Raw genomic sequence first — 144,179 nt, forward strand, 5'->3', positions numbered from 1 at the left:
ACAGCTCAGGCTGCTATACTGCCAATACAACATGTTGCCGGCAGCAACCACACGTGAGGCTGCATACTTCAGCCCTCACCTGTGATTGACCACAAGACAAGACCGCAGGCAACTGCATGCGGTTCCAGGAGTCACGGCCATGACCATGGTCGTGACAGGTATTTCACAGGCCTCAATCAATATTTAGTGGAAGCAGGTATATCAATCCCCTTAATCAGTATTTTGTGGAAGCAGTTATATCGCAGGCCTCAATCAATATTTTGTGGAAGCAGGAATATCAAACCCCTTAATCAGTATTTTGTGGAAGCAGGTATCTCGCAGGTCTCAATCAATATTTGGTGGAAGCAGGTGTATCAATCTCCTTAATCAGTATTTTGTGAAAGTAGGCATATCTCAGCCCTCAATCAGTATTATGTGGAAGCAGGTATATCAATCCCCCTATTCAGTATTTTGTGGAAGCAGGTATATCGCATGTCTCAATCAATATTTTTGGGAAGCAGGTATATCAAACTCCTTAATCAGTATTCTGTGGAAGCAGGTATCTTGCAGGTCTCAATCAATATTTGGTGGAAGTAGGTATATCAATCTCCTTAATCAGTATTTTGTGAAAGCAGGTATATCGAAGCCCTTAATCAGTATTATGTGGAAGCAGGTACATCAATCCCCATAATCAGTATTTTGTGGAAGCAGGTATATCGCATGCCTCAATCAATATTTTTTGGAAGCAGGCATATCAAACCCTTTAATTATTATTTTGTGGAAGCAGGTATCTCGCAGGCCTCAATCAATATTTGGTGGAAGCAGGCATATCAATCCCCTTAATCAGTATTTTGTGGAAGCAGGTATATCGCAGTCCTCAATCAGTATTTTGTGTAAGCAGGTATTTCAATCCCCTTAATCAGTATTTTGTGGAAGCAGGTATATCGTAGGCCTCAATCAATATTTGGTAGGAGCAGGTATATCAAACTCCGTAATCAGTATTTTGTGGAAACACTGATATCGCACCCCTCAATCAATATTTGGTGGAATCAGGTATATCGAACCCCTTAATCGGTTATTTGTGAAAGCAGGTATATCGCAACCCTTAATTATAATTTTTTTGCCTAAACAGTTATATCACACCACCCTGTTTATTTAGGGCAACAGGTATATCGCAGCCCTCAATCAGTATTTTGTGGAAGAAGGTATATCACACCCCTCAATCATTTTTTTGGGGGGGCAACAGGTATATAACATCCATTGTAATTAGATGTTTCAATAGCGCTCTTCTCTCTATATAGCTGCGGTATCACAGCAGAACCGCATAGAACTGCTGCACAATACAAATGCACTATATACTTTCTATGTTAGAAAGTATATTATAGATATATCACACCCCTCAATCAGTTTTTTTGGGGGGGCAACAGGTATATAACACCTTTTGCAATTAGTTGTTTCAATAGCTTTTGTCCCTCTGTATAGCTGCTGTATCGCAGCAGAACCGCACACAACTGCTGCACATTACAAATGCACTATAATATACTTTTTATGTTAGAAAGTATATTATAAGTATATCACACCCCTCAGTATACCAGTCCTTAAAAGGACTTTTCTGGCCCTATTAGCTAGTGTTTGGTGCCCCTAACAGCTTGTCCCTGCTCCACAAAGCAACCTCTCCCTACACTGGAAAAACACAGAATGTAAAATGGCTGCCAGATCGGGTTCTGTGATAGGGTTGGGGTTTGTCCATGTACTGAAACGTCTCAATTGGCTGTCCTGTCACACCTGGTGTGTCATGGGTCAAATTTTGGCGCAATGCAAAAGAATATGGCACCAGCGGACATCGCTATATTTTCAAATGTTCGGCGAATCACGAAAGCGCAAACGACCGCCGGGAAAACCGCAAGGCCATCTCTATTAGACACATTTACTATACTGGAGAATAAACCTTTACAAATTTTGAGTGTCATAAATCCTGAGCTTCAATTCTGCCCGTACGCCCGTTAAAAAACTAAGCTTACACCACTTATACATTGGCGTAGTATTACTAAAAATATGAGCCAAAATGTTAACCCATTTGTGGCACATGGAGGTGCATTAACCACTTCAACCCCGCTAGCTGAAACCCCCTTCATGACCAGGCCACTTTTTACACTTCTGCACTACACTACTTTCACCGTTTATCGCTCGGTCATGCAACTTACCACCCAAATGAATTTTACCTCCTTTTCTTCTCACTAATAGAGCTTTCATTTGGTGGTATTTTATTGCTGCTGACATTTTTACTTTTTTTGTTATTAATCAAAATGTAATGATTTTTTTGCAAAAAAATGACATTTTTCACTTTCAGCTGTAAAATTTTGCAAAAAAAACGACATCCATATATAAATTTTTCACCAAATTTATTGTTCTACATGTCTTTGATAAAAAAAAATTTTTGGGCAAAAAAATAAATGGTTTGGGTAAAAGTTATAGCGTTTACACACTATGGTACAAAAATGTGAATTTCCGCTTTTTGAAACAGCTCTGACTTTCTGAGCACCTGTCATGATTCCTGAGGTTCTACAATGCCCAAACAGTAGAAAAACCCCACAAATGACCCCATTTCGGAAAGTAGACACCCTAAGGTATTCGCTGATGGGCATAGTGAGTTCATAGAACTTTTTATTTTTTGTCACAAGTTAGCGGAAAATTATGATTTTTTTTTTTTTTCTTACAAAGTCTCATATTCCACTAACTTGCGACAAAAAATAAAAAAATCTAGGAACTCGCCATGCCCCTCACAGAATACCTTGGGGTGTCTTCTTTCCAAAATGGGGTCACTTGTGGTGTAGTTATACTGCCCTGGCAATTTAGGGGCCCATATGTGTGAGAAGTACTTTGCAATCAAAATCTGTAAAAAATGACCGGTGAAATCCGAAAGGTGCGCTTTGGAATATGTGCCCCTTTGCCCACCTAGGCTGCAAAAAAGTGTGACACATCTGGTATCGCCGTACTCAGGAGAAGTTGGGGAATGTGTTTTGGGGTGTCATTTTACATATACCCATGCTGGGTGAGAGAAATATCTTGGCAAAAGACAACTTTTCCCATTTTTTTAAACAAAGTTGGCATTTGACCAAGATATTTTTCTCACCCAGCATGGGTATATGTAAAATTACACCCCAAAACACATTCCCCAACTTCTCCTGAGTACGGCGATACCAGATGTGTGACACTTTTTTGCTGCCAAGGTGGGCAAAGGGGCACATATTCCAAAGTGCACCTTTGGGATTTCGCAGGCCATTTTTTACACATTTTGATTGCAAACTTCTTCTCACACATATGGGCCCCTAAATTGCCAGGGCAGTATAACTACCCCACAAGTGACCCCATTTTGGAAAGAAGACACCCCAAGGTATTCTGTGAGGGGCACGGCGAGTTCCTAGAATTATTTTTTTTTTGTCACAAGTTAGCGGAAAATGATGATTTTTTTTCTTTCTCTTTTTTCCTTACAAAGTCTCATATTCCACTAACTTGCGACAAAAAATAAAAAATTCTAGGAACTCGCCATGCCCCTCACGGAATACCTTGGGGTGTCTTCTTTCCAAAATGGGGTCACTTGTGGCGTAGTTATACTGCCCTGGCAATTTAGGGGCCCAAATGTGTGAGAAGTACTTTGCAATCAAAATCTGTAAAAAATGACCGGTGAAATCCGAAAGGTGCACTTTGAAATGTGGGTCCCTTTGCCCACCTTGACATCAAAAAAGTGTCACACATCTGGTATCGCCGTACTCAGGAGAAGTTGGGTAATGTGTTTTGGGGTGTCATTTTACATATACCCATGCTGGGTGAGAGAAATATCTTGGCAAAAGACAACTTTTCCCATTTTTTTATACAAAGTTGGCATTTGACCAAGATATTTATCTCACCCAGCATGGGTATATGTAAAATGACACCCCAAAACACATTCCCCAACTTCTCCTGAGTACGGCGATACCAGATGTGTGACACTTTTTTGCAGCCTAGATGCGCAAAGGTGCCCAAATTCCTTTTAGGAGGGCATTTTTAGACATTTGGATCCCAGACTTCTTCTCACGCTTTAGGGCCCCTAAAAAGCCAGGGCAGTATAAATACCCCACATGTGACCCCACTTTGGAAAGAAGACACCCCAAGGTATCCAATGAGGGGCCTGGCAAGTTCATAGAATTTATTTTTTTTGGCATAAGTTAGCGGAAATTGATTTATTTATTTTTTTTTCTCACAAAGTCTCACTTTCCGCTAACTTAGGACAAAAATGTAAATCTTTCATGGACTCAATATGCCCCTCAGCAAATACCTTGGGGTGTCTTCTTTCCAAAATGGGGTCAGTTGTGGGGTGTTTGTACTGTCCTGGCATTTGAGGGTCTCCGCAATCATTACATGTATGGCCAGCATTAGGAGTTTCTGCTATTCTCCTTATATTGAGCATACAGGTAATGAGATTTTTTTTTCCGTTCAGCCTCTGGGCTGAAAGAAAAAAATGAACGCCACAGATTTCTTCATTCGCATCGATCAATGTGGATGAAAAAATCTCTGCCAAAAAAAAAAAGGAGGGGAAAGGCGTCTGCCAGGACATAGGAGCTCCGCCCAACATCCATACCCACTTAGCTCGTATGCCCTGGCAAACCAGATTTCTCCATTCACATCAATCGATGTGGATGAATAAATCATTGCCGGGATTTTTTTTATATACAAAGTGTTTGCCAAAGCATAGGAACGCCGCCTCCTCCTCAGCTCGTATGCCTCGGCAAACGTATGTATCTGTTACTGCAGAGGAGAAATCTCGTCTTGCAGCGCCGCATACACCGACTTGCGTGTAATCTGACAGCAGCGCAATGCTTCTGTCAGAATGCACATCAGTGCTGCAGCTAGTCGATCGGTTGGTCCACCTGGAAGGTAAAAAAAGAAAACAAAAAAGAAAAAAACAGGCCGCAACGCAATAATTTTATTAACTTTGGAACAGAACATATAAACTTTAACTTTTTGAACTGAACAACCTTTTTGCTTACTGGTGTTTTTTTTTTTTTTTTTACCTTTATAGAACAAACCTCTCCTTCCCCATGGGTCAATGTGCAAAGCGCAAATCGCCCAAAGATGTGGCGAAGTGCGTTATGCACTTTGTCCCAGGTGAAAGGAGAGGTTTGCAGCAGCTGTGTGAGTGAATGGGCCCTAATAGCCCTGTGTGCCTGTCCTGGTGAGATGATCCCTATGCTAATAGTGTACCTGTGAGTGGTACTTCCGGAAACACTCTCCAAAGCATAGGGCAGGGTGGTCATGACAGTCAGGACAGAAATAGCGGGTGTCACGCCTTATTCCACTCCTGCTACAGACACGACATCTTTTTCGGGGTGACTGTTGGGTTGAGGTACCAGGAACGACATTGGGGAAATGTCGCTCGTGTAGACGGCTAACTACACTGGTGGATGGGGCCACGGAACCTCCTGGGTACAGGAGGTTCTCGATGATCTCTTCCTGAAATTTGAGGAAGGATCCAGTTCTCCCAGCCTTACTGTAGAGAACAAAACTATTATACAGAGCCAATTGAATTAAATATACAGACACCTTCTTATACCAGCGTCTGGTTCTGCGGGAAACTAAATACGGAGACAACATCTGGTCATTGAAGTCCACCCCTCCCATGAGCAAATTATAGTCGTGGACTGAGAGGGGCTTTTCAATGACACGGGTTGCTTGCTCAATTTGTATTGTCGTGTCTGCGTGAATGGAGGAGAGCATGTAAACGTCACGCTTGTCTCTCCATTTCACCGCGAGCAGTTCTTTGTTACACAGTGCGGCCCTCTGCCCCCTTGCAAGACGGGTGGTAATGAGCCGTTGGGGGAAGCCCGCGCGACTAGTTCGCGCGGTGCCACAGGCGCCAATCCGTTCTAGAAACAAATGCCTAAAGAGGGCCACACTTGTGTAAAAATTGTCCACATAAAGATGGTACCCCTTGCCGAATAAGGGTGACACCAAGTCCCAAACTGTCTTCCCACTGCTCCCCAGGTAGTCAGGGCAACCGACCGGCTCCAGGGTCTGATCTTTTCCCTCATAGATTCGAAATTTGTGGGTATAGCCTGTGGCCCTTTCACAGAGCTTATACAATTTGATCCCATAACGGGCGCGCTTGCTTGGGATGTATTGTTTGAAGCCAAGGCGCCCGGTAAAATGTATCAGGGACTCGTCTACGCAGATGTTTTGCTCTGGGGTATACAAATCTGCAAATTTCAGGTTGAAATGGTCTATGAGGGGCCGAATTTTGTGGAGCCGGTCAAAAGCAGGGTGGCCTCTGGGATGGGAGGCGGTGTTGTCGCTAAAGTGCAGGAAACACAGGATGGCCTCAAAACGTGCCCTGTACATAGCAGCAGAGAACATGGGCATGTGATGAATTGGGTTCGTGGACCAATATGACCGCAATTCATGCTTTTTAGTTAGACCCATGTTGAGGAGAAGGCCCAGAAAAGTTTTAATTTCGGAAACTTGGACTGGTTTCCACCGGAAAGGCTGGGCATAAAAGCTTCCCGGGTTAGCGGTTATAAATTGTGTGGCATACCGGTTTGTTTCGGCCACAACAATGTCTAAGAGCTCCGCAGTCAAGAACAGCTCAAAAAATCCCAGGGCCGAACCGATCTGAGCTGTCTCAACCCGAACTCCAGACTGGGCGGTGAAAGGGGGAACTACAGGTGCGGCTGAAGTTGGGGACTGCCAATCAGGGTTTGCCAGCACCTCAGGGATTCTAGGGGCTCTACGGGCACGTCTTTGCGGTGGCTGCGACGGGGTCACTACTGCACGTGCCACCGTACCAGCTTCAACTGCCCTTCTGGTGCTCGCTACTTCACCATGTTCTACGGCAGTGCTGGTACTAGGTCCAGGGAGGGCTGCGCTGCCGGTGTATGCCTTACCATGTAATCCGACAGCAGCAGCCCCACTCTGCTGCTCTTGAAGCGGATCCTGCGCAACCTGCAGTCTAGCGACACGGGGCCGGGTACGCCTGGTGCTATCAGGGACCTCAGCCTCCTCGTCCGAACTTTGGGTCAGAGAGCCACTGCTTTCTACAGGTTCGTATTCTGACCCGCTAGATTCATCAGATGAGGGTTCCCATTCCTCATCCGACTGGGTCAGAAGCCTGTAGGCCTCTTCAGAAGAATACCCCCTGTTTGACTAAAAAAACTGATTTTTTTATCGCCGCAGCGCTTGTAAAGTGAATGTGTAGTGATCAAAAAAAAAAATTTTTTTGTCACTGCGGTGGGGCGGGTGTGGGCGAACGCACGTGTGGGCGACCGATCAGGCCTGATCGGGCAAACACTGCGTTTTGGGTGGAGGGCGAACTAAAGTGACACTAATACAATTATAGATCTGACCGTGATCAGTTTTGATCACTTCCAGATACTATAAAAGTACAAATGCTGATTAGCGATACGCTAATCAGCGAATAACGGACTGCAGTGCGGTGGGCTGGGCGCTAACCGATCCCTAAACTACCTAACCAAGGGGCCTAAACTATACCTAAAACCTAACGGTCAATACCAGTGGAAAAAAAAAGTGACAGTTTACACTGATCACTTTTTTCCTTTCACTAGTGATTGACAGGGGCGATCAAAGGGGTGATCAAAGGGTTAATTGGGGTTCAGGGGGGTGATCTGGGGCTAGTATGAGGTGTTTGGTGTACTCACTGTGAAGCCTGCTCCTCTGCTGGATCCAACCGACGAAAAGAACCAGCAGAGGAGCAGGGCAGCCATATAACAGATCATATTTACAAATATGATCTGCTATCTGGCACTCTGATTGGATTTTTTAAAAATCATCAGCTTGCCAGCCGCGATCATTGGCTGGCAAGCTGATGACGAAATACTCCTCGACGAAATGCCGGCCCGAACTGCGCATGCGCGGGCCGGCAAAGCGCGTCATCTCGCGTCTCGCGAGATGACGCGTATATGCGTGACTGTGCGCAGCGCTGCCACCTCCGGACCGCACATCTGCGTTAGGCGGTCCGGAGGTGGTTAAGGCCATACCTTCTTTCCTGTGAAGCCATGTCCCCTTGTAGGGCGAGGCGTAAAAAGCTTAGAATGGTGAATGGTGCATTTTTTATAGTAAATCTGCCATAATATACAGCACATAGTGTACATAGTGTACAAATTAATGATTGCCTATTCGCCCACCCAGTAAAGTGAAAATGAAAGTAATGGGCACCAATCAAATTACATATGGTCAATCTGCACTTAATATGGGCAGAATATCTGCCTCTGTAAAAGGACCCTAATAGCCTACATACATAATAGTCTATAGCTCCCAACTCTCCCTCGATAGATAATGTCAAGGCAAAGAAGGATCGGGCAAAGTGAATATTCACCCTACCGTTTTGCTCTTCCTGGACATAATAAGTGTCTGGCAATGGCTTTCTCCTCTTCCCCCATTGAATACATATCCACTCTCAACTCAACCTAATGTGTATGTGGGAATCAGGAGGGAGTTGAGATAGATAGCTGACATCTGAACTGAATCGTTTGGCCAACAGCTCTTGAATGCATATAACCACCTTACGAATGACAACACTGGACAACACTCCATCTTGTTCTACCTCTCACCTGTGACTAAAAAGGTCGTTTCTGGAGAAAAGCAATCAAGCTTTTCTAATCCTGGACGACCTCTTTAAGTACTCCGAAGAATACCTTCATAAAACATTTTCCTTTAAGTAGAAGACAATGCCCTCAACAAACATCTTATCTCCGTGACTCACTTGCATTGATCCCGACCAGGTCCTAATGTCCTTGCGTCTGTCAGAAAAGTCTTGTTAAATGAGTTCTGTACATCTCAGGTTCTTAAGTCCCTAATACTCCACCCATGTTGTCCCTAGTCCATTAGGATATCAAATAACTATGAAGTCTGGGTCCTCATCACCAGGACACTGACTACTCTGCACCTCTAGGGATAGGATCAAAGTTTGTTCACTGCTTCAGGCATCATTCACACCCCTCGTTATGGGGTTAATTGTGTTGCTCTAACCTTCCGGGTCAATAGGTCAGGCCCCTTTAATGAGAGAACCAGTCCAAAAACAGAGAAGCCCAGCATCAGGTTTACTATCATGACAGGTATGTGCAAGGACGATGAGGAAGATGCTATAGACAGTGTAAGGGACTTCAGAGGAACTACTTTTTAGGTGAAAAAAGGCTATTGTGAGATACTTGTCCATCAAGGGCTTGGAAGGGGTAGCAAAACCCAGCACTGTAATGGGAAGCACATTTTGAATGTTGCCATGTGGTACTTTCTTTTCCATGTACGCTGCTGAGGTGTTCTGTGATGCACAAGAAGAGTTTACACCTTTACTTTCCTTTAAGCAGAAAGAGTATTTTTATAAGAAACTAGGTCAAATCTGCTGGTGGTGACCAAGCAAACATCTTCAGTAGGTTTCTTCTCTTGGAAGGCATAGTTTTTCTTTGTGGAGATCCAGTTGGTATAGGGAGTCTTACAGAAAGTGATGCTTCCTGAGAAAAAGTATGCAAATTTGCCCTCGTCAAGGAAGAAGAAAGCTGTCTCTAGTGCCACCTATAGGATAACGAGTGCTTGAACAGCTTCTCACCCAGCCAACCAGAACCATTCTCTGTACTGTTGACAATGACGAGCAAGAACTCCAGAATTGCTGACTGGCAATAGAAAACGGAAGCTAGAATGCTGAAATATTGCTTCAAGTATATAGCAAACGTGAACTGGATACTTAAAGAAGACTTGTCACCTCTCCTGACATGCCTGTTTTATTAAATAATTCAATTGCACATGAATTTATAATTCTGTACCATCTTTTCTTGTGACTCTATGCCGTGTCATTCTTCTTTTATTCATGCTAGTAGTTTATGGATAAAGGTACACATGGGGGTTATCAGTGAGGGGGGGGGGGAGCTGCACCGTCTGAGCTTGTCCAATCAGTACTGACTGTACAGGGACACACTCCCAATTGGTAACACCCATCTGGACCCTCATTGCAAACTGTTAGTAATTCATTCATAACTTCTAGTAGGAATAACAGTGGAATTGCACAACATAAAGCCATAAGAATAGAGGCGCTAGAATTGTTATTACATGGGGGATGCAAGTAGTTACTAAAACAGACATGTCAGGAGAGGGGAACGCTCCTCTTTAAAGGGGTAATAAATAACTTTTTACTGACACAGCTGCCAATGACTGGCTCTAGAGGAGACCTGTGGCATGGGGACACGTCACCACTGAAGCCAAGCTCAGGCTGCAGCGGTAAGCATAACCATTGCTTATGCCCCGGCCAGAAGAAAACAAGCTGGGGACTGGAAAATGGACCAGAGGGTGCTAACAATCAGGACTGCAGCGGCTTGGAGCAGGTAAGCGCGACTCTTTCAATAGGTGATGCAGGCTATGGGGCATATACGTCAAATGTGATTTATTACCGGAAAACCACTTCAAAGGGGATCGTAACCGCTTTCAAAAACAGTACAGTACCGTATCAGTCTACAGGTCACAGCTCAGCCCTATTCATGTCAATGAGGTGCAGCCGCAATACCAGACATGGCCTATAATCAAGTGGGGTGCTGTTTCTGAAAGAAGGCAGCCATGTTTCTGCATTCCTAAACCACCCGCAGAGGGTTGGGTTACGTTTACTGCAACAGGGCATTTAATCTGTTGAGTACCAAGTTAAAGATTGCTACATGTGTACATGTCGGCACTCTGTTTAGAGTACTAGCGTGCATTAGACAATTCTATACGATATATTCACTTGTTACTTATGTCTTTCTAAGGTTTTTTTTATAGTCCAAACATAATAATCAGCAGCAGATTGAAATCACATCAGCCCCTGTGACCACTGGAGGGGCCAATTTACATTGCGTTTGTTTTAGAAATTTAGGAGAAACCCAGAGGAATCCTCTCATTGTCTATGGCCAGCGTTAGAGCAGCGCGCGGCTCGCCCCTGAGAGCTCCTTCTTTTACTCCTCCTCCTGCTCTTCTGAGTAGTATGAGCTCCTGCAAAGGAATGTCCCCCCTCTGCTATTGTACAGAGTCTTAGAGAGGGTGTGTGAGTCACAAATGGAGGGGCAGACTCCAAAGCTCAGAGACAATCCTTCCCTCTCACTCACCCGCCCCGTGTAAAATGCACTTCCCAACTCACTTTCTTTAAACCAGTCTGTGGAGTTTGCTTCTCTTTGAGGGAAGTTAACTTTTCAAAGTTGATTTCCTACGTTTAAACCTTTCATTTTTACGCATTCTTTATTTGGCACAGATCTGTAGAGTTGGGATGTTTATTTGCCTTTTTTGGTTGTGTTGGTCCTGATTTTTTTTCCTTTGAGAATTCACCGGCTTACATTGTTTTGGAAAAGAAAACATAAGTGACAGTCGGGAATTTGGATTTTTGGTTTTGAGTTTTGAGCTTTTCAGGGTCGGGTTCAGATGTGGAGTTAACATCTTCTTGTGTCGTCTGGAGGGGACTACATCTTGTCATCTTCAGGATGGGACTAATGTCTGGGGTGCTGGTTCTCCTGGGAACATTAGGAGCTGTATTAGCACAGAATGGTGAGTACAGACAGTCTATTGTCTACTGATTATCAGAGAAACAATGAGAAGAATGTGTTGTCTGAGGGCTATACAAACACGAGAGACCCCCGCCTCCCGAAAGAGACTCACCTTATCCCAAATAGAGACAGCAGAATGTAAACATTTCATCTCAATACACAGACAAGACGCCATATAATACATTGTCCCTGACTAAGATAGATTTCTGCAAATAGGTGGAATTTAGAAAAAGATCTCAATTTAGAGACATCTTCCTAATTCATCCTAAAACATAGACGCAGTACTCAAGTATGAACATAAAGACCAGGTATATCCCTCCCAAAATAAATAGGAGACACAACCTTCTCCTCTAATACACAGATGTCCAAGCACACACCTTAACCCTACCACGAATACAAAACCTCTGTTGTCCTTCTAATACACAGATCTATCACCTCTACGTAATAAAGGGACATCAAAGTATATACCTCTAACTACAAACTAATACATAGAGTTCAAGTTCAAACCAATAGTCTATTTCCATATCCAAGGCTGGTGAGAGATGTCCCATCATCACCTGAGGTCTGTCCCACTGGCAGGCCTCCTACAGTCAGCACAATAGTTGTGGAATCATCTCAGTGGACAAAATATCTCATTATGTTACAAAACTTAGTATGGTGGCACCAGGATTCAGACCTGTTACCTCTTCCGAATTCCATTGACAGATGACTTCTTGAGACTGAGACTTTTCACCTCCGACACTGATAGTCATGCATGAAAGACAGACTCTAAACAGCTTGTCCTATAAATGTAGGTATAAGCTCAGTGTTGACATACATACAGGTGTATGCCTCCAAGGGATGGTAATTCAAGTCAAAGGAACATCTTTTACAAATGTCACCTCTAAACGGGCTTCTTTGGGACTTTTCAGTTTTTTGGCTTATCAGATTATACCCATTTGTCACTTCTAAAGCAAGTTCATAAAACATTTAGGGATATTTAGGGAAATTATGTGTACAGGGTCCTGCTTTTCCATATATATTAGGTGTTTCAGGCAGTAAACCAGATCAAATGACCTCTAAAGGACAGTTGAGAGGTTTCTGTATTTTCTAACATTTCAAATTTCTATGTATTTATTCAATTGGCACCAATATCCTTTGTAGAAAGTCATTCAATCAGCCCCACTGGGGGTTGCAATCCAATATCCTTATCTTATATACACATTAGGGCCAAAAGGTTAGAAATTAATATTTTCAGCTAATCTAAAAGCAGCTTTGGACTAGCCCACCAGAGTATCAGAGGATTCTCAATAGGGACCCAGGGTCTGATACTATAGCGGGGCCCAAAGGTCCAGAGGAGAAATAAAAAGTTTGGAGCTGTCTTTGGAGACAATAAATTGCTATTGGGGGTCTATCTCTTTGAATCCAAATCTATTAGACTTTATTGATGTTCCCCAGTGCAACCCTGCCTAGAAGAAACACAAAAAAGCACAGGGGAAACATACAGACTCCAAGCAGATGGTGCCCTTGTTGGATTCAGTCACACTGGGCCCAGTGATGATTGGCACTAGTATCATCTTCTGAGCTATCATCCTACCATGTTCTAAGTGGAGAAGTCAGAAGAAATATGAACATATGATTCTGGTTTGAGTGTCTGAATCTTGAACTATAATTTTAAAACCCAAAAAAATTCTGTGTAAAAAGGTTTGTAGATGCCAGGATTATTGTATGACCCTAGAATGTCCACCTAGGTTGACCATACTCACGCACATTTGATTTGGGTAAATGTACATGTGTTGTGGGGAGAGGGGAGTAAGTTGCTGGTAGACATCTCTTGTGGCATCTTATCTCCCTGAGAAAAGAAGAATAACCCTTCTTTCCCCCAACATCTGCTGTCGAGGAAAAGTTGGGAAACCTCATGATTAAACCCAAAATGGTGCGTTCACCTTAGATTAATCTAATGTGTATGGAGAGTCAGGAGGCCCCATACACATTAATACTGGTGGCCAGTTCCATCAAATGTGTACAAGGGGTCTTAAGCGGTAAACTGTTATCAAAGTACCTTTTTGCAAATGCTCAACTACCCTCTAAAGCTTCTGATGCACATTATATATACGTTGGCACCTAAGTTGGGGAGTTATTTCAACATTTTTAATCCTTTGTTCTACCTGGAGAAGAAAAGCATACAGCTAATCCCAGCATTTATGGACAATTTGTCCATCAGCTGTCATATGGCATAGCTATAGTGTAGGCAGGGGAAGTGGCTGCAGGGCCAAACTGGAAAAGGGGCCCCTCATCATTGATATGCAATAACATTATATACAGTGACAGTATATACAGTGACATGAGATACAGTATGTGTAGGAATCGGACGGAGCGGCTGCCAGCCCTTGTCCACAGAAGTTGGGGTTACTTGGGGTTGCAAAAAAGTTGCTGAGGGACAGCGGGTCCATTCAAAAAATTTCTCTGGGGCCCAGTCAGTTCTAGGTACTCCACTGATCATATGGGTATGGAAAGTTCCTGAATGCAAATCTTTCCATAAAAAAGTTCTCAACCTAAATGGCCAAAATCTGACATTTTGGCCAATTTTCATCCGTCCACCCATAGCACTCTAAAGTTAAAGGAGTAGTCCACTCTTTACTATTGATGACCTATCCTCAGGATAGGTCATCAATATCAGATCAGTGGGGGTCCAACTCCCGGCACCCTCACCGATCAGCTATTTGTAGAGAAGGCAGTGCTTCCTTCTCTGCTCTGTTTACCTACTCACCGCAGCAATTGCAGTGGTGAGCAGGTGTAATTACAAGTATGGTGTCCCCATTCACTTCTATGGGGTGGCTCTGTCTGTTAAAGTGACTACTATAGAACTGACCCATAGAAGTGATTACTGCTGTGGCGAGCAGGTAAACAGAGCAGAGAATACAGCGCTCAAACAAGTGCTGTCTTTGCTTCAAACAGCTGATCGGTGGGGGTGCCGAGAGTCAGACCCACGTCAACCTGATATTGATGACCTATCCTGAGGATAGGTGATCAATAGTAAAATGGGGACAACCCCTTTAAGAAGGCCATACACATAAGGTAAATATTATAAATTGCTCATTGGCCAGTATAAATAAATGAAAAAAGGGTGTTGTCTTGCACAGAATGGCAAATGATTGGCCGATCATGCCAGACACATGGAGTCTCATTTGGCTATGGCCAAAATTTTTCAACCTCGTAGATCACAATTTCGGTAGACAGAAGTCCACCATAGGTCATTGTAAATAATGGTTTGTGTTTAATTTTCATACAATGGTTGGTCAAAATGTCCCATTTTGGCCATTTTGAGAATCTATCGTATGAACTTTTTGCACAAACTATTGTTCACAGTGACCTATGGTGGACTTCTGTCTACTGAAATTGTTATCTTATGTGTATGGACAGCTTTAAGTTTATGGTCCACAAATATCTAATATTATACTGGTGGTCAATAAATAATATGCTCTGTATGAAGGTTCAAAAAGTTCTCAAGGCCTCCTGCTGAATCCAGCTTATGATACATTTACTGGTAACTTGCATCTCTCAGCATTCTATGATGGGGACTGGAGGTCTGTGACCCTGAAAAGTATCTTCTATCTAGAGAATATTTTGTCTTTTTGAATATTTTGTATCTTGATGGAGTAAACATGTTGAGTAGCTAAACCTTGGCAGAGCTGTTATCTTCACAGGGCTCAAGTGACTGTTGCACCAAACCCTCCACTTGGACAGAGTCCGTCGAGCATAAAGACATTTTCTGTATTGCTCTTTGCCAGCAATATAGGCAACCCGTAGCAACCCGTCAACCATTGGCTTGGATTGATCTTTTGTCATAAAATAATAGAAGCAGCGTGCAAGTCATCGTGTAGCATTCTGGTCACATAGCTCAATGTCACCCAACCAGTTTGCACTGTGTCTCATTTTTCACATATCTGTGATCCTTAACAGAACCTGCAGATTTTATTGATGTTTGTCCAATGAATAAGGCTTTTGCTTTGCCAAACACGAGACTCGGTGGAAGGGGAGTAGCACTTTTTGAACTCAGTGACTCTGCAGAGAAGTGTCTACTGCATAGAATTTTCCATTTCAAGACTAAACACAGGGGCCCAAACAGGACACTGTTGTAGGTGCAGAGGTATTATTAGGTGTAAATATACAAAAGATCATCATGTAGTTAAATACCCAATGCATGGGGTAGTGGAAAGAATCCTCATGGAATAGGGAGCAATGAGAGCATCAGTTTTTGGTTTTTCAGCAAGGCAATTATTGTGGCTTTTCACCTCAAATTTTATCCATGGGGTGAAATCTGCCTCAAAATCCTCCTGTAGCCCATCCAGAGTCCATTACTCATTTGCTTTTGCTGGAACACAGATATGAATGTCTCTTTTCTTTATTATCTGTTTTGCTGTTCTTTGTCCTTGTATGTCTCGCTAGCGTTACATGTCCAGGAGCCTGAGGGCCACTTACAGCTTTAGTGGAAGAACGTAACCTGAAGATGGAAATGGAAGTGGTTTTCAGGTCGTTTGCTTGAATTGACCTTTTCAACACACTAATGAAGTTTTTCAAGATTCTTTTTGGCATCTACTAAGTGCCTTTTCTTGAAGATGTATATGTTTGTTTCTATGTAACTTTGGGCAGCATTGTCCCCTATAGCAGTTGCAAATAACTCTTTGCCCTTAAGCATTAGGCTAAAGTTGATGAAATGGTCCCATGCTGAACGTTCCTCGGGTGAAATGTGTCATTGGACAATCACTTTATCCGACTGACGACATACCCTCATTCTCTGGATAGAATTTAGGCCTCTTTCACACTTGCGTTGTCCGGATCCGGCGTGTACTCCACTTGCCGGAATTACACGCCGGATCCGGAAAAACGCAAGTGTACTGAAAGCATTTGAAGACGGATCCGTCTTCACAATGCTTTCAGTGTTACTATGGCAGCCAGGACGCTATTAAAGTCCTGGTTGCCATAGTAGTAGTGGGGAGCGGGGGAGCGGTATACTTACAGTCCGCGCGGCTCCCAGGGCGCTCCAGAATGACGTCAGAGCGCCCCATGCGCATGGATCATGTGATCCATGCGATCACGTCATCCATGCGCTTGGGGCGCACTGACGTCACTCTGGAGCGCCCCGGGAGCCGCACGGATGGTAAGTATGCTGCTCCCCGCTCCCCACTACACTTTACCATGGCTGCCAGGACTTTAGCGTCCCGGCAGCCATGGTAACCATTGGGAAAAAGCTAAACGTCGCATCCGGCAATGCGCCGAAACGACATTTAGCTTAAGGCCGGATCCGGATCAATGCCTTTCAATGGGCATTCATTCCGGATCCGGCCTTGCGGCAAGTGTTCCGGATTTTTGGCCGGAGCAAAAAGCGCAGCATGCTGCGCTATTTGCTGCGGCCAAAAAACGTTCCGTTCCGGAACGGAAGACATCCTGATGCATCCTGAAGGACGGACTGTCCATTCAGAATGCATTAGGATAATCCTGATCAGTATTCTTCCGGCATAGAGCCCTGACGACGGAACTCTATGCCGGAAGAAAAGAACACAGATGTGAAAGAGCCCTTAGTCATGTTTGATAGTCCCTAGTGGTTGACTGCAATTGGGTCGTATGGCCGATACATGGACAATGATTTGTGATCCTTCGGCAATGCATCATTAGTTTATCTTCTAAACTCTATGATTATACAGAGGATTACATTCTGGATAAGGCCTGAGGTATACTACTGTATTTGGGGTCCGAATCCGATTCACATTTTCTGTGAGTCAGATGCTCTTCCTATTCATTTCTATGGGATCTTCAGATAAAACGGTCAGCACATAGATGTCTTGTACTCTACATGTGCTGACGGCAATTATGTAGCTGTTCTGCAAATGCTAGAACATGTACTATTGTTGTCCGTTTCGCACACAAGAATAGCGATTTCTATTGGATGGAAGTGCAGAAGGCACATGGATGGTATCCTTATTTTGCTGGTCCGTGGTTTGCAGACTGTATTAGGGACAGAGTCGAGTGCATGAGGCCTAAGAAAAACTGTCCCCTGACTGTAATAAAAAAAAATTGGTCCACCAATTGATATCCAACCAATGGATGTCTCTATGGCCCGACCACTCTTTTCAAAGTTGCCATCTTTCAAGGTGTTTTTCAGAACTTTTAGATTGATGTCCTATTCTTAAAAGGGTTGTACCATCTCAGACATTGGGGGCATATCGCTAGGATGTGCCTCTAATGTCTGATAGGTGCGGCAATGTCTATACATAGAAAGGTGACTGCAAAGTCCCGGAGGGGCACCACGCATGTGTGGCCGCCCTCCATTCATTCCTATGGGAGTGCCGAAAATAGCCAAGCAACACTTTGCTATTTTCAGAAGTCCCATTGAAATGAATGGGAGGAACTTCTATGGGGCTGACGGAAAAAGCCAAGCCAGCGTTCGTCGATTTTCAGCGCTCCCATAGGAGTGAATGGACGGTGGCCGTGCATGCGTGGTGCACCCTTCTTCACTTTGCTGGCTCTATTCTAAAGATAGGTGTGGATGCCAGACATTGGGACATATCCTAACAATATGCTCCCAATGTCTGAAATGGTACAACCCCTTTAAGAGATAAGTCATTAATAGCTGATAGGTTAAGGACTAACACACCGCACCCCTGAAAATCAGCTGTTCTTAAATAGCGCCAATGCCGTTACTACACAGCTCTGTCCACTTTGCAGAGGATGGACCTGATTACCAAAGCACTGCCACCATTGAGATGAATGGGAGTAACGGGGCAGTAACCAGCTCTGTCCACTACACCGACATCGGAGCTACTGAGTATTGACAAATAGCTGGTCAGCGGTGGTACTATGGATATAAAAGTCCTGGAAATCCCCTTTAATACAATCTAAACAGTTCAAAGACAAAAGGTGGATTATGTTCCTAACTTTTGACTCCCTCCGAAAAAATGTAGTTTCACAGAATGTGAATAACTTCCTAAATCTTTAAAAATGGAAACAATGAGAGTAGCGTTGGCCAGCAATCTCACAGAGTGCCAATTCAAGCTAAGCGCACTGTTCGATGGTTCAACATAATCTTTAAGAAAATATTTAGGATTTTGGGGGACAGAAAGAATAGGGAGCTAGATTTCAACATGCCCGATCTTTCTGCTCTCGATCCGTCTGACAGTGGCTTAAAGGGGTATTCCCATCTGAGACAATGGGGGCACATTGTTAGGATATGACCCCATTGTCTGATAGGTGCGGGTCTCACCTCTGGGACCCATCCCTACACCAAGAATAGAGCGGGGAAGGTGGTGGCTGCAGGACCCCGGGAAAGCGCTCTCCCCGCTTGTGCGGCCACTGCTCTCATTCATTTCTATGGGGCTGACTGAAGTGCAATGGGCCGCCACCGCCCAGGGCCCTCTATATCGCATCCCAGGTTTAGTAGGAATGCCGAGTGGTGTGATGCGGCCTAAATGTCTCTTTATGTGTCACGGTGCTCCTGCCTGGATACAGCTGGACCCCAGGCTTTGGCTCCGAAGAGATAAATAGGGGTAATAATTGAGGGATTTGAAAGAATGACTTGAGTCGAGACCTTGAGATGAAGTTCAATGGCAGCTTTACTTCAATAAACGTTTCTCCAAACAGTTTTCAGGCTTTGTCTTGGTTCCAGCAGGCTTTCGCATGAACTAGCAGGCAAACTCAACTCTGCTTTCTCTCTTTCTCTCTGCTATACTGACAGGCTAGCTTAATGACTTTCATTCCTTCCTTATGCTGCACTCCACTCTTTAGTCTGACATAGTTTCAGCCAAGGAATAGGTTAGTGTCCTGTCAGCTCCAACATGGAGTCTGTACCAGAATAATTTAGAACTGCCCCACCTCCTTCTGGTAGCAAGCAGGACTCACCTACTTCTACCCAAAAGGGGGGAGAATGGAATGGTGAGCTCCATTCTGTCTAAGGGTAGATCTGCCATACTTGCTGCCACCTGCTGGTGAACCAGGTAAATTACATTTATAACAGTTACATAACAATATTATAGATGCACATTGTGGTGAACCTGGAACAGAATACATAGATGACACTGTGTTAGCCCAATAAAGACAGTAGCAGGGTGCAGGAGTGGTAACACCACTCTGGGGTGTTAGAGAAGCCCCATAGAAATGAATGGCGGGCGGTTTGCTCATGGGCCCTCCACGGCCTTCACAGCTTTCGCGGCTCCATTCTCAGTGTAGGTGCGGGTGTCAGAGGTGGGACAATGGGGGCATAGTGCTAGGATGAGATTGTCTGAGATGGAAAAAAACTTTAAGGCGGCACTACACTGCTGGATGGAGCAGCGGATTGTGGGGAACGATGCGTTCCTTCCCAAGAATAGCCTGCTTTTCAGTGGAGGAGACGGTGCATTTCCTGATGAACGAGCATGTCACACCTTTATACAGGCAGATTATCGCTAACGAGCATTCAAAAATCGGGCATTCAGAACATTCTTGGTCAAATCGAGTGCATGCGTATGGTGGGCTGGGGGAGACATCTTTCATTTGAATGAGCATTGGACCAACTGCTACATACAACAGTATATAAGCATCGTGTGGCATATTTGGACATATGGTGCCTCACCTACCCTGTCGAAGGTGGTGCCACTGATAGTCAAGGCTTAAAACTACCATAAAACTTAAAGTTATTTGTATGGCACCATTATTTCCACATTTTTCAGCACTCCTATATAACTTTATGTATGGAACGGTTAATTGGGCACTGCTAATTAGGAGTCGTCCATTATTTTTCGCCATACGGTTCTGTTAATTAGACACATTATGGAATGGGCTTATTATGACACTACACCATATGGAAGATGCCCACAGGTACCTTTTTTGTGCCCAGATGACTAGCTGATAATGTGGTCATATCTGTAAGTAGCACTTAAGATCATACAATAAAAGTAGCTTATTTTGGTGTATTGGGAGAAGGCCCTGATGATGGGCAGATGTCTAACAGGCCACCAGCACTGGCCAGCTTCAGTGTTGGTGGCAAGTTCTCATCAGTATGCTCTCATTATTTCTTCTCTGCTCAAAGCAGTCTCTTTTACCACAGCTCTCTCACCCACTCATGTCAAGACAGCGTCTCATAAACGTTCGTTATTAATGTGATAGAATCAATTTTCTGCCATGTAAGTGAATCATTCTCTGGAGCATCTGGACCTCCAGGCTGCTATTAGTCATAGGCCTCTTGGTTTAGGGGATCTCCGACCAACCTCAAGCAGCCAGCATTCTACCTTATTAGGGTACATCACATTCCTCTGACTTTTCACATTGTTATAGAAATCTCTTTCTCATAGTTGTTCTTGGAGAGCGCAGAGATATGGAGATAAGTTGTTCTTGAGCAAACTGCCTGCACTGTGGATGGAAAATATTTTATGTCTAATAATAGACCTTTTGAGGTCTCTCAAGCACCTGGGTCTCAGTGCAACTCATAGATCTGCACCCACTAAAAATACTCTGTTGAGGAGGCTGCAAAGGCTTTCACTCATTAATTTCTCTACTGTCTCCCAATATTTGCAGATGTTGATTGGGGTTCTATGCTGCTTCTGTGGTTAAAAGGGTTGTCCACTCTGGTCTGATAGGTCCTTTAAAAGGTTTATCCACTGCAATTTGATAGGTCCTTTAAAAGTGTTGTTCACTGTGGTTTGATAAGTCCTTTAAATAATTTATCCACTGATGTATGATAGGTCATTTAAAGGGCTGTCCACTGTGGTTTGATAGGTCCTTTAAAAGGGGTTTTCACTTTGGTTTGATAGGTGCTTTAAAAGGTTTATCCACTGATGTTTTATAGGCCCTTTAAAATAATTGTCTACTGTGGTTTGATAGGTCTTTTAAAAGGGTTGTCCACAATGATGTTATAGGTCCTTTAAAAGGGTTGTTCACTGTGGTTTGATAGGACCTTTTAAAGGGTTGTCCACTGTGGTTTGATAGGTCCTTTAAAAAGGTGGTCCACTGTGGTTTGATAGGTTCATTATAAGAGAAGGTGTGTCCTTTTCAGACTTGAGTTCCCTACGGTGCCACCACAAGATAAATTAGGTATTACATAGTTTCCAACTGACTGTCTTCATAATACAAGTTAGGTCTTTAACTGCTTACCAATCCAGTTGACAGATAAGGGTCCTGCACAGGGATCTTCCTCAAATAACACAAAAATTCCCTAAAATGTTATTTGAAAATGGGTTTCCTATTCTGAATTTAGGCCTGCACCTTGGATGGTCTCACTACTTCATTCAAAGGGAGTCTGTCACCTCCAAAATCTATTTTGCAGTAAGCATACTACCATGTAGGGTATCTGCCCAAAAACATAACCATATACTTTCCTGCAAACACTATGCTTTCTTGTGAAAATCCACTCCTCTAAGGCCTCATGCACACAACCGTTTTTGTGGTCCGCATCCGAGCCGCATTTTTTGCGGCTCGGGTGCGGACTCATTAACTTCAATGGGGCCGCAAAAGATGCGGACAGCAATTCGTGTACTGTCCGCATCCGTTGCACCGTTCCGTGGCCCCGTAAAAAAAATATAGCACGTCCTATTCTTGTCCTTTTTGCAGACAAGAATAGGCATTTCTACAATGGGCCGCCCGTTCCTTTCCGCAAATTGCGGAAGGCACACGGGCAGCTTCCGTTTTTTGCGGACCGGAGGCCTAAGTGTGAGAAATAAGGTTTTTGGCGCATTGTGGGCAGGGCCTCTCTGTTTGGTACAACATCGCTCCCCCAGTAACGTTGCCCAGGCCTTCCACTGCTATTTGGTTAACAGTCCCTGAGATTTCATAGCAGGTAGTGATGATGGAAGCCGGGTGCACTAAACAGAGAAGCCCTGCCCATGGTGCACCAAATACCTTATTTGCACAAAAATAAGTATTTCTTAGGAGTAGAGGATCAGGTTTTCACCAAAAAAGATATGGCTATATTTTGGGCCACCAACCCTACATGGCAGTATGCTTACTTTGAAAATGATTTTGAAGGTGACAAACTCCCTTTAATGGTCAGGAGAATTTGTCCAGAGAATCCCGTTCTATGGGGCATAAAATCTTATGAAACATGGGTGCTGAATCAACCCCAAGGGTCAAAAAAGATTGGGGCAAACAAGCAAAAAAAAAAAGTCTTCTTGTCCCAAGTCTGTAGGGCTGTAGTAATGTCAACTAGTAGAAGATGGGGGCCAATTTTGAGCCCCCTGGTTCATGGCAAATTATCAATATTATAATGTGGTATTTGAATTTTATGGGTAGTCCGGAGGATAATGTGATATGAGACAAGAGCAGTTCCCTGAACTATTCTTAAAATATGAAGATGAACCTGCCCAAGAGTTACTTCTCATTTCATGTAATTTCTGCCCATGTAATGCTTTGCCCGGAATTAGCGATCTAAAAACGGCGAAACTTGATGCGTCATCTTAAGTGTGAATATCATGTTCTTGTACCTTTAAATTATCGTATGTAGCGACAATCTAACTATATCAGTGAAATCATTACTGCAGTTTGTTGTTTTACTGACACAAGTGAGATCACACATATGTCCTCATGTACTATTGCAAAATTGTTCATTCCCTGGTAATTTCTGGTAATTAAAATGTTCTGATTTGATATTCGTGGTAAAAACGCTATGAAACTGAGAGGTCAGCAAACAGAGTTGCGCAATCTGTTAAGATGTAGTCGATAAACAATTTTCTGTCCACATTTTACCATGAGGTAATTTTTAGTTGCTTATTTTGCACTCATTGATTTACTTGTCAGGTGCAGCCCGTGGTCATTACTGCATTCCCTACTTGGTTTGGTCTCACACTTTATACCATGCAGTTGATATTCTCTGCTTGGATTTGGAAGAGTTGGTGTGTGGACCTTATCTGTGTTCCTGCTCATCCATTTTCTATAAGATAAGTTGTACTGCTGTATTTGGTTGTTCCCCTGTGCTTGTTACTAGGCCTCAGGGAGACGCTGGTTTGTTCACCTGGGAAGGAACCAGTAGTCTAATTTCCTGCCACTACCTAGGGCATTTCAGGGCTCCTAGGGTCTAGGTTACGGCATATGTATTTTCCCACTTTCAGGGTCTATACATACTGACAGGAGTCAGGGTCAGGTTTAGGGGCTTCCTAGGAGGTCACCTTTATCCTCTCCCTAGCCTTGAGGCCTAGTTCTGTGTTCCTCTACTGTATTTGTGACGGTTGTTAGTTAACTTTGTTTATGCAAGTGAGCTTTAAAACACAGATCCAACCACTTTTAGTACCCCAGATAAGCTCATCCAAAGAAATCCAGGTATATCAGGATATATAAGAGCAGGGGCGTAGTTAGAAATGACTGGGCCACATTAACATTTTTTTATAGGCCCCACCCTCCCGAATCTCCCACCCCCACATACCTCTCAGACCCCCACCCCTTCCAGAGCTCCCACCCAAACACCCTTCCAGGACCTCCCACCCCAACATCCCCACACCCCTCCTAGACCTCCCACCCTAAATCTCCCACCGCCAGTCCCCAGATATAATGGTTCAGACATCAAGTGTCCTGTTCCCCCCTCCTGCCTATATAATGATCCAGACCTCCAGGTTCATGCTTCCCCCTACTCCCCATATATAATGGTCCAGACCTCCAGGATCCTGCTTCCCCCTACTCCCCATATATAATGGTCCAGACCTCCAGGATCCTGTTTCCCCCTACTCCCAATATATAATGGTCCAGACCTCCAAGGTCCTGCTCCTCCCTATATAATGGTCCAGACCTCCAGGGTCCTGCTCCCCCTAAATAGAATGGTCCAGACCTCCAGTGTCCTGTTCCCCCCCTATATAATGGTCCAGACCTCCAGGATCGTGCTCCCCCATTCTCCTTAAATATAATGGTCCAGACCTCCAGGGTCCTGCTCCCCCCTTCTTAAATGTAATGGTCCAGACCTCCAGGGTCCTGATCCCCCTTCTCCTTAAATATAATGGTCCAGACCTCTAGGATCCTGCTTCCCCCTACTCCCAATATATAATGGTCCAGACCTCCAGCGTCCTGTCCCCCCTCCTCCCTATATAATGGTCCAGACCTCCAGGGTCCTGCTCCCCCTAAATAGAATGGTCCAGACCTCCAGTGTCCTGTTCCCCCCTATATAATGGTACAGACCTCCAGGGTCCTGATCCCCCCTTCTCCTTAAATATAATGGCCCAGACCTCCAGGGTCCTGCTCACCCTCCTGCCCAGATATAATGGTCCAGACCTCGGTGATCCCACTCCTCCCTCCTCCCCAGATATAATGGTCCAGACCTCCAGTGTCCTGTTCCCCCCTATATAATGGCCCAGACCAGACCTCCAGGGTCCTGCTCCCCCTTCTCCTTAAATGTACTGGTCCAGACCTCCAGGGTCCTGCTCCCCCCTTCTCCTTAAATGTACTGGTCCAGACCTCCAGGGTGCTGCTCCCCCCTCCTCCCCAGATATAATGGTCCAGGACTCCAGAGTAAGTTTTACCAGTCCCAGAGTCAGCCAGCCCTCACCTCACAGCCACTTGAACATCTGCGCGCCCACACTCCAGCAGCACTGCCAGGCCCAGCAGCACGCAACTTCGCTGTACGCTCCGCATCCTCCACTTCTGGCCAGTTTGACTGCCGCCCAGACTGGGAGCGGGACCACTCCATCTCCTCATTGCAGGTATGCCTCTCTGCCTCCGGCCACGCCCTATGGCACCGCCCTCAGCCTGCAGGCCTTATATATAATCCTCAGTCGGCGGCCCGGGCCCCCAGTGGCGTGGGGCCCCATAGCCATTGCTATGGCTGCTATGGGGATCCCTACGCCCATGTATAAGAGGACTGTGACACAGCATGTCAAGTAGGAAGTGAAAAATCTGTTTTAAAGTGAACCTGTCTAGAGCTAAATGCTGCTCAAATTACAGGCAGCATGAAATAATGCCAGGCTCTTTGGTTACAAATCAGCTTTGTTGTGCTTTGAAACCCAGGCTTTTTGCAAAAAAACAATGGTTAAAAAATGAGCCAGGAAAGGGGAAAAGAGTAGTTGTCAACTCACTGGATTCTCTCCGCCTGACTGATAGAATGACAGGTCTTTCCCTATACACAAATACCAAAAGTCCTATCTTTCTATCCTAGCCAGGTGGGGAGAAGTCTGTGAGAAGACACCCAGATGTCTCTTGTCCCCAGACTCCCCACCTATCTATTCTAGCCAGGTGGGCAGATGCCCAGATGACTCCTCTCCACCTGTCTAAGCTAGCAAGGTGGGGAGAAGCCTGTGGGAAGATGCCCAGATGACTCTTCTCCCCATCTATCTTTCCTAATCAGGTGGGGAGAAGTCTGCAGGGAGACACTCAGGTGACTCATTTTCTCACCTGTCTACTGTATCTATCCTAGCCAGGTGGGGAGAAGTCTGTGGGGAGACGCCCAGATGACGTCTCTCCACCTGTCTATGCTAGCAAGGTGGAGAGAAGCCTGTGGAGAGATACCCAGATGACTCTTCTCCTTACCTGTCTATCTATCCTACTAGCCAGGGCCGAGAAAAGCCTGTGGAGAGATACCCAGATGACTCTTCTCCCCTCCTGTCTTTCTATCCTAGCCAGGGGGAAGAGAAGTCTGTGGGAAGATGCCCAGATGACTCCTCCATATTCATCTATCTTTCCTAGTCAGGTGGGAAGAAGTTTGCAGGAAGACGCTCAGGTGACTCTTTTACTCACCTGTCTACTCTATCTATCCTAGCCAGGCGGGGAGAAGCCTGTGGAGTGATGCCCAGATGACTATTCTTCCCACCTGTCTATCTATACTAGCCAGATGGGGAGAAGCTTGTGGGGAGCCATCTAGATAACGTTCCTCCCTGTTCCCAGCTCATTTTCTAAACTATGTTTTCTCTGAAATGCCGCAGTGTTACAGCATAAAGCACAGCTCTCTGTAATGAGGGAGCCTGTTGGGATTTCATGCTGCCCATGGTTTGCTCACCATGAAGTTCCTGACAAGTTCTCTTTAAAGGGCTTCTGTCACCCCCCATTTAGCAATTTTCAGTATCGGACATTAGCTATTTGCTAATGTCAGTTGAGTCCATATATATCACTCTTACCTCTCTCTGTGCTGTAATTTCTTTAAAAATCTTACTTTTATAATATGCTAATTACTTCACTACCAGCAAGTTGGGCGGTTACTTGCTAGTAGCTGCCGCATCCTCGGACTATAAACACGCACCCTCCTCCATTTGATAGACAGGGCCAGCGAGCGCTCTCCTCCTCCCGCTGGCCCTGTTTGCCCATGAAATCCCGCGCCTGTGCCGTACCGATCCTCATTGGGCGCAGGCGCTCTAAGAAAAGGACGCTCACTTGCCCGTTCCTTCCTCAGTGCGCCTGCGCCGATGACGTCAGCCTACACCCGGAAAAGAAGCGATGACGGCAGTCTTCTTTTCCGGGTGTAGGCTGACATCATCGGTGCAGGCGCACTGAGGAAGGAGCGGGCAAGCGAGCGTCCTTCTCTCAGAGCGCCTGCGCCGAATGAGGACCGGTATGGCGCAGGCGCTCTGAGAGAAGGACGCTCGCTTGCCCGCTCCTTCCTGCGCAGAATTTCATGGGCAGACAGGGCCAGCGGGAGGAGTAGAGCACTCGCTGGCCCTGTCTATCAAGTGGAGGAGGGTGCGTGTTTATAGTCCGAGGATGCGGCGTAGGTAGGTAATTAGCATATTAAAAAAGTAAGATTTTTAAAGAAATTACAGCACAGAGAGAGGTAAGAGTGATATATATGGACTCAACTGACATTAGCAAATAGCTAATGTCCGATACTGAAAATTGCTAAATGGGGGTTGACAGAAGCCCTTTAAGGTCCGCCATTTGGTATTTGTGTAATTCGTGTTGTCATTGAGGGATTTGTTCATACAGAAAATACAGGTGCATCTTTTTTCTCTGGAAAAAACCTTCACCTACTTCACATTACAGTCACTTCTAGTAAAATCAGACATTTAAAACCTACAGGTAGGCGTCACATTGAAGTCAAGCCTAGACAATGATTCTGAACACAAGCCAAGAATTTGGCACCGCGTGACCACAATCGGGGTGTAGTAGCAATGCAGCAGTGCCACTTCTTGGTATTCAGATATCAGTCTTTAAGTTTGCTTCAGATTCACCATGTGAACGGGGAGAACTGAGCTTCTAGTTAATATGGACTAAGGAGGCTGGAGGTCACTTTCTTGGAATGTTTTGGACTCTACAGAGGAATTTTCCACTTGTGCCATGGAAAGCATACAAGGATCAAAATCTAAAATATTCATTAGAAAACCAGATTTCAACGAGTTTATCCGCTTCCATGTCATTAAAATGTAATCATTGTATAATGAAAAGTTATGCAACTTGCTAATACACCGCCCCTTCTAGTTTTTTAAACTTCTGTTTGCTGTCAGTGAGTAATGACATTCTTGCTTTCATTCAGAGACTATAAAAGTTACATAAAACTAGTCTTGTCCTCTGCTTAGAAGTATATTAAGGGGGTTTTCTGACCGTAGATATTGATGGGCTATTCTCAGGACAGGTCAGCAGTATCAGATTGGTGGGGGTCCGACTCTCTATGATCAGGAGCAAGTGTCCAATTTCCCTGCAGCGCCCTCACAGGGGGTATGAAACATAGCAAAGTCTCTGGTCCTCCAAAGCAGGAGATGATGTTTGCAATTGCCCTCTTCTCAGGCTAGTAGGAGAAGGTCGTTTGTGGGGGACTTTCTTTTATGAACTTCAAATTTTCTAATACATTATTAGAAAATGTTTTTTCCAAACCAGACGACCCCTTAAATTATCCAGCAATTATATATTGTCTAATACTGTTTTGCTCAAAGCTGCAGACCGCCATGCACCTTACAAATTGAACATATAGGGGGACATTTACTATTCAATTTTGTGTCATAATAAAGTTGCAGATTGTGTCACATGCCATATTTTTAGCAAAATCTGCCACTTTCCCCCTTCACTCTACTTTTTAGAAGGGGTGAGAAAAAGGGGTGTGGCAAAGGCGGTGAAGGTGCGTCACTGCATGTCCATACAAATCTACTGACAGATGCCCCTTAACTCAAGACCTTCACTGTAACCAGAGAGAGTGCCCACTGCTCTTCTGTGGACATCTTTATCTCAGACTATCAGAAGAGCAATAGATCCATCATACTGTTATCCCATTGATAACATGTATAACAAGGTTATGGCATCGATGTCTGATAGGTGTGGTCCCACACAGGGGCGCACCGACAAGGGGGTCCAACGGGTCTGGACCCCCCCCCCCCCTTCCCCCCCAGAACCATTCATATTTTTTTTTTTAACACTCAGGGCCGCACCACCGATCGCCGCGGTGGCAAGGTAGTAGGAGATTAGCACTCATCTCCATATTCATCTATATTGCCTTCCTCCTCAGGACGGCGATACAGATGCCTGTGCTGCGGCAGGGCAGGGGAGGAAGAGGCGTCTCCCTTCCCGTTCTTCTGATAGGCTGGCTGCAGGTACTCTGGAGGGGGCACAATGGGCATTTGTACTCTGGAGGGGGCACAGAGGGCATTGCTAATGTGAAGGGGCCACAGTGGGCATTTCTACTATGGAGGAGGCACAATGGGCATTTCTACTATAGAGGGGAACAGTGCACAATGGGCATTACTACTCTGAAGGGGGCACAGTTCACACAGGGCATTACTTCTATGAAAGGAGTATAGAGGGCAGTATTACTGTGAAGGGGCACAATGGGCATTACTAGCACAGAGGGCAATACTACTATTAAGGGGAACAATGGGGATTTCTACTATGAAGTGGGCACAGAGGGCATTATTACTGTGAAGGGGCACAATGGGCATTATTTCTGTGAAGGGGGCACAATAGGCATTACTACTATTAAGGGGGCACAATGGGCATTATTACTATTAAGGGGGTACAATGGGCATTACTATTATTAAGGGGCATTATTACTGTGAAGGGGGCACAATGGGTATTATTACTATGAAGGGGGTGTAAGCCGTGTACCGAGGTGGGCTCTCCAGGATACAGTGAAGTCACGAACGAGGAATGCAATCCCAACAGCAGCTTTTGCCATAACAGAATTTTACTTAAATTTGGCAATAAACACAACCACAAATGCTGGGAACATACAATCAATTTACATACACCCAGCCTGAAGGCTGAGACCCTTGTGCTGCACAGCACGGTGCCCTCCGATGGATGCAGAAGGAAAGTGCAGTAATTTACCTACTGGTGGGCACAACTAAACTGCCACTCCTTACCTGTTATTACCCTAAAAACAAGAACCACTGTATGGGTGTGTGTTGCGGGCTATCCTGCGGTGCAGCACAACAGCTTACAATCTTACCAAGTTCTACAGTATTCCCCCTCCCATAACTGGTCCTGTAGCACGTACCTGAGTATTTCCCCTGAGCAAGAAAATGCCAACCTTGTGAGAATTTTATCAGCTCTCAAATGTGAAATGTCCCTTTAAGTTATGGAGTCCTTGAAATGAGCAGTAGTAACACTTGTGGTCTGACGCAAACAGAAACCCTAACTAACTATAGGCCTAGTTTCAGTCTCTAGGCGCCAACACTGTGATGAGATGCGTGCACGATCTTACCGACCCGGGTCTGCTTTGCATCCGCTGGTGACTCTGAACAGAACAAATGTCTCTCCAACAATCATGCAGTACTGCAGTGTTGCTTTGTTACTCAGCTCTCATCAGCGTTCCTGGCAGCAATCCTCCTTCCTCTGCATAGAATCAGGATCTTGGACATGATCATATTCACTTAGCTGCAGCTCTGGTCACTAAGGGATGCTCTCACACTTGGATGCCATTGGATTCTCTGCTCACACAGTTCCTCAGTTTCACTTCCTTCTAAGATGGCTGCTCTCTCCTTCTCTTCTCTTCTCTTCTCTCCGGACTATCTCATGAATATGGAACTATATGTGCAGTCTGTAGCTGTGTTTAGGAAACAGCGGCATCTTGTGGCCAAACAGCAGAATGTCAGTCCAGAAGATTTAATTTAATCACACAAACAGTGTTCAGACAAGGAGAGCTGTTTCCCCATCTCACAGGGGCACAATGGGGATTATTACTGTGAAGGGGCACAATTATTACTGTGGGAGGGGCGCAAAGAGGGCATTACTACTGTGAAAGGGGCACAAAGTGTGCATAACTACTGTGAAGGGGGCACAATGAAGGAATAAGTACTTTAATATGGCACAATGTGGGCATAACTACTGTTAGGGGGCACGCATTTGTACAAAACTACTGTGAAGGTTGTACAATAAGAGCAATACTACTGTGAGGGGGTAAGTTATTTTTAAAGTATTGGGGGGGATGATGCCACCCCAGGTGCCAAAAAACCTAGGCACACCACTGATGGCACCTAAAATCCTTGTCCGTCGCAGCACTTCGTCCTATAAAACAGGGAGGTGCTACCAACAAGCATAGATATTGTATTGAGATGAATGATCGTAGTAACGGTCATTCTTCCCTGTACATTCTGCATGGAAATGAGCAAGCAACGATCGTGAATTAATGTTCATATGGACGTTTTGCTCCCAATTATTGCTGGCTCTATCGGCCAATGTAAATGGGTCCTTAGTATAATCTTCCTCCTGGAATTACCATGATGGTCATGCAGCCTGCGGTTTGTGTGTGGCCAGTATAATAGCCGGATTGTCTTCAATGTTTGCTTAAGCTCAGCAAGCTAAGCACATGAAAGCCCCTAGCACAATCAATCTTACACAGCCACTGCCTTTTGTCTCCAGAGCACTGACTAAAAGCTCTAAAATCTATTCTCCAGTATGACCATCAGTCATGTATAGAACGGCAGTGACCCTGACAATGGTCACTCTGGTCGAATACCCTGATAGCCATCAGAATGAACTGTAAATGTACACTCATAATGGTCATAGATAGGACCATGCCGTAAGTGCAAGCGGGATCTTCCATGGTGACTATTGTCAAAATGTTACAGTTTAATGCTGATTGTGTATAGATGTGTATGATACATAATACAGTACAATGCATTGTATAATACACTGTAATGCTGAGTGTGTATAGATGTGTATGATACATAATACAGTACAATGCATTGTATAATACACTGTAATGCTGAGTGTGTATAGATGTGTATGATACATAATACAGTACAATGCATTGCATAATACACTATAATGCAGAGTGTGTATAGATGTGTATGATACATAATATATTACATTGTATAATACACTGTAATGCTGAGTGTGTATAGATGTGTATAATACATAATATATTACATTGTACAATACATTATAATGCTGATTATATAGATGTGTATGATATATAACACATTACATTGTTTATTACACTATAATGCTGACTGTATATAGATGTGTATGATACATAATACATCACCCTATATAATACACTATAATGCTGATTGTGTATAGATATTGTGGGGTTTTGCTCTGGTAGACAGGATTAGCGGACGCAGTATAGAGGCAACAACAAGTTCTTTGGATCAAACAGTTCAGTGTTTTATTCACACTTCAGGCAAGTGATAAAACAAGCAGTCATAATCAAGCAAAAAGTCCCTTTGTGGTGTTGGTGGTAATTCACACCATGCGGAAATTCTGCCTCAAAGAGTCCTTGCTGACAGCAGCACCAACCTGTTTTCACACCAAACAGATAGCAAGTCTTCATCCAGACAAAAGGCTCCCAGATCCCAACACAGAGACATGGCTTCTGAGCCCAGCTGCCTATTTAGGGACACCCAGGTGCTGCCAAAACCCAGACCGACATTTAAAATCCGGGCCAGTATTTCACCTCACCTGGCTGTAAATCAGCCCAGCAGCACATGCTGGGAGGAAAATACCTGTTTTCCCAGACCAAACCTTTCACTGTGTCACAATATGTATGATACATAACACATTACATTGTATAATACACTATAATGCTTTTTGTATATAGATGTATATGATACATAATACATTATATTGTATTATACACCATAATGCCTTTTGTATATAGATGTGTATGATACATGATATGTTACATTGTACTATACAATGCAGCATCTGTATCTGTTCTGTCCCTTCTGGTCAGATCGGCAGCTAGCCGCTAGTACAGAGAATTGCATGGAAAGTCATAGACAATTCCAGCGAAGTGTTTGATGAGTGAGTCAGTAGGTCTTTGGCAAGGCACACTCAGCTACCGCATGAGGAAGTTCATTCATCATTCAAAGGAAAAGAAAGATTTCACCAGAGAGAATTATCGGTCAAAAGCTCAGCCTTTCATTACAGCGTTACCCGAGGACAATGACATCTTTATAGATAAGGTCCACAACAAGGTTTTCTACTACTGTGTATGGTTTCAGACAAGTTTTGGGGCACAAGCCATAGATAAGTCCTTTCCCAGCATTAATTAGCAATATTGTGCTAATCAGTATTAAACGGTCAGTTAACTATAAGGTTGTATGCGCCAGCCTGCAACCTGTGCTAAAAGTGCTTTCACACAAAGTAGCAGTTGATACAATTGGTTACTTTTCTTTATAGGGATTGTCAGCCTTGCACTATCCCTTTAAAGAGGACGCATCACTTCTTCTGACATTAGCAACTACTTGCATTTACCTTGTAATAACCGTTCTGCAGCATGTTATGACTGTGTTGTACCATCATTTTCTTATTCCTTCTAGAAGTTTGTAGAGAGGTATCTCCCAAGAATGAGAACCATCTCACCAGCACCACCTATTAGAGGTGGTTCCCTATGAGTCAAGAGACTACTTTCCAACAAGCTATCATGGTCTCTCATGTGACAGGGGTCAGAAGATCTAAGAGAATGGCTGCACGTGATGTGATCTGACAGCTTCTCTGTTTTTACTTGCTTCTATGTTGTTGCTGGGTATGGCCACACCTCTGGTCTCAGGTGTAGCTTAAGTGGTCATTCCAACTCCTATTTAGTCTGGCCTCACCCATTATGCTATGCGGTTAATAGCTCCTTTTGGATGTTGGAAGTTCTGGTGTTGGTTCTCCTCTGAGTTCCTGCTCGTCCTCATACTTCAGAGTTATGTCTCTTTCCTTTATTTCTTATTGGTTGTTTTCCCCTACCTTTTGGTATTAGGCCTGAGGGAGTCTCCTGTTTCTTCAGCTGGGAAGGAACAAATCTTCTCTTGTCCTGACACTATTTCCAGGGCCCTTCAGGGTCAGATAGGGCCCTAGGTTCAAGCGTATGAACATTCCTACATTTAAGGTCTGTTCATACTGATAGTAGTCAGGACTCGGTTTAGGGATTCACTAGGTGATGAACTTTTCCCTTTCCTTAGTTTCTAGGCCTAGTACCTTTTCCATTCCCTCTTGTGGTCAGTGTAGAGTATCTACCCACACCGCACCATGACACAAGCCTTGGGATTTCACAAGAGAATATAGGCAAGCTAGATATCCATCCATAGACAGCTGTTTTGGGGTGCTTGCCCCTCATCAATATGGAGTAGGAGTCTGGCTGGCTTAGTGCGATGCCTTTAGAGTGGCTTAGCATATCAAAGAACTTCCAATAGTTGGCGCTGATGAGATGGCCCTCTTTCTTTGGAGATACCTCTTTACATATTCATATCCCATGGAGCATTGCCAGTAAGTCTCCATACAGGACTGGCCACTTTGAGGAGATTCTGCACAATGCATAAGCCAAATTTAAAAGTTTATGAAGGTCCAGATGAATGCTACCAAAGATAAGCCAAGACACATGGTTTGTTTGTAGTCTTTAGCCAAGGAGACACATAGGTTTGCATATCACCTGTATATACATTTTAAAAAACTATTTTAATAATATCTTCAAAAAGAGCATGGAGTAAAGGCCACTTGACTGAAAGAAGCTGAGATTTTGCCTATTAAATAAGCACACAATCACAAATTACACAAATCCCAAAAATCCCCTTTAGGACATATAACATAGACATCAGGGAAGCATTGGTTTAGTCTTTCAAGCATGCATCTAACCTTTTGTTTTTGTTCTCCTAGGCATTCATTTCACAATGGACCCAGCCAACATTACCTCCTCTCTCGGGAAGGACATTGTGCTGCGGTGCACTGTTACAGTCAGTGGGGATGCAGAGGTCCCAGACGTGGAGTGGTTGAGAGATGAAGAACCTTTGGCCTATGCCGATATCAATCAGATCCAGATGCCACAAGATGATGATACATGGTTGGCCATCAGTGAACTTAGGTTAGTGGAATGCTTCAATATTGATACACATCCATGGTCCGAAAAAATTCCTTCTTATACTTTTTTCCCATTGTGACTAGCATGGAGACAAACACGTTATAAGATGGGGTCTTACATTTTTTGTCTTTTTTTGTTGTTGATGAGAATGCACTGACCAGGTCTCTCTGGAGGAATCTGCTTCTTTTGGCTAACCACTTAGGGTGAATTAAAGAGTGAATTGGTTGTCAAAAATAATTTTTGCGGCTCATCTGTAACATTTTTATACAGAGTACAGATGTGTAGACAGATGATTATTAGATAGATATATAGATAGATAGACAGAGATATTAGACAGACCCCAGTTCAGAAAAGCAATAGTTAATATACAAAATTCTATATCTACCAACATCAGAGCTGTGTTACTGCTAATATCTAAGACCGTCCTGTATATAATAGAGAAATGCTGTCATCCCAGGAGGAATGCAGCTCTTGACATGTGTAGCCGGGAGAATTTTATCAATGTAAACATGAATGGTATGAGTCAGATATAGGATGGGCGTAGATTTTATAGAGATCTTAGTGTAAGGCAAGAGGTCACATCAGAAAGTGGAAGGAAATTATGTCCCTAAATATCTCTGATAGTCATGGCCCTAGAGTTCTTGTTTATCCTTTCGGTGAACCCATCTTATTAATGCACACATAGCTATGAGTGGTGACGCTGGATTATTTATGTTCTTCCACATTTGTTCTCCTCTGCTGCCCCACTCCACCCCAGATACAGTCACCATAGACTCATCACAATACCAAACACTCCACCAAGTATATAGAATACAGGAGTGTTGGTAGACATGTGATTATTGCTTGTGCTTAGAGTCCCAGTACATGTGCCTTGGGTGCTCAGTGCTAGCACCACCACTCATGGAATATATGTATACTAATTATTGAGTCCTCAGGACACATAGCCTACTACAATTTGTTAACTGTCCTGCATAGTCCTCCCACACACATGAACAGCACTGTTTTTGAATGTAGCCTCCATCATAGACTGTGTTTATTTCCATATTATTCATGAGCTGAGCCTCCAGAGATGATTCATTCGAGACAACACTACCAAGCACATATTTGTGGGCCCCACAAGCCTACTTTCCTCTCTATACATACTACGGGACCTAAACTGGCCATACACATTAGGTTGGTCAAACCTGCTGATTTCAGCAGAACCGGACAACTTTCTATTTTATATGTAAGTCTCCCTACTCTACCCATAGATAGGGAAGATAAAGATCAAGCATGTTGGATTTTAACTGCTTAATTCTTTTTTCTCGGGGCGTCTTGCAGCAGCTTTCTCCCCATATTCCCTCTGAAGTGTGCTTAGCTGAGCCAGCCGGTCTTAGTGGTTGGCCACTTCTTGAAGAACATGTCCACCTGATGCTTAGGGCAGAACCTAAGGGGGCAATACATGGACAAAGAGTTCAAAGAACACCAAATAGTTGCCTTTCAGTTGTCTTCTATTAGATCAATGTAGGCTGAACCCACCAATTTCCACAGGAACAACCAACCATCTAATGTGTATTGGAGGCACCACAGAAGAAACATACCACGGACAGCTATCTAATGTCTTTGGCTATCCGAAACTTAATGTAACTCCATATTTAATATTGTTTGTACTAAAGTCATGTTCACTTTCTGTCCCTTCCCAGCATTCATTCACTACAGTTGTCTGACTCTGGCTTGTATCAATGCGTGGTCGAGGGCGAGGACGAGAAAATCTTTTCAGAGTCAGCGTTTCTGCTACTAGAAGGTAAGCCATGAATTAGTTATTCTCAAAGAATAAGTTAAATGAATCACTGTTTACCTCAAATCGGAGTAAAGTGGTTGTCCACTTAGTTAGAAGACCTGTTGGAAACCTTCAGTTTAGCTTTGGAGGAAACACGCTGCAAGTGTTTCATTTTCCTGTAGCACCACCACAGGATAAAGGAAGCAATACACAGGGACTGTAGTGAAATTGCATTAAAATCAATGAGCTGTCCCTATAATTAACAGAGATATTGGATTCCCCAAGAGACCCTTTTTGCAGGCACTCTCCACTCTGGCTAATAAATGATTGTTCTGAATAGGCAACCCCCATCAATCAATTCAAAATCCCCTTTAAGTGATAAAACTCTGTCTGTCCACGGTCACCACTAGAGGGAGCTTATGGGTTTACTGAATACTCTGCTGGTTCAAGCTTTCCCTATTGGTGGCTGTAGGCTTCCAGAACATTGTAGTGTAAAGGCTAGGGACATCTCCAGGACAATTTTTAATAGCATTTTACTCATTTTGGGCTAACATAATTTTTTCAATTAGTCTTTATCAAAAATGTTCAGCAGTTTTTGTCATACAGGGGTTAAATCTCAGGCTTTCACTCTCTGTTTACTCTAAATCTTCTCAAATGACAGCTCATGTGTAGCTCTTATCTCTGATCTCCTGACCTCATAAACACTCAAGCTAAGTTGTTATTAAAGTCATATGAATATGGCTTAAATGCCTGTTGGTCAGGTGCTCTACATAAGCATCATCTCAGTAAACAGAAAGTGACAGTCAGCAATAGACTGAAATTTGACCACTGTATCACAAAAACTGCTGACAATTTTTAATAAAAAAACAATTGAAAAAAAAAAAGAACTTTAGCCCCAAATGAGTAAAATCTTAAAAAAATTGCTTTGAATGTGTCTATAGCCTTAATGCCACAATGACATGTTGTTAAAAGGAGGATAATTACTTTAGGCTTGCCATGCATTTTAGAATGTTGGCCAGTCTTCCAGAAGTTCCACCAACTCCGCTCTAATGACTATGGCTAGCTTTAGATGTGAATAGAAAATGGAAGTGTTTCCAAGCAAGCAGTCCTGATCGATTGCCCCATGTCTTCTACTACTTTCCACTGATGTTTGCAATCCGCATTTTTTATAGTTTTTAAGGGCTTACTTCAGCTTCACAGTGAATATTCATTTTCGACCCATTCCACAGCTAAATATTTGTATTAGTCATGTCATTACAATCATGGTTAGAATGAGTCACCCCCATAACTAGAGACATCTGACATAGCTTGTGCAGTGGAGTCGATTTTCTAAGCATTACAAATTTCATTTGCAGGATACATGGGAGCCTGATGATCTCCAGTGTTAGCGCATCACTGAGTACAGGAGTCATACCTTTATATCTTGTTTTGCCCAGGTCTGCCCATCTTCATCGATGAACCAGAGGACATGCATGTCTACCCCAATGTGCAATTTAACCTCAGCTGTGATGCTCATGGTCCTCCTGGTCCTGTGGTGGTGATATGGCTACAAGATGGTTTACCCCTGAACTCCCTCGTAGATGAACTAGCTTCGACGCCTTCAGTGCTTCAAGTCAAAGGTAAGGGACCTATCTGGAGAATTCGGGAGTGTCTTTAGATCCAGCTCTTGGTAAAGTTTTTGATTTCTTGAATACTGTTAAGTACTACACCAGCAGATAAGGCAGACGATTGTCGAGAAGGAAGCGTTCCTTCTGATAATCACCTGTCCATCAGTGAAGTAGACCGCTGCTATTACATGCAGCAATCTCCTCCACAGTATGGGGAGTCGGGATCACTAATGCCATTGCTTGTCCCCATACAAAATAATTATTTGCAGCAGACCGTGATTAGACAGAATGATCTGCCGCCGGCAAATGGTGATTTGTTAACCTGTTTAAAAATTGTGATTGCCCAATGAATGAGCATTTGTTCGTTTATCAGTATTACACAGGCAGGTCATCGCTAACGAACGTTCCTACAAGTGATTGTTAGCGATGATCTGTTCGATTATCGCTAGGCGTAATACAGCCCTAATTGATTTCCTGAGATAAGGTTTTATTGTACTGAACTGCCTAAGACAGCTTGTCTAACTTTATCAGTCCCATACAGTTGAACTGAGGGGCACCACTCATGCTCAACCACTGCTCCCTTCATAAATGGTGGGTGGGTACAGAACCCCAATAGATGGATCCCCAGTGATCAGAGGATAAAGGGATACATCTACATTGTGGAACAACCCCTTTAATCAAATTCAAGCTAAAGTAATGGTGGGCACATCTGCATGTGGTTTGACTTATATAAATGTCTGGACATAATTTAAAAAAGTCAATAGCCAGAAATAAGGACATCTCCTCCAAGAACCGTGTGATTAGAATTCTGTTTGCTCCAAGATCTGCTGGTTGCGAGCTAAATGTCCTTGAGTTTCCACCTACGCTTGAAGGTTCTTCATCGAGAATCTTGCAGACAACTGTTATTTTTATTTTCTGATATGGAGCTTTTACTCATTCGTTGAACATATTTCATATGCTACTCACCAAGGCCATTAGGTCAGGCTTCTGGTGGATACTTTCAGTGACATTTTCCAATATAAAGGATATATTTTGTAACCAGAGTATTAAAAGCAGACAATCCCATTTGCTCCTCAGTTTCATTTGTAGAAGTAATTGTAATGCTTGTATGTCAGATGTGCTGAAATATTTTTGGCCATTTTCCAGATGATCGCAGATGTCAGGTGCAGACGTTTTCCTTCTGACGCCCGACTATTATTTATTACAGAGCTTTCCAGGCAGTTTCATTTCAGATGTAAACTTTAATCTGTCTCTGAAGTTGGCGATCACCCTTTTCTTGCTAGAACAGTCAAAAAAATATATAATGTTGGCTCAGATCATCTGAGCTCACATGTTAAAGGAGTATTCCTATCCTAGGACGGGACCCCCCCGACCATCTTCCACCTGGAATGGGTGATCAGAGGTGGTCGGTTCTAGGAAACAGTTGAACAGGCTGTTCTATGCTGTTTCTGTAGCTCCCATACACATGAATGAAAGTTACCCACTCGGTTGGTTCATAATTCTGACCATCTCTAGTCACCACTTTCAGGGGTGTTGGAGAGGACCCATTCTTCTATAGGTACAGGCAGATCCCAGAGGCAAGACCCACATCTATTAGAAAATTGATGGCATATCCTGTGCCTAAGCCATAAATGGCTAAAATGGCATTGCCTATCCTGAGGGCAATGGGCAGATTCCATGACTTCAGATATTGAGCCAAAGACTGGCAGCCCCATAAACATTTGCACGAAAGATATTCTACATTTTTCAAACCAGCACCTGAGTTCTTCAGTAAATTCTATCTGTATAGCTCCACCTGCTGATTGTTATTTTCCTTATATCTCTGTCCACCTCAGTAACATTGTTGAAGTGGACACACATGCTCAGTTCTATCTTTCAACTGCCACCAACCATATCTACTGTTCAAAGCTGTGAATGTAGCATGGAGAGCTCTTCAGCAGAAAGTGCACGCCCCTGTACTGTGACAGGGAATGAGATGCAGACAGGCCATGCTCCTGAGCTGCCAGTAAATCTAGTAGGGCAATTGGAGCAATGAATGAGAGATCTCTGGATCCATGTGAGGTACAGGGCTGGTTCTAGTTTTGTTAGAAAGAGATTGTCATGTACTATATGATGTCTACTTTATATATTTTTTTATTAATCATGGGGATAATCCCTTTAGGCTTTTTGCTTGACCCTGCCAAAAAGCATTCATTTTTAACAAATATATACCTGATTATCCCCCCCCCCCCCCCAATGCTGTAGTTCAGTGATGCCCAACCTATGGCCCGCAGGCTAAATCCAGCCCGCGAAGCTGTGTTATGTGGTCCGTGCAGTTAGGCTGGACAGTCTGGTTTTAAGACTCCTGGTCCTCCGTCGGGCGCAAGGCCAGGACAGACAGCCAGGAGTCCTCCTTTAGTGTGGTACAGGGTCAGGGTCCGTTTAAGTTTACCCATGGCAGGGGCAGGCAGGCAGCACGTCGTCCGCACAGTGTGCTGTATGACATGACGACACAACGCTACGTCGTCGACGCTACGTCGTCGGAGAGAACTATTATCTACAGCAGGCAGGACGGAGCGCGGGTGCCACTACCAGCAGTGTACGTCGGTTTATGGCGGTGCATCTCTGACAGGTATTTGTATAGCGCAGTCACACCGCAATATTGTGCTTACACCATCATTAGTCTTCTGCCCCTCAATCTGTTCCTGAGCCACGTGTCCAAGGAGCTGCTCAGTCATCTGCACAGCCATCAGTCTATAGGGGAGGAACATCAGATAGACGGGGTAAGGGGGGCGAGGCGCCCCTCAAATCACCACTGTAGCTAATAATATACATGCCCCCGTACAACACACAAAGAGGAGAGATTCGCTGTGTACTAGGGGCACATGTTTTACATAACTCCTCTTTACTAGTCCCAATGTTCCCAAAAAGAAGTCACATACACCCCCATAACAGTGTGCCACCTATATATACCCCATACCAGTGTGCACCCCATATATACCCCATAACAGTGTGCCACCCATATATACCCCATACCAGTGTGCACCCCATATATACCCCATAACAGCGTGCCACCCATGTATACCCCATAACAGTGTGCCACCCATATATACCCCATAAGTGTGCCACCCATATATACCCCGTACCAGTGTGCAACCCATATATACCCCATAACAGTGTGCAACCCATATATACCCCATAACAGTGTGCCACCCATATATACCCCATAACAGTGTGCCACCCATATATACCCCATAACAGTGTGCCACACCCATATATACTCCATAACAGTGTGCCACCCACATATACCTCATAACAGTGTGCCACCCAAATATACCCCATAACAGTGTGCCACCCATATATACCCCATAACAGTGTGCCACTTGTATATACCCCCATAACTGTGTGGCACTCATCAGGACGAGTCAGATGGGAGCAGGAGGTTTATAGAGGATGGTAGTGGTGGAAGTGATTGGACCTGAGCCTATTTCTTAATATGTGATTACTATGTCTGGTGCCCGTGTGAGAGGACATAATATTGTACCACAAGGCATTTCTAAAGAGTTTCCTGCATTCCACTCCTTAGTCTTGCTATGCCCAGAGATGTGTCACCTTCACAGTAATAATGCCCAGAGATGTGCCACCTTCTCAGTAATGCTCATTCCCAGATGTGCCCCTTTTACAGTGGTAATTCCCAGATGTGCCCCTTCACAGTGGTAATGCCCAGATGTGCCCCTTCACAGTGGTAATGCCCAGATGTGCCCCCTTCATGGTGGTAATGCCCAGATGTGCCCCCTTCACACGGGTAATGCCCAGATGTGCCCCCTTCACAGTAGTAATGCTCACACATGCCCCCTTCACAGTAATAATGCTCGTATGTGCCCACTTCACTGTAAAAATGCCCCAGATGCACCCGTTTTACAGTAAAAATGCCCAGATGTGCCCCTTCACTGAAAAAATGCCCAGATATTTGCCCCTTCACAGTAGTAATGCTCACACGTGCCCCCTCACAGTGTTTTCGTTTCTTTCCGGCAAAGTTACCAGGTTCTGGCCCAAAAAATGTATACCATGTCTAGTGCGGCCCTCAGACGAAAAATGTTTGGGCACTACTGCTGTAGGTAATGAATGAGCAAGTTTTCTACAACCTACTTCACATCTATGATCAGCCACACAGGCTTCTTTGGTCAATATCTAGCTTCTCAAAACCTCCCCATGTGGAGAGGGAGGCAAACCAGAACCTGACACTTCAAGTATTGGCTTATCTCTGGCCAGAATAAAAAGATCAAACATGTTGAAATCCAATAGAAGAATTGACAGGACCAGTTCTAAGGTTATCACAGAAAGAGATCCGTAAATTGCGACCAATTCTGGGCACCTCAGAGGGCTGAGGAGGAGAACAGGATGGATGTTAATAATTAGGCTCTTCAGGCTGAAAAGGAGTCTGTACTCATCGTTCCCCCCATTTTGTAACTGTGTTCCAGGGACTTTTCCATTCTCATACTATTCTTAGAATTCTTGCATTTGTCTGTTTTGAAGGGGAAATTCACAATTTCCACAGACATCTGTCTTGAAACTCTGAGGGAAGCGAAAATTCTGCAGAGTTGGCAAAGGGAAGAGATTTAGAAACCAAATGTAAATCAGAAGCACTTCACCATCGCAGGGGTCAAGAAATGTCTTTTAAAAACACTTAACCAAGGAGGAGCCTTGTTTACTAGGGAGTCACCAGAGGATACTAACAGATGGGGCAGATATTTTTGGGAACTTGCCTTCAATCTCAGAAATCCTCATCTTCCATTGAAGGCCTCCTTTAAATGATTATGCTTATTGTATTATGGAGTATTTCCAACCAAAACAGGAAAATTCAGTTTAGGTTTGAGTCTAGTGTCAACAGAGGACCCATGTGCAAATGTGTGGGCCCCTTGTCAACGCTACAGATGGCCTTGCAGTTCGCCCGACAGTCGTTTCACAGGGAACTTTGCGCGTTCGCTGAACATGCGAACATATGGCGATCTCCGCCGGCGCTATATTCTTTTGCATTGCGCCGAACTTTGACCCATGACACATCCATCAGGTGGGACAGAACAGCAAACTGAGACGTTTCAGCACATGGACACACACCCCCACCCTATAACAGAACCCGATCTAGCAGCCATTTTACATTCTGTGTTTTGCCAGTGTAGGGAGAGGTTGCTTTGTGGAGCAAGGACAGGCTGTTAGGGACACCAAACGCTAGCTAATAGGGCCACAAAAGTCCTTTTAAGGACTGGTATAGATGTGCTATCGATAGGTGTGATATACTGAGGGGTGTGATATACTTATAATATACTTTCTAACATAGAAAGTATATTACAGTGCATTTGTATTGTGCAGCAGTTGTGTGCGGTTCTGCTGCGATACCGCAGCTATATAGAGGGACAAGCGCTATTGGAACAACTATTTGCAATGGGTGTGATATAACTGCTTCCACAAAATAGTGATTGACGTCTGCGATATACCTGTTGCCCTAAATAAACAGGGTGGTGTGATATAACTTTTGTGGCAAAAAATATAATTGAGGGGTGTGATATACCTGCTTCCACAAAATAGTGATTAAGGGGTTTGATATACCTGCTACCACAAAATACTGATTGAGGGCTACGATATACCTGCTTCCACAAAATGCTGATTAAAGGGATTCTGTCACCAGTTTTTGACCCCCACATTCAAAAATATGGTTATGTGCATGGAGCCCTTGTGATTCCTAATGTGGTCTTATAAGATAAATCTGTAGGCTCATTTAGTGTAAAAAACGTTTTATCTAACCTGTCATTCATCTCAGTAAGGTGCCCAGGGGGATGCTCATGTCTTCCAGATGCCGCCCGCACCCGCCGCCGTTGGTGCCCAGCTCCTCCTTTGCTGTCATCAGCGCCGCCTCAGAATCATTTGCTACTCCTCCGGCTCTCCCTCACTCCCCCCTCCTTCTTCTCTAACAACCCGCGCGTGCGCACAGGCCTGGGCCTGATGCGCCCGTGCGGACTTCTCCGTCCGGCTTCACTGAGCGAAGTGCGCATGCGCCAGCACTTCGCTCAACCTCCCGATGACCTGAAGGCTGCCGTCATCGGGAGGTTGAGCGAAGTGCCGGCGCATGCGCACTTCGCTCAGTGAAGCCGAATGGAGAAGTCCGCACAGGCGCATCAGGCACAGGCCTGTGCGCACGCGCGGGATGTTAGAGAAGAAGGAGGGGGGAGTGAGGGAGAGCCGGAGGAGTAGCAAATGATTCTGAGGCGGCGCTGATGACAGCAAAGGAGGAGCTGGGCACCAACGGCGGCGGGTGCGGGCGGCATCTGGAAGACATGAGCATCCCCCTGGACACCTTACTGAGATGAATGACAGGTTAGATAAAACGTTTTTCACACTAAATGAGCCTACAGATTTAGCTTATAAGACCACATTAGGAATCACAAGAGCTCCATGCACATAACCATATTTTTGAATGTGGGGGTCAAAAACTGGTGACAGAATCCCTTTAAGTGGTTGGATATACCTGCTTCCACAAAATTTTGATTGAGGCTTGTGATATACCTGCTTCCACAAAATACTGATCAAGGGGATTGATATACCTGCTTCCACCAAATATTGATTGAGGGCTGCGATATACCTGCTTCCACAAAGTACTGATTAAGGGGTTTGATATACCTGCTTCCACAAAATACTTATTAAGGGGTTTGATATACCTGTTTCCACCAAACATTGATTGAGGCCTGCGAGATACCTGCTTCCACAAAATACTGATTAAGGGGTTTGATATACCTGCTTCCACCTAATATTGATTGAGGGCTGCGATATACCTGCTTCCACAAAATACTGATTAAGGGGTTTGATATACCTGCTTCCACCAAATATTGATTGAGGCCTGCGCTATACCTGCTTCAAAAAAAATACTGATTAAGGGGTTTGATATACCTATTTCCACCAAATACTGATTGAGGCCTGCGATATACCTGCTTCCACAAAATACTGATTAAGGGGTTTGATATACCTGTTTCCACCAAATACTGATTGAGGCCTGCGAGATGCCTGCTTCCACAAAATACTGATTAAGGGGTTCGATATAACTGTTTCCACCAAATATTGATTGAGGCCTGCGATATACAGTACCTGCTTCTACAAATACTGCTCTTCTTTTGGGACTTAGGCATAAGGTCATTTTGAAAATGACAGGCAGAGGAAGAGGCAGGCCGTTCCGCAGGGGTGGTAGGGGTCGGGCAGGTGCACCAGGCCGGAGCCTAAGTGGGAAGTTGGAGAAGGCATGTGCGATTACTTCAAAGGACGCACCAGAGTTGGTTAAATGGCTCATTCAGCCCTCTGCTTCTTCACCCTCCACATCCTCTGTATCTGCACCATCCTCAATCTCTGCTGTGTGCATCCCCAAAGACACCACCACCATAGTCCCTCCACTCGAGTCAGAGGAATTATTTTACCATCCATTCCCAGACCTTACCGATGCGCAGCCATTGTTGACATCGGATGAGGAAGAGGAGGTAGCAGTACCCAGATCAGCCCAAGGAGGGAGGTCCTCGCTGTTGCTGCCCACTCCGAGATCTCAAATGTCAGTGGTGGTGAAGGTGACGATGATGACGTGTCGATGGACGTCACGTGGGTGCCCACAAGAGAGGAAGAAGAAGGGAGTTCAGAGGGAGAGATGGAGCAGCAGAAAAGGAGGAGATGGAGGAGAAGCAGGCAGAGTTAACAGGGCACAGGAGGCAAAAGCAGACTGCAAATGTATCTGGAGCGAGCCATCCACCATGCACGGTCACTTCTGGTGCTCCCAGGACGCCGGCACATGGCTCCGCAGTGTGGGCTCTTTCCAGTGATGATCGGCAGGGGCAATAATTAAATTCGCGAATATTCATCATATATTCGCGAATTCGTGATCTCCAGTCATTATTTTCTTGATTGCCAAAGTCGGCAATCGGAAAATTCGCAATATGAAAATTTGCGATCAACACTACTCCTAAAGTGAAAGATATTGCAGCCTTCTCATTGGCCTAGAAGCAAGAAGCAGTGAGGGATCATGGGTACTGATAAAAAAATATCTTGAATATTAGCGATTACGAAGATATAGCACTATATTTTAGATATTCGCGAATTCTCGAAGTGCCAATATTTGCGTTAAAAATTTGCGATTGCCATGCTGTACTGCGGCTGTTCTGCCTGGAAGCCAAGAGCCACACCGGTCCGGCACTGCTTTCAGCTCTTCGGTCACAGGCCGATAAGTGGTTAACCCCGCTCAATTTGACAGTTGGTAAAGTGGTGTGTGACAACAATGCCAATCTGCTGAGCGCGCTGAAACAGGGCAAAATGACACACGTGCTGTCCACTGCACACGTCCTGAACTTAGTCGTACAGAGATTCGTTGTCAAATACCCCAGGGTCCAGGACGTCTTGTGGCAGGCCAGGAAAGTCTCTGGCCATTTTAGAAGATCTTACACGGCCATGGCTTACCTTGCTGACGTTCAGCGGCGACACCACCTGCCCGTCAGACATTTGATTTGTGACAGCCCGACGCGCTGGAACTCCACCTTGTATATGCTTGATAGGCTGCTCCAGCAGCAACGTCCCGTTAACGACTACCTGTATGAACTCTGCAGCAGGACAGGTTCTGGGGAGCTTGGTTTCTTTTCACCGCGCCAGTGGCTGCTTATGCACGACGCAGGCAGACTTCTGCGTCCATTTGATGAGATAACCAAACTGGTCAGTCGCAGCCAGGGCGCCATCAGTGACATCGTACCCTACGCCTTACTGGCCTACAGTAAAATTTGTATCCAGTGACCGCCTAATGTACCTCCAGCCACATCATCACAAGTTTTTTCTGTCAGGTGAATGCCTAATTTTTGGGGTCTGTGCTCCCGTGGCCTGAAATAAAAATTTTCTAGGCTCCAGCAGGGCACATTTTTGAGAGTTTCCCTTTAAGATGCATAAAAATGGCCCCTGATTAAAATACATATTTTTTCGGGAATTTTTGCCAATGATCCCCCTTTGGTATGTCACTGTCCATGTTGTGGGTATATTTGTGCACTTCTAGTAACTATTTGGTGGCTGCAAATATGACCTGAAGGTTTTTCAGGTTTGCCTGCCATTAAAGTCAATTGGGCCAGCCGCGAACGCGCGGTTTGCGAACATTTAATCGCGAACCTTCCCGGCCGAAGTTCGTCCATCACTAGTCAATGCTTATAAGATGCCTTTACTCTGATAGGTCTCAATCAACCTATGGTTTTAGAGAGGTCTCTATAACCCATAAGGACAGGGTTGAACTGGGGTTCCTCAGGCCCACCAGAGGAAATTATGAGTCTGGGCCCAAACCCCTATATCATTAATAAAGTCTAATAGCTTTTGATTCAAAGAAATCAACCCTATGGCAAGGCAGCTCCAAATGTTTTTTTTTATCCTGGACCTTTGGGGGCCCACTATAGTTTCAGAGCTTTGGCCCACCGGAGGACCCTCTGGTACTCCTGTAGGCCAATGATGGAGTTTGTTCTCCCAGGGCGGGGTCCCTCTTTAGCAAGATGATACATGCCTAGTCAATCAGAAGTATCAGGTCAGTAACGTAGGCCAACAGTGTTGTATAACATTTCAGTACAAGGATGTCAGGAGCACATCGCCATATGAGACGTCATTGGGCTGACCACAAGACAGCTGTGTTGTTGTCTCTATGTCTGGAGAGGATGGGTGGGTGGGTTGGTTTCTGATCAATTCCAGATGCCTCAGTCACTGTGCAGCACATCTGGCAGAAAACCGGGGACCTGGAGCCCAGATGAGGACAGATTTCTGAACACAGTACCCCCAGGAGTCTGTATAGTGGTCTAATGTCCAGTACAGGTGGCTGGAGGAGATGTTGGTTTGATAGGCGAGAACTCCCCCCCTCCAGAGTGTCCCATCACCCTTTCCATGTCCCTACGCTCCCCCTTCCCACCCCTCACTCATTGTCTGCTTCACATTCCTCGCTCTGTGGTATTTTCACTCTCGATCTCACGCTCTCGGGGCACATCGTTCTTATTAAAAGCATTTCCTTCCAGCTAAATTTACACACAACCGATTGACGCTTGTTATCAAGACGCTTAAAAAACAAATGGGTTAACCCGCAATTCTCTGCTAATTATGCAATCACCCACAACGCATATCTGGCGGTAAAGATCCATTTGCTTTATCATATGTTCAGGGTATAGCTATGCAGTATATATTTGCGACTTACACAGGCGAGAGAGGGGCTCATTCTTGTAGGGACTAATAATATTAACCCTTCCTAACCCTTATAGAAGAAAAAATAAAGAAAGAAATACGATGTAGGGTGATGCAACTGACCTCCTGTAATACTGCTCCTGCTTATCTATTTCTGAGACTGTCTCTATAAGGCCACGTGCACACATGTTTTGCAGTCTGCAAATTTGCAGATTCCGCCCATGTGCGTTCCGCACCCAAAAATCCCTAAAAATCATACAGGTAAATCTAGTCCTGCATGTAAATAGTAGGCGTATCACGGATTTGCATGGAGAATTATAGAATAGTTACCATCTCCTTATTCATACTGCATTGGTCTCAGTTCACATCCCATAAACAGAGAACAGTTCTACCAGGGTGACAGCAATCTCAGTCTTGACGGCCTGTTATTCACATGTAAATATCGTCCTTTATTTGCATATTCGCATTCCTCAAGTCTTGCAGACCCCCGACCTGCACGTGGGGGCAGATACCGATTATGACGTATGAATTGTTTGCTTTGGAGAGGTTCACCTATTAGATCATGTTAAATACGACGGTTAGACTTGCCTGTGAAGGATTTGGAAGCAAAATGACTTCCCTCAGGGGAACATATATATTCATGCCTTGCCAAAAATAATATTAATTTGGAGCACAAGACGGGGAGTGGCAGCGGTTGTGCCACGGTATTATCTACAAGCTTATTTCTATGGAAAAACAAAACAAAAAACGTTAAAACATTTTAACACCAAAAATTGCAATGCTCAGAGGTGTATACCCGAATATCATATTCTACTCCAGGTCATACTCCTAGGTGTCTTGAAAGCTGAGATATGGAGGATTGATAAGTGAGGTCTATATACTATATACAAATGCTTTAGCTATCCCTGTGCCTTTCTCTGACATGAAGGTAACAGGATGGTCACCTGCAAGTAGACACAGAAGTAACAGGATGGTCTTCTGAGAGTAGACATGGAGGTAACAGGATGGTCACCTGCAACTAGGCATGGAGTTGACAGGGTCGTCACCTGCGAGTAGACATGAAGGTAACAGGATGGTCAGCTGCAAGTAGACACAGAAGTAACAGAATGGTCATCTGAGAGTAGATGTGGAAGTAACAGGATGGTCACCTGCAAATAGACATGAAGGTAACAGGATGGTCACCTACAAATAAGCATGGAGTTAACAGGGTCGTCACCTGTGAGTAGACATGGAGGTAACAGGGGGGTCATCTGCAAATAGAAATGAAGATAACAAGGTGGTCTGCTGCGAGTAGACACAGAAGTAACAGGATGGTCATCTGAGAGTAGACATGGAGGTAACTTGGTGGTCATCTGTGAATAGACATGAAGATAAAAGGATGGTCACCTGTGAGTAGACATAGAGGTAACAGGGTGATAATCTGTGAATAGACATGGAGGTAACAGGGTGGTCACCTGTGAGTAGATATGAAACAGGGTGGTCACCGGCAAATAGATATGGAGCTAACAGGATGGTCATCTCCAAATAGACATGGAGGTAACAGGGTGGTTATCTTCAAATAAGGTAACACGATGGTCATCTGAGAGTAGACATGGAGGCAACAGGGTGGTTATCTTCAAATAAGGTAACAGGATGGTCATCTGAGAGTAGAGATGGCGGCAACAGGGTGGTCACCTACCAATAGACAAAGAGGTAACAGGGTCTTCACCAGCAAATAGACAAGAAGATAACAGGGTGTTGGTCACCTGCAAATAGACAAAAAGGTAACAGAATAGTCTCCTGCGAATAGACATGGGGGTAACAGGTCATGACTTGCAAACTTTCTTATGTGAATCTTAATATATAAATCCTTTGTTCTTATGGGAGATAAGTACATGTCAGAAGTGTCTTTTCCACGCACCCTGTTGAGAACACAAGCATGTTTTGTCGAGCACGCATGTGTATAGGGGGTTCAGGAGGAATAGCTGTTGATATAGCGACCTTTGACATATAAGACAAGTTTATTTCAGTTTACTCCTTCTTTAAACATCCAGAACCAACATACTGACCAAGCAGGAATGAAGACAGTACGTGTAAGGGCCACCAAACAATTCTCCATATCACAACTTCCTGGCCTCCTGTGAATATGACATGGGAGCGAGAGATACTGTGGCCAACTGCATTCGCACATAAATATTACAAGGATCCGAGTCTTATTCACGTGCCCATAGTAGTTCCTGACTATAGAACTAATGTCAGTCACCGTTCATATTGTAATATTTCCTATGACCCATTTCAGATACTGAAATTGTCCATGTTCAGTCCACATGAATTGTCCATAGGAATGAGGACAGAGGCTTTTATTGCTTCTAGTACAGGTCAATAGGCATAATATCATGGATGTACCCAATGTGTAAGCACTTGCTACCTCTCATAGGGTACGGCCACACAATCAGGTTTCTGGATACAGTTTTTGAAGTCAAAAACAGGAGTGAACTCAAAAAGGAGGAGAAGTCATATCTATACTTTATACTGTCTCCTTTATAATACTCTTCTGATTTTGGTTTCCACACCTGATTGTGTGGTCATACCCTTATGCTTTTTGATAATACTCCAGACCCTACTTCCCTATGAATGATGTTGTCCTGTACCTCCAATGATGCACGCATTGCTCTTCTCAGTAGACCGTGCGCTTGACACAACCAGTGTGATAGAGGTTCATATACACGTCAGTGTTGGTATATGTCCTCAGAGCAGATTCTGACTTGTTGCCGTACGTTACATTTTTGTACCACAGAACACTTATTGTTCCCTCTCTTCCCTCAGGTCTTAATAAATCCTCTTTGTTCTCCTGTGAAGCTCATAATGGAAAAGGTGTTACTACATCCAGGACCGCAACTATTAAAGGTAAACTACAAAGAAGATCAGATCTTCTGTTGTATACTGTGGAGGAGATCAGACTTTGTACACTTAGGAGTGAGGTTGACATAGTGCGGAGAGAGAGGATCAGATCCTATACTGATGTGTAATCTGAAGCCCCTGGATTCCAATGCAAAATTTGCAACCTTGATCCCAACCTGCTGTGTGTCCTTTATAATACTGGTATCTTCTTAGGCTACTTTCCCACATGGGTCAAAGAAATCCGGCAGGATGTCCTGGCAGAGATCAGCCTGCCTGAGATCTCCAGATTCAGCATAGCCAGATAGTGACGCGTGCCTGCAGGACACCATTGACTATAATGGGGTGCGGCATGGATCTGGCCACTCCCTGGCATATCCGCCGGGATTGGGCTGGAAAAAAACGGCGGTTTTTATATATGCCAGATCCTCACTGCATCCCAGCATGGTCAATATGGTTGGGTGGGCACAAGGCACTATCTCTGACGGAACAGCCTGACGGATTTCTTTGACATGTGTACTACTAGCCTTATGTGGCAGAGGAGCCTTTGAGCCCCAGCAGACACCATAACCGACCATAAACACTGAAAAACGTGTTGAATAAATTCAAAACAGCTACTCTTCATCAATCTTTTTTGAATAAAAAAGATTGATGAAGTCGCTGTCCCACGTGCCGTATATCTCCATCCTGGTACGACCGGAGCGCTACATGCTACAGGCGATCCTGGCTGGGGGGTTGTGCTCCAGGTGTCTTGAGCTTTATCCTGGTGGCACGCCCCCTGTGAAGTGAGTGCTTCAGGGTGTCTCCTGTTTTGAATTTATTCAACACATTTTTCAGTGTTTATTTGACCATTATATGCTTAATTTATGCTTGTTTTCTCTTCATAAATATTGACAATACGTAGCACAAATAGCACGCTAGTTGTATTGTTATTCACTTGGGTGTTATAGTTATTCACCCTGAGGCTTGTATTTGGCCCATTAATATCACCCTTCTTTGCTGAGAGTAGCGCTGTAATTTGTTTGTTTGTCCTTTGTTTGTCATATATGTGAGTAGGGCCGTGTTTTGAGACGTCCTTCTTGACGTTCCAGCCGTTCACGGCCCAACTTTTCTCCTTCACCATCCTCTATAGCTACACCCCTAAGGGCTTTTACACATCAGCTTTTTGTTCTTCTGATCCATCAGAAGAACCAAATGTATTTTTTTAAAGTGTTCATGTTTCTTTAGAGCATCAGTTATGCCCAGTTACTGTGCAACCCATCAAGTATCAACAATTTTTTGTAGGAAGATCAGCTCCTGTATTGTACAGTGTGGAGGAGATCAGATCCTGTATTGTACAGTGTGGAGGAGATCAGATCCTGTATTGTACAGTATGGAGGAGATCAGATCCTGTATTATACAGTGTGGAGGAGATCAGATCCTGTATTGTACAGTATGGAGGAGATCAGATCCTGTATTGTACAGTGTGGAGGAGATCAGATCCTGTATTGTACAGTGTGGAGGCGATCAGATCCTATATTGCACAGTGTGGAGGAGATCAGCTCCTGTATTGTACAGTGTGGAGATCAGATCCTGTATTGTACAGTATGGAGGAGATCAGCTCCTGTATTGTACAGTATGGAGGAGATCAGATCCTGTATTATACAGTGTGGAGGAGATCAGATCCTGTATTGTACAGTGTGGAGGAGATCAGATCCTGTATTGTACAGTGTGGAGGAGATCAGATCCTGTACTGTACAGTGTAGAGGAGATCAGATCCTGTATTGTACAGTGTGGAGGAGATCAGCTCCTGTATTGTACAGAGTGGAGGAGATCAGATCCTGTATTGTACAGTGTGGAGGAGATCAGATCCTGTACTGTATAGTGTGGAGGAGATCAGATCCTGTATTGTACAGTGTGGAGGAGATCAGATCCTGTATTGTACAGTATGGAGGAGATCAGATCCTGTCTTGTACAGTATGGAGAGGATCAGATCCTGTATTGTACAGTGTGGAGGAGATCAGATCCTGTATTGTACAGTATGGAGGAGATCAGATCCTGTACTGTATAGTGTGGAGGAGATCAGATCCTGTATTGTACAGTGTGGAGGCGATCAGGTCCTTTATTGTACAGTATGGAGGAGATCAGATCCTGTATTGTACAGTGTGGAGGAGATCAGATCCTATATTGTACAGTGTGGAGGAGAGCAGATCCTGTATTGTACAGTGTGGAGGAGATCAGATCCTGTATTGTACAGTGTGGAGGAGATCAGATCATGTATTGTACAGTGTGGAGGAGATCAGATCATGTATTGTACAGTATGGAGGAGATCAGATCCTATATTGTACAGTGTGGAGGAGATCAGATCCTGTATTGTACAGTATGGAGGAGATCAGATCCTGTATTGTACAGTGTGGAGGAGATCAGATCCTGTATTGTGCAGTGTGGAGGAGATCAGATCCTGTACTGTACAGTGTAGAGGAGATCAGATCCTGTATTGTACAGTGTGGAGGAGATCAGATCCTGTATTGTAGAGTGTGGAGGAGATCAGCTCCTGTATTGTACAATGTGGAGGAGATCAGATCCTGTATTGTACAGTGTGGAGGAGATCAGATCCTGTATTGTACAGTGTGGAGGAGATCAGCTCCTGTATTGTACAGTGTGGAGGCGATCAGATTCTGTACTGTACAGTGTAGAGGAGATCAAATCCTGTATTGTACAGTGTGGAGGAGATCGGATACTGTATTGTACAGTGTGGAGGAGATCAGATCCTGTATTGTACAGTGTGGAGGAGATCAGATCCTGTATTGTACAGTATGGAGGAGATCAGATCCTGTATTGTACAGTGTGGAGGAGATCAGATCCTGTATTGTACAGTGTGGAGGAGATCAGATCCTGTATTATACAGTGTGGAGGAGGTCAGATCCTGTACTGTACAGTGTGGAGGAGATCAGATTCTGTATTGTACAGTGTGGAGGAGATCAGATCCTGTATTGTACAGTGTGGAGGAGATCAGGTCCTGTATCATACAGTGTAGAGGAGATCAGATCCTGTATTGTACAGTATGGAGGAGATCAGATCCTGTATTGTACAGTGTGGAGGAGATCAGATCCTGTATTGTACAGTGTGGAGGAGATCAGATCCTGTATTGTACAGTATGGAGGAGATCAGCTCCTGTATTGTACAGTGTGGAGGAGATCAGATCCTGTATTGTACAGTGTGGAGGAGATCAGATCCTGTATTGTACAGTGTGGAGGAGATCAGCTCCTGTATTGTACAGTGTGGAGGAGATCAGATCCTGTATTGTACAGTGTGGAGGAGATCAGCTCCTGTATTGTACAGTGTGGAGGAGATCAGATCCTGTATTATACAGTGTGGAGGAGATCAGATCCTGTATTGTACAGTGTGGAGGAGATCAGATCCTGTATTGTACAGTGTGGAGGAGATCAGATCCTGTATTGTACAGTGTGGAGGAGATCAGCTCCTGTATAGTACAGTGTGGAGGAGATCAGCTCCTGTATTGTACAGTGTGGAGGAGATCAGATCCTGTATTATACAGTGTGGAGGAGATCAGATCCTGTATTGTACAGTGTGGAGGAGATCAGATCCTGTATTGTACAGTGTGGAGGTCCTGCATTGTGTGGTCCATTATTAGCAGATCTTGTATTAATGTGCAGCACTTCCAACCATGAAGAATCAGTGTCTCAGCAGGTACCATAAGGTGCAGATAGAAAAGACCCTTTTATAACCCCATGGGCTTTGGTTTCACGCTGATCATTCCCACCTGTTTATTGACTCGGTGACACATCTCTGCGGAAGATTCCTGCTGCAAGAATGTGGCTGATTCACTTGTTTAGATCCAACGTGGTCTGACTCAGTGCCCACTAACCTCACTGGCATCTGAGGGAGGATTTGAGGGGGGAACGCCGGCTGGAGTTAACCACTTCTTACCTTATCGTAATCTCTCCTATGAACTAACAATTTATATTAAATGAATCAATTCCACGCTAGACGTCTTTTTGGGGTGCCGCTGCTTGTAGGAGCACCTCATCTGTTGTATTGTTTTATTGGGATCGGTGTGGAATATGACTTAAGCCACCCTGGACAATGCTTAAGGATCTCCTAAGATGCCACCTTGATCATTTAGACGTGTTTGCCTTTTCTTTGGTGTTTCCATACTTTTGTCTATTGAAGAAAACAGGTCGTTTTTGTGGCCACCATGATCTCAGTGACCCTTCTGGTCACATTGACTATATTGCAGAAAACTGAACAACATCTTGGTTGTGCATCTATCATACCCTTGGCCATCTCTTGACCACCATATCAATACTTGTTGTCCACATTAAAATAGAGTTTCGATATGGTTTTTGGGCGATGTTAATAACGTAACTCTTCCTTTCCTCCATATATTGTAGTTCTACCCAGGAGGCCAAAAGATTTGACGCTGGTGACTCGGAGTACCACTCAACTGGAGATATCCTGGCAGCCTGGAGACAGCGGTGCTCACCCAGTGTATGTGTGTACAGTGCAGGTGGGTGCAAGATCAGGTCAATATCATGTTATTAGGGATGGAAAAAAAACATTGGACCAATGAACCAATCAGGGCTGGTGGTATAGATAAAGGGTATCTAGACAGAAATCAAAGTAGACCCCCTGTCCACCATTTTGCAACTTGCGTTATCCTACTGAACCAATGAACCAGTAAGAGCGGGTGATATCTGAAAGGGTATCAGGACAAAAATCTAAGTCAAGCCCCCTGTCTACTTTTTAAAAAATAAAGACTACGCAACGAAACTGTATTCAAGTGCTGGAACATTTCTTCACGTTTTTCTACAATCCAAGAACTTACCTGGTTCATTCCATGCCTTTGGATGAAGATAGAGATGAGCTTTTTACTTAGACACCTGTCCACTTGCCTTATCCTACTGGACCAATGAACCAGTATGGGTGGCATACCAAAAGGTATCAGGGCAAAAATCTAAGTAGACCCCCCCTGTCCACCATTTTTGCTACTTGCCTTATCCTACTGGACTAATGAACCAGCTAGGACGAGTGGTATACAAGAAAAGTATCAGGGCAAAAATCAAAATAGAGCCCCCGGTCCGCCATTTTTGCTACCTGCCTTATCCTACTGGACCAATGAACCAGTCAGGGAAGGTGGTATAGAAAAGGGTATCAGGGCAAAAATCTAAGTAGAGTCCCCTGTCCACCAGTTTTGCTACTTGCCTTATAATTTTAGATGCACTGTCAGTTTTCTGCTTGGATGTCGGTCTCATCGGCAGGACTCGCTAAAAAAAAAAAGAAGAAAGGAGCCTTAGGCAATGGCCCAGTTTGCCACCAACAAAGCAAAATCTTGAGTGAAACCATCCATACTGTACAGAATTCCTTGCTAATTGAATTAACAGGTTAATTATGGGACCTAATTGGCTTGTTGCATTCCTCCGGAGGCGCTGTTTTCAGTAAGGGGTGACGGATTATCTCGGCCAGGCAGGGATAATCATTACTCACATTCAACAATGGTATCAAGTGAATGTAACAAGGGAGACCCGTCTTTCAACGCCTCATCTGTAATGAGTGGAGGGAGGGGGTGAAGGATCTACGGGTGGGGTTGGCATGTTTTGTTAGGTGGGACATAAAGAGCTGAGGAGACATTGACAAGCCGATAGAACACAAGAGATTACACAGAGTAATTATCACTGGCATGACAATCACCGTGCAGGATGAGAATACTGAATGCTGTCTGTGTCAGATGGCTGCTGTAAAGCATCATGGATGTGGAGGAGGCGGATCATCAGACATAGACTAATATTTGGCCTCCTCCTCCCACTCCTGGAGATACAATCGCTCTGATTAAGGCCTCATGCACACGACCGTTTTTTCGGGTCCGCATCCGAGCCGCAGTTTTTGCGGCTCGGATGCGGGCCCATTCACTTCAATGGGGCCGCAAAAGATGCGGACAGCACTCCGTGTACTGTCCGCATCCGTTGCTCCGTTCCGAGGCCCCGCAAAAAAAAATATAGCATGTCCTATTCTTGTCTGTTTTGCCGACAAGAATAGGCATGTCTACAATGGGCCGCCCGTTCCATTCGGCAAATTGCAGAAGGCACACGGGCAGCTTCCGTTTTTTACGGACTGGAAAAAACGGAATGGTCATGTGCATGAGGCCTTAGAGTCCAAATGGTAACGGAACAGACATTATATTGTAAATTCAGAACATGTACCCTCTTAAAAACCTTATTACCTATCATGGTAATATAATTTGTTAAGGAGGACCTCTAACTTTTCCTGATATGTCTTTTTAGCTAATACGTGCACCCCCCATGTAAAAACAGTTCTGAGGCATCTATTCTTAAGACTGTATATTGTGCTTTCCCTTTATTATTCCTGCTAGAAGTTATAAATGAATTACTGGCAGTTTACAATGAAGGTCCAGTTGGGTGTTACCAATTGATTGGTGTCCCTGCACAGTTTGACACTATCCATTCAATCCTGCCAGTGTCACACTGTGCAGGGACACACCTGAACTGATAACACCCATCTGGACCTTCACTGCAAATTGCACACTCCATCTGTTAACACCCATCTGGACCTTCATTGCAAAGTGCAGACACCAACCGGTAACACCCATCTGGACCTTCATCGAAAAAGTGCACACAGCAACTGGTAACACCCATCTGGACCTTCATTGCAAATTGCACACACCGCATGGCAGCACAGTCCATACAGGCTTGATGCCCATGACACCTAAACCTATGGACTTGATTATCTATAAATTGATTATCTATAAATAGTAAATTGAAACAAGTGATTGTGTCAGGTCTCCCATGGTGTAGGTGACACCGTGGGTTAGACAAGAGTTCAGTTAAACCGAAGATCATACTGCCCCCTATTGGTAAAAAGAATTGCAAACAAAGAGCTCAATGGTTCCCATTCATGAATCATGGTCCTCACTGCTGCATGAATGAAACTTCCTGTTCATGGTTTCTAAAACGAGATCGAAAGGGGAAGAATTAGCTGCTGACGGTGGCGACTTCTCCATTAGAGACAAAGACAAAGGGAAATCAGATTAGTGGACGGCGGCCAGTGCTTCATTCTTTGCTAATAGCATCCGACGGCAGGGAATGTGATGGAAGAGGTCACCAGCATCTCCAACAATTGTCCTACACTTTTAGGCCTCATGCACACAACCGTTTTTCGGGTCCACATCCGAGCCGCAGTTTTCGCGGCTCGGGTGCGGACCCATTCACTTCAATGGGGTCGCAAAAGATGCGGACAGCACTCCGTGTACTGTCTGCATCCGTTGCGCCGTTCCGAGGCCCCGCAAAAAAAAATATAGCAAGTCCTATTCTTGTCTGTTTTGCGGACAAGAATAGGCATGTCTACAATGGGCCGCCCGTTCCGTTCTGCAAATTGCGGAAGGCCCATGGGCGGCTTCCATTTTTGGCGGATCCGAGGTTTGCGGACCGCAAAAAAACGGAACGGTCGTGTGCATGGGGCCTTACAATGTGTCATCAGAAAATGACTTATTATTTAAATCATGGACGGATCCGTTCAGATAATACTACCGTCTGCATCCGTTCTGAAAGGATCCGCTTGTATTATCTTTAACATAGCCATGACGGATCCGTCTTGAAAACCATTAAAAGTCAATGGAGGACGGATCCGTTTTCTATTGTGCCAGATTGTGTCAGTGAAAACGGATCCGTCCCCATTGACTTACATTGTGTGCCAGGACGGATCCATCTGGCTCAGTTTCATCAGATGGAATGGAGACGGAACTTAGGCAAACTGAGCGGATCCTTTTCCATTCAGAATGAATTATAATACAAACTGATCCGTTTTTGACCGCTTGTGAGAGCCCTGAACGGATCTCACAAACGGAAAGCCAAAACGCGAGTGTGAAAGTAGCCTTAGACATATTTTTTAATAATTTTTGATGGTGGTTTTTTTTTTAATTTTCCATGATAATATCTATTTTTAATAGAAATCCTAAAATCCAGCAGGTTTCACTTCTGGCCACTAAGCCTAATAATAGGCACTACGTTGTGGTCTGTACAAATCACTTTACTGCAGTCATCTGCTTATCATTACAGGCAGGATTAGAATAGCAGATAACACTTATATGTATATGGATAACACAGGATCCATCATTCACAATAGGTGATTGTCAAAGGTTATCTGCTCCCCCTCCCCCTGGAGTCCCCTCCAGTACATTGTGTCTATGGCCCATGGAGGCTGCTGTAAAGCATATCTCTAAATGCTGTTAAGAACAACTCAGGCAAGATGGCCGCCCCCATAGTCATGTTCAGGAAGTAGAAATCAGAAAATAAAAACAGATTAGAAAAAAGGATATGGTCACTATCTGGTTTTAATTGGCAGAAAAAAAAGGTTGGTGAGACATTCCCTTTAAACAGTCGTGTCCTAAAGATAACTGTAAGGCCAGGAGTCCCCAGATTGTAGACTGCTCTATGTGTGTAGTGTACAGATTGTATACAATTTTCTACTAGAATGGTATCCAATGATAAGAAGACGGAGGAGGATTTGGTTGCCTTGAATGTAGCAGCAGGTTTTTTTTTTACCTTGTGGTGGCTGAAGGTGGACATCTAAGCAGGGTTAGACTGGCCCACCAGATTATGAGAGAAAACAAAACATTTGGAGCTTCCTTTAGAGCTAATCACCTACACTAGGGTCTAATCCTTTAATACAAAACCTATTAGACTTTATTGATGATAAAGGGCTTGGGCTCCGGGAATAATTTCCACTGGTGGGCGCAAGAAACCACAAAGGCTAGCTCCATTCAAGAACCTCATCCACAAAAGCTTTGTAGATCTTGACACAACAAACCCTTTAAACGTAAACCCAACCCTTATTATCCTAGCTACACCTCCAAAAATATCCTTAGTTAGAACCCCAAGACCATCCTGGTTTTTTTTTTAGCAGAAAGGATCACATATGTCTACACTCCAGGACTGTGCTATTAATCCAGGACTATCTCACTAAATCTTAGGCACTTGAGGTGGGTTTGGGTAGCATGGAGACAAATGAAAGATGTCCCCATACCACACTTGGTTATATGTGGTCACCTAGTGATGGTTTAGTGTCCATACAGAGACCGATACATATTGGACCTGTGTAGTTAAAGTCTAGGAACAGCCTCTTCTGCATGATACCGTTTATTGCTAGTCTTTCCAGGAAGGAGATATTGTGCCCATTGTTCCTTTATAGTTTAGTAATGTTAAGGTTGCATGTATTGGTCTTCTGATATTGGTTTATATGAGTAGTCTTGTTCAGATTGTTAATCGAGTAAGGTCCAGTGTTCAGAAGCCCCTTGTATTAGCTAGAGCTGAGAACACCTACAACAAGTGTCTCTTGGCCTGAAGGACCTAACTCATGCATTACACAGGTTTCAATGATAACTGTTGTATCATGAACATGTATACCAGGACGTCACAATAGGTTTCTAGTTTTGTTTTCTTCTCCTGCCCCAAGTTCCTTATTACTGTTGGACTGTGGTTTGAATTGGGGCTTTTCATTGTTACGGGTTAAAAAAAGAAGAACTACAGCAGTGACTTTTTCAAAAATGTTCAGCTTCTAAACATTTTCTGTTTTGTGTTGTCTTCTAATTGGCCTTCTTTTCCTCCCTTAGGCTACTGCTCCTCATAGCCACCTCAGTACCACTCCTCACCATAAGATCTACAACCAGAACATCAATGTGCCCCCTTATACTCATATCATCAGTGACCTTGCTCCCTACTCTGTTTACAATGTGCGTGTGTCCTGCCTGAACCACGAGGGGGTATCCCACTGGACAGAATGGGTCCCAATGGAAACCTTGGAAGGAGGTATGAGAGTCTGGGAGGGACTGGAAGTTCAGATTTTTTTTAAATGTTCAAGAGTATAAGAGGAGCAAAGAACTTACCAGTTTATATGGGAACATCTTCAAAAAGCAGGATCAATCCTATTAAACCAGAAATACCTCATGGTAGAGTTGAGTCTGCTGATTTAAATGATTCCTTTCTTGTGAAAAAAAAACGGTTTAAAAATTTGTATTCTTTATAAAGATTTGATCTGCAGTGCACTGGGGGTGGGGCTTAGCCCTTGAGTGCACCTGAGCACCTCAGCTTTCCAGTCTTCATTGTCATAAAGAAGAAAAGGTTTTCTTCTCATGAATGTGGCCAAGACAGGTATCATTTTAATCAGGAGAATCCAACCTACCAGGCAGTGTGCTAGTTCTATAAGGGTAATCCTGCTGACAGGTGCACTTTAAATGGGTTTTCAGAGTTATTTTTTTATTCTTTCTATGTTTCTAACTAGGCAACTGTAACAGTTTTCCAATTAACTCACTTTATCTCCAGTGGCTGGTTTCTCAGATTTCACTGAGGGTCACATGACCTGTGATGTCAGCTTCTCTCCCTGCTCTGATAATGTTGGTGCACAAGCCTGAGAGACCTGTACACCAGATCTGTCACTGTGCTGGCCACGTCCACCTGCACTGCAGGCTGCTGCTTGTTGATCTCTCCCAGGATTCTTAACCCCTTCAGCTGCACAGACTGAGGGCTAAACTGTTTACTGTGTAGCTGCAGACAGTGAGGAGACAAATGCTGGGCACAGGAGCTGAAAGAGAAGTTCTGCAGAGCATTGCAGGTAGAGGGAAGATCCTGTGTGTATTAGCAGTTCTACACATACAACATGCTGCTGAGTCTCCCAGCAGGCAGACATGTCACTCAGGGCAGCTCTTGTATTCACTCCCTTAGCAGTGTTATTATACAGCTGGGACTTGTAGTCCTACACATACAACATGCTGCCGAGTCTCCCAGCAGGCAGACATGTCACTCAGGGCAGCTCTTGTATCCATTCCCTTAGCAGTGTCATTATACAGCTGGGACTTGTAGTTCTACACATACAACATGCTGCTGAGTCTCCCAGCAGGCGGACATGTCACTCAGGGCAGCACTTGTATCCACTCCCTGCAGGGGGAGGGGCAGAAATTGTTTTTATTGCAAGTAAACAAAAGGCTGGAAGAGAACCAGGGAAATGAGGAATCAGATATTTTTTTGCCTAAAAATTGCTTAGCTTAGTTATATATTGCTGACCATCAGATTTACAGTGCTGTATTTTTTTTTTTCCATTACTCGGACAACCCCTTTAAGATGCCCATACAAAAGTGAAACATTTAGCTACTAAGCGCTTAAAGGGGTTCTGCAGTTTTCTCAAACTGATGATCTACCCTCTGGATAGATCATCAGCATCTGATCGGTGGGGGTCCGACACCTGGGACCCCTGCCGATCAGCTGTTTGAGAAGGCAGTAGTGCCGCGGCCTTCTCACTGTTTACCGCAGACCCAGTGACGTCACGATTAGTATCAATGGCCTTGGGCAGGGCTAAGCTCCATTCAAGTGAACACAGCTTAGTCCCGCCCATACCATTGATACTAGTCGTGACGTCACTGGGTCTGCAGTGATTAGCGAAAAGGCAGTGGCGCTACTGCCTTCTCAAACAGCTGATCGGCAACGGTCCCGGGTGTCAGACCCCCGCCGATCAGATGCTGATGATCTATCCAGAGGATAGATCATCAATTTAAAAAAACTGCAGAACCCCTTTAAATTATACAGCTCTGAGGACTAAACTTTGTGTCTCTATAGCGTGCTTTGCATCTAGCTGAAATGGACAGAGCAGAGGAATTGTTCGGAGAGACCTGTTTCTGAGCTTCTCTAGCCAATCACTATTTCTGAGATCAACGATGGCTGTCGTGATTGTCTGAGTGCAGCTAACTGACAGCAACTGCCAAATGTCTTTTCCAGATGAATGCCAGGCATTCTAAGCAGCCACTAGTTTAATGGGCATCTGTCAGCAGATTTGCACCTATGACACGGGCTGACCTGTTACATGTGCGTTCGGCAGCTGAAGACATCTGTGTTGGTCCCATGTCCATATGTGCCCGCATTGCTGAGAAAAATGATGCTTTAATATATGCAAATGAGCCTCTAGGAGCAACGGGGGAGTTGTCATTACACCTAGAGGTTCTGTTCTCTCTGCAACTGCTGCGCCCTCTGCACTTTGATTGACAGGTCCAGGCGGTGAAAATGTCATCACACCCAGACCCAATTAAAGAGCAAAGGGCGCGGCAGTTGCAGAAAATGCTGAGCCTGTAGGTGTAACGACAACGCCCCCGTTGCTCCTAGAGGCTTATTTACCTATATTAAAACATCATTTTTCTCAGCAATGCGGGCACATATGACCATGGGACCAACACAGATGCCTTCAGCTGCCAAGTGCACATGTAACAGGTCAGCCAGTGTCATGGGTACAGATCTGCTGACAGATGTCCTGTAAGGAAAGTCATTTATAAGATAGTCATGAAAGGCTAAAGTGCTTCGAAACTGAAAATGGAGATTTTATTTAAATATAGAATTTTCACCTTACAGATGGTTTAAAAAGTATCATCCGTTTCCTTGTGGCGCTCACTCCTCTGCGCGTTCTCCTTCCCTTTGGCAGGAACTTGCAGGATTATGAGGGGGGCCCCCTTTCAGCCCCGGCCCCTTGTAGTAATTAGTACACAAGACACAATCGATACTGTCTGTGTCAGCCGTCCTGCTGACTCCGTTTTCTTCTACTTCTCCTAGTGAAGCGTCTTGTTTTCTCACTTCAACTTGTACCACAGGTCCCACTTTATTTTTTTATGTTAAAGGGGTTGTCCGAGTTATGAAAAAAAATATATAGCACTATAAATCTGATGGGCAGCAATATATAACTGAGCTAAGCAAGTTTTAGCCAAAAAAAAAAAGATATTTCCTTATTTCCCTGATTCTCTTCTGGCCCTTTGTTTACTTGCAATAACAACAATCTCTGCCCCTCCCCCTGCTCTGCAAAGGGAGTGAATACAAGAGCTGCCCTGAGTGACATGTCTGCCTGCTGGGAGACTCTGCAGCATGTTATATGTGTAGGACTGCAAGTCCCAGCTGTACAATGACACTGCTGATACACACAGGATCTTCCCCCTACCTGTTCTTGTGCAATGCTCTGCAGAACTCCCCTAGTCTGTCAGCTTCTATGCCCAGCATTTGTCTCCTCACTGCCTGCAGCTACACAGTAAAGCCTTCAGCCCTGAGTCTGTGCTTCTGAAGGGGTTAAAGTTTTCTCTGAAGAATCCAGGAAGAGAGAGCAGACAGCGGATGGGCAGTGCAGGGGGGCATGGCCAGCACAGTGACCTCTGTGTACAAACACATATCTGCTCTCTTGGGCTTTGTTCACATCATCATTTAGCCTTTCCGTTCTCCTGCTCCGTTTAGGACCAAGAGAACGGAAAGGACAGATTCGGCAGATAACTGAGCCGAACGGAACCTAAAGACCCCTTAGACTACAATGGGGTCCGTAAGGTTTCCGCTCAGAAGATGATTTTGAAGTTGAGACAAAAGTAGTGCATGTAGGACTTTTATGTCTGCTTCAAAAATCTTCCTCTGAGCAGAAACCTAACAGACCCTATTATAGTCTATGGGGTCCTTAGTAGTGTTGATCGAGAATATTCTAATTGCAAATTTTTATCACGAATATTGGCACTTCGAGAATTCAGGAATATCTAGAATATAGTGCTATATCTTCGTAATCGCGAATATTCTAGATTTTTTTTCATCAGTACCCATGAACCCTCACTGCCTTTTGCTTGTGGGACAATGAGAAGGCTGCAATATCTTTGACTTTAGGAGTAGTGTTGATCGCGAGTTTTTGTATCACAAATTTTTCCGATTGCTCATCACTAGTCCTTAGGTTCCGTTCAGCTCAGTTATGTGCCGAATCCATCCTTTCCATTCTCCTGCTCCGAAACATAGCAGGAGAACAGAAAGGCTAAACGATGATGTGAACGAAGCCTTAGGCTTGTGCTCTAAACATCATCAGAGTAGGGAGAGAAGCTCTCATCAAAGATCATGTGACCCTCAGTGATATCTGAGAAAGCAGCAACTGTAGATGCAGTAAGTGCATGGTAAAGCCTTTACATAGAAAGAACAAAAAAAACAATAACTTGGACAACCCCTTTAATGTCTCTTAAAGGGATGATGAGGATTAGAAAAACATAACTGCTTTATTCCTAAAACAGCTCCATGCCTGTCCATGGGTAACGTCAGATCCATTGAAGTGAAAAAGGCTGATCTTAAAGTGGTTGTACACTCATTTCCAGACCTCTTAGACTTACCTGATCCCCTGTGCTGGGTCCTGGTCTGTTATCTACCCGGCCTCTGCTACTTGTCTCGGGTCCCTCCATGTAAACTTCCTGTTTGACGCTACTGCTGCCAATCACTTGCTCCTCTTGCATTATGTCAAATGGTCATGTGAAGCAGGGGGAGCTGATCACCACTGCAGCCAATCACATAAAACCGGAAGTTTACATGGAGAGACCCGAGACAAGCAGGGGTGGAGTTGTGACAAGTTGGGACCTACAGCCGGGGGGTCAGGTAGGTATGATCACCAATGATGGTCCCACCAGTCTGAGCAGTTTGCACAACCCCTTTATATCCCACATTCAGGTGTGGAGATGTTTTTGGAAGAAAGCAGCCATCTTTTTCTAGTCCTTTTTCTAGACAACACTTTGGATTAGCCAATGCTTAAAATACTTATTGCCGTTTTAATCATTTTAAGGGGTTACCTGACCACAGTATCACTCTTGTCCATGGGCTGTGTCCTGTATTGCTGCTCAGGCCCATTCACTTGAACGTGGTCAAGCTGCAGTACCCGACACAACCCGCCACACAAAAGAGGTGCTGTTGGCTTTTTGGGGGGGAGGGAGGGCCCTTTCTTGTAACCTTATTTAATTTCCTTCTTAATGACACTTTAGTTTCATTCCAAGAATATGGATCCATGTCTTAGGCTCATGAGAGATTTCTGTTTCTCTTCATAGTTCCGTCTGGTCCCCCTCAAAATGTCACTGCGATTAGGAACGAGACTGTTATTATAATCACATGGAGAGAACCAAGAGCGCCACTGAATGGTGTATTACAGGGTTACAAACTGGCTTATCAAGCTAAGGACCAACCAGAGGTACCAGACTCAAAACTAACCCGTGCAGGTGGTCTACGTATCATCATAGTGTGCAACGTGATTTGTGTGCATGGGTGTCATGGCTGAAGGCAACCAGAACCAACACCAGCTGCAGGTCTGTCAATGAGAACCTTAGACGATATGGCCTACCAGCCCCTTACCTATGACCCATAGTTGAATGAGGTTACTACTGCATCCAGATGTGTAGCTTCAAACTCCTAGGCCCCACACCATGTACAATTTATAACACAGGGGCCTTTGGTCTTCCAGAGCAACTGCCACCACCTATAGCTACACCCCTGCCTCTATCCATGCCATGAAGAAGAATACGCTAAACCTTAAGTGGAGCGTGTGGACTGCTGAGGGCGCACAAGACAACCAATCAAGGACCGTGTTTTAATTTCGGCAATGTTCCATTTATTCATAAGACAACGCGTTTCGGGGTTAAAATCCATCTATCCATGCCATGAGGTACATAGCAGTATTGGACTTGGCATGGGCAATGAGTAAACCTGCTGCGGAGCTTTGGTGTCTACAGACTGAGTTGTGGATGTGTATGTAGGATAGTATTAAACGAATGTAGCTTTATAATGTGTATGTTTACGGCTCTTCGGGAATGGCTGGTGTCCATGCTCGGTCAAAATTAAACCTTGGCTCTGGTTGGCTCTGGTGTATGTCAACCCTTGGTGATATTATATAACAACAATGTTGTGCATAGTACTGTATGTACTAGGCTTAGAATATACAAATATTATATTACATACTCAGTGTAGGGTTTTTACTACACAGGTTGTGGTAGATGCTGGCCTGACCAATGAGGTGATGATGGATATGTTGCAGCCCGTGGACAATCTGACTGTTAGGATCTCCTCTTACACAGTCTCCGGAGATGGTCCTTGGAGTGATCCAGTTGTTGCTATACTCAGTAACTATGGTAAGATGCATCAGCCAACCATTTCCTATATTATATGTATGGTACTGTTGCCTGGTGTCTCATGTATGTCAATTTGCTTTTATTCCAGAGTCTCCTCAAGGTAAGGAACAGAACCGAATACTGACAGTAATGGAGCCCAGATCCGAGTGACTATCAATATTTTATTTTGCGTGCCATACAGACTAGTTGCCCAACCTATATCCTATATGTGTACCCCATGCCATGTCTCCAAGGGATGTATTCGCACTGTCACCATGCTATGCTTTTAATGGGTTCAGCAGAATGTAAGATCATGGCCTTGGGTAGGGAGCACTTGATTGAGTAACATTGAGAAGCACTGCCATTGGGTCTCCTGACCATTCTCCGAATGAATTGCTTTGCATTGGAGAGTCCTTGTCCTATACATTTCTTCTCAAGATGACACCATTCAATGGAAGATTAAAAAAAGCTCATATTTTTATTCAACAGCTGTCAGAGACATGGCATCATCTATTTTCTCCTGGCATTGGTGGTATGTAATGCTGGTGGTTGCTGTGGCAGTTTTCGGAGCCATCATAGGTGCTATTTTCCTCGCCCATGTCCGAAAGAAGGAGACAAGATATGGGTGAGTCCGCACAATAATATATCAATGAGGCTCATGGAAGACATTGGGTACAGGCTTATGATACTGATGTTGTTTTATGTAAATATTTAGGGAGGCCTTTGAACCAACCATGGAGCAAGGAGAACTGGTGGTCCGGTACAGAGTACGGAAGTCTTATAGCAGAAGAACCACAGAAGCCACCTGTAAGTCTGACATGTTCCTCTGTATACCACCATGTATATGGTCACAGATCTCCAAAAATGGGTCTTCGCATTTTTCGATTCATAGTACCTAGCTCAAGAGCATTTAGAGGTGAACCCATATTGAGTATCTTTGACTGCTAATGCGATCTGATGGCCTTTTACCACCCAACCTTAAGCTCGAAAACTACAGATGTGGAGGGTTAGAAAACTATGGGAATATCCTGTTGCTTTCTGTTGAAATTCAGTCTTATGTAACTAATAAATATTTATGACGCCACATGTCAGGATAGCCCCTTGTGCACAGACTGTAGTCGTGGGAGCTAGCACAGGGATAGGTGGGGTTGCCTGTTGGACCAGACTGATTGATGCAAGATCTGGAGCAGTCGTCAGAGTATCTGTGCATACTCCATCCACTTGGCTGAACATCAGGAAATTTCTGTTCATGTTTTGTGCTGAATAACACTGGGATCCAGGCTGCTCCATGGTTACAGAGAGACCTTTCTGCTGGTGATGGTTTCTTCCACGCAGTCAGTCTAGCTTAAGCCTCTTCTGGGACCAGCAGGAGAAGGCTGTTTCCCGAGAAAAACATTGTATAAACTTTAATGGAGGACTATTGCACAACTGATAAACCTTATAAGTTTCATATGTTTTCCAGTGTGGTCATTGTTTCTTATTGCATTACATAGTAACATAGTAACATAGTACATAAGGCCAAAAAAAGACATTTGTCCATCTAGTTCGGCCTATCATCCTGCAAGTTGATCCAGAGGAAGGCAAAAAAAAAACTGAGGTAGAAGCCAATTTTCCCCACTTAAGGGGAATAAAAAATTCCTTCCCGACTCCAATCAGGCAATCAGAATAACTCCCTGGATCCACGACCCCTCTCTAGTAGCTATAGCCTGTAATATTATTACACTCCAGAAATACACCCAGGCCCCTCTTGAATTCCTTTATTGTACTCACCATCACCACCTCCTCAGGCAGAGAGTTCCATAGTCTCACTGCTCTTACCGTAAGTCAGAATTTGGTAGAAACTTCTGTACTTTTAGCATTATTAACTGTACAATCCTGTCGATATACTGCGCTTTGCTCAGTATGATGGGCGGATTGAGGGGAGGCCTTACCATGCCTCTTAGTCTGTCCTTGCCGCCCATTTATAAACAGAGCGCTCTCGGCGGCCGCGCCACGGCAGTCATAGAGCCGGGGGCTGTGCTACTCTGTGCTACACGTGTGGCGTCTCCAACACGCAGCACTGCTCCCTGTTCTTCCCAGTATACAGGAAACGCCAAGTGTATGGGCGATCTGTATCTGGGTGATAACAACTCTGGTCCTGATGAAAGGCTGCCCTGAATAGGGTAGCATAGAAACGCGTAGAGTGGACGCTACGTTAGGCAGGGATCTATGTATTATGCACGAATCTAGGTCATAGGGCTTGACAGTGACATTGGGGTATGATTGGTGGCTACATGTGCAAATTAGACCAATCACCCCCCCCCCCACCACCACCTTTTCGAGAACACTGTCATTAGCTCGGAATGACCTGTTTGAGTAACAGATACACATCGAGCGAATACAGTGCATGTAAGTGTGTGTGGTGGAACTGTGGAGGCAACATTGTATCTCTAGCACCACACAAAGATCTTTTTACTCATTAGTGACTATGAGGATAGTGGCTGGACATTCATACTAATAGTCCACTACCCCATTGCACTCTTTGTTGGCGGGTAGCCACTACAATTTTAATATCATGATAATAAATTATTTATTTTAAGAGTTCTTTTCAGGCAGTAAACCATGTATCTATTGTTAAAAGTACGCAAACCAGTATTTACTTCCGTTACTTATTTAATTCTGTGATATTTTTAGATACAGAGCTTCAAATCCCCATCATCAAAGAGATGGGAGGAAAACATACCTTTGATACAGCTTTTATCAGAGCAGTGTAAATATGAAGTTGTATTCTGCGAGGTTCTTTTCAGGCACAGCTTCGCTGTTATGTGCTGTCTACTCCCTGAATTGAGCTGCTTCACATCCCCTCTGCTCTCAGTGACAGCTATCATGGTCTCCTGTTTGGATGCTCCCTCAGAGGGGTTTGTAAAGCACATGAATGCAGAGATGACTTCATAGTGAAGCTCTGCCTCCAGGGAACTCGCAGGAGCAGAACCTGGCAGAAGAAAAGTTCCTATTCACACTTCTCCTGATAATAAAAGCTCCACAAAAGGTATGTGGAGCTTTCTGTCGGCAGTTTGGCGTGGTCAAAACTGCTGACAGACTCCCTTCAAAGGTAATATTTTGACTGCCTTTACTTTGGTAAGTGTCTGTGTTGACTTAGGTTAGAACAATAGTTTTTATGAAGTACGTAAATTAATTATTGTTCTCCGCTCTCTAGTGAACAGACTGGGCATTAGTGATGATCTTAAAGAGAAACTTCGAGATGTTATGGTGGATCGACACAAACTTACACTCGGCAAGACCCTTGGAGAAGGTAGGCAGTGCCACTGGCTATGTTGTATGGACCACGTGATCACATCTTCTGATGTCATCTTTCGTAGGTTGACAAGCAAGTCCACCTACTGCCATTATATTCCTATTGCAACTCCTTTCCCATATATCCTATAAGGGTATATGGACACCATAGATGGGATCTAATCCTTGGGACCTCCTTAATGGCTGTGCATACAAAGATAGCTGACAATCACTGATAGGACTGCCCACTGGACTCCTAAGCATAGAAAGAACAGAGATTTAAATAAACGAATTACAAATTTACATTAATCTTTTACCACAAAACTATATATCAATCTGCTCAGCTTCTCCTGCTCTACAACGTCCTGCTCATGGGTCAGACATCATGTCTAAAGTGATAAGATCCCTCCCTTAAAATTTACCCTTTAGTTTAAACACAGCCTTTAAACATAATATTAACCACGTACCTCTATGCAATTACTATGCCTGTGGTCATTATCTCTAATAGGATTTAAAGGGGTTATCTAATCTCACACATTGATGCCATATCGTTAAAATATGTCATCAGTGTCAGATACAGGTCCCTCCTGCTCCTATCTAGAGAATGGGCCCCCCAAGGTAAACAGAGAGCCCTTTAACAAATGTTATATCCTTCTGAATTTTCCCCTCATACGTGATATAAAGGCATTTATGAGTACACACTGCAGGGAACCATGAGAGAGGTCCTCAAAGGTCCCTTCCACCATGAGAGAGGACATCTGAGGCTTCTTCCTTGTAAGCAAACATCTGATGTATTATAAGAAAATACAAGAATAATATGCAAGAGCAGTTGTTGAAACTGTTGATATAAGGCAATCACTTTTTTTATAAAATATGTGCCCCCTACTTGGTCAGCCTTTATTCTATGGCACTGTATGGACAACAGTGCTTTATTCTACTGATTCTACTGGTTAATAGTTGTGTCTAGTTACATTCTGTAGGAAGCAAAGTAAAATAAAATCTCCTCTGGGACTTCCTATGCAATTCTGAGACTTTTATTTTTTCCTCTCATCTTTCTCATTAAACCTCAGTTCTGCAGCTCACAGGACAGGTTCTTGCCGTCTCATCTACACTGTGTTTTGCTTCGTGTGGGAACAGTCACACAGTAACACGAGCCGAGCAGGCCCCACTTCCGTTCCCTGTCTTATCCTACACAGTCTGGAAAAGCTATCGGAAAACAGCTCTTGGTCTAATGGCTTCCTTTAGCTTCCTCGTGAGGGACTGATCTCCTGCCAGATTTGTCTCAGCTATTCCTAAAGGGCAACTTGTTAACACAGCGGCTGCTGGTTTCCTAGGTCCCAGAGGGTCAACAACAGCTAGAATGTAAAAGAATTTGCATGGATCATTGTTATAGGTCAGGGAATCTTCTCGTCTCCTTGTGGAGATCCAGGTGAAAGTATGCAAACTAGCTGTCCTCCATGACAAAATGGTCTTTCTATGGTTACCTAGTGTTACCTATAGATGACTACTCTGTAAGTCAACGTCAAACCCATTAAAGAGCCCTAAAACATGACATGGAACATCATCTAGGCTAAAAACACCCATCTGTAGCTTCGTCATTACTGTCATGTTTCAAGGTTCTTTTTTTTTTTTTTTTTTTGTGATTCAAAATTTTTTATTCTCCTCTGCAGATGTGTCAAAAAGGTTTCCTAACATACTTATACTTTCCATAAGTTTTTTTTTTAAATTTAATTATCTTTATTGTTAATATATCAAAACATTACAGATAGAAAACAAAAAAATACAATATCCCCCCAACCCCGATTCCCTAAAGAAACCCTCCCCTCCCCCCCCTACCTGTGGTGCGTCAAAATAAGTCCTCTATCATTAAAAAAAAAATTGAACACAACTGATCAAGCTCTCCAACCACCCCATATCTTAATGTTTCAAGGTTCTTTAATGGGTCAAACATTGACAAACAGGGTAGCTATGGAGAGGTGATACTAGGTATTTTTTTTCTTCTGGAGGGGAGCTAATCTGCATACTTTTTGAGACTGAACATTGGTGACCATAAACCTTCGACTCAAGAGGTGCAGAAGTTTTGAGCTAGTCTTCTTCCCAAATGTTATGGATGTTGTTGCTCTACAACATGATGCACTCCAAGTTAACTACCATTTGCATGGATATTTTTGTGCAACCTTTTATAAGGGTCTTTGTGTTGGACGTGTATAACAAAAAAAATGATAAATATGATTTATTATCTTGTTTCTTAGGAGAGTTTGGCTCTGTCATGGAGGGTCAGTTAAATCAAGACGACTATATCCTTAAGGTCGCTGTGAAGACTATGAAGAGTAAGTGATAGTCTATATCGATGGGTTCCAGAGCCTACCTCTCCTTATGCTCTACTTTAGATCTACTTTTTGTCTCCTTTCCCCCTTGTGGTGCCAAGGACTAACTCAATGCTCTATGATGTTAAAAATATCTATAACTTTTGAATAAATATCCTTCTTCGAGAGTATTTTAAGATTATAACTTGGGGATCTGGACGGTTTCTGGCATGAGTGGCCGGTTTCGGCTGAACAAAAAACAGCGCACGCAATGTTTTTTGTCTGGCCGAAATCCACCACTCATGCCAGAAGCCGGCCGGATCCCACTGCATTTAATGGGGTCCACCAGTGAAAGGCAGTATCCGGCTATGTCTGATGTGTTCCTCTGCCGGATTCAAAAACTCAGATGTGAGTTGTGGGTTTAAAGACAGGCAGCCACCATCTTAAAAAAGACATCTGCCTGTCTACGGCCATCCATACTGCTCTTTTTTTCTCCCTATTGTCCCCGGTGTCAGATATTTCTCTATTTTTATGCCCTTTATTTTTTCTGCTCCGACAGTTGCCATCTGCACCCGCACCGAGATGGAAGATTTCCTGAGTGAGGCTGTGTGCATGAAGGAGTTTGATCATCCCAACGTCATGCGTCTCATCGGTGAGTGATGGGACCAATGTAGTATCAACCAGCTGAACTCAATAAGTCATCAGAGTCAGTATCTAAAATCTCTGCATGCTGTCAGTGAAATAAGTAGTAACCTTTTAGTATAAGACTACTCTAGGAACGTTCCTGTTGTTGGTGCTAGTGGTCGCATATAAAGCCGCGGGAAATTTTCCTTTACCAAATAATTGGGTGTTCTAAAGGAGAGTCCGAGGTCTGTCGAGGTCTACTATTAGGGAATCATTTCTAACATGCCTGTATTACAAGATATGTCTGTGGGTTTTCTTCTGTTATTCCTACTGGAAATGTTTTCAAAATTTGGCAACTGGGTGTCACTATCCCTCCTGTCTATGAGTCTAACACTGTCCAATCAATGTGGGGGCACAACCCTTTGACAAGGGAAATAGTAACATCCCGTTGTAAATTCATACATTTCCAGGAAGAATAACTGAGGAATGGTACAATGCAAACTTGCAAAGCCCTAAGAAAAGATGCTCCAAAATAATTTTATGGGAAATACATGTATTTACTAAACCAGACATGTTAGGAATGCTGATAGGTCCATCTTCACGGGGTTGTCCAACTTTTAAACTCTTTTGGTCATCCCCTTCCCCAGTAGACCTGCGTAGAGAAGCATGCTTACCTGCTTCTTCAATTTCTTGCTTGTCAGCTTCTGGAGCCGATGGGGATCACGCGTGCCGCTACAGCTTGGTCGGGGGGGGGGGGGGGGTTGGGGGCAAAACGGTTTGAAAGCTAGACAACCCCTTTAAGGAATATCCCATAACACAAGGTGAAGTGATCTCACACTTTTAAGCAGCTGCTCATTTATGTGATGTGTCCACCAGTGCATATTCATATCCTATGACATGATTCCAGAATTTGGAGATGAACCCCTGTTCTCTTAAAGTAGTAATAAGTCACACAGGAGTTTACTTAAATGTTTTGACCAGGAGCAAATTTTATGACATTGATTAATGTGAAATAATCAATAAAATCACTAAAATGAAGTGGCCTAAATAATCAACACCACAACATTTAGGAGCATTCAGAACTGGGTGCATTGATTGCAGCGCAATATATCTCTTGTATCATCCGATAGTCTGTTCTTTATATGTCAAACAGATATCATTTGTCGCCCCCTAGTGTCAGAGGTTGTGTACTGCACTGTTCTGAAACATCTGCCAATGCACACAGCTGCCTCCACCCTCCTCACTTACACAATCCATCATTTCTAATTCCAATCCCTAGATTCTTACAAGATATTTTCCTCAACTGAAACCATCTGATTTTGGGCGTGCCACCATTACCACTGTGTTTTTTCAGCTTGTAATGGATATTATATGTTTAAGTTACGGCATCCCTTTGGCCATTTAACTTTTATTATTATGTTTTGTGCTTTTTTAGCTTTTTCCTCATAGAATTAAAGAATTAATAGATTTTCTTGTTTACCAAATGTAATATGATAAAATAATTATTGAAGCGGCCGCATTATCTTATTTCAAATCTGTTGAGGCCGTAGTTATAATAACCCCCCCCCCCCCAAGTGATGATCTCAGAGACTGTGTCTTCAGGGAACAGATTGCTTATTTGCTTTTATATCCGTATAGGTTGTTGGGTGGGAATATAGAGAACACCGGTTCTATCCTGGACACAGGCCACTTGTAAGGATGTGATTTAAAGCCCATCTGTCAGCAGATTTGTCCCTATGACACTGGCTGACCTGTTACATGTGCGCTTGGCAGCTGAAGGCATCCGTGTTGGTCCCATGTTCATATGTGCCCACATTGCTGAGAAAATCCATGTTTTAATATATGCAAATGAGCCTCTAGGAGCAACAGGGGCGTTACTGTTACACCTAGAGGCTCTGCTCTCTCTGCAACTGACACACCCTCTGCACTTTGATTGACAGGGCCAGGTAGTGAAAGCATCATCAATCCTGATCCTGTCAAAGTGCAGAGGGTGCGGCAGTTATAGAGAGAGCAGAGCCTCTAAGTGTAACGGTAACACCCCTGTTGCTCCTAGAGGATCATTTGTATATAATAAAACATCATTTTTCTCAGCAATGCGGGCACATATGAACATGGGACCAACACAGATGCCTTCAGCTGCCAAGCGCACATGTAACAGGTCAGCCAGTGTCATAGGTACAGATCTGCTGATAGATGTCCTTTTAAGCATAGAAGTAATGTGACCACAAGTCATAAGATCTCCTTGCAGCCATGACAGACATATACAATTTGTCTATAAAATACCAGCGGTTGCCCTGCAAAAAAAATGTTCTATATTTTTTCAATCCAGCACCTGGATCTAAATACTTTTGTAATTGTATGTAAGTAAAAAATGTAGTGTAGCCCCTGAAAATTTATCTGTATAGCGCCACCTGTTGGCAGGGCCATCTTTAATATTGATTGGACCCTGGGCAAGAATTTACTTGGGCCCCCTGGATCCCGCCTTCCCACACCCTAGAATGCAATCACGCCCTCCACCACAACACACACACACAAAAAAAAAAATCCACACACCTCATAGAGAACAGTGAATACCTGTAAATACTTCCAGTTCTGAAGACTCCAGCGGGATCAGTGCTCTGGGCAGCTGGGCTCAGGCTGGAAGTGGGCACCGCTCTACAGTTCAGGAAGGAGACCGGGGCTCACAGTGCACCCCAGCACCCCACAGTATGCAGTATAGCACCCTATAGTATACAGCACCCCACAGTATGCAATATATAGTATAGTACCCCACAGTATATAGTACCCCACAGCATATTGTACCCCACAGTATATAGTACCCCACAGTATGCAATATATAGTATAGCACCCCACAGTAAGCAGTATAGCATCCTATAGCATACAGTATAGCAGCTCACAGTATACAGTAGAGCAGTATAGCACTCAACAATATACAGCACCCCATAGTATACAGTAGAGCAGTATAGCACCCCACACTATACAGCACCCCACAGTATACAGTATACAGCACCCCACAGTATACAGTAGAGTACAGTATATTAGTATAACAGGCCCTGTCACCTTTTCCTGATGTAATCTTCACAAAAAAAGCTCCACAGTTCTGGCAAACTTCTCCTGCAGCAACACTCCTGGTAGAAAGGACCTTTGATGACCTCATAGCTATGTGACCAGTAATATTGCTAGGTTACTGGTCACATGGTGATGATGTCATCTAAGGTCCTTTCTCCCCTGTGTAGCTGACAGCCTGACACCCAGGGCGGACCCCCCCCCCCTCTAGGCTCGCCACTCGATTTTATAGAATTTGTGGGCAGTGGCCAGCGAGTCTCAAGAGGCAGCTGCCTTGGGCCCCCATGGAGCAACTGGGCCTGGGGCAGCTGCCCCTTTTGCCTCACTTTAAAGACGGCCCTGCCTGTTGGTGTATTTTTTTGTATTTCTCTGTATACCTCAGAGAGGTGGACTCACATGCTCAGTTCCATCCTTCAGCTGCCACCATCTGTAGTTTCTGTTAGAAGCTGTGGCAGAAAAAGAGTTGTAGCAATAAGGACCCCCCCCCTCGAGCTGTGATAAGGAAAAGAGCTGCAGCAGAAAGGACACCCCCCAAGCTGTGATAAGAAAAAGAGTTGTAGCAGAAAGGACACCCCCCAAGCTGTGATAAGGAAAAGAGCTGCAGCAGAAAGGACACCCCCCAAGTTGTGATAAGGAAAATAGTTGTAGCAGAAAGGACACCCCCCCGAGCTGTGATAAGAAAAAGAGCTGTAGCAGAAAGGACACCCCCCTGAGTTGTGATAAGGAAAAGAGCTGTACCAGAAAGGACAACCCCCAGCTGTGATAAGGAAAAGAGCTGCAGCATAAAGGACACCCCCCCCCCGAGCTGTTATAAGGAAAAGATCTGTAGCAGAAAGGGACCCCCCCGAGCTGTGATAAGGAAAACAGCTGTAGCAGAAAGGACACACCCTCCCCCGAGCTATGATAAGGAAAAGAGCTGCAGCAGAAAGGACACCCCCTGAGCTGTGATAAGGAAAAGAGCTGTAGCAGAAAAGACCCCCCACCTCCGAGCTGTGATAAGAAAAAAAGCTGCAGCAGAAAGGACACCCCCCGAGCTTTGATAAGGAAAAGAGCTGCAGCAGAAAGGACCTTCCCCCGAGCTGTGATAAAGAAAATAGCTGTAGCAGAAAGGACCCCCCGAGCTGTGATAAGGAAAAGAGCTGTAGCAGAAAGTACACCCCCCCCCCGAGCTGTAATAAGGAAAATAGCTGTAGCAGAAAAGACCTCCCCCGAGCTGTGATCAGGAAAACAGCTGTAGCAGAAAGGACCCCCCCCTGAGCTGTGATAAGGAAAAAAGCTGTAGCAGAAAGGACACCCCCCCCCCGAGCTGTGATAAGGAAAAGAGCTGTAGCAGAAAGGGCCCCCTCCTGAGCTGTGATAAGGAAAAAAGCTGTATCAGAAAGGACACACCCTCCCCCGAGCTATGATAAGGAAAAGAGCTGCAGCAGAAAGGACGCCCCTTGAGCTGTGATAAGGAAAAGAGCTGTAGCAGAAAGGACACCCCCCAAGTTGTGATAAGGAAAATAGTTGTAGCAGAAAGGACACCCCCCCGAGCTGTGATAAGAAAAAGAGCTGTAGCAGAAAGGACACCCCCCTGAGTTGTGATAAGGAAAAGAGCTGTACCAGAAAGGACAACCCCCAGCTGTGATAAGGAAAAGAGCTGCAGCATAAAGGACACCCCCCCCCCCGAGCTGTTATAAGGAAAAGATCTGTAGCAGAAAGGGACCCCCCCGAGCTGTGATAAGGAAAACAGCTGTAGCAGAAAGGACACACCCTCCCCCGAGCTATGATAAGGAAAAGAGCTGCAGCAGAAAGGACACCCCCTGAGCTGTGATAAGGAAAAGAGCTGTAGCAGAAAAGACCCCCCACCTCCGAGCTGTGATAAGAAAAAAAGCTGCAGCAGAAAGGACACCCCCCGAGCTTTGATAAGGAAAAGAGCTGCAGCAGAAAGGACCTTCCCCCGAGCTGTGATAAAGAAAATAGCTGTAGCAGAAAGGACCCCCCGAGCTGTGATAAGGAAAAGAGCTGTAGCAGAAAGTACACCCCCCCCCCGAGCTGTAATAAGGAAAATAGCTGTAGCAGAAAAGACCTCCCCCGAGCTGTGATCAGGAAAACAGCTGTAGCAGAAAGGACCCCCCCCTGAGCTGTGATAAGGAAAAAAGCTGTAGCAGAAAGGACACCCCCCCCCGAGCTGTGATAAGGAAAAGAGCTGTAGCAGAAAGGGCCCCCTCCTGAGCTGTGATAAGGAAAAAAGCTGTATCAGAAAGGACACACCCTCCCCCGAGCTATGATAAGGAAAAGAGCTGCAGCAGAAAGGACGCCCCTTGAGCTGTGATAAGGAAAAGAGCTGTAGCAGAAAGGACCCCCCCAGCTGTGATAAGGAAAAGAGCTGTAGCAGAAAGGACACCCCCCCGAGCTGTGATAAGGAAAAGAGCTGTAGCAGAAAGGACCCCCCTGAGCTGTGATAAGGAAAAGAGCTGTAGCAGAAAGGACACCCCCTGAGCTGTGATAAGGAAAAGAGCTGTAACAGAAAGGAACCCCCCCCCCGAGATGTGATAAGGAAAAGAGCTGTAACAGAAAGGACCCCCCCCCCCCCCCCGAGATGTGATAAGGAAAAGAGCTGTAGCAGAAAGGGCCCCCTCCTGAGCTGTGATAAGGAAAAAAGCTGTAGCAGAAACCCCCCACCCCCGAGCTGTGATAAGGAAAAGAGCTGTAGCAGAAAGGACACACCTGAGCTGTGATAAGGAAAAGAGCTGTAACAGAAAGGACCCCCCCCCCCCCCGAGATGTGATAAGGAAAAGAGCTGTAGCAGAAAGGGCCCCCTCCTGAGCTGTGATAAGGAAAAAAGCTGTAGCAGAAACCCCCAACCCCCGAGGTGTGATAAGGAAAAGAGCTGTAGCAGAAAGGACACACCTGAGCTGTGATAAGGAAAACAACTGTAGCAGAAAGGACACACCCTCCCCCGAGCTATGATAAGGAAAAGAGCTGCAGCAGAAAGGACACCCCCTGAGCTGTGATAAGGAAAAGAGCTGTAGCAGAAAGGACCCCCCCCAGCTGTGATAAGGAAAAGAGCTGTAGCAGAAAGGACATCCCCTCCCCTGAGCTGTGATAAGGAAAAGAGCTGTAGCAGAAAGGACCCCCCCCCGAGATGTGATAAGGAAAAGAGTTGTAGCAGAAAGGACCCCCCCCCCCCGAGCTGTGATAAGAAAAAGAGCTGCAGCAGAAAGGACCCCCCCTGAGCTGTGATAAGGAAAAGAGCTGCAGCAGAAAGGACCCCCCCCCCCCCCCCTGAGCTGTGATAAGGAAAAGATCTGTAGCAGAAAGGGACCCCCCCGAGCTGTGATAAGGAAAACAGCTGTAGCAGAAAGGACACACCCTCCCCCGAGCTATGATAAGGAAAAGAGCTGCAGCAGAAAGGACACCCCCTGAGCTGTGATAAGGAAAAAAGCTGTAGCAGAAAGGACCCCCCCCCCCCCACCCCGAGATGTGATAAGGAAAAAAGCTGTAGCAGAAAGGACACCCCCTGAGCTGCCAGCCTGAAATAAATCTAGCAGAACAATTGGAAAATGAATGGGGAGATCTCTGGATCCATGTGAGGTACAGGGCTGGTTTTAAGTTTGTTAGAAAGAGATTATCATGTACTATATGATGTCATGTCCTTTAATGCAGAATTTCTTCTTCTCTTCGTCATTGCAGGGGTTTGTCTTCAGAACACAGAAAATGAAGGCTACCCGTCCCCTGTTGTTATTTTGCCATTTATGAAACATGGAGATCTCCACAGCTTCCTATTGTATTCACGACTTGGAGATGCCCCCCTGGTATGTAACTGTTTTTATAGCAAGGTTTAATGCAGACGGAAATCCTGTTATTCCTCCTGGAAATGTATGACTTGAGCACTGCTTGTGATCGGGGCGGGTCCCTACAAAGTCTGCCGCTGTCCAAACCGTGCTGGCGGCGTCAGGGTGTGTAGAGACAAGCCCTATACAGAAGGAGAATGGGAACATCCAGTTGTCCAATTTCCAGGAGGAGTAACAGGAGTTATAAGAATGAATGCCTCAGCAATGATATTTCACGGAGAATACAGGTATTTACTAAAACAGACAGGTCAGGAGATATCTGAGAAGCTGGCTCGGCACTGCCGTTTCCACGTGGTGCACGCGTCCAGGGAAGGCGTCCCACAGACGAATGCGAAGAAGGACCGACACTCACTTTTCTTGCAAATGAAGTTATGCTTTTATTTAGTGCATAATAGCATCACATGTGACGCGTTTCAGCTGAAGCCTGATCAGTTTGAAACGAGTCACTTGTGAGGCAATTAGGCACTAACTAAAAGCATATCGTCAGGAGAGATAACAGGTCCTCTTTAAAGGGCACCTTTCAGCACTATCAACCCTATTAAATTAGACATACTGCCTGGTAGGGTTGATCCTATTCCTAGAGATTAAAATGATATCTGTCTTGTGAATATCAGTTGTGACGTTTGCCCCCAAAAAACAACTTTTATTTTTAATGCAAAGGAGGACATCAGTGCAGGGAGGGTCATGATGACCAGTATTGGAAAGCTGAGGAGCACAGAGAGGCTCGGCCTTGCCCCTTGGTAACGCCATAACTGATTTTCCCAGGAAAGGTACCATTTTAATACAGTTGCGTCGCAGCATGTCACATGTCGACACCATAGACTACCATTATAAAAATTGTCAAATGTTGCAGTGTAGTTGTGCCCTATCTGTCACGCGACACGTGTCGTCGTGTAGCCCTAGCCATAAGGTTAATGATCACCTGTTTCTAGCGATCAAACCGGGAAAGCCAAAACCCAATACCTAACTACCTGTCCCCACTAGCTAGAACTCCCACATGTAGCGTCTACAATTTGGCTCGACGCGTTTCATCATGAGAATCATCAGGAGCAGCGTTAAAAGTGCACGTGGTGAGATTATAGCAGTCGCTGCCACGCTGATGGTGTGTGACCGCGTATCCGGTGCTTTTGGTGACTGCGAACTGGTCACAAGTTTGTAAGCAGGCAACACTGTATTTTCGGTCCGGTTTCTTGGACATACACTCTGGCCTCCTTCGTGACAGATGTTGTTTGGCCAGTAAGTGTTTGGTCAGTTGTTTATACTGTTTGAGGATTTTTGATACAATTCCCCCGTTTTTAATCAATCATTAATAAAGTCTATTAGTTTTAGCACCTTCTTTCTATCCGTGATAGTAAAATAAAAATAAAAATGAATAAAATCATACTTACCTCATCCATTTGATCGTCACCGCCATCTTGATTGAAGATCTAGAGCAAAATCTTGCAAGGCCCGTGATCACGTCAGCCGGCGTGGTGATGTCATACGTCAATGCGCACGGGATGTCGCGCAGGATCTTCAATCAAGATGGCGGCGGCCATCTCTTAGCTCTCAAACGGATGAGGTAAGGCTACTTTCACACTAGCGCTTTTTTTGCGGATCCGTCATGGATCTGCAAAAAACACTTCCGTTACAATAATACAACCGCATGCATCCGTCGTGAACGGATCCAGTTGTATTATGTCTTCTATAGCCATGATAGATCCATCTTGCAAGTCAATGGTGGACGGATCCGTTTTCTATTGTGTCAGAGAAAACGGATCCATCCCCATTGACTTACACCGTGTGTCAGGACGGATCCGTCTTCTTCCGCACCACATCACGGACAGCAAAGCAATGCTTGCGGCGTTATTCTGTCCGCAAAAAGGGGACGCAACCAAACGGAATGGAATGCATTTTGGTGCATTCCGTTTCGTTAAGATCAGTTTAGTCCCCATTGACAATGAATGGGGACAAAACGGAAGCGTTTTTTTCCGCTAATGAGATCCTATGACGGAAAGTAGGCTAAGTATTTTTTTTTACCACTGTTCAGGGAAAACCGATTTGTTACCACGAAGCACAAGGAAATTTGGCTTTGCAGCGAATCAACTTTTCCCTGAAATTTGGATGAAAGTCCACTTCGATTCGCTCAACACTAATGACCATGTGTCACATATTTGCTTGCAGTTCCTCCCAACACAGATGCTGGTGAAGTTCATGACGGATATAGCTAGCGGCATGGAGTATCTAAGCAGCAAGAACTTCATCCACAGAGATCTGGCAGCCCGGAATTGCATGTAAGGTTCTTGTGATAAACGTCTTATTATCTGGACATTGACGTAACAATTATCTTTAATGATCTGGAGATGCTTACTTCTGCTTCTCATGGTTGCACCTTATTTCTCATCTTCAGAAGGATAGGACCTTGGTGCAAAAACTATTCCTAGTTCCCCCAACAATATTTTTGAGTGTGCATCTAGGGCAAAAGTAGACAAATCCCATCCATTGTGTCGCACACAATCTTCTTACAACCTTCTTACCTTTGGGGCTCGTTGGGTTGTTGACTCCCAACGTGCCGTCGTGGCCTAGTTGTGATTATTTCCTCACTGACAATTTCCATGCCCTTCGGCTTTCGTCTCACACATTAATCTTTGTTGCTGCACCCAGGTTAAATGAGAACATGAACGTCTGCGTGGCGGACTTTGGTCTGTCCAAGAAAATCTACAATGGAGACTATTATAGGCAAGGTCGCATTGCCAAGATGCCAGTCAAGTGGATTGCAATTGAAAGTCTTGCTGACCGCGTGTACACCACCAAGAGCGATGTGGTGAGTCAAATCTCGACGTAATTCTGTAAGGTCATATGTTAGTCGATTTGTAACCAGCGTGCTTGGAAAATTAATTAATTAATATAAACTATTAGGCATTCAGAGTCAATATAGGGGTTCCCCTTAATGGGATTGTCCAGGATTTTTTACTTTAATTCTTCTCACCCACCCACCCAGGACCTTTGAAAAGCTGTACTTACCTGCTCTCCGCCGCTCTGTTCCGGCTGATTGACTGTTTGCACTAGACCTCCAGTTCCTGCGCATACGGAGTCAAGAGTGCTGCTGCAGCCAATGACTGGCCTCAACAGTGACGTGTCCTGAGGTGGCATTAACATGGCACCAGGAGGCCAGTCATTGCCTACAGTGGTGCACATGAGGATGTCCATGTGGAAGTTAATGAAGGAGGGGGCAGGAAGTCTAGTGAAGACAGCCCAGGAACCACAGAACCAAAGCACCTTTCCTCCTCAGGATTCAACATGTTTATGCAATACATAGACTACTTATTTCTATGTGAACTGTGTAATGCCTTATTTCACCTGTGGGGGCACTGAAGGGAAATTGAACACCTCAACTGATTACAACTGATTCCTGAAGGTCCCAGCAGTGGGACTATGCAAGATCAGTTAATTGTGAGGGGAACCTTTTAGGGAAAAAAAAGAATGATCCAAAGTTGCACAGAGTGACTAATATTCTTCTTCTGCCAGTGGTCTTTTGGAGTCACCATGTGGGAAATTGCAACACGGGGCCAAACGCCATATCCTGGGGTGGAAAACAGTGAAATCTATGACTACTTGAGACAAGGGAATCGGCTAAAACAGCCACCAGATTGTCTTGATGGATTGTAAGTATTGTTGTTTATTGATGTCATGTAACTTGTACTAGAGACTGAAATGTCGGGAATGTGTCAGAAAATGACATTTTGTCTAAACGGAACATATATTTTTAAGATTTTTTTTGTGATGTTATTGGTAATTTACCATGTCACTATCTAAATTTTAAAAAAATCGAAAATCTTATAATCCTGCAGTCACTACTTGCCGCTAGACCTAATAATATACCAACAGTTCCTGTTCTGGAGAGATCACTTTTCAGTAGTCCTCTCATTATTATCACAGGCAGGATTACAATGACTGAGATATGACCTCTGTACAGAAAACACAGTATTCGCCATTGACAGTAGATGATGGTCATAGTTTATCTACTCACCCTCCCTCCATAATGACCTACTTACAGGTCACAGAGAATAACTAAAAACTCTAAAACTCTCCTACAGAAGTCAATGAGTCAACTCCTGTCCACTGTGCCTGGGGTCCACGTGACTGAGGAACAGCACATCTCAAAATGCTATAAGAAGCAGCTCAGGCAAGATGGTCACCACCACCAAAATCATGTATGGGACAAAATAAAAACAGAAAAAAAAGTAATATATATCTGGGAGGAATCACAAAATATTTGGATTAGTTGGAAACCAAAGTCTTTTTGGAAATTCGTAACAAATTTCATCTAGAGATCAATACATGTATAATGGCCACTACTTTAAAAGGGTTTTCTGGGATTTTACTGGATAGGTCATCAGTATATGCCAAGTGCCACTGCCTTCGCAAACAGCTGATCGGTCAGAGTCCCGGGTGTCGGACCACCACCGATCAGATACTGATGACCTGTTCTGAAGATAGGTAGGTCATCAGTAGTAAAATCTCGGAAAACCCCTTTAAGGCTCCAAGCACACACCCATATTTATGATCTGTGGAACATGGATGGCAATCAATTCTATTAGTCCATACTGTATTTCATGAGCCTCTGACTTTGCACGTAGACATACAGAGTTTTTTATCGTGAATTTGATTGCATTATTGGAGTAAACTCATCTTTAGTTCAAGATTTGTCCATTTTACTCAAAAAGTTGTAATAGTGTGGATTTAGCCATTATATATATATTGGTACATTCTGCCTTTAGACCTGACTGTAGGTTCCACAGGATAATCAGATACCAAATTTTTCTTTCTTTTTATTAGTACACATCATTTTTAATAATGCAAATTCTAAAGATTTTACTTTTTTCGTGAAATAAAAAAATAAATAAAATTTTTATGTATTGCTATCCAACTATGAGTTTCCCTCACATGTTAACTTCCCGTAGGCATAATCATTAACTTGCCTCAAATCCCTGGTTGCCGTCCACCTTGGTTATGAACCAGAACGGGAAATTATTTCATTCCTGATCTGAAAGACGTTAAGCCACATCCTGTTGCTCAAACCTTCTAGGACATCTGACAAGAGATTCCCGACAGAAGCTTTTGAAGTCCAAACCACATGATCTATGAAGGAATGTGAATGTGTTGGTGTGCCACAATTTAGCCCATTATGATTCTCCCAAAGTAACAAAAATATACCAAAAAAGTTAAAATTTTTGTATTGTAAAGACAGCACTTAGAATATAAATCACCAGAATGTAGGAGGAACTTATCATGAGGAGAATATTTCAAATCAGTCTTGATGGAGTCTATAATTGGGTACTTTATGCCACATTTATGAAATGTTTCATGTGGTTTAATAAATTTGTCTAATTCTTGAACCTAACACTTTAGTCTAGAAAAACTACTCCAGTTTTTCTACTCTACCCTCCTACTGGAGTGAGATTCAGGCCTACTTTCCTACCCATATTTCAAAACTGGAGTGAATGGTATAAAAATGATAAAAGTCACAAAGGTTTTGTGCAAGTGAGTCCAAAAAGCCCAAAAAGCCACATTTTGTGACTTTTTGAAGCCAGAATTCTGGAGTGAAGACCTGATAAATCAGGGTCCAAGTGCGTTACTGATCATGAACAAGCAGGGAATGTAGGGAGATGCAAAGCAAATAGACTTTTCCCAACTCACCTTTTTTTGACTAGGGGTTATCTAGAGCATTATCATCCTTAGGGCTCATTCACACGACCGTGCTGTTTTTTGTGGTCCACAAATTGTGGATCCGCAAAACACAGATGGCGCCCGTGTGCTTTCCGCAATTTGCAGAACGGAACAGGAGGCCTATTATAGAAATGCACATTCTTGTCAATAGGACAGGACTCAAAATTGTTGCGGGGCCACGGAACGGAGCAACGGATGCGGACAGCACACAGAGTGCTGTCCGCATCTTTTGCAGACCCATTAAAATGAATGGTTCCATATACGGACCGTATGTGGAACGCAGAAAACGGCCCATATACGGAATACAAAATACGTTCGTGTGAACGAGCCCTTAAGATGGACCATCAGTGCTTGCTAGGTGCAGGGTCTAAAGGTGGATTTACACGTCCGATTTTCAGACAGATTATGGGAAAAAACATTCCTGCAAACTCTCGTTCCTGACAATCTGCTCATCTAAATGGTCTTCAACAACCATAAAGCAGGGACTATTAATGCCATTTTGGTGTGCATATGCATTTTTACGCTCTTCGAATGTGTCTAGTAAAAATAAAAAATAAAAAATAAAAACTATGAAGAAGAAAATCCCTTTATTGTCCCTCGGTGGAGAAAATTTTGGCATAACAGCAGCAATCAAATTCACAACAGGAGCAAAAATAAGAGTAATTAGAAATTAAAGAGTAAAAATACAAGAAAAACATAACGCAGGAACCCAGGTTCTTCTTTGTTTATGATTGAAGCTCAGTCATTGCTATGTTGCAATTTTAAATTATTTTTATGTCCTTTTCACTTTCTAAATTACCTTCAAGTTTTTTGATGATCAGCAATCTCTTTCTTCTTTCTAGGTATGAGTTGATGGCTAGTTGTTGGCAGCTAAATTCCAAGGATCGGCCAACTTTTGAAACCCTCCATAGAGAACTGGAGAAAATTCTTAAGAATTTACCTCCAGCCAAAGACCCTGAAGAAATTCTCTATGTCAACATGGAAAAGCCCCTTTCCTCTTCTTTAAGTGATGATGGTGAACTTGGAGCTGTGGGTGGTTTGGATACCAAGGATTTTGGTGATGACCTATTCTTAAAAGCCACTTCTGTCACAGCCGAGGTTCATCAGCCCGAGAACACCAACCGCTACGTGATGTGTCCCAGTCGTGAAGCCACAAGACTCCTCACAAATGTATCCACAGAACATGCACAGTACAGTTCTGCTTTAGAGGAAGGAACTTTGGAAGAGCTCTTAGCTGGACAAGGGTCCAGATAATAAGCACACAATACATGTCTCTTAAAGAGTTTTCCAAGAGTCTTGCCTTAGATGAAATACTACCTTCTTAAAGAACTCTTCTGGGCATTCCTTTTCTACAGTATACTAAGGCAATGCCCAAACAAAACATTTTCTTGGTCTTCCACCTTTCCAATACTTCCAGTGGGAATGACCAAAAACTGGTTAAAAGAAGATGATACCTGAGATTTTCAGGCAACTTTTGAAGAATGGATAGACAGTCATGACAGAACAACCTTGACAATGGTTTCACAAGCCATTTATATTATTGTACAATTGACTATGTAAAAATTTGTAAAGAAACTCAGAGAATCCCAATAATACATGAATTCAACATACGATGAAATATTAGTGGGTTGAGATGGATGATTTACACTTCTAAAGATGTTCCAGGGCACAAATAATGCATAAAGTCATTTTCTCGTGCTTGATGGTTTCACCACTTTCTCTAAAATCGACTGTTCCATGCTATAGTCAGAGGGAAATTTAATGAAAAAATGATTACATGGACAAAAATATTTCTTGATTTTGTATTTTTAAGAATTACAAGAGTGTGGAAGAGTCAGACCACACCTATTTACAGTATTTGTTCTCCATGTATCTATCTACTATCATGGGTGATAATATGCAGAACATAAGGGTAATGTGTATATTTTTCCATGTATCTATCAGTTTTTACTTTGCTTCTGTAGAACCACTAATGTTTATGGGCAGATGAGTGGTTTTAGGTAGCCCTAAAGGGTTGCCCTGTGGACTATATCTATAAATGGACAGCAAGCAGGGAACCAGGGAATCCCAAATGAAATCTCACAACTGGTTGGTTACAGTCTACCACACCATGGCATTGAGTAAAGGATCACCTGTGTAGTGCAAACAGAGTTATATTTGTGGTCTTTGTCGTACCGCTTCTCAGCCAATGCTCAAGGGATGGGTGCGAACCTGCGCCGCCTGAGAACTGTCCTCCGCCCATCTAATAGAGATATGGATAGGTCATCAGTATGCTGATGCTGGAAACCCACTTTGAAGGGGCTGCGCTTCAATATGACACACAACTTGTGGACAGGCGTAGCACTGTTTTTGAAAAAAGCATCCATGTTTCTCTAATCAACCGCAACCGCTTTAACATCTAACATCTCATATAGTCTTATCTGTGTCATCTTTCCTCAAGGTACCAGGACAAAGTCACAAAATAGGAGTAAATGCAAAATATTACTTATTCCCTTAATTCCATCCTTGCAAATCTACTGACTTTCCTTTAGGAGACCAACTGTGTATCGAGACTTACTGGCAATGCTTCATGGGAAAAGAGGTATCTCCCAGAGAAAGACAACCATCTCACTAGTGCCACCTTTTGTGGCTCCCTGTGTCAAAGTCCAAGTTTTTAACAAGCTTTGGAACTTGACACAAGAAAATAGGACAAATGGCTTGGCTATTTCCCCTTGTCATGTTCCTAGGCTTGTTAAAAAGATAAGACTTTGACTCACAGGGAGCTACTATCAAAATGTGGCACTAATGGGGTGGTTCTTTTTTCTTGGAGATACCTCTTTGTATGTCATTTTACAATGATAAGTGAAAACAGATGAACGTCGCCAATAGGCCAACAAGTGAAATCCCTTTTGCAGGTTCTCATAACTGATATATAAAACAATAAAAGTTAAGATACTTAAATATAGATCTCTAGTTCAGCCTCTGTTATCTTATACAAGGAAAGTATGGTTCCTACGAGTTGACGGATTCCTAGGGATTAATGTTAGCGGCTTTAAACCCCTTTGCACAGACCTTATATGGCAGGACACAGAGTCTGCTTACCCACATACCATGTTTCATTGTTACCAGTGTCTTTTTATATGGTAGAGAGGCCTTTGTGTCCACTTAGGCACCAAGACCTAGGTTTGACTGCTACCTCCTTTAGGGTACTTTCACACTAGCGTTTTTCTTTTCCGGCACTGAGTTCCGTCCTACGGGCTCAATACCGGGAAATAACTAATCAGATTTATCCCCATGCATTCTGAACGGAGAGAAATCCATTCAGGATGCATCAGGATGTCTTCAGTTCCGTCACTGAACGGCGTTTTGGACGGAGGAAATACTGCAGCATGCTGCGGTATTATCTCCGTCCAAAATTCCGGATCAGTTGCCGGATTCAGCATTAATTTACATTGAAATGTATTAGTGCCGGATACGGTATTAAAAATACTGCAATGCCGGATTGTCCGGTAAAAATGTGAAAAAAAATATAGAACTGATCCATTTCTCCGGATGACGGATCCGTTCTTGCAATGCTGTCCGTTTGCATGCAGATTGCCGGATCACTCTGCCGCAAGTGTGAAAGTAGCCTTAGCTATGTGCCTATAAAAATAGCTTGTTCCATAATTTGGGCATAGTTGTTTATGGGTAAGATATTCCTTGCCAATAGGAATGACATGCACAACCAGCATCTGCTTCCAGGTAACTACAGTATGTTATTTACTAGCGTTGCCTTTAGGTGCACATATTTCTAAAAACATTATATTTTTTGTGACTTTGGCCTCTGTGTAAATGTGTAAGCAACACTTTAGCACATAGATTACTCCTGTTAAGAAGGTCAAGCTATTCATCTTCTTGTCCTAAAGAAGAATTATGTTAAAAAACAAAAAAACAAAACATACAATTATGCCAACCAAAAAAATCTAATAACCAGGACTTCTTTCTCGGTATTACTCTGTAACTCTGCATGTGGAGTGACACTGCATATTGGGAATTCAAAGATACGAGGAAAGGGAACATCCCCCAAAGTAGTTGTAGGATGAGGATAGTTTTTGTCTTTATTTTCATATTTCCTGTTTTGGCGGTTAGGGTGGGCCAAAGAGGTGTTGACTGTAAAGGGGGAAGGAGAAGGGATGGTGCCAATAAGCCATTTTACCTTGGTCAAGGTCTTTAAATACAGGGCTGGGGCAGAAAATCGAATCTTTGCCCCAGGTGAAGGAAAGCCTAGCCACGATTCTGGAGAGCCAGCTAATGCAACAAAATGTTTTCACTTGGGTTGATGCTCATGCCATTACTCTGCCAGTTCTACACAATGGTGGGTTTTACATGTGGTCTTTGCTACCATCAGTGTCTGAGTTGCTTCTTTTTTCTAGGGAACATCCCATGCTTGGTTTTCTTTGCAACCCGCATGGTCAATGCCACAAAAATGTCATAGTCGTCAGTATCATCACTGTAGATAATATCACCCAACAAAATGAATGCATCATATAAAATATGAAATCTTTCTTCAAAATTGTATACAGGGTTTATTTTCTTATAATATTTTGTAAGGATGTCTACAAAGGGCATTTACATTTTGAAAAAAATTGTGGTGTAAATTATTCTTATTCCACCAGGTTTTATAGAACTTCCTTCTGCAGCATCCTTGTTGATATGCCAGTTTCAGTAGGATGTGCGGTTTGCAAATTTTATAATATATTGCATTCGGGTTGACCCTGTAGTGGTTGGGGTTACTTCTGTCTGTGGCCCTGTGACTCAATATCTTACAGATTTCTTGTGTTTTTATAAATCTACAATGTAAGTTGCTACCACTGTTTGTTTGAAACCTATGTAGCACCAGCTAGTTGTCACTGCCGCATACCCATGCACTCTTTGTATACTTTTCATTACTTGTCCCTATGCCTTTCTCCATTTTTTAAAGTGGGATGTCTAGGATTGGAAAGCAGTTTTGTGTTTGCTAGTCCTGCCCATTGACTTTGTTTGGAATTGTTCCGCATTCCAATTCAGGTGACTTGCAGTACCAGATACAAGCCATGCACAGGTGTGGTGCTGTTACTAGAAAAGTAAAAAACAAAAGGAGACCTTTTTTCATATCATGGACAACCCCTTTAACAATGCAGAAGTAGGCTATTGTCTTGTCGGTGCTGGAGAGGAAATACCACATAATAATATTTTAGCTTTACCAGCCAAACCTCAGCCATATTGAATATGCACATGAGGCGTCCGAGTTCTCTTGTTTAATACGCAGCCATAGTATGGTCTTCTTTAAGTGTTCATATCACATTTGCAACACCAGGACAATCTGAGGTTCTTGAATTGAACATAAATCATTAGAGAACTGTATAGTGATCAAAGTTTGGTTCAGTAGAACATGTCGACTTGGGGTGTTATGGCCACTTTACAGTCTAATGGTATAAAGACCATGCATATGAGGAAGACATACTAAGAACGGGTGCACCTGGGAAACCACTATTCTGTGAATGGTGCCATAAAAAGGATCTGTCCTGGTGGGACATCTTCATTAAACCTGAGTCCAACCATAAGGCTTTGGTCTGAAGGAGTCAACTCCCTGACTTGTGGTGTTCTAATGGTAAGCTTTCCGCTTTTTTCTTCAGAGCATAAGGCTCCATGCACACGGTGCTGCATAACTGTATATGACTTCCTTTTGATTTATAATATAGAGCCATATGTGTGCTTCAATGTGGCACCTCCATATGGTACTGTACTATGGAGAAACTGACTTACCATGCCAGATCCTCTGATCGAGAGAATCATTCTCATCATGACGAACTTCACAACCATATTTTTTTAAATTTCCGCCAATGTATCTAAAATAGTAAATAATGCACCTTTGGGAATCTCTTAGGAAGACCTGTGCGTCTCCATGGTAACAGACTACAAACAAACAATGTGTAGTCTGACTATGCAGTCATATTTTCTTGTATATGCCACCTACTTTCTACCAGTTAGGGAGCAGGTGGGTGGCAGGATGACCGTGGGATCAGACAGGTTTTGCAGCCAGTTACCATGGAGACAAAGATTAGATAGGCATAGGAGCTGTAAACACCAATTTTTTATTTTTTTTGTAATGCTATTTGCAAAGTTGCTTTGTTTATTCAGTTTAGATACATTGGGAAAATTGGAAAAAAAATATTGCGGTGGTGTTCGGAGCCTTTAAAGGGAACCTGTCATCAACGTTATGCTGATCTCACTGAGGGCAGTATAAAATAGTGACAGAAATGCTGATCTCAGCCGTGTGTCACTCATAATAGTAAGTGGTTGCTGAGAACCAGCATCATAATCATTGCAGCCCAGGCCTTGAAAAGAGTCAAATCTACCTGAGAAGAGTCCTGTTTATTCCTAATCTCCTGCTCTCCCCCATCTGCTGATGATTGGCAGTTCTCTCCTAGAGAGGAAGGGAGAAAACTAGGTAGAAGACTGTCAGTCATCAGCAGGTGGCAGGAGAGCAGGGATTCATCAATAACCAGGACTCTTCTCCGGTGGCCGGGACTCTTTTCCAGGCCCAGGCTGCAATGATTGTGATGTCGGTTCTCTGTAACCACTTACATTTAACTTTTTATACACCACTGAAATAATCTCACCTGTCTCTACTTTATTCCGCCGTTAGTTTGGGCAGCATAAAGTTGATGACGGGTTCCCTTCAACCTTCAGGATAGTTGGCTGCACCCACTGAAAGCAAAGGGACCACTTATTACTTTGTGTTCCATTCCACTAGTAGTACTAATTGTACAAGTGCAATCAAGTGTTAATATTTTCCTTAAAATAATGTCTGCGTGAACAAACCTCTTTGGGACAAAGTGACGGATTTATGTTACAGATAGAACTTTCTATGAGGGGATATTCTAGTTACGTGTTACAATCAATTTTTTTATAACTGTATTGTACATACATATTTTTTTGTATATGAAATGGAATATATATTTCTTTACACTTTGCTGATAGAGAAGCTTGAATGTCAAATAAATGCTTATTTTTAATCAAATATTGTCGATATTTGAATTTATTTTTTGTTATTTGCTAAAGGTTTAATTAAAAGGGATTATTTTAGACAAAAATAAATGTTCATGGCCAGTCAATAACAGATTGGCGGTGGTCTCCCACCCATCAGCTGACTGAAAGGGGCCATGGCAATTCAGCAAGGGCTCATGCACACGGCCATAGTTTCAGTCCGCATCCAATCTGCATTTTTTGCGGATCGGATGCGGACCCATTCATTTCAATGGGGCCGCAAAAGATGCGGACAGCACACCGTGCGCTGCCCGCATCCGTATATGTCTGTTCGGCGGCGCCGCAAATTAAGATAGAACATGTCCTATTCTTGTCTGTTTTATGGACAAGGATAGGACATTTCTAGAGGAGTGTGAAAAAAAATGCCCAGGATCCATGTTTTGCGTATCTGCAATTTGCGCACCGCAAAATAGATACGGTCGTGTGCAAGAGCCCTTATTTAGCAGGCAAATCTTTGTATGATCTGTGTGCTTTTCACATCTGTATGTCTGTCCTCTACTTGGCCGCAAAATGGGTCCGGAAAAAAACAACGATGAAACATGGACGTCAACGATTCGCAGACCGCAAAATACATACGGTCGTGTGCAGGAGCCCTAAGCTCCAATACCGGACATAGCCCATAGACGAGATTGGTTGGGTTTCTGAAGAGAAAAGTAGACTTTTGTTTAAAGAGGACCTTTCACCTGGAAAAACATTGTGAACTAAGTATCCTCACATATACAGCGGCGCCCAGGGATCTCACTGCACTTACTATTATCTCTGGGCGCCGCCCCGTTCTCCCGTCATGTCCTCCGGTATGTTCGGGGACTTGGTTATAGTAGGCGGTGTCTGCCCTTGTTCTGCTGGGTGTCTCCTTCTCCTAGGCTGTAGCACTGACCAATCGCAGAGCTCACAGCCTGGGAGAAAAAACCTCCCAGGCTGTTAGCTCTGCGATGCGATTGGCCCGCGCTACAGCCTAGGAGAAGGAGACGCCCACAGGACAGACACCGCCTACTATAACCAAGTCCCCGAACATACCGGAGGACATGACGGGAGAACGGAGCGGCGCCCAGAGATAATAGTAAGTCCAGTGAGATCCCTGGGCGCCGCTGTATAAGTCAGGATACTTAGTTCACAATGTTTAGACCGATGAAAGGTCCTCTTTAAATCCTGGACAACCCATTTAAGATCTGTGGTTTCAGTCTCCTGCCAGCAGTTACATATTAAAAACAGAAAAAAATAGTCTAAAGGGAGCCTGTCACCTCCACACATATAAAACCGACATCATTACCTTACAGTAGCCCCCAGTGTGTACCCAATTATTCTTCCATCGGTTGCTGCATACTGTAAAACAAACGCAGTTTAAATCACCCTTCTCGCTATCTCCAGAGTCAACTTGAAGTCAAGGAGGCAGGATGTCAATCAAAGTGAAGAGGACGGGTAAGGGGCGGGCTTTTTTTTACTTGACGCAAGGAGGCCGTTGCCTGTTATTTTTCTATTATTCTAGAAGATCTTAGGAAAACAAATGTCTACAGGGCCAGGTTTCTGCGCAGTCGTCTTGCCTGCCCCTGTCAATTGAGAAGAAGGAGGAGCTGGCGGAGCAAGGGTGCACTGAAGATGGGTCCAAGCCACCTGTGCACACTTGCTTCTCCTGCTTCCTCCCTCTCTTTGAATGACATGGCCAGGCCAGATGACCATGCAGGAACATGGAATCTGCCAGGCTGCCGTGGCCATCTTGACGGAATATACCGTGCTAAATCTTGTGCACGTTGACGTATGACTTCACCACGCCAGCCAGCGTGATAATATATGTCATCACCCACCGCGCGAGATTTCACGCGGTGTGTTCAATTAAGATGGCTGCGGCAGCCTCTTCTTGCTCAAATGGATAAGGTAAGTTCTATTATTTTTTTTTTACCAGAGTAACCCCCGAAAGCCCTCATTATTAAGGCTCATGCACACTGACATATTTTCTTTCCGTGTCCATTCCATTTTTTTGCGGACCGTATGGAACCATTCATTTCAATGGGTGCGCAAAAAAATAAAGTTACTCCGTGTGCATTCAATTTCCGTATGTCCGTATTTCCGTTCCACAAAAAAATAGAACATGTCCTATTATTGTCCGGATAACTGTTCCATTAAGGACCAGCTGTTCCGTTCCGCAAAATACTGAATGCAAACCGGCGTCATCCGTGTTTTTTTTTTGCGGATCCGTTTTTTTGCAGACTGCAAAATACATATGGTCGTGTGCATGAGCCCTTATTCTCAGCTGCCGCGATCAGCAATGAACGAGGTATCTGAGGGGTTCAATAGGGGAGGCACAATCACCGTTCCCCATCATTGGGCTCGCTAGTTACAAAGAAATGCGCTTAACAACGAAGTAATTCGTCATGAAGCAAATTTATTTTTGAAATTCGGTAATGCCGTAATGCTGTCATTTTTCAAAACTTCGCTCAAAATTAATTGCAATAATGAAAGTAAAGCATCAATACCTTTATTACAGTTTATTCTGTAAAAATATTCTACAGTTTTCAAACCAGCCCCTGGATCTGAATACTTCTGTAATTGCATGTCATTAAACATTTATAGCCCCTGAGTTAATCAATAAAATGTATCTGTAGAGCGCCACCTGCTGTTTGATTTTTATCTTATTTCTTTGTCCTGCTCACTGAGATGGTCGCACATGCTCAGTTTCATCCTTCCACTGTCTCCTGAATTGTGATAGGTGCAGCAGAAAGGACACGCCCCCTGAGCTGCCAGCTTAGTATTTATCTAGCAGAGCAATGAACGGGGAGATCTCTGGATCCATGTGAGGTACAGGGCTGGTTCTAGCTTTGTTAGAAACAGATTGTCATGTTACTGAATGATGTCTGATTTTCTCTTTTACATTAGTCATGGAATAACCCCTTTAGGAATATTACATGCCCCCGAACAGGAGATGGCACAGGTGGATATGTATTACCCTAGTTAGTATTAACATAACAGTTACTGCTTCAATGCACAGATGAAATCACAAGGGCACAAGCCTCATATATCGGGTAACATGTTCTATAGTCAATGTCTACAGGTCAGGCCGGGGCTACAGACATTTTGTAGAGCAGCAGCGCCAGCTTTCCATCTTTGAAATATGGCTGCAGCCACAGTCCAGAGAAGAACATGATCTGTGGTTTCGCCGCCTTTTGTAGAAACCTACTGGCGTGTTTGAGCTCTACTGCCCTCTTGTGGCTGTTTTGAAGAATGCAAGTTTTCTGAAAACAATGGGAGAATTGTTGTAGTCAGTTAAAGAGGGCCTTTCATGGGTCAGGACTTTGTTAACTATTTAGCAGGACATGTAGAGTGGCGCCCAGGGATGTCCCTGCACTTATTGTTATATTTGGGTGCCGCTCCGTTCGCCCACTGTGGCCCCCGTTACCGTCTGCCGCGCTGTATCCTAATTACTGCTATCTTCGCACAAGAGAGGAGACATCAGCTTCTGTCTCTGGGCGTTCCTTCTCCCTGGGCGTTCCTTCTCCCTGGCTGTGACGTTCCGTGCTGCGATTGGACAGTGCTACAGACAGGGAGAAGGAACGCCCAGGAGAGAAGCTGATGTCTCCTCCCTTGTGTCAAGATAATAGTAATTAGCGTACAACGCGGCAGACGGTAACGGGGGCCACAGCTGGCGATATAGATTTATAACGTTTTATTATATAGATTTATATTGATAAATACCCTACATAGATATACATTTAAAAAGAAAGAGGGTCATTTTTAAAGTCAGCTTTGCAGGGGTGCGGGTCAGCATCCCCCTCTCAGCATTGGCGCCTAGTGCAACCACTGAGTGCAGTGCAGCAAGTTCGTAAAAATAAACCCTACCATAGCGTGTTGTCTATTAAAGGCAATGGGGTCATTTATTAAGACCACAGTTTTAGACACCGGTCTTAATAACCCCTACATGTGGAGGTGGATCCGGCAAAGTTATGAAGAGGCGCAGGCGTCCACATAACTTCGGCGCATCCAGCGCCAGTCTAAATGTAAGTCAGCTTCCTAACTGTCTTACATTTAGACCATTTTCTATGCCGAAAACCGGTGTAGAAAATGATGAATGAGACGGACATCCCGTCCCCTTTCCGACCCACGCCTACTTTTTTAGACCTGGTGTGAGCGGTGAGAAGCAGCTGAAATACACCTACGTTTTTTCTGGATAATAAATGACCCCCGATATGTTCTTAGGAAATTAGGTATTGTTTAAATCAAGTTTTTAGATTGAACAGATTTAAGAATCTTTGGTGATGACTAGTGTTGAGCAAGGCGAGCTTCAGATGCTTCATCCAAAGTCGCATCGTTCAAAACTTCGGAACAATACTGTACGGAGATCCGTCTCTGTACAGTATTAGAATGTATGGGCTCCGATGAGTCGAAGTTAGTTTTTCGCGAAGTCGTGTGTGACTTCGTTGAATAACTTTGGTAGTTGATTTTTAAAGTGAAAAACCACTTTAAAACTTGAAAACAAACTCAAGTTTGGTTTCAATACCACAGTGCAACACAAAATACCGCCCCAGCAGAACCAAATACCACAGGACAGCACAAAATACTGCCGCCACAGCCACAGTATTCAACTGTGTCACCATCATGAGGATGGTAATACAGTTCAGCTGAGGAAGGACCTGTGGCCATTGAGCATCACCAGGAGGCATCGGTACCGGCCGCCTGGCCGCGACATCAGGTAGGAGCAGACGCGCTCCCTGAGGCCCAGGCCCGGTTCGTTGTTGCCCCTACACCGCTTCCTGTGGGTCCCGATACACCAAACAGGCCTAGGCCTGCTCCGCCAAGGACACCTACTGGTGCGGCGGAGGCGGACGGAACTTCCACTCTGCCGCCCAGTGCTGCGGCTACTGCCAAAACGGGATGTCTCAACCCCGAAGTTCCATGGGAGATCACTGCTTATGCCCAGACCCCATGGGAATATAAGACCAACATAGAGGAGTGGGTCAAACAAGTCCTAGACGACCTCCAGCCTGGCGACCCTAAGCTCACCAGACGGACAGGGACAGTCCTCTGGTTTTCCGTACAGCGAGGAGTGGGCTTCCTTCAGGACAATTACTCTGGAACAGAGATGTTTGTGGGCCGCCGCTCTGTTAAGCGCCCCTATTTGCCGCAGGCCCGCCACAGTCTGTATGTGGGCGACCAAGTGGAGTACGCCCCTATGCGCTCCAACCAAGGCCCCTTTGCTGCCGGTGTGACCCTGCTGGCCAAACCGTTAACCCCTGCAGTCACCCCAGAGACCTGGCAGGAAGACCCAGGCTCTGCAGGGAAAGTCCATTGTCTACAGGAGACCCCAGACGGCAGGTTAAGGCTCAGAGAACAGTCCCAGCCAGAACCTGAGCCACTAATCCCTGACCTGGCCGCAACACCAATACTGCGGGTGGGCCAAATCAACAATTCAGTGCTACCCTTTAACCCCAGGGTGCAACCGTATGTTCTACCATGGAAGCAGCCCCAGGCACCCTCAGTTTGCCTCCCAGAACCCCTTCAGCCGGAGCTTTTAACCGCCTCTGCACCGTCTTGCAGCAGGTTACAGCTGCTTTCTCCAGGCTGTCTGCACAGTCACCACCAAAAGCCACCACTAGAGGGCAGTGGCATACTACAACAGCTGCAACCCTGAGCTACCAGAGGCAAGAGCGCCCCCTGATGCGCTTCAGTAGCTCGAGCAGCGAGGAGGACATGGATGTCCTTCTCTAAAGATGCATCCTTCTCAAAAATAAGGACTTATGGGAGCCATGTCGTGGACTGTTCCTGACGGGTGAGGACCCGTTGGCATTGTTTTAATGTTTTTCTTTTTCAGGTTGCCCTATTTCATCCTCAACCTGATGGTCATGTGCTGTAAGGACCCCCTCCATCATCATTTAACCCCTTACATACAAGTTCACATTGTTTTATCCCCTTTCTCAGGTTACTTGATACCCTTATGGAACTACGGTTCTAAAATATGCTGCTTTTATATGACATTTTATACCTTTTATTGGATTACAATTAACTCATTAATTCCTGTGGATTACAATTGACTTTTGCCCTGTTTCCAGAGGATTCAACATTAAGCACTTCAAGCAAAAGGACTCAAGCTTTATTTGAGCGTTCTAAAATTGCACTATTTTGAAAAGGGGTTTATTGCAACGTAAAAAGCTTGCACCCAAAGAAAAGACTCAAACGATTACCTGAGCTCTTTGTGATTCCTATTTAATGCTATTGCACTAATTACCAGCTTACAAGTTATGTAACGTTCAAGAATAATATGCCCATTATATGTATTCTCTTCTAGGTGCCGCAATGTGACCTTAATGCACTTATTGTGACAATTGCACTTAACATTGCACTTAACAAAAAATGTAGCAACTTACTCCAGTATGCCCTATTTTACAGCTCATGTTCTCTCACCCCTTCATACAGACTGCCTTTATGCGGACGCTTAATACTAATGGCCTACATCTGGAGTCATATATCCCGGGTATCCAGGTAGGACCAAGTGGTAAGTCCCGGCAGGTCCAGTAACTACACGGGTAACCCCGCTGCTTCTGGAATGGTCAGAAGTCATAGACCCCTCTTTCCCGCTTGTTATATGTTCAGGATTGCTCCCATCCTGAGGTGTTACTTCCAGGAGTTCCATGGGATTATACTACCCTCCTCCTGTGACATTGCCAGAAGTGCATGGAGACGCTAAATACCTCCCCTTCTGAGCCTTTGCCTAAGGTATGGCGCCTCAAACCTTAGAGCCACATTTTAGCTACCCATAGTCACCATAGTGATTGTGCTATAAGCCATATTTTTCAGACTTTGGTGCAGGGAAGGGAATACAGGATAAATCCACCCTTTCATTTGCGGGCATTCCATTACATAATGGTGCGATTATGGAGTAAAGACACCCCCATGCTTTCTTTGGTGTTTAAAGGATCCGGAACACTACAAAGTCAGTCAGTAATGTTTGCTTAGTGCAGTACTTGGTTCACTGGTTATACCGAGAGAGGGAAACTGTTAATTAGGACACCCTACTCATGCGGGCAGGAACCTTGGGATAGCCGTTATATGTTTTGTCTTTGTATGTCTTTATATGTAATACATGCAGCACTTTGTACTTATTTGGGTACCCCAGAGCTGGTTCTTCTCCCTCCTAAGCATAAGCCGAGGGCGGCTTAACTCGAAGTAAGGGGGATGTCACTGAAGGTGTACAGAAACTAGAAGACACAAAATGAAGATCCGACTGACTGGATCCAAAACTAAGGAACCAGAGGGTAAGCCCTGTAACAGACCTGGCTCTCTCCCTTACTGCTCAGCCTATGCAAAAATCTCTATGGTAGATGATTGCATATCCTCGTTCCTCGACTGTATGAAACCTGAACACCCTATAATAGTGAGGGGACACGACCACCGGCTCCCTACACTTAATACGGAGGGAGTCAGGGTCACCTAGGATCCAGCAAACAGGAAAACCCAAATGAATGAACAAACTTATCTGTAGAAGACTCAGTAGTAGCATCCAGCATGCACACACTCCAGGAAGTAGTATAAACCGCAAAGTGATGCAGTATGGGAAGGGATTTAAAGGGATGCAATCAGTGCAACTACATGACAGCTGAGAGAGGCTAACGAGATGAGAAAACTAAAGCAAAACAAAAGGAACCTCAAGCAGGAGGTTCTGAACAACGTCTGTCAGAGCTTCTCAGATGTCTGGTGGTGACAGGGGAATGTAACATTTCAGAGTTATGTTCCGAAACTCTTTTACCCTGCTACAACCTGTTAAGGGCATTAACTTTGTCATCTTGTGTAATTTCATATATGTGCATTATAAGCCTTGTAAATATATATATTGTTGTCATTCTTCATGTTCACCAGCAAGTGGCAGCAATGTGTTCAGCAAGGACTTAGCTACAGTTTAGTATTTCTGAGCTGGAATAGTACATTCCAGTTTAGCTCCCCCCTCTGTGAGGAGGTGTGGAATGTTCCCACATCCTGCCTCATGGGGAAGGAAGGAAGTTCAGTTAGTGTGCCAGCCACCTCGGCTAGGGGAAGGCTGTGCTTGTAGGAGCTCCCAGATATAGGGATCCAAAGCCAGTATCTTGTCTCGACTGAGACAAATTATCATCATTCCCAGCCTGAGCCTTGCAGCCTCAGCTGGTAGAAGCAAGCAGCCACCTCCAGTATTCCAGGAAGAAGCATACCCTGTGAGCGCAACTGTGAGTACCGTCCAGAGACCAGGAGAAGCCAAATTCCTCCTCAGCTAGTCAGTCCCCAAGACAGCAGAAGATAGTCAGTGCAGAATATAAATTCCTGCCACAGTACAGAGCCACAAGCAGATGACTTATCCTGCAAAGAGCTCCAGGCACATGATAGAGCAGAAGATAGATTCCTGCCACACATTGCCAATCAGTGGCGTACATATAGGGGTCGCAGGGGTCGCAGGGGTCGCCTGCGGACCCCTGGCCCCTGCTGCAGCTGCGTCTGGCATCCGATTCCCATCCCAATCCCAGTTAAGTTGCCCCCGCCCTCCTCCTTGCGGTCAGCGCCTGAACTCAGACGGGATCCGGAAGGACTGAGAGAGGACGCACAAGAAGAGGACTGCCGAGGCGCCGACCGACCGGAAGAACAGAAGAACTGAAGTTCCCCTGCCCTGCCAGCCGGTAACTCGACGGTAGGTAAGTAAGTAAAAGCTGGGGGGGAGGGGAGCGGACCGGACCCTGGCAGCCCGCAACAGGGCACACTGATGCCCCCAGCCCCCCAAGCATCCCCCCCGGTCATCTGCCAGGGGCCATCTGTCTTGCTTTGATGGGATTGCCAGATTGGGGCCTGGGCTGATCTGATCTGTGCGGAGGCGAGTTGGGGGGGGCCCATGGATCAATTTCGCACCAGGGCCCCATGGATTGTGTGTATGCCACTGTTGCCAATACCTGCTGGGACTTTAGACTAATGCTGTATCTCATGTGGATTAATTCTGCAAGAAGTAAAGACCCGTTTGAACTTTACCAAAGGTCTGGATCTCAATTATTGCTGCAAATCCCTCAATTACTCCTACTATCAACACACTCATTTTATTGCAAGTGAGCCAGGATCCAGGAGTCCAGCCGTACCCAGGTAGGAGACACCGTTGACACTATTGCCATTACCACACAGAGACATTACACCACTCTGGCATTCCTAACTTGGTACGTGAGTTATTACATCTTAAAGGGCCCTGTGACTGTACCCTGCGCACGCTGCAATTGGCGTCACAAACAAAACTATTAACTATCACTTACACCTGACCCAGCCATTGCATATTATTGGCGTCAGAGTGCATACCCCAATCCGTCTTACTGCATTACCTCATCCATTTGATCTCGAAGAGCCAGGCAGCACTCTGTTATACATGCAAACAATAGAACTAAGGATTAGACATTATTCTGGATTACAGTGGTACTAAACCTACTACACATGAAAAATGGAAGCTCTTTGCGCACATTTTTGATCAAATGTGGGTCAGGCAAATATACCAACGTGAGTGTCAGCTGTAGTGTTGAGCGATCCAAATTTCATGAAAAATGTTATTGGCCGCAAAGCCAAATTTCTTCATGCTTTTCGATTTTCCCCTAATAGTAACATAGTACATAAGGCCGAAAAAATACATTTGTCCATCCAGTTTGGCCTGTCATCCTGTCATCCTAGCGTAAAATCTCACGCAGCCCGTCATCACGTCAGCCGGCGTGGTGACGTTATATTTTACCGCGTACTGGATTTTGAGCGGGATCTTCAATAAAGATGGCGGCTGGATCTTCGTGGTAAGTAAGATTTTGTTTATTTTTTACTTGCAGAATGACAGGCCAAACTGGATGGACAAATGTATTTTTTCGGCCTTATGTACTATGTTACTATTAGGGGAAAATCGAAAAGCATGAAGAAATTTGGCTTTGCGGCCAATAACATTTTTCATGAAATTTGGATCGCTCAACACTACAGCTGACACTCACGTTGGTATATTTGCCTGACCCACATTTGATCAAAAATGTGCGCAAAGAGCTTCCATTTTTCATGTGTAGTAGGTTTAGTACCACTGTCATCCAGAATAATGTCTAATCCTTAGTTCTATTGTTTGCATGTATAACAGAGTGCTGCCATATTTTGTTTGCTGTTTGTATGTTAGCTTTATGGATGTGCATCGGCGACTTTGGATGTGCTAGGATTTTCCTGCACTCACTGGGAATGGAGATAACTTTGATCCCGACCCTTTAACACCACAGATGGCACAGTCAATAATGACCAATGCATCTAAGTGGTTATACAGAGGGAGAGGGCTCCTTCTGTCCTGTGATTTGCACCGTTGTGACATACTAGCAGGGTGCCAATTGGTTGCTATTGCAGCTGGGGGCCTTCTGAATGCCCCAGGCCTGCCATATCATGGCTATTATTACAGCAGAATATAATAGAATGCAGGTACAATATCTTTTCACGGCAATACAGAAGCTTTACTGTGAATAGTACAAGTGATTGAATGATCTCAAGTTTAAGTCCCCTAAGTGGAGTAAAAATCAGCTGAATTCAAATGTTAGAAAAACAAAAATATCAAAAGTATTTCCTATTTTAAATAATACAAAAAAATTAAAACATAAACATAATTGGTAAAATATCATGTTATTTAATATCATAACAAACAAAAAAACAAATATCCAATGTCAGAATTTTATTTATTTTTTCCTGGTTCACCTGCCTCCCAGTTGAATGAAAAATAATCAAAACATATACAAAAATGGAATCAGTTAGGCTACTTTCACACTAGCGTTCGATCGGATCCGTTCTGAACGGATCCGATCATAATAATGCAGACGGAGGCTCCGTTCAGTACGGATCCGTCTGCATTATTTTAGCATAAAACAGCCTAAGTGTGAAAATAGCCTCGTACGGATCCGTCCAGACTTTCAATGTAAAGTCAATGGGGGACGGATCCGCCTGAAGATTGAGCCATATTGTGGCATCTTCAAACGGATCCGTCCCCATTGACTTACATTGTAAGTTGGACGGATCCGCACGCCTCCGCACGGCCAGGCGGACACCCGAACGCTGCAAGCAGCGTTCAGCTGTCCGCCTGTCCGTGCGGAGGCGAGCGGAGCGGAGGCTGAACGCCGCCAGACTGATGCAGTCTGAGCGGATCCGCTCCATTCAGACTGCATCAGGGCTGGACGGCTGCGTTCGGGTCCGCTCGTGAGCTCCTTCAAACGGAACTCACGAGCGGACCGACGAACGCTAGTGTGAAAGTAGCCTTAAAACTACAAGTTGCTCTGCAAATAAACAGCCCTCACATTGATCCGGAGGTAGAAAAACCAAGAAATGTATGGGTGTTAGCACATGAATGAATCAAATAAAACCGCAGCACTTCCAGGTTCTCAATCCATGCTGGTTTAGTCACCAAAAAATTGAGACGTTTCAACTTAACCGGTCTTTCTCAAGCAAGTGTGGTATGCACACCGAACTTGTTTGCTTGAGAGAGACCGGTGAGGTCAAAACTTCGCAATTTTTTGATGAATAAACCAGCATGGATTGAGAACCTGGGAGTGCTGCGGTTTTATTTAATTAATTCTAGTGCAGATAGAGTCCGGGGGCGAGGTAACGGGACTGGGAGAGGAATGGAAGGAGGGACTAGAACAGTTCAGAAGGAAAGGTGTAGGGTAAAAAATATACATAAACCTCTCAAATGTATGTATACTAATGCCAGAAGCCTGACTAATAAAACTGGGGAGCTGGAATTAGTGATGTGTGACATAGTGGGAATAACTGAGACATGGCTGGATGATAGCTATGACAGTGGGAATAACTGAGACATGGCTGGATGATAGCTATGACAGTGGGAATAACTGAGACATGGCTGGATGATAGCTATGACAGTGGGAATAACTGAGACATGGCTGGATGATAGCTATGACAGTGGGAATAACTGAGACATGGCTGGATGATAGCTATGACAGTGGGAATAACTGAGACATGGCTGGATGATAGCTATGACAGTGGGAATAACTGAGACATGGCTGGATGATAGCTATGACAGTGGGAATAACTGAGACATGGCTGGATGATAGCTATGACAGTGGGAATAACTGAGACATGGCTGGATGATAGCTATGACAGTGGGAATAACTGAGACATGGCTGGATGATAGCTATGACTGGGCGGTTAATGTACAGGGTTACAGTCTGTTTAGAAAGGATCGCCAAAGCCGGAGAGGGGGAGGGGTCTGCCTTTATGTAAAGTCTTGTCTAAAGCCCACACTCCGCGAAGATATAAGTGAGGGACATGAACATGTGGAGTCACTGTCGGTAGAAATACATGGAGGCAAAAACAATAATAAATTACTAATAGGAGTTTACTATAAACCACCTAATATACCAGAGTCCACAGAAAATCTACTACTAAGGCTCCATTCAGACATCCGTAGACATCTGTAAAATGTGTCTGCAGCCGTTCCGCAATTATCCGGAATGGGTGCGGACCCTTTCATTCTCTATGGGGCAGGAATGGATGCGGACAGCACACAGTGTGCTGTCCGCATCCGCATTTCCAGAGCGCGGCCCCGAACTTCCACTCCGCGGCTCCGAAAAACATAGAACATGTCCTATTCTTGTCTGCAATAGCAGACACGAATAGGTAGTTCTATGGGGGTGCCTGCCGGGTGTATTGCGAATCCGCAGTTTGCCGATCCCCAATACACTACGGACGTGTGAATGGACCCTAAACAAGATAGACAAGGCGGCAAATCATAATGAGGTGGTTATTATGGGGGACTTCAACTACCCAGATATAGACTGGGAAACTGAAACCTGTATATCTCATAACGGAAACAGGTTCTTGGCAATAACCAAAGACAATTACCTTTCCTAACTGGTTCAGGACCCGACTAGAGGGACGGCCATACTGGACTTAGTATCAACCAATAGGCCTGACAGAACAACAGACGTGCAGGTTGGGGGACACCTGGGAAACAGTGACCATAAAGTAATAACCTTCCAATTCACAGGTCTGCAAAAAAAATTCAAGAGCTGTTTTGGTTATTCCATGTAATCTTTATGTTTTTTTGGTGCGCTGAATCTGAAAATGACCTCCATTTTGTCATAGGACATCACGTTTCCTGACAATTTAGGTAACTATGTTAAATAAGGCAATACCTCTAAATAAATGGAAATAGACTTATAAAATAAATAAAGTTTTATTACAATGTTTTCATGAAAATCCTATTTTGAACTGAAATTAGCTCACTTACACACACTAAACTCCATTATTCTTCCCTGTGAGGCTCCTCTTGGTGCATTTACACTTGTGAGTAGCATCTGGAATGTCTCTCTGAAGCATCCAACAGTAGTTTGCCATCATTGTAATGCTAAAGCAAAGGGAAAAAAACACAAGAAAAAGACCCAGCCACAAAGGCGCCAATCACCTGTGTGAAGTGAAGTATGATAAGAGGAGGCTGAATAGATCTTATAATGTCTCGAGTAGATTTTTAAGAAATATATATAGTCCGTGAATAGAAGAAAAACGACGGTGCGTTATTAGAGGAACATTCTGTATATATCAAAAGTTAGTTAAAAGTGGGTTGAAAACCTCAGTTATGGATATTCTAAGGGATACTTTTGAAGAGATCGGGTAGATCATAACGAAGGTACATCCAACCAGGGGCTACCTCGGCATCTCTGACAGGCCGTTGGGGATCCATCGGCCAGTCCGAAGTGTATAGAAGGAAGAGGGGAAAAAATCCCCCCAAAAAAGAGCGTTAATCTTAGATTTCCCTTGGACGGTAACGCCAAAGGTGGTCTTAAGGACAACAACAGGGCGCCACCAGGAAGGAGAGAGAAACCAATTGTGAGTAGGGAGGCAGGTGGGTGGGAGGCTGCCAGGAGTGGCTGAATACACAGCAATGATAGATGTATATAGTATTGATAAAGCAAAGGGAAAAAAAACACAAGAAAAGGACCCAGCCACAATCACCTGTGTTAAGTGAAGTATGATAAGAGGAGGCTGAATAGATCTTATAATGTCATTATCATTGTATTGCTCTATTTTCCCTGGTATCTCCTTTTTATCTCTTTAATGTCTTGGTGGAATCGTTCACCTTGTTCCTCATTTACAGCTCCCAAATTTTCAGGAAAGTAGTCAAGGTGGGACTGTAGGGAATGCACTTTCAAACTCATCAGGCAACCTAAATCTTGAAATGCTTTCAGCATTCGTCCGACGATCTTTTTGTAGTGAGGATCTTTGTTATTGCCTAAAAAGTTCTGTACGACTTCTTTAAACGCAATCAACTCTTCTTTTTGAGGATCCGTCATTATATTGACAAACTCTTGATCAACTATAAGCCTTTTAATGTCTGGTCCGGCGAACACACCTTTCTTCAATTTTGCCTTCGACAGGCCTGGAAACTTGGTGACCAAGTATTTGAAGCATTCTCCATCTCTTGGAAGTGGTTTTACATATTGCTTCATGATGATACAAAGATTTGCAACAGGGTTGATGTTCCTGGAGGAATACACCAAATGGAAAAGGACTTAGGAAAACTAGAGGAATGGTCAAAAATCTGGCAACTAAAATTTAATGTTGATAAGTGCAAGATAATGCACCTGGGACGTAAAAACCCAAGAGCAGAATATAAAATCAGTGATACAGTCCTAACCTTAGTATCTGAGGAAAGGGATTTAGAGGTCATTATTTCAGAAGACTTAAAGGTAGGCAGACAATGTCATAGAGCAGCAGGAAATGCTAGCAGAATGCTTGGGTGTATAGGGAGAGGCATTATCAGTAGACAGGGGGAGGCGCTCATGCCGCTCTACAGAGCACTAGTGAGACCTCATTTGGAGTATTGTGCTCAGTACTGGAGACCATATCTCCAGAAGGATATTGATACTTTGGAGAGAGTTCAGAGAAGAGCTACTAAACTGGTACATGGATTGCAGGATAAAACTTACCAGGAAAGATTAAAGGACCTTAACATGTATAGCTTGGAAGAAAGACGAGACAGAGGGGATATGATAGAAACTTTTAAATACATAAAGGGAATCAACAAGGTAAAAGAGGAGAGAATATTTAAAAGAAGAAAAACTGCTACAAGAGGACATCGTTTTAAATTAGAGGGGCAAAGGTTTAAAAGTAATATCAGGAAGTATTACTTTACTGAGAGAGTAGTGGATGCATGGAATAGCCTTCCTGCAGAAGTGGCAGCTGCAAATACAGTGAAGGAGTTTAAGCATGCATGGGATAGGCATAAGGCCATCCTTCATATAAGATAGGGCCAGGGGCTATCCATAGTATTTAGTATATTGGGCAGACTAGATGGGCCAAATGGTTCTTATCTGCCGACACATTCTATGTTTCTATGTTTCTATTAATCCCAATTTTATGTGGAGAGGTGGTAGAAGAACTTTATGGGAAGGTATCAAAGTTTCTCGGAGGACTTTTTTTCACTGACTGTTAGCACCCTCGACTGCCAACTCTTCTTGGTCCAGTGATTTTGTCGGTCTCGACTGTTCCATAGACACAGAAAACAAGGGTATTTGGTATACCCAGCTTGTTGCACAAGACCTTCAAGTTCCCACACACTTGCCAACCATGGTCTTCATATTTAAGTTTACGAAGAACCAATTCCAAGTTCTCGTAGGTTTCCTTCAAGTGTATGGAATGACCTACAGGTATGGAAGCGTAAAAACCACTGTTGTGGAGTAAAACTGCTTTGAGACTACTTTTTAAAGAATCTATAAAAAGACGCCATTGCTCTGAATCATATTGGATTTTAAATTGACGCATCAGACCTTCGACATTGATACAATAAACCAACTTGTCTTCCTGGGCGAAGTAAGGAACAAACTCCTTTTCACGATGTCGGAACCATGAAGATGACACTCCTGGCAACAATAAATTCCTGCTTGATCTGAGTAACTCAGCGGCATCTTTGGGAAGATTCAAGTCTCTTACCAATTCATTCATCTCCTCCTGAGAAAACAACTTTGGTCTTGTATCATCTTCAAAGTCAGAACTTGATTCGTCATCTGGTTCAGGTATTACTTCACCTTTATCGGAGCTAGGTATCTCTTCCAAGGTAGCAGGGAATTGGGTACTGGTATATCTGTGCCATGGGGGATGGGACGAATTGCTGAGTGAAGATTGGGGTATGAAATGGAATGCTTCTATTTGGAATAAACCCTTTCACATCGCATGAACAAAAGTAACAGTCTTCATTATGGTTCTTTTGTTCTCGCCATACCATAGGAATCCCATAACGGAAAGATTTTTTCTTACCCTTGAACCAGTTTCGGAGGTCCTCAACATACCGTTTGCACACTTTATGAGGCGCCCAAACTTTATCTTGATCTCCAAATTTTATTCCAAAGTATGCGAAGTATACTTTTTTTTACAAAGTCTGTAATATTCTGCTGTTGCTTCACCACAGATAAAACAGAAACGGTCTGGCGAATTAATAAATTTTCACAGAGCCATAACATAACGGTTAAAGAATGACGAGCTAACACGAACTGCGATAAAAAAGTGTGAACAGCCTAGAACCAAGAACCTGATGATGATTCGTTCACAAGTTTGGACTGCAGGAGAGAGCAGCTCTGTGTCTGTACACGAGATGTCACAGTGATTGCCACACCCCCCTGCACCGGAGCTGCTGCTATCTGCCCTGTGTCTCCCTCCCACTGGATTCTCCAGGAAAGATTAACCCCTTCTACCATTAGAAGCACAGACTCAGGGCTGAGGCTTACACATACAGCATGCTGCTGAGTATCCCAGTAGTTAGACATGTCACTCAGAGCAGCACTTGTATTCACCCCTTTGCTGGGGGGGAGGGGCAGAGGTTGTTTACCTGCAAATAACAATAAAGGGACAAGAAGAGAACTAGGGAAATGAGGAAAGAGATTTTTTTCCCTAAAAATTGCTTAGCTTATGTATATATTGCTGACCATCAGATTTACAGTGCTATATTTATGTGAATTAATTAATAATAATTTGGACTTTAAATTTGGTTAAAAACCCATAATATAAAAAAATACCCAAAATTTTTTAAACATTATAAATTTGAAGACCATTTAGAATTTTGTGGCAAATCATGACGTCTAGAAGTTTTTTCAATATTTTATTTGTTTTCAGCAAACCAAAATACATGGAAATTAGATGAAAATAATCAAACAGCTTTTTAGTCGCAGACCTGTGTATATCATTCAAAAGACTGTTTCTTCAGGGAGGAACAAAAATACCAAACTTCAAAAAGCTAAATTTAGCCAACAAAGAGAGGCCATAGGCCTAACTAACTGGGACAAAGTCCTCAAAAATAAAAATACAGCCACAAAATGGGATATTTCTAAAAGCATACTAAAATCTAATTGTGAGAGGTACATAGTACCTTATGGGAATAAAAGGTTAAGGAACAAGAAGAAACCAATGTGGAAAAATAGAACTGTAAAGAAAGCAATAAACGACAAAAATAAAGCATTTAAATGACTAAAACAGGAGGGTAGCACGGAAGCACTGAAAAACTATAAGGAAAAAAATTGAATATGTAAAAAACTAATAAAAGCAGCCAAACTAGAGACCGAGAGATTAATTGCCAAAGAGAGCAAAACTAACCCTAAAATGTTCTTTAATCATATAAATGGTAAAAAGTATAAATCTGAAGGTGTTGGGCCACTACAGAAAAATAAGAGGGGAGTTGCAGAGAGTGATGAGGAGAAAGCAAAGCTATTAAATATTTATTTCTCCACTGTATTCACTGAAGAAAATAAACTGTCAGATAAAATGCAGAATGTAAAAATTAATTCCCCATTAAAAGTGCCCTGTCTGACCCAGGAAGAAGTACAGCAGCATCTTAAAAAGATTAAAATAGACAAATCGCCAGGACCAGATGGCATACATCCCCGTATCCTAAGAGAATAAAGTAATGTCATAGCCAGACCCTTATTTCTGATATTTAGAGACTCTATACTGACAGGGAGTGTTCCACAGGATTGGCGCATAGCAAATGTGGTGCCAATATTCAAACAGGGTACAAAAACAGAGCCTGGAAACTATAGGCCAGTAAGTTTAACATCTGTCATGGGTAAACTGTTTGAAGGTTTTCTAAGAGATGCTATCTTGGAGTAAGTCAATAAGAATAAGCAAATAACACCATATCAGCATGGCTTGAGCATGGCCTCATGAGGGATCGGTCATGTCAAACTAATTTAATCAGTTTCTATAAGGAGGTAAGTTCTAGACTTGACAGCGGCGAATCAATGGATGTTGTATATCTGGACTTTTCCAAAGCATTTGACACTCTACCACATAAAAGGTTAGTATATAAAATGAGAATGCTTGGACTGGGAGAAAAAGTGTGTTGTGGGTAAGTAACTGGCTCAGTAATAGAAAACAGAGGGTGGTTATTAATGGTACACACTCAGATTAAGTCACTGTCACGAGTGGCAGGGGTGGGCTGGGACGGGGGGCAGGGAGGCAATTGCCCCCCAGGCCGCCCTAAAAAAACGTCCGCTGGGCCGTCTTTAACAAATAATAATTTTTATTTTATTATTTTTAATTTACCACAGGGCGCGTGGTCCTTGTTGTCATTGCGGCGGTGGTTGCGGCGGGTGGTAGGAGATGAGCGCTTCCATTGTGGAAGCGCTCATCTCTATATTCATCTGTATCGCCGTCCTCAGGAGTACTAATGCCTGCAGCCTATCAGAGGCCGGCTCAGGCGGCGCGATGATGTAATTATCATCGCACCGCCTGATCCAGGCAGCACACAGCAGGGACACAGGCCAGAAGAGGCCTGCGGCGCATCACTGCTGATGGAGGTAAGTATTAGTGTTTTGTTTTTCTTTGTGGGGGGAGCTGGCACTATGGGGGGGGGCTGGCACTATGGGGGGAGCTGGCACTATAGGGGGGCTGGCACTATGGGGGAGCTGGCACTATGGGGGGAAGCTGGCACTATGGGGGGGTTGGCACTATGGGGGAAGCTGGCACTATAGGGAGGCCGGCACTATGGGGAGAGCTGGTACTATGGGGGGGCTGGCACTATGGGGGAAGCTAGCACTATGGGGGAAGCTGGTATTTCTTACAGCCCCATTTTTTTGGGGTGGCATTCTGGGGGCATTTATTTCTTGACCATTTTGGGGGGGCACTATGGGGGCATTTCTTACTGGCACATTATGGGGGGAGCACCATGGGGGAGAGGAGCACTATGGGGGCATCTGGGGGCTCTAAAGGGGCTTTTTATTATTATTGGCACATTATGGGGAGCACTATAGGGGAGAGCGGCACTATGGGGCATCTGGTGGCACTATAGGGGCATTATTTGGGGGTACTATGAGGAAGTGGGGGCTCTAAAGGGGTCATTTTTATTGGCACATTATGGGGGACACTATGGCATCTGGTGGCACTAAGGGGGCAATTTTTACTGGCACATTATGGGAGGCATTATAGGGGAGAGCGGCACTATGGGGCATTATTTGGGGGCACTATGGGGGAGTGGAGCACTATTGGGGCATCTGGTGGCACTAAGAAGGGGCATTTTTTACTGGCACATTATGGGGGAGAGGAGCACTATAGGGGCATCTGCTGGGGGCACTAAGAGGGGGCATTTTTTTTACTGGCGTATTATAGGGGACACTATGGGGGCATTTACTGGGGCACTATATAGGGATATTTTATACTGGCATACATTATGGGGACATTAGCTTAACTGCGGGCACTAAGCGGGGGTATTCCATGTACTGTCATATTATAGGGAGAATTATTACTACTAGAAAGTATTATGCGGAGCTTACTACTGGGGGGCTATGAGGAACATGATTACTATTATGGGCTCTATAGGGGCATTATTACTACTAAGTGTGCTCTGGCAGAGAATTATTTCTATTGGTGGGATTTTGGGGAGTACTGTTACTTTGGGGGGCACCCTGGCACAGTATCAGCTTAGCACAAATATTTTTGGGGAACATTATCTTTATAATATTAGTGTCTGGGCGCAGTTATTTTTTAGAGCACTGTGTGCCAATAATTGTTGAAGGGGGCACTATCTGTGTGGTAGTAGTATTTCCAGGGGGACTGTTTCTGCAGTATAGTATTGGGGGCACAGCGGGCACAGTATTGGGGGCACTATGTGTGTGGTAGTAGTATTTCCAGGGAGACTGTTTCTGTAGTATAGTATTGGGGGCACAGCGGGCACAGTATTGGGGGCACTATCTGTGTGGTAGTAGTATTTCCAGGGGGACTGTTTCTGCAGTATAGTATTGGGGGCACAGTATTGGGGGCACTATCTGTGTGGTAGTAGTATTTCCAGGGGGACTGTTTCTGCAGTATAGTATTGGGGGCACAGCAGGCACAGTATTGGGGGCACTATCTGTGTGGTAGTAGTATTTCCAGGGGGACTGTTTCTGCAGTATAGTATTGGGGGTGGCAGGAAAGGGTGTTCAGAAGATGTGAAGATGATAGAAATGTGGGAAACTAATGTCTGTCAATCTCTGCAGAGACGGGAGATGGCTGAAAAATCATCATGGCGGTCTGGTCTGAATGGAGAAGATAAAGAAAGTGAACGTCTACAACAAAGGTGACATCACTGGATGTAAGAGGTATGTGGCGCTATGTAGGAGAGGAGATGCTCCGGCTCCCCAACCCTGCCATTTGCAGAAGGAGGATTCAGAGCTGGGTGAGGACGGCCAAAGGGGGCAGCAGGCCACAGGCGGGTGGCAGATGGTGGGGGGAACCACAGGCCTTGAGCAGGATCTGGGGAGGGAGGAGAGTGGAGGAGATTCCTGGCTGTAGCCTGCTGTTTATTGTATAATGTGAAGCAGGCAGTGCAGCCAGGACAGGCCTCCCCTCTCTCCGTATGATGTGTAGAGACAGGCCTCAACTATAGAATGTCAGCTGTACAGTGTTTATTGGGAGTGGCCTATTATATGTAGGATGGGCTTTAAATAATGGGTGGGGCTAAAAATGGGCCACTTGACTGGATTTGCCCCCCAGGACTAAGGCTGCCAGTCCTCCCCTGACTAGTGGAGTACCTCAGGGGTCAGTATTGGGCCATATCCTCTTCAATATATTTATTAAGGATCTTGTAGAAGGATTGCACAGTAAAATATAAATTTTTGCAGATGACACTAAATTGTGTAAAGTAATTGACACGGAAGAGGCTACAGAGGTATCTTGACAGATTGGAGGCTTGGGCAGAGAAGTGGCAGATGAGGTTTAACACTGACAAATGTAAGGTTATGCACATGGGAAGGAATAATGCAAGTCACCAGTACATACTAAATGGTAAAACACTGGGTAACACTGACATGGAAAAGGACCTAGGAATTTTAGTGAACAGCAAACTAAGCTGTAAAAAAAACTGTGTCAGGCAGCTTCTGCCAAGGCCAATAAGGTAATGGGTTGCATCAAAAGGGGCATAGATATCCGTGATGAGAACATAGTCCGACCACTTTACAAATCACTAGTCAGACCACACATGGAGTACTGTGTACAGTTGTGGGCTCCTGTGAACAAGGAAGACATAGCAGAGCTGGAGAGGGTTCAGAGGAGGGCAACTAAAGTAATAACTGGAATGGGGGGACTAGAGTACCCTGAAAGATTATCAGCATTAGGGTTATTCACTTTAGAAAAAAGACGACTGAGGGGAGATCTAATTACTATGTATAAATATATCAGGGGTCAGTACAGAGATCTCTCCCATCATCTATTTATCCCCAGGACTGTGACTGTGACGAGGGGACATCCTCTGCGTCTGGAGGAAAGAAGGTTTGTACACAAACATAGAAGAGGATTCTTTACGGTAAGAGCGGTGAGACTATGGCACTCTCTGCCTGAGGAGGTGGTGATGGTGAGTACAATAAAGGAATTCAAGAGGGGCCTGGATGTATTTCTGGAGTGTAATAATATTACAGGCTATAGCTACTAGAGAGGAGTCGTTGATCCAGGGAGTTATTCTGATTGCCTGATTGGAGTCGGGAAGGAATTTTTATTCCCTTAAGTGGGGAAAATTGGCTTCCACCTCACAGTTTATTTTTTTGCCTTCCTCTGGATGAACTTGCAAGATAACAGGCTGAACTGGATGGACAAATGTCTTTTTTCGGCCTTATGTACTATGTTACTATGTTATTCTAAAGATTTGGGGGTACTACGGACTGATACCCAACACTGCAGGCACCACCACCATAGAGACTTAATACGCAGATTCATTATTGCTGCTACTACTTTTTCTTCCTTTGAGTGTTAGCATATGAAGACACAAAGCAATTTAAAAAAAAAAAGGTTTTTAATTTTTTTAGATTTAGTAAAACATAACATTTTTTTTTTTACATTTTGGTAGAGCTGTAATCATTAAATGTTATTTTTATCATATTGTAAATGCTGTAAAAAAAACAATGGGACAATTTTTTTTTTCTCCCCATTTCCACACACAAAGGTTTTCTTTTGTGCAGTTTCCCAATACAGTATATAAACCATTAATTAATTTATGTAAAAAGTACAACGGGTAAGGCAAAAAACAAGCTATGTTGATGGAAAAATAAAAAAGTTATGACTTTTTGAGGGGGGGTGGGGAAAATGAAAATGTTTTTCAATGGTCCATAAGGGGCTTAAAGAAGTCCCTCCACATTTTATCATCGTGTTGTTTTTAAGTGTTGATTAATTTTCTAATCACTGTCAAATTCCCTGAATACACTTCAAAGATATTACGTCGACTGTAACTTCCACTAGAGGGATCATTAATCAGAACAGAATTTTTTACTTATTTAGATTTTGAAAAATGATGTTCGAGGGAGGACATTGATCAGTATTTCAATGAACGGAAGCCATTGACTCTGGATTGTGCAGGATAAGCAATAACAAACACCTACATGGAGAAAACATTGGTGGTCTTCTGAAAATGAGGTCTTGATCTCCATTGCTACTTTAAGGTAAAACATTCATGTACATAAGCAGATTCCTAGACAGGTATGGGTAGTGACTTAAAGGCAATATTGTATGTGACTAGGTAGCCATCATTGTACATGTAGAGTTTGTGATCATTAGGGTTGTAGGAAAGACTCTGCACATTCTCCATCATTTTGTCAAGGATGATGCTTATTTGACCTTCCTGGCTTGTCTTGGTGTCATACATGTAAAAGATTTCTTCTTTTCTGGTGCTAAGGGTTCTAGTGGCATACAGGACCCCACACACTATAAAGGCATTGGTGGCACCAGGCTTGTACTGGGATGTCATCCAAGTCTTCTCTACCACCAAGGTAACGGGATTTAATTTGCCAATTACAATGTTTCCAGCGTTTTGCTCTGTAGAGTAAATGACCCAGGGGCCATTTTCATCACTGGCTAAGTCAATGTCCTGCCAGGCAGAGGAGGCGTAAGAGAATCGGTTGTTAAAAGTGGCATCTGTGAGGGTCTTACGCTCCACTGCATTGGTATCCGCATTGCATTTACAGATGTCCCTACTGTTATAGCAATTGTAATACAATGAATTGTTGAACATAATTATGCCTCCGCCTTGGCCACAGCTGGAGTAGTCATAATTATTGTAGGCCAGATTTTTGGTCAGCACCTTCTCTGTGGCTCCTTTGTAGAGCAAGAGATTATCGTATGTGGGGTAATATCGAATAATGTTCATCATACGGCCATCTACTTGAAGAGGGGTCACCCAATGCACATCTTGATTACCATTTGCATAGGAGTCTTTCCCCCATCCTCCAAATTTATAGTTAAATCCTAACCAATTCAACTGGACCACAAATGGTTTACTGATGTTAACAATTCCTCCATGACTGCAGGATCCTAAGGATATAAAAAAAATGAAAAAAATATTTAAAACTATAGACATCACTTGCAATTTATCACAATCTGTTGTGTCATTATACAAATTCATATGTTGCCTGAACCAGTTCAAGATTTACGTGGGTCCTCTGGTGGCAAACATGGTGGATCACCTTTCTACCAATTCTTGACAGTAGAGCATGTTTATCCAGAGTGTAATGGGGCCACTAGCCCCTCTATAACCTAACATCTGAATGTTTTTGTCTGGTGCTAGTGCAGACTTGTCTATTGCTTATGTCATCATCATCTGATGTCATCTCATCAGACAACACTACAAACTTTAAAAACATTTTAAAACAGAAATACAAAGTCGACTTCATTCCTGTTTTAATTTTTTTTTTTCAGTTGTAGAATCTAAGTCTCACGCAACTTCTAACTTAGCGGATTTTGCCTCGCCAATGCACATACATTTCAACGCTGTACAGAGACAGGTCTCCGTACACCATTAAAACGAACTTTAGGAACGAATCGACTTCGGATCTTGGATCCAAAGCTCGATTCACTCATCCCTATTAATGACCTATCCTGAGGACAAGTTATCAGATTGTAAACCTAGGCCTTCTAATGCCGAAGGATAGGTCATCATTATTCAGCCTCCTCTTAGTATACCAAGTCTGATGGCAGTGGCTGTGCTTGGAATTGAAGTGCAATCCCATACACTTTAATAGGATTGTGCTCCACAAAGGCCATGTGACCGTTGAACATAACATCACAGAGAGAGAAAGAGGCCACAGCACTTCCCCGAATGCGACACACTGTCGAACAGCTGATCACCAGGGCTACCAGGGGTTAGACCCCACCAATCTGATTTTAATGACCTATCCTGAAAGTAGGTCATCCATATTGAACTCTTGAAAAATTCCTTTAAAAATGTCCCTATAAATGACACTAAAGAACGTGAATTCAAGAATTGACATTTGAGTAGAAACTTAATATTGGTCCAGACAATAATGTGGTTGCTTAATTTGGCAAAGATGCAAAAGGTTGCAGAAAGTGTGCTAAATTGCACAAAGTGGAGCATGTAACATAATATTCTCTCACTTCACTAGACACATTAGACACTATTTTCCTTTATGCCACCTCATAAGGGCTTGTGCTTAGGGCTTCAGGAGAAATGGGGGGGGGGCACTTCATAGAGGAAACGAATTGTTCTTGTTGATTCTTTCACCTTAGTACTGCCTCTCCGAACTCATTGGGATGTCTCTTTATCATTAACTTTTGTTTATTGTAGCCACAAGTCAGGAGATTTAACAAAGACACTGTTTACCTACAGCTAATTTAACCCCTTAAGGACCGAGGACGTACCGGTACGCCCTATTTCCCGAGTCCTTAAGGACCGAGGACGTACCGGTACGTCCTGACTTAAAATCTGAATTCCGGCGCCGCGGGGGTTAATCGAAACGGGATTTCGGCTGAAATCATTCAGCCGGCATCCCGTAACAACGCAGGGGGGGGTCATTGGACCCCCCCGTATCGGCGATCGCAGAAAACCGCAGGTCAATTCAGACCTGCGGTTTTCTGCGTTTCCGGTCCATTCGGGTGTCCTGTGACCCGATGAACCGGAAAAAGACTGCGATCGGTGGCGTAATTTTACACCACCAATCGCAGTCCGAGGATTTGCAGAGGCGGAGCTGGCCCTGGTGCTGAACGCCGCTGTCCAGGGTGCTGATTGGTGCAGGGGAGAGAGGCGCGAGATTCAAACTTCCTGCGCTCCTCTCTCCCCTCCTCTTCCTGTCCAGCACCCTGACCGTGCAGCATCGTCCAGCACCAGCTCCTGTGTCCCCCTAAATCGGCATCCATCACCCTCCTGCACCCATCGCCACCCAGGTAGGTTAGGGTCAGTGAGGGAGAGGCACCTTTAGGCAGGGATAGAAGGGAAAAGTTAGAAAAAAAAAAAAAAAAAAAAGCACATTTATTCCAAACTTTTTTTTTTCAACTTTCAGACCCCAGACCCCCCCTGCCACTTGCCCCCCCCGCATCCCCCCCACCACCAGCCCCCCCCCCCCCACCACCAGCCCCCCCCCCCCCCCACCACCAGACCCTTCCCCCACCACCACTTTTTTTTTTTTTCTGCGTGCGCTGACTGGCCGGCACTTTTTAGCGTCCGTCCACTGTTAGCGCATCGCCCGCCCCACCACCCCACCGACCGCTGATCAGCGTTGAACCGCAGATCAGCAAGTTTGAACTTTTTTTTTTTTTTTTTTCCTAACACTTTTTTTTGCCTGGACTTTTTAGTACGTGAACACCCGTGCCCCCACACACACGCACATAGAATAAAGGTTTACACGCACGCACATACACACGCACACACACACACCCATGGCCCGCCGGGTGTTCTCGGCCGAGGAGGCATATGCCCAGATTGCCTCCGACTCTGAGAGCCCCAGTGAGGATGAGGATGACCCCACGTTCCTTTTGTCATCCGCATCCTCCTCATCATCATCGGATGACGATGAGCCACCAAGGCAGCGGAGACGCCGCCAGGCGGAGCCAGGGGCCACACATGCTAGGGATCCTGTGGCCCACCCTAGTACGAGCCGCCCTGGGGTTCGTACTGGTTTCCCGGCCCACCAAATAAGTTCACCGGAGCCCCCTGCCGATGAACTTAGCTGGTGTCCCCCAGTGGACTTTGAGCCTGAGATTCCGGATTTCGCTGGCAATCCTGGAATCCAGATTCCCACAGTGGGGTTTACTGAAATAGACTTTTTTAGTTTTTTTTTCAGTAACCCACTGGTGAATTTGATGGTGGAGCAGACGAATCTGTACGCCCAACAGTTCGTCGCTCAAAACCCAGGCTCAGTTTTGGCTAGACCCGGTGGCTGGACGCCGGTCAGTGCAGCCGAAATGAGGACATTTTGGGGCCTCGTGCTGCATATGGGTCTAGTCCAAAAACCCAGTGTCAGGCAATACTGGAGTGGGGACGTCCTGTACCAGACCCCACTGTACAGTATGGTCATGATACGTCACCGGTTTGAGGCCATCCGGAAATGTCTGCATTATTCCGATAATGCAGCATGTCCACCCCGAGGTGATCCTGCCTATGACCGGCTGTACAAGATACGGCCGGTCATCGATCACTTTGGGGCCACATTTCAGCAGGCCTACGTACCTGGAAGGGAGGTCGCGGTTGATGAGTCTCTCGTTGCGTTCAAGGGGAGACTCAGTTTCCGCCAATACATTCCCACAAAGCGGGCGAGGTATGGCGTGAAGCTATACAAAATTTGTGAGAGTACCTCAGGGTACACTTACAAATTTCGTGTGTACGAGGGGCGAGATTCCCGGATTCAACCACCAGAATGTCCCCCCACTCTGGGTGTTACCGGGAAACTCGTGTGGGACCTTATGTACCCACTGCTGGATAAGGGTTACCACTTGTACGTGGACAACTTTTATACCAGCATTCCCTTGTTCAGGTCCCTTGCCGCCAGATCCACGTTCGCTTGTGGGACCGTGCGGAAAAATCAACGCGGCCTCCCTGCCTACCCCCTCCAGGTACCTATCCCCAGGGGTGAGACCCGTGCACTTACCAGTGGAAACCTGTTGCTGGTCAGGTATAAGGACAAGAGGGATGTCCTTATGCTGTCCACAATCCACGGTAACAGCACCACCCCAGTCCCTGTGCGAGGTACCGCGGCAACGGTCCTCAAGCCCGATTGTATCGTCGACTACAATCGGTATATGGGAGGAGTTGATCTCTCTGATCAAGTCCTCACGCCATATAACGCCATGCGCAAAACCCGGGCATGGTACAAAAAAGTTGCGGTCTACATGGTGCAGGTTGCCATGTACAACTCTTTTGTACTATCCCGAAGCGCTGGCAGCACAGGGACATTCCTCCAATTCTATGAGGCAGTCCTCAAAGACCTGATCTTTTCGGACCGGGAAAGAGCAGGCCGGAGTACCTCGGGAACTGGAGGCGCCCGGATCGTCCCTGGCCAACACTTTCCAGGTGTGGTCCCCCATACTGGAAAGAAGGGACGAACCCAAAAAAAGTGCAGAGTGTGTCACAAGAGGGGGATACGGAAGGACACCACAACTCAATGTGACACGTGCCCCGATCATCCGGGCCTCTGCATTATCGATTGCTTCAGGGAGTATCACACTTCCATGGAGTACTAAATTTTTATAATCCCCAACAGTTCACTAGAGAACATAAAACACTATGGCTCTCAGACTTTGGAGACACGAAAACAATTTTTCTTTCCCCAAAAAATATTAGTTTTAGTGCAGGCATCCTCAAACTGCGGCCCTCCAGATGTTGTAAAACTATAACTCCCAGCATGCCCAGACAACCTACAGCCATCATCAGGGCATGGTGGGAATTGTAGTTTTACAACATCTGGAGGGCCGCAGTTTTAGGATGCCTGCTTAGTGTCTCCAAAGTCTGAGAGCCATACATATTGGGCATCGTCGCGTGCGTAAAAGTCGTCGCTATAAAAATAACTTTTTACCAAACGCCTCGGATGAACGGTGTTAAAAATATAAAATAAAAACGGTGCCAAAACACCTATTTTTGGGCAAAATTTAAATTTAAATCCATTTTGCCGGTAATAAAGCAAGGGTTAACAGCCAAACAAAACTAAACATTTATTGCCCCAATTATGTAGTTTGCAGAAACACCCCATATGTGGTCGTAAATGGCTATATAGCCGCACGGCAGGGCATAGAACGAAGGGAACTCCATACGGTTTCTGGAAGGCAGATTTTGATGGACAGTTTTTTTTTTTTTACACCATGTCCCATTAGAAGCCCCCCCTGATGTAGCCTAGACTAGAAACTCCAAAAAAGTGACCCCATCTAAGAAACTACACCCCTCAAGGTATTCAAAAATTACTTTACAAACTATGTTAACCCTTTAGGTGTTCCACAAAACTAAATAGCGAATGTAGAAACAATTTTAGAATTACATTTTTTTGTTACATTGCCTCAAAAAAGAGTAATATAGAGCAACCAAAAATCTAATTTACCCCAAAAATTGTCCCAAAACAACAACCACCTTATCCCGTAGTTTCCTAGATGGGGTCACTTTTATGGAGTTTCTACTCTAGGGGTGCATCAGGGGGCTTGAAAGGGTACATGGTGTAAATAAACCAGTCCAGCAAAATCTGCCTTCCAAAAACCGTATGGCGTTCCCCTTCTTCTATGTCCTGCCGTTTAGCCAAACAGTAGTTTACGACCACATTTGGGGTGTTTTTGCAAACTACAGAATCAGGCCAACCCATTTTGAGTTTTGTTTGGCAGTTAACCCTTGTTTTACTCCTGGAAAAAACTGATTATATTGGAAAATTTTCCAAAAAATAGAAATTTCTAAATTGTTTCTCCATCTGCCATTAACTCTTGTGGAACACCTAAAGGGTTAACAAAGTTTGTAAACCCAGTTTTGAATACCTTGAGGGGTGTACTTTCTTAGATGGAGTCACTTTTTTGAAATTTCTATTCTAGGGGTGCAACAGGGGGCTTCAAATGGGACATGGTATAAACAAAACCAGTCCTGCAAAATCTGCCTTCCAAAACCCATATGGTGTTCCCCTCCTTCTATGTGCTACCGTTCGGCCAAACAGTAGTTTACGACCACATATGGGGTGTTTTTGCAAACTACAGAATCAGGGCAACCCATTTTGAGTGTTGTTTGGCAGTTAACCCTTGTTTTACTCCTGGAAAAAATTGATTATATTGGAAAATTTTCCAAAAAATAGAAATTTCAAAATTGTTTCTCCATCTGCCATTAACTCTTGTGGAACACCTAAAGGGTTAACAAAGTTTGTAAACCCAGTTTTGAATACCTTGAGGGGTGTACTTTCTTAGATGGAGTCACTTTTTTGAAATTTCTATTCTAGGGGTGCAACAGGGGGCTTCAAATGGGACATGGTATAAACAAAACCAGTCCAGCAAAATCTGCCTTCCAAAACCCATATGGTGTTCCCCTCCTTCTATGTGCTCCCGTTCGGCCAAATAGTAGTTTACGACCACATATGGGGTGTTTCTGTAAACTACAGAATCAGGGCAACCCATTTTGAGTGTTGTTTGGCAGTTAACCCTTGTTTTACTCCTGGAAAAAATTGATTATATTGGAAAATTTTCCAAAAAATAGAAATTTCAAAATTGTTTCTCCATCTGCCATTAACTCTTGTGGAACACCTAAAGGGTTAACAAAGTTTGTAAACCCAGTTTTGAATACCTTGAGGGGTGTACTTTCTTAGATGGAGTCACTTTTTTGAAATTTCTATTCTAGGGGTGCAACAGGGGGCTTCAAATGGGACATGGTATAAACAAAACCAGTCCTGCAAAATCTGCCTTCCAAAACCCATATGGTGTTCCCCTCCTTCTATGTGCTACCGTTCGGCCAAACAGTAGTTTACAACCACATATGGGGTGTTTCTGCAAACTACAGAATCAGGGCAACCCATTTTGAGTGTTGTTTGGCAGTTAACCCTTGTTTTACTCCTGGAAAAAATTGATTATATTGGAAAATTTTCCAAAAAATAGAAATTTCAAAATTGTTTCTCCATCTGCCATCAACTCTTGTGGAAGACCTAAAGGGTTAATGAAGTTTGAAAAAACAGTTTTGAATACCTTGAGGGGTGTAGTTTCTAGAATGGGGTCATTTTTGGGAGGTTTCTATTATCTAAGCCTCACAATATGACTGCAAACCTGAACTGGTCCATAAAAAGTGGGATTTTGAAGATTTCTCAAAAATTTCAAAATTTGCTTCTAAACTTCTAAGCCTTGTAACATCCCCAAAAAATAAAATATCATTCCCAAAATGCTACAAACATGAAGTAGACATATGGGGAATGTAAAGTCATCACAATTTTTGGGGGTATTACTATGTATTACAGAAGTAGAGAAACTGAAACTTTGAAATTTGCTAATTTTTCAAAATTTTTGGTAAAAAATGTATTTTTTTATGCAAAAAAATTAACTTTTTTGACCCAATTTTAGCAGTGTCATGAAGTACAATATGTGACGAAAAAACAATCTCAGAACGGCCTGGGTAAGTCGAAGCGTTTTAAAGTTATGAGCACTTAAAGTGACACTGGTCAGATTTGCAAAAAATGGCCTGGTCCTTAAGGTGAAAATGAGCCTGGTCCTTAAGGGGTTAAAGGCTATGAACATTTGTGGGGGAAATTTGTATTCATGATTGCATTTTACTAAGTTTGGGCTTAAAATCTTTTTTACAATTGGTCTTCATTAAAAGAAATTCAGCAGTTTTTGTCATATAGGTGTTAGTTTAGCCTAGCTGCAGGACATCTTACTTTTACTTTCAGCTGTCATCTGACATTAAGCCCCTTATCTCTGAACTACTTATAGCTCATAACAGTAATTCCTTCAGGAAGACAGTGTAATGGTTGAATCTCCTAAGGGCTCTTTCACACTTGCGTTGTCCAGATCCGTCGTGTACTCCATTTGCCGGAATTACATGCCGGATCCGGAAAAACACAAGTAAACTGAAAGCATTTGAAGACGGATCCGTCTTCAAAATGCGTTCAGTGTTACTATGGCAGCCAGGACGCTATTAAAGTACTGGTTGCCATAGTAGTAGTGGGGAGCGGTATACTTACCGTCCGTGCGGCTCCCGGGGCGCTCCAGAATGACGTCAGAGCGACCCATGCGCATGCGATCACATCATCCATGCGCGTGGGGCGCCCTGATGTCACTCTGAAGCGCCCCGGGAGCCGCACGGACGGTAAGTATACTGCTCCCCCGCTCCCCGCTACACTTTACCATGGCAAACAGGACTTTAGCGTCCTGGCAGCCATGGTAACCATTCAGAAAAAGCTAAACATCGGATCCGGTAATGCGCCGAAACGACGTTTAGCTTAAGGCCGGATCCGGATTAATGCCTTTCAATGGGCATTAATTCCGGATCCGGCCTTGCGGCAAGTGTTCAGGATTTTTGGCCGGAGCAAAAAGTGCAGCATGCTGCAGTATTTTCTCCAGCCAAAAAACGTTCCGGTCCTGAACTGAAGACATCCTGATGCATCCTGAACGGATTTCTCTCCATTCAGAATGCATTGGGATAATCCTGATCAGGATTCTTCCGGCATAGAGCCCCGACGACGGAACTCTATGCCGGAAAAGAACAACGCAAGTGTGAAAGAGCCCTTACTTGGTATTGCAGTTAACAAAAGCAAGTGAAAAAGAGACATCAGAGCAGTCAGACGAGGAGAAAGATGAATCCAAGATATGTACATTGCTAGCATAATCTGCACACTGACACAAAAGTAGTAAAGCTCCTCTGTATAACTAAAAACACAGTGGCCACAGAGTAAAGGTGGCCATGTACCTTGCAAGAGTTAGGGTTCGTTTCAAGTTTGTGCTTCAGCGTGTGATCATGGATGCATTTTTATACAGATCTCTTTTAGATGATGTCCGCATCCTGTCTCTCTTTCAGACTCACTCACTTTAAAGAATGACTCTTGAGGGAAAATTCGGAGCTGGTTGGTGCATGCTACGATTTTTCCAGTCATTTCATGCACCATCCATTGATGCTTTTGGACTTGTGCATTAGGTTTATATTTTACTGGCAGCTGTGTAAGGGTATATTCAAATGAGATGTTTTCAGGGGTGGACTGGGAACTTAAAGTGACCCTAGAAAAAAAAAAAAATTGTGCCGTAGCGGGCTCCAAATTAACAGAAGGTGGGGCAAAATACTGTCCCATCAGAACCATATACCACAGTGCAGCACAATATGTTGCCTAAAAGCTGTCCCTTTGTGGTGGCCATCAATAGCTGCCATTTTCTGTCTCCTCCACCTCCAGTTGTCTCTGAATAAGATACGGAGCAGGGGGCTTAGGAGGTGGGACGCAGACTACAGCAGTTGAATTCAGGAGAGCATGTGCGCAGGGGTGTATCTATCACAAGGCAAACAAGGCATTTGCCTAGGGCGGCACTTGCCAATGGGGCGGCAAAATGCCTTGTTTGCTTAGTGATAGTTACACAATATGCTAAATATTTTTATTGCTCCTTGTTCGATCCACTACTTCACTATGCGAGCGGTATCGCCGGCGCCGCATAGTGAAGGAGTTGAAAGACTTACTTCCTCCTCCTCCTGACTTCCTCCCAACCTCCCCTGCCTTTTGTGTCCGCGCGTTGCCGTCCAAGTGCAGAACGGATGCTGCACACGGTCACCGTGAACACTGAGGCCAGGCCCCGGCCACCAATAGGCACTGATCCCTGAGCCTGCTGTCTTCAAAAACTGTAAGTACTTAAATTACAGTAATTCACAAAAAATCTATTACTTAGTTGTTTTATGGGGTAAGGGGGTTGGGACCCGTTGAGTAGTTAGAGGGGGGAGAAGGGGTGGGTCGAATTTATATTAGGAGGTCGCCCGAGTTTAGTCTCGCCTAGGGCAGCACAAAACCAAGATACACCACTGCATGTGCGCTTTGGCAGAGGGGAGGGCTTGGGCAGCCCCCTGGGTATCAGCCCACCGTGAAATTTCCCTGTAAGGTATATGGCCCTGGATGTTTTTAACCACACAGTGAAAATTGCACTAAAACAAAGTTTAAAACCGCATTCAGTTTTAACTGGTTTGCTGCAGTTTTGAGATGTGGTTATTTGCCATGGTTTTTTCTAGGTTAAAAATGTAACATAAATGCATGGCCAATAAGCACATCACAAAACTACAGTAATCACGGTAAAACCAAGTGCGTTTTCTGGAGAGTTTTTTACCACACGGTCAAAATCATTTTGTGTAGCTGCTGTATACCCTCAAGTCAATAGGCAGCTTTAGCCGAACTAATAGGGTAAAACCACACGGTCATGTTTTTGCATGCAGTTTTGGAAGCCAAAACCAGGAGTGAATTCTAAAAAAAGCGTAGTCGTATCTGTCCTTACTTTACTTTTTTCTACTTTTATGATCCACTCCTGATTTTGGCTTCAAAAACGGCATCAGCAAGTCTGACCATGTGGCCGCACCCTTAGGGGATGTGAGCACTAAACGTGTCTAGGACAGCATAAACTGTAAATACAGCCGTGCATGGCTTCACTAATAAATTGCTGTAAAAATGTTAATAAATTTGGTACATTTTATGATTCCTCTTAGCCTCACACTTTTTCAACAATGTTCAAAACTGTACAAGTTGTACAAGTACAGTTTAACAATTTGGAACATTTGATTACTAAATCTTCCTTAGGTTAGGTATGGTCTATGTTCTGAATGTATGTTGTGGAGATATTAGTTTTCATAAGTAACACAATTATCTTACCATAATTGATCTGTGGTGGGACTTCATTATTTTGGTTCTTCTCACAATCTTCAAGTCTCTTACGCAGTGAAGCAATCTCCCGTCTCACAGCTAGGACATTGTTCTTGTCGTATGATTCTAGTTGGTTCACCATAATGGATATATTATGGACCTGGAAATTAGATATAATATGACAGTGTTTAGCTTTATCTTCTGCAGTTATGTTTTCCATATTTGTCTATTTTATTATTTTGAACCTCCTGAACTGTTGACCTACCTCCGTATAGAGAGTTTCCACCAGAACATTGGATCCATCCATTGATTCTCGAAGTTTGATAACCAATGATTCCATTTCTCTGATCTCCAACCTAAGCAGCTCAAAGTCTAGTTCTGTGTAGGCTACGCCACCCATCTCTATGACTTCTACTCGCCTGGTCAGGTTCTTAAGCTTTACCAGGTATTCAGTCAGTGTAGCCTGATAACTGTTCACCTAAAAGAAGGACAAGATTTTATAAATGCATCCTGCATTTCAAGAGACTCATTATTGACTGCTAGTGTGCGAGAAATTTTTCGAGTTTTACCTTAGTGATCTCTTGTTGGACACTGATGCTTAGATCCTTGTTGGAAATTTCCAGGATCTCCAAACGATCTGCAGGGAATGTGTTATCTGGGAGGGCAACAGAGCAGTAACAAACGCCCAGTTCATCCATAGCCCCAGTGGTGTTTACCTGTACAAGACCATAATGTAATAGAGGTTAGGTCAGTGAAATATTCATAGTGCTTTTTGGGCATGAGCCCTGCACTCTCTGTGTCAATGCTTGCAGTCATCAATATCTAAGTGGACTTCCACAGCCCACATAAGATATGTTGCAAATAAGTTAATGATGTTAACATAAACAGAACTTAGCCACTTCCCAGACATTTCGGTCTTACCCAGACATGTTTTAACTGTCTGTCTGTGACCTAAGATCAGATGTGTGTGGACACCTGGATCGTAACAATCAGGACATCAACACACATGTGATCTTGGGCCACAGACAGGCCATTCAAAGACGTCCTAGTAAGACTGAAACATCCGCTAACACTACGGAATGGCTATGTTCTCTCCTTATTAACTAAAATGGGTTTTACAAAAAAATAATATATATATATATAGAGAGAGAGCACAATATATAGATAAGGACTATCATGGAGGTCACATATTGTATTACTGCCCTATAATATATTAACATATGTAGGTTTCAGGAGGTAACTGTTTTAGGAACCATTTATTTGAGAAGGAGAACTGCACTATACCTGATACAGATCAGTTGCAAACCCCACCTCCAGACAATAATCACTACCAAGCTGTGCTCTTCCACAGTAATAGTTACTGTTGTATCCCCCCCCCCCCAACTGTAGCCTAAGCAGTATTTCCTGCCTCTTCTATTAGTTACAGCATTGCCCCTATATCGCATTTGAAAACACAGCGGTGCCCCCCCTTCCCTGAGTAGTCAGAGCAGTTCCTCCTTCTTTTCCCTAGTAATCACAGTAGTGTCCCAATACTCCCCCTGTAGTCAGAGCACTGCCTTCCCTTTCCCCAGTAGTCACATCAGGGCTCAACTTTCCTCCTATTCTTCATACATGGTGAAGTGCAAATCATGTGAAACTCACTCTGTACAGAAACTCTGTTCATCTTAATATATAATAACAAATAGAGAGCACATTCTGTAAAATAGATATAGATAGATAGATAGATAGATAGATAATTAGATAATTAGATACACTTGAAATAGATATATATAAAAATTTTATTCACCCATGTGGTACAGCAACGTTTCTTTTTGGAGAAAGGCTCTAGTGTTGAGCTGGAACGTTGCTGTACCACATGGGTGAATGAAAATTATTATTTTGTTTTTTCGGAGTGCTGCCTTTTTTCCATTTTATATTTTGGGAAATTGCTTATTCCCGTTGGGCTTTGCACCTGTTGCTATTGCTGGTTTGGTTGGTGCTGCCTGTTTTTTCATTTTTAAATATATATATATATATATATATATATATATATATATTAGACTGACACAGTGAATAGATAGATAGATAGATAGATAGATAGATAGATAAAAGATAGATAGATAATAGATAGATAGATAGATAGATAGATAGATAGATAGATAGATAGCATTTTCCATGGATTATCTATGAGCCCTGTCAATTCTTTGTACTCACCAGCAGACTGGCAGCATGGCTATGCAGTACACACACAGCTAGGATTAGTAGAAGCAGCATCTTGCCCTATGGAATTGCCTTCTGCTCCTCTCTTTGCCTTGTGCAGAAGCAGCTGTATTTATATAGGCAGCTTTGGGGTGGAGGAATGACCTCAAGGAATTTCCAGATTTTCCTCAGATGAAGCCCCCTCCCCATTACTTCCAGCACACACCCCATCCATTCGGTTTGTACCTGTTGAGAAATCACACAGTTGACATAGGTGTAGCAATGTCCTTTGGAAATCTGCATAAGAAACAGTCCTGTAGTAAATAAAAGAATAGCATTGTATTCCCCTTGTGCTGGTCATCTTCACAAGAACCTGCATTCCTGTCCCGAGGAGTTGAATTGCTAAACAAGATTTGCACAGTGATAAAAGAAAACTGTCAGCCTCGGTTCACATCTGCCTTGGAGGCCCCCTTAAGAGCCCTCTTTGCAGATGCCATCAAAATTGACCAAAAAAATAGTGCGGCTATATAGTAAAAAAAAATTACAAAAATTTGTTCTGTAAAATGAAAGACACCACGATAGAAAGCCAGTGGACCTCATTATAGCATAAGGTTGCTTTTGGCAATGGAAGTGATTAAAGCAGATGTGGATGAGTCCTACACTGTCTGGATCATACCATGTTATTGGGTTTAAAGGGTTTCTGTCACCCCAATTTTCGCTATTAAACAGGCTGACATTATAGATGTGAAAATGTCAAAAATTTCGCTGAAAAATTAAACCTACTTTAAAAATTAACTTTTAATGGATACTTTATAAGATAAATCCCAAATAACAATACTTTTTTACATATATATATAGATTCGATAACAACTGCAGTATATTTTATACTGGCTGCAGTTTCATATCTAGCATAGAGAGTTCACAGGGTTCTTTTGTGTTTCCAATGTGTATCACACTAGATAGAAAATTGTTACCACTCACGGTTACCGATGGTGATTCACAGTGGGTCCCAGACCAGGTTTTCAGAAGATGACTGGATGTTGAGTTCCGGATCCGAATACCCTTGATCGTCAGGTGTAGGTACGGTTTCTCCACTATCAGTTTTGCCAATAGGTTAGATTGGAGAAAAACGGAACAAATATAAGAAAAAATAGGGAGGTCTGACCCTATACTACTTGTGAGTCCCTGCCTAAAAGTGGAGAGACCCTCTGCCTAAATGCAGAGGTATCACCCCCTAATGAGGCGACCCCACTTATCGACGGCTAAACCCTGAGTGGTAGCCTTGAGGATAAACTCCCAAAACAATATAGTAGATCCCGACGCGTTTCTCACTGTCACTGGTTTGGTGACAGGATCATCAGGGGATATCAGATGTAAGTGGCACAATCGCCCAAAAAGTTTTTAAGCCAGATGAGAGCTGCTGGTATTGCTGCTTGGTAGATGTAAAGATGGCAGTCCAGACCAATACCAAATTCTACTGCCCTTAAATACCCCATTGATTAAAGTAAATTGCTTACTGTGATGTGATCGCCATAGGTGTTCCGGCGTGCGCTTCACAGGCAGGCATTTCAGCCCTGTGGAACGCATGTGACGCACTTCCGTGCGTCCCATAAGGTGTGTCCCTAGTTATGTGGTGAGCTGATGCCGGTGGAACGCAACCGCGTCATCATCGTGCGTTCCGGAAGTGCTCGTATGTAGCCGGATGTGACGTTTCCAGTGTGTGAACCGCATCTGGAACGCACATTCGGCCGAATAGATGATGTTTATTTGAACTATGAGGAGAAGAATATTCTCTGATGTATACATTAACACCTAAATAGAGAATCATTACTTTTTTTAAAAAGGAGACCAATAAGGACACAATTTGCAGTGGAAATAGCGATCACATAAATCCTAGGGATAGCAATATATTATTAATTAGTCTTGTGAGCAGCAAAAATACATATGGATATCTATAAATATGTACTTTAGGGGGAGGTGATCCCATGGGGGAGGGGGGGGGGAGAGGGGGGGGGATGGATAAGTATTAATACGCAATACAAAAAGATAAGTCGATACCCCAGATCACCTCAAAGATATAATCAGTTCAACCTATTCCGATTGGATATCTGTTTTATGTCTGACGGGTCTGTTCCCAAGATAAATTACATTCACAGAGCAGACAGATCAACACGGTTTCCCCAAAAAAAGGGGAAGAGAAGGGGGGGGGGCCCTTTACAGAAAAGATCCGAAAGACAGAACTTCATTGAGTCCGAGTGGGCTCACCGTTTTGAACCTGTGAGTCCACTCGGCCTCCTTCTGCAAAATCGGCTTATTGTGGTCTCCTCCGCGAGGTGACGGACGGACCACTTCTATGACACAGAAGGTGATTGCTTTATCGTTGTTGTTATGGAATAACCGGATGTGTCTAGCCACAGCAGTGTCTCTACTATTCCTTATGTCACCCAGGTGGTCACCAATTCTCCTTCTCAGCTCTCTTTTGATTTTGCCCACATATTGTAGGCCACATATGCAGTTGATTAGGTATACCACCCCTATTGTTTTGCAATTAGCAAAATCCCTGCTGACATAAGTCCTATTTGTTGTATGACTAAAAAAGGTTTTAGTTTGATGAATGTAGGGACATGCTACACATGTGCCACAACGGAATGTCCCCAAAGGCCTCCTGTCTAGCCAGGTACCAGGTTTCTTTGTCGGAATGTAGTGACTATGAATAAATCTGTCTCCAAGTGATCTCCCTCTTCTATATGTTATGGCCGGGTGTATTGGAAGCATCTCTTCTATATCGGGGTCAAGGCGTAGCATTTCCCAGTATTTATTTAGGATACCTTTTACCTCTCTATTACAGTGATCAAAAGTGCCGATTATACGGCAAATGGGGTTGACTTCTTTTTTATATCTTTCTTCTTTTCTTGGATTAAGTAAATCCTGTCTAGTGGCATTTTTCGCTGTCCTAAATGCTCTCTGTAGAGGTTGATCTGGATAACCCCTTTCCTTAAATCTAGTTTTTAGATCCCTTGCATGTTCGAAAAAATCTCTGTTGGAACTGCAATTTCTCCTAATACGTAAGTACTGTCCTTTAGGTATGCCATTTTTCAGATTGTGGGGGTGATGACTTTCCCACCTTAACAAGCTATTTGTGGCGGTAGGTTTTCTGTAGGTTTTAGTACTGATGCTACCATTGTTAAGAGAAATATATAGGTCCAAGAAAGGGAGGCCCCCTTCACTGATTTCTGATGTGAAATGCATTCCAATTTGGTTTTGATTTAGACCAGCCACAAAGTCCGAGAACAGCCCTCTGATAGTGGAGAAACTGTACCTACACCTGACGATCAAGGGTATTCGGATCCGGAACTCAACATCCAGTCATCTTCTGAAAACCTGGTCTGGGACCCACTGTGAATCACCATCGGTAACCGTGAGTGGTAACAATTTTCTATCTAGTGTGATACACATTGGAAACACAAAAGAACCCTGTGAACTCTCTATGCTAGATATGAAACTGCAGCCAGTATAAAATATACTGCAGTTGTTATCGAATCTATATATATATGTAAAAAAGTATTGTTATTTGGGATTTATCTTATAAAGTATCCATTAAAAGTTAATTTTTAAAGTAGGTTTAATTTTTCAGCGAAATTTCTGCAATATACCTACCCGAATTATGTATTGAAAAATTCTGTGAAAACACAAATGTGAAAATGTCACCTGAATTTAACTCAGCATTTCTTTTATTTAGGTATTCCCCTGTTTTCGTGTAATTTTAACTTTTATTATATGCAAATGAGCCTCTAGAAGGGAGGGGTGTTGCACCTGCTCCTAGAGGCTCCGTTCGCCCACCTCATTTCCATGCCCTTCTGTCTTGATTGACAGGGCCAGGCCAGCGTTGGTTCTCCTGCTGGCCCTGTCTGCCGTGTAAATCTTGCGTCCCGTTCAGTATTTGGCGCAGTGAGAAAGGCCGGCTGCGCCAGCGACTTAAAAAGATTAAAATAGACAAATCGCCAGGACCGGATGGCACACACCCCCGTATTCTAAGGGAATTAAGTAATGTCATAGCCAGACCCTTATTTCTGATATTTGCGGACTCTATACTGACAGGGAATGTCCCAGAGGATTGGCGCATGGCAAATGTGGTGCCAATATTCAAAAAGGGTGCAAAAACAGAGCTTGGAAACTATAGGCCGGTAAGTTTAACATCTGTTGTAGGTAAACTGTTTGAAGGTTTTCTAAGAGATGCTATATTAGAGGATCTCAACGGAAATAAGCAAATAACGTCATATCAGCATGGCTTCGTGAGGGATCGGTCATGCCAAACTAATTTAATCAGTTTCTATGAGGAGGTAAGTTCTAGACTTGACAGCGGCAAATCAATGGATGTCGTGTATCTGGACTTCTCCAAAGCATTTGACACTGTACCACATAAAAGGTTAGTATATAAAATGAGAATGCTCGGACTGGGAGAAAACGTCTGTAAGTGGGTAAGTAACTGGCTCAATGATAGAAAACAGAGGGTGGTTATTAGCGGTACATACTCAGATTGGGTCACTGTCACTAGTGGGGTACCTCAGGGGTCAGTATTGGGCCCTATTCTCTTCAATATATTTATTAATGATCTTGTAGAAGGCTTGCATAGTAAAATATCAATTTTCGCAGATGACACTAAACTGTGTAAAGTAATTAACACTGATGAGGACTGTATACTACTACAGAGGGATCTGGATAGATTAGAGGCTTGGGCAGAGAAGTGGCAGATGAGGTTTAACACTGACAAATGTAAAGTTATGCACAATGGAAGGAATAATGCAAGTCACCCGTACATACTAAATGGTAAAACACTCGGTAACACTGACATGGAAAAGGATCTAGGAATTTTAGTGAACAGCAAACTAAGCTGCAAAAAACAGTGTCAGGCAGCTGCTGCCAAGGCCAATAAGATAATGGGTTGCATCAGAAGGGGCATAGATGCCCGTGATGAGAACATAGTCCTACCACTTTACAAATCGCTAGTCAGACCACACATGGAGTACTGTGTACAGTTCTGGGCTCCTGTGAACAAGGCAGACATAGCAGAGCTGGACAGTGTACAGAGGAGGGCAACTAAAGTAATAACTGGAATGGGGCAACTACAGTACCCTGAAAGATTATCAAAATTAGGGTTATTAACTTTAGAAAAAAGACGACTGAGGGGAGATCTAATTAATATGTATAAATATATCAGGGGTCAGTACAGAGATCTATCCCATCATCTATTTATCCCCAGGACTGTGACTGTGACGAGGGGACATCCTCTGCGTCTGCAGGAAAGAAGGTTTGTACACAAACATAGAAGAGGATTCTTTACGGTAAGAGCAGTGAGACTATGGAACTCTCTGCCTGAGGAGGTGGTGATGGTGAGTACAATAAAGGAATTCAAGAGGGGCCTGGATGTATTTCAGGAGCGTAATAATATTACAGGCTATAGCTACTAGAGAGGGGTCATTGATCCAGGGAGTTATTCTGATTGCCTGATTGGAGTCGGGAAGGAATTTTTTATTCCCCTAAAGTGGGGAAAATTGGCTTCTACCTCACAGTTTTTTTTTTGCCTTCCTCTGGATCAACTTGCAGGATAACAGGCTGAACTGGATGGACAAATGTATTTTTTCGGCCTTATGTACTATGTTACTATGTTACTTACCTCCTCCATTTGCTCGCAACCGGCCGACCACTGCCATCTTGCTAAAAGATCTGGCTCGAAATTTTGCGCAGCCCGAGATGACGTCATCACGCTGGCTGACGTGGTGAAGTCATATGTCACCACACACAGGATTTCGGCCGAGATCTTTAATCAAGATGGCAGCGGCCGGCCTGTCGCGAGCAAATGGAGGAGGTAAGTATGATGTTTTTTTACACTATTTCAGGTTAAATCGATTCGCTACCACGAAGCACGAGGAAATTCGGCTTTGCAGCAAATCAAATTTAGCCTGAAATTTGGATGGAATTTCACTTCGTCAGATTTGATTCGCTCAACTGCCAACTGCGTAACGTGGATCTCCTGGGACCCAATTTAAAATCTATTACGAGGACCACCTACAATCATGCATCAATTATAGTTCTAGTCTCTTTATATGGACACAGGTATCCTTTGGACAACCCTTAGGCTCCAGGACCCTGGTGTGACTGCATCTTCTGCACCCTATATATTTTTGCAAAGATGTTTATTACTCATAATGTTCCATTAAATTGATCCATTGTTTCCTCTGTTTTACAACAGTACCATGCTTGCAACGTTTATATGTGTTGAGCACTGATTTGCTTATTCAGTTATGTGATGCTGTATGTGCATACCCGCTAGCATTTCCTCTCTCCCGGCACGAACAGCTCCTGGAGTACTCACCCTTTCCACTGCTCTTTGCTACTTGTGGATTTCACCATCTGCTTCCTGGTGTTCGCTCCCTTAGGTGCTGGGCTCTTCCCAGCTCTTAAAGGGTACCATACTGGCTAATCTATCCCCAGCCAATGGCAGTGTTTCTTGGGGGATATAGGGCGACTTCTCAGATGGAAATGTGCCTGAGCAATAGGTTCCTAGCTTGTCTAGTCATGCAAAAGCACACTATTGTATTCTTCTGACCTCCTCCTGTGCCTGACCTCTGACCACACAGCTCTACATTTACCTGGTCTAAAACAATTTAGGGGCTAACTTAGAATAGGATTTGTGTATGGGAATTGCGTAAGATGGTTGCCACCAGATGTAGGTTAAGTAGATCATAGACTCTGGGCTGTTCCTAAAACTTGGGCACCCTCCCTTTCACACTGCAACCATGCCATGATGTATCTACAGTCAACACATCATTGACAATTGGATGTTACCATTTCCCTCGTCAAAGGGCTGTGTCCCTACATACTGACTATATGCAGTCATCACTAACTAACAGTATCAGACTGTGTAGGAACACAAGTACTACTATAAGACACGACAGAGAAGCCAATAGCTATCCTATAAATATCCACTGACTCGCAGGTGACATCTTCTCTATATGTATATGTTCTCTTTCCCTTTATTTCCACCCAGCCCAGAACACCATGATTACTTCTTCTGACAACAGTAGAGTTGTCTTTCTAACTGTCCCACCCTGTGTGCAGTAGTGTCTTTCAATGCTTAATGTCAGATTGGGCCCAACCCCATTATAGCATATCATGTCACAAGAAAATTCAAATCTGAGTAAATTTAAAGGCTTAAAATGCAGGAGAAATGGGAATTTTGGGGAATGCAGCAGAACATAGTTTGCTCCAGTGCTCTGTCTGTAACGGAGACCAGAAAAAAATATAAAGCCAATCATTTAGTCAAGCTAAGACATTCTTGCTTGTTCTGCTGGATGTTTCTGCCCTACCTACCACCCATGTGACTACAGTTAATGCTTTCCTGGCCCTACAATGCACAGAGTGAAATCCACATCAAATTCTCATGTAGCTCATGGACATACACTAAAGGAACATCTAGAAATAATTAAAAAAAATATATCTCTTTTATCACAATGTAACTTTTGGATGCTTCAGTTATCACCACTGAGTGCAAAACACAAGTGCACCAGTAGAGTATACAGTACAGACCAAAAGTTTGGCCACACCTTCTCATTCAAAGAGTTTTCTTTATTTTCATGACTATGAAAATTGTAGATTCACACTGAAGGCATCAAAACTATGAATTAACACATGTGGAATTATATACATAACAAAAAAGTGTAAAAACAACTGAAAATATGTCCTATTCTAGGTTCTTCAAAGTAGCCACCTTTTGCTTTGATTACTGCCTTGCACACTCTTGGCATTCTCTTGATGAGCTTCAAGAGGTAGTCACCTGAAATGGTCTTTCAACAGTCTTGAAGGAGTTCCCAGAGATGCTTAGCACTTGTTGGCCCTTTTGCCTTCACTCTGCGGTCCAGCTCACCCCAAACCATCTTGATTGGGTTCAGGTCCGGTGACTGGAGGCCAGGTCATCTGCCGCAGCACCCCATCACTTTCCTTTATGGTCAAATAGCCCTTACACAGCCTGGAGGTGTGTTTGGGGTCATTGTCCTGTTGAAAATAAATGATGGTACAACTAAACGCAAACCGGATGGAATAGCATGCCGCTGCAAGATGCTGTGGTAGCCATGCTGGTTCAGTATGCCTTCAATTTTGAATAAATCCCCGACAGTGTCACCAGCAAAGCACCCCCACACCAAAGACACGGTGGTTGGAACCAAAGATCTCAAATTTGGACTCATCAGACCAAAGCACAGATTTCCACTGGTCTAATGTCCATTCCTTGTGTTTTTTAGCCCAAACAAGTCTCTTATGCTTGTTGCCTGTCCTTAGCAGTGGTTTCCTAGCAGATATTCTACCATGAAGGCTTGATTCACACAGTCTCCTCTTAACAGTTGTTCTAGAGATGTGTCTGCTGCTAGAACTCTGTGTGGCATTGACCTGGTCTCTAATCTGAGCTGCTGTTAACCTGCGATTTCTGAGGCTTGTGAGTCGGATGAACTTATCCTCCGCAGCAGAGGTGACTCTTGGTCTTCCTTTCCTGGGGCGGTCCACATGTGAGCCAGTTTCTTTGTAGCGCTTGATGGTTTTTGTGACTGCACTTGGGTACACTTTCAAAGTTTTCCCAATTTTTTGGACTGACTGACCTTCATTTCTTAAAGTAATGATGGCCACTCGTTTTTCTTTACTTATCTGCTTTTTTCTTGCCATAATACAAATTCTAACAGTTCATTCAGTAGGACTATCAGCTGTGTATCCACCTGACTTCTCCACAACGAAACTGATGGTCCCAACCCCATTTATAAGGCAAGAAATCCCACTTATTAAACCTGACAGGGCACACCTGTGAAGTGAAAACCATTTCAGGTGACTACCTCTTGAAGCTCATCAAGAGAATGCCAAGAGTGTGCAAAGCAGTAATCAAAGCAAAAGGTGGCTACTTTGAAGAACCTAGAATATGACATATTTTCAGTTGTTTCACACTTTTTTGTTATGTATATAATTCCACATGTGTTAATTCATAGTTTTGATGCCTTCAGTGTGAATCTACAATTTTCATAGTCATGAAAATAAAGAAAACTCTTTGAATGAGAAGGTGTGTCCAAACTTTTGGTCTGTACTGTATGTGAACTAATAAGCCATATCTTATTGCATGTAATTCAGGGTAGAAATTATGAAACCTTTCCCATAAATCTGATCCGTTAGCCAATGCTGCATACTTACTATTCTGTTTTGTCTTTATATGGAATCTGTTTGATGCATCTGTTTCATCTGTTTCATGTACAATATCCTAATCACTTTCACAATTTCCCAAAGTTAACCCATTGTTTCCTATTGCAGAATAGGAAGGAGAGGGCAAAAACAAGCACTCTAGACAGAGAAATGATTGGGACTCTAAAATTGCTTAACATATCCAAAAATGGAGTGAAAAAATCAGTCTACACCCCTTTAAATTTTGTAATTGCATGTAGTTCTGGTGATATGTCTCTCCTTCATTGCTTCACCTTTTCCTGACTGCAGACTCTCAAAAAGTGGGTTACGAGCAAAAAGCATTCTGTTCAACCATCATTTCCCATGGACTTTAATGGAAAAACGGGGGCAAAGTTGTGGCCATCTCTGAAGTGCATGGCACCCAGTTTTGCGGAGAGGGGAACATTACATTTTAAATGGGTTCTCCAGAACTTATATATTGATAACCCATCTACAAGATAGGTCATTAATATCTGATCAGTGGGGGTCCAACTCCTGGCACCCTCACAGATCAGCTGTTTAATGTCATGTTCATAGGTCATGGCTGGGGCCTAGTTGCAGCTCAGTCCCATTCAAATGAAGGGTCCTGGGCTGCAACACCAAGCACAGCCCAGCCACTGTACAATGTATAGCCCTGTGCTTGGGATGAGCCGATGATAGGTCATCAATATAGGATTCCGTGAAAACCCCTTTAAATGTATGCCAGAACCCATACAACCCTTTGTGTACTACTGTGGATCCTTTCACACCAGCAAATAGGAGCCCATATTGAGCTCCAATCATCAATATAGCAATGCGACCAATGCTTGTTAAAAAGAGCTTTTACACTGGACTGTTTTTTGGGTTGAACAGTCACACGAATGATCTCTCATAACTTACTATTGGTCATGCCGCTATTCATTTACAATATTGCCATCAGCCCATTACCTTTACATAGGGATGAGCTGCCGACAAATGTTCACTTTTATTGCCACACAAAGCTGGCCATACACATTAGTCTCTTTATGGCCAAACCCAGCAGGTTGAGCAAACACACTAATATGTGGGGAGCTCCTACTACAGCTGACGATAGTCAAGGGTTGGGTGAAATGAATATTTACGTCTGATCCTTTTATTCTCCCAGGAGATGAGCCAATGCCAGAAGTGTCTAGCACCGGCTTTCTCAGCTCTCACCATAGAATAGACATACATGCTTGGCTGAGAAGCCGGGAGAGAGTTCGGAGATATAGCTGTCAGACGAACAACAAATGAGCTCTTGCTTGTTTGTCAGCTAGACTTGGGGCCTTTTACATGGGATCGTGATAGGGAATGGAGATTTGTACGAGCGTTTATTTGACTGTTATGTCCCACACAACAGAATGTCCAGCTCTCAGGACTTGCTGACGTTTGAATAAGTTGTTGAACAGAATCCCCAAAAGAAGTGCAGAACCCATATTTCTATGAATAGATTTCTGGAAAGCAAGGTAAAGTATTACTAGAAAATTCCTAAACCCTAGAGGGATGTTTCTTTTGATGTAACCTAAAGTTCAAAGCTCAGTAGGATTCCACTGCAGATAATGGGATAGTCATTGAGACTCCAGCACAGCTTGCAAGCACATTGCTCTTTATCTCAATTGTTTCTAGGAAATAAAAACACTTTACAAGTATCAACATCAGGCCCAATCGGCTCCAGGCAATATTGCACCAATAGTCCTTCCAGTAAACATAGTCCATCTCAACATTTAAGATGACAACTAAAGGCCCCCCCCCATGTCCCCCATACACATTAGACTGCTTTAAGCCGAACCAGCCATGTTTGGCAGAACAGCCCATCAATCTAATGTGTGAGCCATGGTGGACTTTTCCACCATGTAATCCAAGCAAATGCTTGAGGCCCCAGAAATCAGGGGGTTCCCTGATGGCCACAAGCAGTTGGCTGAAAAATAATGACTAAAGGAGAGGACACCTGCGCAGCCGGTTGAGCTCCCATCTCTTCCCCGACAGATGGCAGCGGCTTTATTCTTTCACCTAAATGAAAACAGGAGTCAGGAGACCTCCATATTTGTTAGGTAACCCCAATGCAAAATCTAAAGATCTATAACAAATACATGGAGAACATGCACTCCATGAAGATGGTGTCACTTTCACTGGGGCCCATGTTCGCTCTGTTCTCACAAGTATTGTGAAGCTTACTCATAGAAGAAGCTATAATGCTGTGACAGAGTCATTTCCATTGGACTGGTTTTACACAGGATTTTTTCAGGCGTTTTTGTGGGTTTTTACTGCAATTTTTTGCTAACATGATATGTTTTAGGCATACAATGGTAGCTCCAGATGTTCCATGGAAGTCTATACAAAATATTAAACACAGGACACACAGATGTTTATTGCAGTGAGATTTTGTCACGCTTGAGGCTTTTTGGGTCAATGGCATTTTTTTTTTATTACAGCATGCTTTGTGTGTGGACTTATTCCTCCATTGGCATTTTAATGGAGTCTTTCATGGCTTTTATTTTACCCATTTTCTTCCCCACATACAGCTCTTAAGAGGAAGTGACATTACAGATGTAGAAAGTATGTGCCTCGCATACAAAAAAAAAATCAATGAAAAATTTCAGAAATACACTATATAGGCAAAGTGAGTCATTTTTTGGCTTTTTTTTGGCCCCAAAAACAACAGGACAAAAACTATGAGGGGAAATTTATTATAGACCACTGTTTTACACCGTTCTTCATATCCTCTTCATTGCCGGAGTATGTGCATAATTTATGGTGAGGCACAGGCAGTCTATACGCCAGCTCAGAGCTGGTGTAGATTTCAGTCTACTTATACACCAGAAAACTGGCATAAAAGAAGATGATTATGTCGGGCCCCCACTATGTGAGAAGGAAACCTTATTGCAGGTTTCACAGTGAATGTCTCCCAGAAAATAAAATAATTTTTTTTTTAGATTTACTTGTAGCATGGTTATATCTCTGATTTATTAGCAAGATCCAGAAAATATTAAACTTTATGTTCAGATCCCTATCTCCATGTGAGAGGTCATGTCTACAAAATTACAAGACAATTAAAGTAGTTGTCTATAGGGGGGACTTTTCTATGGTGAGATCTTGTCTGTATAGCTGAAGGGGTTTTAAAGGGGTTTTAGGCCTCATACAAATGACAGGATCCATTTTGAACAAAATAGGGATACCGGCTTTGAGCATTCTACAATTTTCTCACTCCCATCAGTAGATATGCCTATGTTTGTCCACAAAATGGACAAGAATAGGACATGGTTTATAATTTGTGAAACAGCCACATGGATACAGACAGCACAAGTATGACATCTAGGTGCTGTCTGCATGTTTTGGGGACCCATAGAAATTAGGTCTACATGAGAGCCACAAAAAAGGCAAACCAAAACTACGGTAGTCCTTATATTGATGACCTATGCTCAGGATAGGCCATTAGTAGTATCTGATCGGTAAGGTCACAGGATGCCCCTTCGGATCAGTTGTTTTAAGAGGGTGGGGTACGGTGGCTTCTTCCTAGGCCAGTGATGTCATGTTCATTGGTCAAGTGGTCTAGGCCTAGCTCAGTCCCATGCAAGTGAATGGGGCTGTGATGCAATACCAAGTATAGCTGCTATACAATTGACGGTGCTGTGCTTGGTAGCACCTCAGTCTCTCCAAACAACTGATCAGCAGGGGTTTCCGGGAGTTGGACCACCGCTTATCATATATTGATGACCTTGTCCTGAGGATTGGTCATCAGTATGAAACCTTGCAGGACCTACAATGTCTTCTTTATCTTGCTACTGTTTTTGGAAAATGTTGGGTCATTTTTCAGTAAGTTTTACATGGCTGTTTTAATTTCTTTCTAATACAAAACTGAAGATGGATTTAATAAGATCTCACACCAGGGCTCCTTAGGGGCACAAGCTACTTTTTTATATATATATATTTTCCAAAATGGGGCATAAATTTGTAGACTTTGTTTGCAATTTTTTCCCACAAGGAATCATCAAAATGATGGATGACCGAATGTGTCATGAAGGCTCATGGCAACTTTCTGATATTTTACTGCTGTTTATAAAGTTATCTTGCACAATCCACTCTTTTTCTACATGGGATATTAAAATAAGCTATTTCCATATGTGTAGAGCAGGGAAAAAAAACACTTTCAACCAAGATACCTGATATTTATGCCCATAGATTAGGTGCCAACACATAGTTAATAATACGGTTGGAGCTCATTCTGTGCAGCAAATGGAAGCCTATTATGCAAGTGGATATTGTAATATACTGCGACGGTGCTGTGACATCCATTGTTTGATGGCAGTCCAATTCTTATGCAGCAATTTACATTACAAGTAATTACCAGTATCACGGAGACTGTAACCCGGAGGTAACTAAGAAAACATACCCAGAGGGTTATTACAACTACTTAACAAAGCCCAATGACGAGGACGCAAACAATAAGCTTGTAATTACCGTAGATCTTCTTTATTCTCTCTGCCTTAGAGAAGGAATGCTATTCAGAGCTAAAGCTGGTCAAATGCATACGATTATGATCGACCAGAATCATCCGACCATCAACTGGCCAGACTAAAGACAGCCATGCATATTCAAAAACTAAATCAAATACAATACAACAGCTCTCTGCTCACACAAAATACATGATCACAAAGCATTGAAACCACTGCTATACTCACTATATACATGAATGGGAGGTTCTTCAAAAATATATTTTGATCAAAATTATTTGTGGCCATCTACCACGGAAAAGTGACCTTTCTTTGACACAAACCAATGCTACATATTTAAAAGCTGAACCTACAGCTGTGTCTCCAGACTCCATTATATGAATACATGTTCAGGTCGGCCGAACGTGTAGGTGTATTTAATGGGGAGGGCAGACACAGCTAATCTACCTGGAAAGCAAAAAGATTTGGTGAAAATTCATTAATTTATTTATTCTGCCAGATCCTTCTCTCCCCCAACATCATCTATCTGGAAAGATTCAGGAGTTTCCCACACACATTAGTGTATCAGCTGAAACCGCAGTTCTCGGCTAGTTTGGCCACCAAGACACTGATGTGTATGGAGACCCTAAGGGCTCATTTACACTTCCATGTCCTTTTTGTGGATGCAAAAACTCAGACCATTTTGCATCTTCAGGACGTGTCTTTGTGTGCAAATCACTTTTCAAGGAGTATGTCTGCTATCAATTTCACAGACCCAACATGGGCGCTTTCTGCCTGCAAAAGGGACCAAAGTACTGCATGCTCCTGCAGCTTTGTTACAGACCATGGTCCACGAAAAAACACGGACCAACATGGACTCCACATAGATGTGAATCATTGATGTGTGACTAAAATCTAAACTGTCAGGAAGACAATTTAAAAACTAAGGGTTTCATTTATGAAGACCGACGTTATTAAGACCTGTGCCGGCAGTGGATTCTCCGAATTTATGTAGTGGCGCCGGCCTCTACATAACTTCTGCGGATCCAGCATAGGTCTAAATGTAAGACAACTTCCTTGCTAGCTTACATTTAGACCATTTTCTATACGTAAAACAGGCATAGAAAATGATGAATGAGACGGGCCTGCCGGCTAATATAGGTGTATTTCTGATCGTAAATGACCCCCTAAGACTGTGTTTAAAGTGGCAAATGAATGTGTCCAAGCATGCCATATACTAGCAGATTTATGTGGCAACAGTCCAAAAAATCCAACCTGATAGATTACATTTTGGTAGACAATAGACTGTCATTGGTAATTATGAACATTTTTGTCTCAAATGATGGTCAGCGGAAATTGTCCAAATGGTCCACTGGTATGGGCCACGGTGGGTTCCAGTCCAAGGTAAAAATTGTAGGGGGTTTATCTATACAGAGCAAGTTTCTATATAGTTTAACCAT

The 144,179-nt window shown here is 43.8% G+C and overlaps 2 protein-coding genes across 2 annotated transcripts; one reads left to right on the forward strand and one right to left on the reverse strand.

Annotated features, from left to right (window-relative positions):
* The first annotated feature begins 11,109 nt into the window (after positions 1–11,109).
* LOC122946194 (tyrosine-protein kinase receptor UFO-like) lies at positions 11,110–89,115 on the forward strand. The gene is made up of 20 exons (XM_044305631.1): positions 11,110–11,523; positions 34,443–34,647; positions 36,327–36,427; positions 37,840–38,022; positions 51,013–51,093; positions 55,479–55,594; positions 60,710–60,905; positions 65,954–66,093; positions 66,883–67,027; positions 67,116–67,127; positions 67,496–67,631; positions 67,722–67,813; positions 70,203–70,298; positions 72,532–72,609; positions 73,145–73,237; positions 79,951–80,072; positions 82,275–82,384; positions 82,755–82,914; positions 83,619–83,755; positions 86,663–89,115. The coding sequence occupies exons 1-20, from the start codon at positions 11,460–11,462 to the stop codon at positions 87,072–87,074; spliced, it is 2,679 nt and encodes an 892-aa protein (XP_044161566.1). The 5' UTR covers positions 11,110–11,459; the 3' UTR covers positions 87,075–89,115.
* Positions 89,116–115,358: 26,243 nt separating this feature from the next.
* On the reverse strand, positions 115,359–129,178 carry LOC122946826 (olfactomedin-4-like). The gene is made up of 5 exons (XM_044306676.1): positions 129,056–129,178; positions 127,432–127,578; positions 127,128–127,340; positions 126,872–127,022; positions 115,359–116,621 (listed from the first exon to the last, which is right to left on the reverse strand). Exons 1-5 carry the CDS (start codon positions 129,113–129,115, stop codon positions 115,783–115,785), a joined length of 1,410 nt encoding a protein of 469 aa, XP_044162611.1. The 5' UTR covers positions 129,116–129,178; the 3' UTR covers positions 115,359–115,782.
* Between the last annotated feature and the right edge of the window lie 15,001 nt (positions 129,179–144,179).

The sequence above is a fragment of the Bufo gargarizans genome, chromosome 9 (assembly GCF_014858855.1).
Source record: "Bufo gargarizans isolate SCDJY-AF-19 chromosome 9, ASM1485885v1, whole genome shotgun sequence".
NCBI lineage: Eukaryota > Metazoa > Chordata > Amphibia > Anura > Bufonidae > Bufo > Bufo gargarizans.

Excerpts from the sequence above, each read along its gene's own strand:
- LOC122946194 (XM_044305631.1), top strand. The coding sequence starts at position 11,460 with ATGGGACTAATGTCTGGGGTGCTGGTTCTCCTGGGAACATTAGGAGCT. Across the intron at positions 80,073-82,274 it reads GACTTGGAGATGCCCCCCTG|TTCCTCCCAACACAGATGCT; the intron begins GTATGTAACTGT and ends ATTTGCTTGCAG. Across the intron at positions 82,385-82,754 it reads CTGGCAGCCCGGAATTGCAT|GTTAAATGAGAACATGAACG; the intron begins GTAAGGTTCTTG and ends TGCTGCACCCAG.
- LOC122946826 (XM_044306676.1), bottom strand. The coding sequence starts at position 129,115 with ATGCTGCTTCTACTAATCCTAGCTGTGTGTGTACTGCATAGCCATGCT. Across the intron at positions 127,341-127,431 it reads TCCAACAAGAGATCACTAAG|GTGAACAGTTATCAGGCTAC; the intron begins GTAAAACTCGAA and ends TCCTTCTTTTAG. Across the intron at positions 127,023-127,127 it reads TGGAAACTCTCTATACGGAG|GTCCATAATATATCCATTAT; the intron begins GTAGGTCAACAG and ends TCTAATTTCCAG.